The sequence below is a fragment of the Chiloscyllium punctatum genome, unplaced genomic scaffold (genome assembly GCF_047496795.1).
Source record: "Chiloscyllium punctatum isolate Juve2018m unplaced genomic scaffold, sChiPun1.3 scaffold_486, whole genome shotgun sequence".
NCBI lineage: Eukaryota > Metazoa > Chordata > Chondrichthyes > Orectolobiformes > Hemiscylliidae > Chiloscyllium > Chiloscyllium punctatum.
The window spans coordinates 16473-147644 of record NW_027310220.1 but is presented as its reverse complement, the minus strand read 5'-3'; the positions used below and the strand labels follow the sequence as shown (position 1 = coordinate 147644).

The 131172-nt window shown below is 43.7% G+C and overlaps 2 protein-coding genes across 2 annotated transcripts in view; one reads left to right on the top strand and one right to left on the bottom strand.

Annotated features, from left to right (window-relative positions):
- Positions 1 to 9587: 9587 nt before the first annotated feature.
- On the top strand, positions 9588 to 74907 carry LOC140472980 (transducin beta-like protein 3). Its single transcript, XM_072567548.1, has 23 exons — positions 9588 to 9700; positions 15131 to 15182; positions 15843 to 15938; positions 17541 to 17588; positions 25553 to 25694; positions 26102 to 26186; positions 26413 to 26583; positions 26909 to 26984; positions 28616 to 28712; positions 30471 to 30679; positions 35290 to 35431; positions 37635 to 37693; positions 37816 to 37922; positions 39204 to 39348; positions 40246 to 40476; positions 44719 to 44789; positions 48336 to 48492; positions 49579 to 49637; positions 52939 to 53042; positions 61286 to 61357; positions 67158 to 67316; positions 69870 to 69960; positions 74062 to 74907. Exons 1-23 carry the CDS (start codon positions 9669 to 9671, stop codon positions 74441 to 74443), a joined length of 2787 nt encoding a protein of 928 aa, XP_072423649.1. The 5' UTR covers positions 9588 to 9668; the 3' UTR covers positions 74444 to 74907.
- A 50072-nt stretch (positions 74908 to 124979) lies between these two features.
- The window catches only part of LOC140472981 (NADPH oxidase organizer 1-like), a 6945-nt gene continuing 752 nt past the window's right edge, over positions 124980 to 131172 (bottom strand). Inside the window, exons 4-8 of the mRNA XM_072567549.1 lie at positions 130273 to 130453; positions 129939 to 130141; positions 129190 to 129303; positions 127543 to 127660; positions 124980 to 126840 (exon numbers count right to left, since the gene is read on the bottom strand). Coding sequence (XP_072423650.1) covers positions 126168 to 126840; positions 127543 to 127660; positions 129190 to 129303; positions 129939 to 130141; positions 130273 to 130453 — 1289 coding nt within the window. The 3' untranslated portion in view covers positions 124980 to 126167. The remainder of the gene's footprint in view (positions 126841 to 127542; positions 127661 to 129189; positions 129304 to 129938; positions 130142 to 130272; positions 130454 to 131172) is intronic.

Genomic DNA, 131172 nt, shown 5'->3' with positions numbered 1-131172 from the left:
GGGGGAAGGGGAGGAGAGGGGGGGGGGAAGGGGAGGAGAGGGGGGGGGAGGGAGGAGAGGGGGGGAGAGGGGGGGGGGGAAGGGGAGGAGAGGGGGGGGGGGGAAGGGGGAGGAGGAGGGGGGGAGGGGGAAGGGGAGGAGAGGGGGGGGGAAGGGGAGGAGAGGGGGGGGGGAAGGGGAGGAGAGGGGGGGGGGAAGGGGAGGAGAGGGGGGGGAGGAGAGGGGGGGGGGAAGGGGAGGAGAGGGGGGGGGAAGGGGAGGAGAGGGGGGGGGGAAGGGGAGGAGAGGGGGGGGGGAAGGGGAGGAGAGGGGGGGGGGGAAGGGGAGGAGAGGGGGGGGGAAGGGAGGAGGAGAGGAGAGGGGGGAAGGGGAGGAGAGGAGAGGGGGGGGGGGGGAAGGGAGAGAGAGGGGGGGGGAAGGAGAGGAGAGGGGGGGGGGGAAGGGGAGGAGAGGAGAGGGAGGGGGGGGGAAGGGGGAGGAGAGGAGAGGGGGGGGGAAGGGGAGGAGAGGAGAGGGGGGGGAAGGGAGAGGAGAGGGGGGGGGAGGAGAGGAGAGGGGGGGGGAAGGGGAGGAGAGGAGAGGGGGGGGGGAGGAGAGGAGAGGGGGGGGGGGGGGAAGGGGAGGAGAGGAAGGGGGGGGGAAGGGGAGGAGAGGAGGGGGGGGGAAGGGGAGGAGAGGAGGGGGGGGGAAGGGGAGGAGAGGAGGGGGGGGGAAGGGGAGGAGAGGAGGGGGGGGGAAGGGGAGGAGAGGAGGGGGGGGGAAGGGGAGGAGAGGAGGGGGGGGGAAGGGGAGGAGAGGAGGGGGGGGGGAAGGGGAGGAGAGGAGGGGGGGGAAGGGGAGGAGAGGAGGGGGGGGGAAGGGGAGGAGAGGAGGGGGGGGGAAGGGGAGGAGAGGAGGGGGGGGGGAAGGGGAGGAGAGGAGGGGGGGGGAAGGGGAGGAGAGGAGGGGGGGGGAAGGGGAGGAGAGGAGGGGGGGGGAAGGGGAGGAGAGGAGGGGGGGGGGGAAGGGGAGGAGAGGAGGGGGGGGGGAAGGGGAGGAGAGGAGGGGGGGGGGAAGGGGAGGAGAGGAGGGGGGGGGGGAAGGGGAGGAGAGGAGGGGGGGGAAGGGGAGGAGAGGAGGGGGGGGAAGGGGAGGAGAGAGGGGGGGGGGGGAAGGGGAGGAGAGGAGGGGGGGGGGGAAGGGGAGGAGAGGAGGGGGGGGGAAGGGGAGGAGAGGAGAGGGGGGGGAAGGGGAGGAGAGGAGGGGGGGGAAGGAGGGGGGGGAAGGAGGGGGGAAGGGGGGGGGAAGGGGGGGGGAAGGGGGGGGGAAGGGGGGGGGAAGGGGGGGGGAAGGGGGGGGGAAGGGGGGGGGAAGGGGGGGGGAAGGGGGGGGGAAGGGGGGGGGGAAGGGGGGGGGGAAGGGGGGGGGGAAGGGGGGGGGGGAAGGGGGGGGAAGGGGAGGAGAGGGGGGGGGGGGAAGGGGAGGAGAGGGGGGGGGGGGAAGGGGAGGAGAGGGGGGGGGAAGGGAGGAGAGGGGGGGGAAGGGGAGGAGAGGAGGGGGGGGGAAGGGGAGGAGAGGAGGGGGGGGGAAGGGGAGGAGAGGAGGGGGGGGGAAGGGGAGGAGAGGAGAGGGGGGGGGAAGGGGAGGAGAGGAGAGGGGGGGGGAAGGGGAGGAGAGGAGAGGGGGGGGGGAAGGGGAGGAGAGGAGAGGGGGAAGGGGAGGAGAGGAGAGGGGGGGGGGGAAGGGGAGGAGAGGAGAGGGGGGGGGGGAAGGGGAGGAGAGGAGAGGGGGGGGGGAGGAGAGGAGAGGAGAGGGGGGGGGGAGGAGAGGAGAGGGGGGGGGGGAGGAGAGGAGAGGGGGGGGGAGGAGAGGAGAGGGGGGGGGGGGAAGGGGAGGAGAGGAGAGGGGAAGGGGAGGAGAGGAGAGGGGGGGAAGGGAAGGGGAGGAGAGGAGAGGGGGGGGAAGGGGAGGGGAGGAGAGGAGGGGGGGGGGAAGGGGAGGGGAGGAGAGGAGAGGGGGGGGAAGGGGAGGAGAGGAGAGGGGGAAGGGGAGAGGAGAGGGGGGGAAGGGAAGGGGAGGAGAGGAGAGGGGGGGGGGGAAGGGGAGGGAAGGGGGAGGGGGGGAGGGAAGGGGAGGGGGGGGGGGAAGGGGAGGAGAGGAGAGGGGGGGGGGGAAGGGGAGGAGAGGAGAGGGGGGGGGGAAGGGGAGGAGAGGAGAGGGGGGGGGGAAGGGGAGGAGAGGGGGGGGGGAAGGGGAGGAGAGGAGAGGGGGGGGGAAGGAGAGGAGAGGGGGGGGGAAGGAGAGGAGAGGGGGGGGGGAAGGAGAGGAGAGGGGGGGGGGGGGAAGGAGAGGAGAGGGGGGGGGGGGGGGAAGGGGAGGAGAGGAGAGGGGGGGGGGGAAGGGAGGGGGGGGGGGGAAGGGGAGGAGAGGAGAGGGGGGGGGGAAGGGGAGGAGAGGAGAGGGGGGGGGAAGGGGAGGAGAGGAGAGGGGGGGGGGAGGAGAGGAGAGGGGGGGGGGGAAGGGGAGGAGAGGAGGGGGGGGGGAAGGAGAGGAGAGGGGGGGGGAAGGAGAGGAGAGGGGGGGGGGGAAGGAGAGGAGAGGGGGGGGGGGGAAGGGGAGGAGAGGAGAGGGGGGGGGGAAGGGAGGGGGGGGGGGGAAGGGAGGAGAGGAGAGGGGGGGGGGGGGGGAAGGAGAGGAGGGGGGGGGGGGAAGGGGAGGAGAGGAGAGGGGGGGGGGGGGGGGAAGGAGAGGAGGGGGGGGGGGGGAAGGGGAGGAGAGGAGAGGGGGGGGGGGGGGAAGGGGAGGAGGGGGGGGGGGGGGGAGAAAACAGACGGAGACAGGAAAGTTCAGATGGGAAAAGACGAGCCGGTGTATAAACCCTGGAAGTTGTTCCCTGCAGAAAGCTCTGTCTCTTAAGCAGAATACGAGTGACTTTTGACAAGCACCGCCACCAGCTTAACTTTAAAAAAAAAGTTACTCAATGACGGACACAAGCCTGGTTTTCACAGAATGACTAACAGGCTAGGCACAGCAGTACTTTGGTACAATTTATTCTGGTTTTCTAGTTCAAATAACCAGCATTACCAAGTAAACCAAACAAGAACTCAACAAAATGCTGGAAGCTAGAAACAAAGGCAGAAATAGCTGGAAAAGCTCAGCGGGTCTGGCAGAACCTATGAAGAGAAAATAAAAGAAAATTAACTGCAGGAGGTGCAGTCACCCTCCTGCAAAAGCCATTGCCAAGTACCTGCCACGCTTCCTCATCCCAATCCATATCACTCCAACCCATCCAATGTGCAGCGACCTGCTGGGAATGTGTCCATTTTCTGCAGTCACATGATAACACCCTCCTCTCCAATCACATCTCCCCGTTGCCTGGTTGATAATTGCAACGAAACGTGCTTTTTTGTGAAAAACAAAAACTGCGTCCGCAGGGGGGAAACTTCTCTTTCTCTGGCCATTGATGCTGATCTGGAGGATGCGTTTAGTACTCTCAGTATAACAAAATAAACACAACACAGAAAACACATGGAAATGCAATAGAATGGGATTCTATTGAGTACAATAGGGCTGCAGTGAATGCTTTGAACTGTGGTAGATTGCACCAGAAGCCTGGTGAAAGTGTTACCTTCTTTTATTTTCTACTTATTCACTGAAGGTAATGCTTAACTTTCATAACTTTGTTTTTTTTTGTGCTGAGGTACCTTTGTACTTAAGTTGACACTGTGTGTGGCAACATTACATATGTCTCACTGTACCCCTGCACATTTGTACTTGAGGACATGTGATAGTAAAATATCTAAATCGAAATTGAAGGCTTTTTTGGCAGAAAAAGCTACCTTTCCAAACAAACAGTCCTTATCTTTGTTGGAACTTAAGGATAGCAGACTTGTCATCCTCTATAAGCTGTTATGCAATTCAATAAGATCTTGACTGATATGTATTTTATTTCAATTGACCTGCTTTGATTCTTTAATAACCTTACTGATAAAAATCTCTGGTTCTACATTGTTAATTCATCCAGACTCAACAGAGACAAAGAATCCTGGAAAGCAATTAGAGCGCATTTTGCTCTTCTCCACATTTTCAAACAAAAAAAATATGCTTTTGGACTGAATTGATTTTAAAAAAATCACAGCTGCTCCTTTATTGAGGTATTTTAGGTGTTGGAGGTGATTTCCTCAAATTCCAGAAGCAGCAATTACTGTTTCATATGCTGTTGCATTGTTTTGAAACTTTGGGAAAAAAAGTCAAAACAACAGCAGTTTTAAAAGGGAGAAGCACAGACAAAGGAAGCACATGGTGAGGACAGTGCAGGAGGGAGAGAGAAAGAAACTGACACTACAGTTTCGGAGTGCATCTGGGAAAATTAACAAACAGTGAAATTCGTAACTAATCTTGGAGGAACTGTTTGGGCAAAGTTCACAGCACAGAAGCAGATAAGTGTATTGTTTTTAAGTGGGACCTACAGAAAGTCTGCCGTAGTGAGCAGAGTGGGTTCTTTCTTGATTATATGCATTTTGAGATATGTTTCTTGATTAATCTTAAAATATAAACCATAACCATTAATTTAACCTGGGGCAGTGTTTTGTAGAGGAATAAGACGGTGTTATTTTCTGGGTATGTAGATTGTGATGGAGCAAAAATGGCCTTTAGTAGGGTGATATGCACTTCTTGTCAGATGTGGGAGTTTAAAGAGAGTTTAAGGGTTATATCTGCAACAAATGCTGTTGGTTGCCAATCTTATCAGATCGAATGGATCGGCTGGAGGGACAGTTAGAAGCGATGAGGAATTTGCAACAGCAACAACATGTGATTGATGGCAGTTATCGGAAGGGGGGAAAGTCTCAGATACAGTCACATAGATGGGTTAACTCCAGGAAGGGTGAGAGAGGTAGACAGCTAGTGCAGGAACCTTCTGTGGCTATACCCATTTCAAACAAGTTTGCTGTTTTGGAAAATGTAGAGGGTGATGGATTCTCAGGGGATTGTAGCACGAATAGCCAGGTTTCTGGTATGGAGACTGGCTCTAATGCAATGAGGGGTACGTCGGGTTCCAAGAGATCAATTGTGTTAGGGGACTCTCTAGTCTGAGGTACAGACGGATGTTTCTGTGACCAGCAGCGAAAAAGCAGAATGGTGTGTTGTTTCTCTGGTGCCAGAATCAAGGATGTCTCAGAGTGAGTGCAGAATGTTCTCACAGGGGAGAGGGGCCAGCAAGAGGTCATTATCCACATTGGAACCAACGACATAGGAGGGGAAAAGGTTGAGATTCTGAAAGGAGATTACAGAGAGTTAGGCAGGAATTTAAAAAGGATGTCCTCAAGGGTAGTAATATCTGGATTACTCCTAGTGCTACAAGCTAGTGAGGGCAGGAATAGGAGGAGAGAGCAGATGAATGTATGGCTGAGGAGCTGGTGTATGGGAGAAGGATTCACATTTTTGGACCAATAGAATCTCTTTTGGGGTAGAAGTGACCTGTACAAGAAGGACGATCTGCACCTAAATTGGAAGGGGACTAATATACTGGCAGGGAGATTTGCTAGAGCAGCTCAGGAGGATTTAAACTAGTAAGGTGGGGGGGGGAGGTGGGACCGAAAGAGATAGTGTGGGGAAAGACATCGATCTGAGACGGGTACAGTTGAGAACAGAAGTGAGTCAAACAGTCAGGGTAGGCAGGGACAAGGTAGGACTAATAAATTAAACTGCATTTATTTCAATGCAAGGGGCCTAACAGGGAAGGCAGATGAACTCAGGGCATGGGACTGGGATATCATAGCAATTACCAGAAACATGGCTCAGCGATGGGCAGGACTGGCAGCTTAATGTTCCAGGACACAAATGCTACAGGAAGGATAGAAAGAGAGGCAAGAGAGGAGGGGGAGTGGCATTTTTGATAAGGGATAGCATTATAGCTGTGCTGAGGGAGGATATTCCCAGAAATACATCCAGGGAAGTTATTTGGGTGGAACTGAGAAATAAGAAAGGGATGATCACCTTATTGGGATTGTATTATAGACCCCCTAATAGTCAGAGGGAAATTGAGAAACAAACTTGTAAGGAGATCTTAGCTATCTGTAAGAATAATAGGGTAGTTATGGTGGGGGTTTTAACTTTCCAAACATAGACTGGGACTGCCATAGTGTTAAGGGTTTAGATGGAGAGGAATTTATTAAGTGTGTACAAGACAATTTTCTGATTCAGTATGTGGATGTACCTACCAGAGAAGGTGCAGAACTTGACCTACTCTTGGGAAATAAGGCAGGGCAGGTAACTGAGGTGTCAGTGGGGGAGCACTTTGGGGCCAGCGACCATAATTCTATTAGATTTAAAATAGTGAAGGAAAAGGATAGACCAGATCTAAAAGCAGAAGTTCTAAATTGGAGAAAGGCCAATTTTGACGGTATTAGGCAAGAACTTTCAAAAGCTGATTGAGGGCAGATGTTCGCAGGTAAAGGGACGGCTGGAAAATGGGAAGCCTTCAGAAATGAGATAACAAGAATCCAGAGAAAGTATATTCCTGTCAGGGTGAAAGGGAAGGCTGGTAGGTATAGGGAATGCTGGATGACTAAAGAAATTGAGGGTTTGGTTAAGAAAAAGGAGTCATGTGTAAATTATAGACAGGATAGATCGAGTGAATCCTTAGAAGAGTATAAAGGCAGCAGGAGTATACTTAAGAGGGAGATCAGGAGGGCAAAAAGGGGACATGAGATAGCTTTGGCAAATAGAACTAAGGAGAATACAAAGGGTTTTTACAAATATATTAAGGACAAAAGGATAACTAGGGAGAGAATAGGGCCCCTCAAAGATCAGCAAGGCAGCCTTTGTGTGGAGTCACAGAAAATGGGGGAGATACTAAATGAGTAGTTTGCATCAGTGTTTACTGTGGAAAAGGATATGGAAGGTATCGACTGTAGGGAACTAGATGGTGACATCTTGCAAAATGTCCAGATTACAGAGGAGGAAGTGCTGGATGTCTTGAATCGCATAAAGGTGGATAAATCCCCAGGACCTGATCAGGTGTACCTAGAACTCTGTGGGAAGCTAGGCAAGTGATTGCTGGGCCTCTTGCTGAGATATTTGTATCATTTTAGTCACAGGTGAGGTTCTGGAAGACTGGAGGTTGGCAAACATGGTGCCACTGTTTAAGAAGGGTGGTAAAGACAAGCCAGGGAACTATAGACCGGTGAGCCTGACGTCGGTGGTGGGCAAGTTGTTGGAGGGAATCCTGAGGGACAGGATGTACGTGTATTTGGAAAGGCAAGGACTGATTCGGGATAGTCAACATGGCTTTGTGCGTGGGAAATCATGTCTCACAAACTTGATTGAGTTTTTTGAAGAAGTAACAAAAAAGATTGATGAGGGTAAGGCGTTCAACAAGGTTTCCCATGGGAGACTGGTTAGCAAGGTTAGACCTCATGGAATATAGGGAGAACTAGCCACTTGGATACAGAACTGGCTCAAAGGTAGAAGACAGAGGGTGGTGGTGGAGGGTTGTTTTTCAGACTGGAGGCCTGTGACCAATGGAGTGCCACAAGAATCGGTGCTGGGTCCTCTACCTTTCATCATTCACATAAATGATTTGGATGCGAGCATAAGAGGTACAGTTAGTAAGTTTGCAGATGACACCAAAATTGGAGGTGTAGTGGACAGTGAAGGGGTTACCTCACATTACAACAGGATCTGGACCAGATGGGCCAGTGGGCTGAGACGTGGCAGATGGAGTTTAATTCAGATAAATGCGAGGTGCTGCATTTTGGGAAAGCAAATCTTAGCAGGACTTATACACTTAATGGTAAGGTCCTAGGGAGTGTTGTTGAACAAAAAGACCTTGAAGTGCAGGTTCATAGCTTCTTGAAAGTGGAGTCACAGGTAGATAGGATAGTGAAGAAGACCTTTGGTATGCTTTCCTTGATTGGTCAGAATATTGAGTACAGTAGTTGGGAGGTCATGTTGTGGCTGTACAGGACATTGGTTAGGCCACTGTTGAAATATTGCGAGCAATTCTGGTCTCCTTCCTATCGGAAAGATGTTGTGAAACTTGAAAGGGTTCAGAAAAGATTTACAAGGATGTTGCCAGGGTTGGAGGATCTGAGCTACAGGGAGAGGTTGAACAGGCTGGGTCTGTTTTCCCTGGAGCTTCGGAGGCTGAGGGGTGACCTTATAGAGGTTTACAAAATTATGAAGGTCATAGATAGGATAAATAGACAAAGTCTTTTCCCTGGGGTCGGGGAGTCCAGAACTAGAGGGCATAGGTTTAGGGTGAGAGGGGAAAGATATAAAAGAGACCTAACGGGCAACTTTTTCCACGCAGAGGGTGGTACGTGTATGGAATGAGCTGCCAGAAGATGTGGTGGAGGCTGGTACAATTGCAACATTTAAGATGCATTTGGATGGGTATATGAATAGGAAGGGTTTGGAGGGATATAGGCCTGGTGCTGGCAAGTGGGACTAGATTGGGTTGGGATATCTGGTTGGCATGGATTGGACCGAAGGGTTTGATTCCATGCTGTACATCTCTATGACTCTATAACATTGTTCCCTTCCACAACTCAAAATGAGTTGGAGACAGGGATGTGACTATAGGACCATAAGACATAGGAGTGGAAGTAAGGCCATTCGGCCCATCGAGTCCACTCCGCCATTCAATCATGGCTGATGCGCATTTCAGCTCCACTTGCCAGCGTTCTCCCCGTAGCCCTTAATTCCTCTAGACAACAAGAACCTATCAATCTCGGCCTTGAAGACATTTAGCGTCCCGGCTTCCACTGCACTCCGTGGCAATGAATTCCACAGGCCCACCACTCTTTGGCTGAAGAAATGTCTCCGCATTTCCGTTCTGAAATGACCCCCTCTAATTCTAAGGCTGTGTCCACGGGTCCTAGTCTCCTCGCCTAATAGAAACAATTTTCTAGCATCCACCTTTTCAAAGCCATGTATTATTTTGTACGTCTCTATTAGATCTCCCCTTAATCTTCTAAACCCTCCCATTCGTTGCCTTGTAGTGTCCATATTCTGAGAGGTTTCTGAACTACTGAAGTGGCATTGATTTCCCATGTTTTGACATTAAAAATAAAGTCAATAAGGAAAAACTGTTTCCAGTGGCAATGTTCTTAGATGACATGGAAATAATATAATTGAGCAAAGAATGAAAGAGAGGGAAAATGAGGAGATGAATTTTATGGAGGTGTTACAACCTTAGAGTTTTATTGCCTTAAAGTGTAACAGATTCAGTAGTAATGCTCAGAGAATAATTTAGCACAGGAGTGGACCATTCGACCCAAGCAAAACAGCATTGGTTTGAGCTACTCCCCTACTTTCCTCATAGAAACAGAAATACTTCCCTTCAATTATGTATCCAATTCCAAAGGGACCAATTGGCTCGAGTATGGGGGAAGGGGAACTTCTGCCAAAGGGCTGGCAGAGGCTGGAAGGGCGGAACGGCCTGAGCCTGTGCAGTGATTCTCATCAGGTGGCTGAGAGGACAGCGTGAGCGCTTGCAGTAACCTGATTCTCCCACCAGAGTGCAGTGTGGCGCCGTCTCGCTCCCAGTCTGCCGTTGTCATGGGGATCAGTGCGCGTCATCGAGCCGGCGCCGCCTGTGACGCGAACAGAGCGCGCCGGAAGTGCCTGGTGTGGAGCTGGAAACGTGCTGTGGCCGGGAGACGGAGGGGAGTGATCCCGGGGCCATGGCGAGTCCCGCTGTACACTTCAAAACAAAGTGAGTGTGAGGCAGACGGAGGGGGAGGCGTCTCCCTCCAACAACATCCCCTCACCCATCCTTTCACACCCCATCCCCCCGGTGGTACACAGCGCCACAGACCCGGGTTCAATTCCCGCCTCAGGCGACTGTCTGGTGGGTCCCCTCCGGGGGCTCCAGTTTCCTCTCTCAGTCCAAAGATGTGCAGGTCAGGTGAATTGGCCATGATAAACTGCCCGTAGTGTGAGGTAAGGGGTAAATGTAGGGGTGGGTTGCGCTTTGGAGGGTCAGTGTGGACTTGTTGGGCCGAAGGGCCTGTTTCCACACTGTAATGTTATGTAATCTAATCTCCCTCATCCCCCCCATCCCTCCCTCATCCCCCCCATCCCTCCCCCATCTCCCTCTCGTCCCCCCCTCATCCCATCACCCCCACCCCATATCCCCACCTCCCCCCCATCCTCCCCCCCATCCTCCCCCCCCATCATCCCCACCCTGCCGTCCCCACATCCCCACCCTGCCATCCCCACCCCCACATCCCCCCATCCCCCCACCACCCCCCCCACTCCCACCCCCCCCCCCAGACCACCACCTCCTTTCTCCATCTTCACCCCCAACCCTCCATCACCCTCACCCTCACCACTGTCCAACCCACCACCATCCTTTCTCCCGGCCCACCTTCAGCCAAAGCCATGAGAGAGAAAGGGGACAGCAGCACCCCAGGTTCCTCAGTCAGATTCTGATAACATCGGGTTGTGCCAAGGTCACCAGAGATCCCTCCCCATTGTGGCGTGATTGCTGAAACTCTCCTCAAACTGAACCAATGTGTGTGTTAAAATTACATGTAATGAAGTCAACTTCCTCACAGATGAGTCCCTGAGAGTGTGGAGCAGCCAAGGTTTCTGTTACCTGCTGGAACAACAAAAGTAATGTGTGCGTCGGAATCTTGCAAGGTTTTGTAGAAAATATTGTAGTCACCCTTGGGATAACATCCCTGTTGTGGCTAGGAAACGTATTTTAGGTTTGAGTGAGTAGATCTCCTTGTCCCTTGTCTAAGTGAGACAGAGAATTGTTCAAATGCCTAGTATTGGCTTTGGCAGAGTCCTCACCTACTAAGTGCAGGAATGAAAACAATGTGTTTGAGAGACTCCACAGGTTTGGTAGCATCTGTAGAGAAAAAGAGTTAATGCTTCAATTCCAAAATGACTCCTCTTCCAAAATCGCTTTTATGTCAGATTTCCAGCAAACTGTAATAGATTGCTTTTATTTGTTAAATGCAAGTGTTTTATAAATGGGAGCCTTGGTAACATTTAAATTGCGGTTGGTTAGGTTTAAATATAAATATTAGAAAAAGGTAGCTTCAGTTACACTAGAGTGTGAAAGAGAAGCATTGAAATGACCCTTCCTGAGTAGTTACATGTCAAGTTGGGATCTTAATCTTCATTTTGACTGAGGTTAACATTGGTGCAAATCCCAAAACAGTCCACCCTGATGTTAAAACAGGACATTGGAATGCATTCCTTAATTATCTTTTCAATTGAGGAGGGAAAAAAATCATTCAAAAGTTTTCATCATGTGATTGTAATTTATTGCTAGATTAAATAATTTTATCTGGATTATAACAAGTGATACCTTTTGAACAATCAGACTATCTAGTAAACAGCAAGGTAAAAACAATGACTGCAGCTGCTGGAAACCAGATTCTGGATTAGTGGTGCTGGAAGAGCACAGCAGTTCAGGCAGCATCCAAGGAGCTTCGAAATCGACGTTTCAGGCAAAAGCCCTTCATCAGGAATGATGAATCATCTAGTAAACAGTGATGAGTAAATTTGAGGTACAACCATTTTTGCTGAAATAATCTAGAGGACTAGAAACAGTGTTTTTATTTTGGATCAAAACTATGAGCCAGAGTTCTTGCATCAAACAAGATTTGTTGAGTTATGTGGTGTGGTTACGCAACTGATGCCTTTTTAGTTACATAGTTCATGACAGTCGTTTCAGGTGCATCTGCAGCTGTTAATGTGGAAATATGTTGCCTTGCACTCTTGGGAGTTATGGTCTAAATGATTTGGCACTGTGGGGTGAAGTGGAGGGAGGCCTCTGAATAATGGCCACATGGTTTCTTCTGAGACTACACTGTTTACAAAGATAGAAAATGGGAAGGAAGGCACAGGAGATAATAGACCATCTCCTTACATCTGTAAATTATAACTATGATGTTTGTGAATGCAGTATGGATATTCTCAAGTAGCATACCAGGTGGCTTCCAATGGCCCAGTATGGTGGTATGGGCCTGGGCCCAGCGGACAGTCTGCCAGTGTGGCAGTCTTGTCCAGGAAAGGCAATCTTGGTATGGGGTGGTGTACTTGTCCTGGCATGGAGGTCTTCCAGCAGTCCTGTGTCAAGGTCTAGTCCCAGCATGGAGGTTTTGGCCTGGTTTTCCAGTGTACCCTCAACTCAGGAGTTACTATTTAAACTGTGATAATTTTTTTCTTTTTTTTTAATGACTTCTGTCATAAATTTAGATGCTGTGTTATGGTGACTTACAACTTGTCACTGTATTTCTTTTGTAAAAATGCATGTGACAATAAATTGCTGATCTATTCTGTTTCTGCATGGAATGTCCATATAGATTTCCTTGCAGAGTTTATACATATGTTATTCCATGGCCAGGCACAATGTAAAATATAGCATAGATGTCTAGGGTAATTCAATATTCAAGAGATTGTGGGTGAAACTTGGATACTCGCCCAACTTTTAAGAAATTGTGGATAAGGGGCTGGATTTTAATCAATCAGACTTTCTTACTGTCGAGGAGGGTATCAACAACTTAAAACATTACTGTTTAATACAAGTGGAAATCCATTTGGGGCACGGGGAGTAAATTGTAAATGCTTCTTCTCTGTGGATCTCACTAAGAACTCTGACTTTAAGCCTGAGAAATACTGTTGTCATGGGCTTTCTGGAACCTTGGCGTGGAGGACCGGTGTTGGACTGGGTTGGACAAACCTAAACATCGCACAACACCAGGTTATAGTCCAACAGGTTTACTTGGAAGTACTAGCTTTCAGAGCTCTGCTCCTTCAGGTAACTAGTGAGGCAGGATCATAAGACACAGAATTTATAGCAAAAGATCACAGCATTATGCAATTAAAACAATATATTGAACAAACCTAAATTGTCTTTCATCTTTTAGAACGGGTTGCAGGTTTTGGTTCATTAATATGTAAATTCCCAAGCTTCTTTTAAGTCACATTTTCGAGATAACTTAAGGTTTTATGGTCCTGCCCCACTCGATACCTGATGAAGGAGCAGTGCTCCGAAAGCTAGCGCTTCCAAATAAACCTGATCGACTATAACCTGGTGTTGTGTGATTGTTAACCTTCTGGAACCTGTCAGATTAAACAAGGAAGACTTATGTTGGCAGAACTTGTTCTGGCAAGACTTTGGTTTGCAATTTGTTTCAAAATGCATATCATTTATTTGCATTTTCTGAGATTTGACAGTCGAGGAAGGAGGTGAGGGAAGACAGGTCTGCAGTGACCTGACCATCCCTGACAATGTTCCCCCACTTGGCTGTCTCACAGGAAGGTCATTTTCCAGAAGGTTACATCCATAAAGTCAGGAAGTATCGGATATCATTCATAAAGTCAAGAAGTATAGGATACAGAGAGATTTGGCTATCTGGATTCAGAATTGGTTGGCCGACAGAAGGCAGAGAGTGGTTGTGGATGGAAAGTATTCTGCCTGGAGGTCAGTGTTGAGTGGGGTCCCACAGGGCTCTGTTCTTGGGGCACTGCTCTTTGTAGTTTTTATAAATGACTTGGATGAGGAGGTTGAGGGGTGGGTTAGTAAATTTGCAGATGACACAAAGGTTAGAGGTTAGATAGTATCGCGGGCTACTGCAGGCTGCAGCGCGACATAGACGGGATGCAGAGCTGGACTGAGAAGTGACAGATGGAGTTCAACCTGGATAAATGTGAAATTATGCATTTTGGAAGGTCAAACTCGAATGCTGAATATAGGATTAAAGACAGGATTCTTGGCAGTGTGGAGGAACAGAGGGATCTGGGTGTGCAAATACATAGATCCCTCAAAGTTGCCACCCAGATGGATAGGGTTGTTAAGAAAGCATATGATGTTTTGGCTTTCATTAACAGGGGGATTGAGTTTAAGGGCTGTGAGGTTTTGCTACAGCTCTGCAAGTCCCTGGTGAGACCGCACTAGGAATATTGTGTCCAGTTCTGGTCGCCCTACTATAGGAAAGATACAGAGGCTTTGGAGAGGGTGCAAAGAAGGTTTACCAGGATGCTGCCTGGACTGGAGGGCTTGCCTTATGAAGAAAGGTTGAATAAGCTCGGACTTTTCTCTCTGGAGAGAAGGAAGAAGAGAGGAGACCTGATCAAGGTGTACAACATAATGAGAGGAATAGATAGAGTCAATAGCCAGAGACTTTTCCCCAGGGCAGGATTGACTGGTACGAGGGGTCATTGTTTTAAGATATTAGGAGAAAGGTATAGAGGAGATGTCAGAGGGAGGTTCATGTAACAGAGTTGTGAATGTGTGGAATGTGTTGCCAGTTGTGGTGGTGGAAGCAGAGTCATTAGGAACATTTAAATGACTGCTGGACATGCACATGGATATCTGTGAATTGAGGGGAGCGTAGGTTAAGTTATTTTATTTTACGTTAGGATTAATCCTCGGCACAACATTGTGGGCCAAAGGGCCTGTTCTGTGCTGTACTTTTCTATGTGTCAGCAACTGTTTGCACTCCTGATGAGTTGACTGGGAAGCTAATCCTCTGCCTGCATATCCTAGCTTCTGGGCGTATCGCTGCCTGGGAGCTGACACGGTCTTGAGGAGCAGCAGCACGTGATGGATGAGGGTGAGCCTGCTACTACTGCTGCTGCTGGAGGCCTTGCTGGTCCCTTCGTTCCTCATCAGAGGACCTGGTTAGAACTGGAGAGACTGCTCCCAGATTGTGGTGAAAGTTGACAAAAGGGCAGTACTGATTAAAGGCAACAAAGAGACTCCAGGGCATCAGACCAAGCCACTTGAAATTATTTCCGAAACAAACTCTTCCCCGAACAAGTTGTGCAAGCAAACATCTTCCTGATGTAATCTGACAAATTCCCGAAAGCCCGTTTCTTGTGTTTGAAAGCAGCGTTCCTAGTTAGAATGGCAGCAGTGCTTTTACAATAGTCAGACTCACCTGTCCCATGGGAAATTCCCCTTGTGTTAAAGATTGAAGAAACATTGAAGAAGCAAAAGTCAGCTAGTTCCTATTCTTTCCTGTCACACCAGCCATTACTGGTGTTTAAATGGGTTGCCCACTCAGCATGGCCAGTCAGCCATGGAAATCCAATCGGCATTGTTTCTCTCAAGTGTAAGATCTTGGTAAATTGCTGCTTCCTCTCTCAGTTGTGTTTAACTTAATTTTTAAATCTCTTTCAGCTATGCTGTTTCCATCAAGATTGAACCATTTTACAAAGGAGGAAAAGTACAGGTATCTTTAATATATTGCAATTTTTAAATTAATACTTAAGCTTTTAATTATGGGTAGTATAATCGCTACCAAATATTGAAATGAGGGTTTCTGTCGTACAATTTTGATATTGCTGTTTCATAAATGTGACTTTACGAGATAACTGAAAATCAATGATTTGATAAAGATTGATTTTATGGTTTTACTTCTGCATTTTAAGACCCAGATCCATTGAATTTCTTGGCATGTTTGCCTGGGATTCAGTTGTGTCAAGAGACATTTATTAATAGTGGTTATTTGGTTCATTGGCATTTCCTGAACTAAAAGGTAGATGTAAGACTAACTGAAAGAGGAAGAAGGTCAACCAAGCAACTCTTGATCGTCCTGTTTATGAAGTGTATCATGTTGGTGGGGCAAATCCAGTGTTGCAGTAAAAAAGTTACTGAAATGTGATATTAGTTCTACTTTTCTTCCACTCTTTCCTCTGTCTTCAATTGCTGCCCCTTTTGAATTCTGCTTAGCTTACCTTTACATCTTGTATTCTATCTAAAACAGTAGTAAAACAGAAAATGTATTCCTGACCAGTTTGTGTCTAATTTTGGGCTCCCATTGTCCGTTTGGAGATGGAAACATCTTTGCTTTGTTTTGACGCGTTTACTTCAGCCTGTTCTATCATCACAGATAAATAAAGATGGAACGTGCATGTTCTGTACTTGTGGAACGAAGGTTAATATCGTTGATATCGGAACAGGAAAGGTGACAAGGAGTATTGAACAGGTACAGAGTTACTTCAGTATGAATGCTTGCAGCTCCTTGTGCTGCTGCTGAGGTCTTCTAGTATATAATGGGGTACAGTCCAAGGCCTCCCACTTATGTACCAGGAGAAACATTCCACACTATGCCATTGAGGGGCTAAGTTTCTCATTGTGAGTTCTCCCCGCCCCTCACCCCACCCCTCACCTTAAATGCATGCCCCTGGTATTAGACATTTCAACCCTGGGGAAAAAGATTCTGACTGTGTGTCCTATCTGTGCATCTCATAATTTTATAGAAGTCTAACAAATCTCTCCTCAGCCTCTGCCGCTGCAATGAAAACAATCCGAGTTTTTCACGAAACTCATCCTCTCCTCGTCACCTTAGCGATTAAGTGCTGAGCAAGAAGGTCTGTTGGGTACTTTCTAAGGTGGCATGGTGGCTCAGTGGTTAACACTTGCCTCACAGTGCCAGGGACCCGGGTTCGATTCCAGCCCCCGACAACTGTCTGTGTGGAGTTTGCACATTGTCTGCGTGGGTTTCCTCCCGCAGTCCAAAGATGTGCAGGTTAGTTGAATCAGCCATGCTAAGCTGCCCTTAGTGTTCAGGGATGTGTAGGTTGGGTGCATTCGTCAGGGGTAAATGTAGAGTAATAGGTTTGGGGAATGGGTTTGGGTGGGTTACTCTTCGGAGGATTGCTATGGACTTGTTGGGCCGAAGACCTGTTTCCACACTGTATGGATTCTCTGAATCTATGATCAGCTGCCAAGCTGTTGAGACTCTTAAGGAGTCAATTAAAGACAATTTAATGCATTGAACTTAGAACCTCTCCAATCCCCATCTTGCTGAGATAACTAGTATCCCAACTTGGAAAGCATGGGTGAGGGCCTCTGGTTGCCCCTTTTGTGATCAGTGAGGGTCAAGGGTTAGCCTCTGAAAAGCCATGCTCTTTACAATTGTACAAATTTATGAATTTCCTTTCACGATTTGTTGAGTTGAAAATTTTCTGTGATTTGATGTCATCCACAAATGTAGAAATTCCTCTGACAGAGGTCCCCAAATCTAGTGTTAAATTCTTAAAATTATAGAGTGTTTTTTTTAAGATATAAAAGAGACCTAAGGGGCAACGTTTCATTCAGCGGGTGGTACATGTATAGAATGAGTTGCCAGAGAAAGTGGTGGAGGCTGGTACAATTGTAATATTTAAAAGGCATCTGGATGGGTATAGGAATAGGAAGGGTTTGGAGGGATATGGGCCGGGTGCTGGCAGGTGGGACTAGATTGGGTTGGGATATCTGATCGGCATGGACGGGTTGGGCCGAAGTCTGTTTCCGTGCTCTACATCTCTATGACTATGAGTTAGAAACCAGGAGCATAACAGACAAATATTTCATATTAAGAATTTCAGTGAATGGAAAATAAGTGACCCATCCCAGACTGGACTGATCACTATCTGTGATAACTGATAGAATAAATTAGACAATGTGGGTGACTGGACAAAAACGTAGTTGGAGTCAATTTTTCAACTATTTTCCACATTATATACAGAGGTAAAAACTCAAGCTGGTTTCACAAATGAATTTTGTTTTGCATTGATTAAGATTTTCCTGCTTCTTTTTCTTGCAGGAGGATCAAGAAGACATTACCTGCTTCAGTCTCAGCCCTGATGATGAGGTAGTTATTGGGAACGGAAATGCTTTCACTCTTCTGAACTATCATTTATATACAAAGATGTGATTTTCCACTGTGGTCTGACATTGTTAAATTATACAATATGCTACATTAGCACAGACATGTTCGTGCAATCCTGCAATTCATTACACCAGCGGCAGATCAAAACTTTCCAAAAACTGAAAGATTGGAAGCAATTGATTGATTATAATTATGATCAATCGATAGACTGTTTAGAAGAGCTCTGATGTAGAGTCATCTCGACTGGAGCTTGCTCTCTCTCTCATGCACACCTGCTCTCTTGCTATCTGTCTCTCATTCTCACTTGTGCTCTCGCTCTCTCTATCTGTGAATGCTGCCTGACCTGCTGTGATTTCCAGCATTTTGTTTTCAGCACAGATTCCAGCATCTGCGGTGTTTTGTTCCAACCCATTAGAAGGTTTGCTTGAGAGGGATGACAGAGGACTCTTTTTCTCACTAAAAAACAGAGGAGATAAAATGATTGAAACTCTCAACATATCCTCCACCCAGTGACCACTGTCACTAACTGGTCATTTACTGAGACAAAAACTGCAAAGTGACTCAGTGCCATCGCAAAGTGGTTGCGAACGTTTGAAGCTGCACATTGCTTGGCCATGTTCAGCTCAGTTGGACGAGATCTATTCAACATGAACAGGAGCTCAATAGTGAGATGAAGCAGGTTTGGTAAAAGATGCAGAGAAAATACATTGCCAACTCTGTTGACTTCCATTGACCGAGTTTGAAGACTGAGATGTGACTTAATTGAGGTGTGCAAAATGATGAGATATTTGGATAGAGTGGACAGGGAAGTCCAGATTTCTCTGTTGGAGAAGTCAGTGACCAAGCACACAGATTGTTGAAGGATTAGAGGAACAACATACAAAACAAGGTAAATGAGCTTGTAGTGCAGATTGAAATTGGCAGATACAATTTTGTATACTTCAGAGACGTAGCTACAAAGGGATCAGAGCTAGGAACTAAACATGCAAGCACGGTGGCTCAGTGGTTAGCACTGCTGCCTCACAGTGTCAAGGACCCGGGTTCAAGGCCCGCCTCGGGTGACTGTTTGTGTGGAGTTTGCACATTCTCCTCATGTCTGTGTGGGTCTCCACCCAGAGGGTTGGTATGGACTTGAGGGCTGAATGGCCTCTTTCCGCACTGTAGGGATTCTACGACAGTTATCCAATCAAAAGGGCAGGCAGATGGTCAAAGGGGGCATTGTTGCCTCATTAATGAAAAAGGAAATTAGATCGATAGCAGGAAGTGATATAGAGTCGGAAGGCGTTGAATATGTATGGGTAGAGTTGAGGAACATGAAGGAGAAAATACCCTGATGGGAATAATGCACAAGCCTCCTAGCAATAATCAGGATGTGGGGAAGAAAATAAATCAGGAAATAGAAAGGCATTATTACAATAATCATGGGGAATCCAAAATGCTGATGGACTGGGGAAATCAGGGTTGGTGACAGATTTCAAGGAAAGAAATTTGTGGACTGGCTATGAGATGGATTTTTTTGGAACAGCTTGTGGTAAGGTCTCCTACCAATTCTAGTTTTGGTGATGTGTAATGAGGCAGACTTGATCAGGGAGCTGACCCCTCTAGGGGGCAGTGACCATAATGTGAGAGAATTCACCCTGCCGTTTCAGAGGAAGAAGCTGGAATCCGATGTAATGGCATTGAGTAAAGGTAACCACAAAGACTTATGGGAGGAGCTGGCCAGAGTTGATTGGAAGGGAAAACAGTGGAGCAGCAGTGACAGGAGGTTGGGGGGGGCGGGGGGAGTGGTGGTAATTTGGGAGGCACAGCAGAAATTCATCCCAAGGAAGATGAAACATACTAAGAGGAGGAGGAGGCAACCATGGCTGACAAGGGAAGTCAGAGCTGGCATAACCACAAAAGAAAAAACATCCAATCGGGCGAAGGTTAGTGCAAAGCCAGAGAATTGGGAAGCCTTTAAAAACCAGCAGAAGAAACTAAAAAAGCAGTAAGAGGAGAAGACGGAGCATGAGAGTAAGCTACCTAATAAGATAAAAGAAGATTGCGAGATTTTGTTTTAAGAATACCTCAAAGGTAAGAGAAAGAGAGACAAGAGTGGACATTGGACCACTGGAAAGTGAGACTGGAGAATTAGTGATGGGGAGCAAAGATTGGCAGAGGAACTGAGTAAGTACTTTGTCTCAGTTTTCACAATGGAAGACACCACAAGCATGCAAGAATTTCAGGAGAGGGAGTTTGACCTCACGCCACAGCTAACCAATAGAGTAAGCAACATACTACGGAACCTTACAAAAAAACGGACTAATAACCGGGATTGACATACAAAGGATGAAACTGGAAAGCGACTACACCAAGATTTTACAAGTGACCCAAAGTTTAGAAACCAGGCATACCACTTAGACCCATTGTAGCACTGCTGGGAAGGCCGTCACACAAACTGGCAAAAGAGCTCCAACAAAAACTAAAACATCTGATCAGCGGTTCCAAACAGTCCATACAATCATCACAGGAATTCCAAAACAACATCAAGAACATAAACACAGACAAGGATGAAGCAATGGTCCCATTTGATGTAATGGCACTGTTCACTTCAATTGACAAAACTCTCGCCAGAGAGACAATAGCCAACCTTCTGGACAGGCAGGACTGACAATACGACAGGGAGCGTATCAACAAGGACCGCACACTCAAACTGCTAAACCTGTGCTTGAAGACACATTCACCTTCAACAACTAAATATACGATCAGATCAATGGAACCACCTATGGGCTCACCCATCTTTGGGGTCATAGCAGAAGCAGTGATGCAATGATTGGAACAAACAGCCCTCCCACAAATCCAGTCTGAACTCTGGATCCAATATGTAAATGACACTTCTGTTATCATTAAGAGAACAGAAATCGAGAACACACACTGGATCGTAAACACCATACTGGCAGGGATCAGATTTACCAGAAGGGAAGAAACCAACAACCAACTCCCATTCCTGGATATGCTGGTAGAAAGGACACAGAACAGGGAATGCACCACAAACATGTACAGGAAAACCACGCACATCAACTAGGTCCTGAATTACAACAGCAGCCACCCAAACACACACAAGAGAAGCTACGTTCGCACCCTGTTCAAAAAGGCTACAACACACTGCAGCACTCCCGACCTATGAAGGGAAGAAAAAGAACACCTCTACAGAGTTCACCAAAAACGAATATCCCCGCAACTTCATCCGCAGATGCCTAACAGACAGATAACACAATGAGGACATGCTACGACCTAACTCACTAGCCGTGCTACCTTATGTAAAAAAGCATCTCGAAACTAACAGCCAGACTTCTCCGCCCACTGGGATCCATGACAGCCCATAAACTGGCAGCCACGCTCAGACAACAACTCACCAGGACAAAATACCCGATACCCATCATGTGCAAGACTAATATAATTTACAGGATTCCATGCAAAGACTGCATGAAATACTGTATAAGACAAACAGGCAGACAACTAGCAGTCCACAACTACGAACACCAACTAGCCACTAAACACCATGACCAGCTGTCCCATACACACAGATGACGGGGACCACAGATTCGACTGGGACAACACAACGATCATAGGACAGCCAGAGAATTCCTAGAAGCAGGGCACTCATCCATGGACTCTATCAAGAAGCACATTGACCTAGACCCAATATTCTGGCCACTACAATGAGCAACCGGAAGCAGCAGGAATAGAACCAAATAAGTACCAGAAGACCCAGTACAGCAGTGCTTCACAGGAGGCTCCACAGCACTGAAGCTGTCACCTAGACAGGGGATGAAACTCCTGCAAATCAATTTCCCAGCTCAGCAAACATACCCACAACCACGCCACCGGCACCCAAGCTACAAACCTTTACACAAATTTTAAATTTCACGAGAGTCGGGGCAGAGGTGAGTGTAATGGCCATCACTGAGGAGACGGTGCTGGGGAAGCTGAAAGATCGGAAAGTGGATAAGTCACCTGGACTAGGTGGACCATAGCCCAAGGTTCTGAGAGAGATAGCTGAGGAGATCGCGGAGGCATCGATGGTGATTCCTGAAAGATCACCAATGTCAGAGAGGGTTCCAGAGGACTGGAAAATGGCGAATGCAGCACTCCTGTTTACGAAGGGAGGGAGGTAGAAGACTGGAAACTATAGACCAGTTAGCCTGACCTCAGTCGTTGGTAAGATTTCAGAGTTTTGTTATCAAGTACAAGATTGAGGATTACTTGGAAACGCACGGTAAAACAGGACCGAGGCAGCACGGCTTCATCAAGGGGAGGTGATGTCTGACAAATCTGTCAGAATTCTTTGTGGAGGTAATGAGCAAGTTAGACATAGGAAAGCCAATGGGTTTCCAAAAGGCCTTTGACAGCTGCACAGGAGGCTACTCAATAAGATGAGCCCATGATGATAAGGGCGAGGTACTGGCGTGAAGACAGGATTGGCTGACTGGCAAAAGGCAGAGAGTGGGGATGAATGGGTGTCTTTCAGTGGGTGACTAGTATTGTTCCACAGGGGTCTGTGTTGGGACCACAGCTGGTCACATTATACATTAATGATCTGGACGAAGCAATCGGGGGCATTGTTGTTAAGTTTGCAGATGACACAGATATAGGTGGAGGGACAGCTAGTGTTGATCATGCGGGGAGGCTGCAGAAGGACTTGGATTGGCTGGGAGAGCAGGCGAAGTAGTGGCAGAGGGAATACAATGTGGGAAAGTGTGAGGTCATGCACTTTTCATAGGAAGAACAAATGTCTGGACTATTTTCTAAATGGGGAAAGGCTTCGGAAATCTGAAGCACAAACAAACTTAGTCCAAGTTTGGGATTTGCTTAGATTTAACATGCAAGTTCAGTTGGCAGTTAGAAAGATGAATGCAGTGTTAGTGTTCATTTCAAGAGAGATAGAATACAATAACATAGGTGTATTGCTGAGGCTGTACAAGGCTGTGGTCAGACCACATCTGGAATGTTGTGAGTAGCTTTTGGGACTAGTATTTAAGGAAGGGTGTGCTGGCGTTGGAGAGCAGCCAGAGGACCTTTACAAGAATGATCCTCAGGATGAAAGGCTTGTCATATGAGGAGTAGTTGAGAACTCTGGGTCTGTACTTGATGGAGCTTAGAAGGATAGGGAGAGGATTTGATTGAAACTTAGAGAATACTGAAAGGATATAGTGGGCATGAAGATGACTTTTCCACGAGGAGGAGAGACTAGGATCTGAGGCACGGCCTCTGAGTGAAGGGATGACCCTTCAGAACTGGGCTGAGCAATTTCTTCAGCCAGCAGATGGTTAATCTGTCGAACTCACAGCTGCACAGGGCTGTGGAGATTAGGTCGTTGACTGTATTTATGACAGAGAGTTTCTAATTGGTCAGAGGATCAAGGGTTATGGGGAGAAGGCAGGAAAATGAGATTGAGAAATTGTCAGCCATGGTCGAATGACAGAGCAGACTCAATGGGCAAAGTGGTCTACTTCTCTTATCTCTTATAATCTTATGGTCTTGTAGACATGAGGAAAACTTTTTTTCACCCTGAGGGTGGTGACTGTCTGGAATTCACTGCCCAGTTTGAGCTGTAAGCCCTCAAATTGTTTGAAAGGAGTTTGAATCTGAATCTGCAGCTGACCAATTGTAGTCAGCAAGGTCACAGACCAAGTGGTAGGAAGTGGGGTGAGAATGGGTAGCTTGTTTTCTTTCAACTGGCACAGATCCAGCAGGTTGTTTGGCCATTTTCTGTACTGTAACCTTTCTCTAGTTCTAATGTCAGTGCAGTTTTACCACTGGAGAGAAAATCTGAGGTCTTTGTGTTCTTTTATCTCCTAATTTCATAGTCATACAGCATGGAAACAGACCCTTCGGTCCAACCAGTCCATGCTGAACATAATCCCAAACTAAACTGGTCCCACCTGCCTGCTCCTGGCCCATATCCCTTTCCTATCCATGTACTTACCCAAATGTCTTTTAAACATGGTAACTGAACCCTCATCCACCACTTACTCTGGGAATTCATTCCAAACACAGACTACTCTCTGTGTAACAATAAAAATGACCCTCATATTTTTTAAAATCTTTTTCCTCCCACCTTAAAAATATGCCCAGTAGTCTTGAAATCCCCACCCTAGGGAAAAGACACCTACTATACACCTTAACTATACCATTCATAATTTCATAAAACTCTATAATGTCTCTCTCTACCTTGTATGTTCTAATGAAAAAAGGCCCCAGCCCTCTCCTTATAACACAAATCCTCTGCTCTTGACAATATCCAAGTAAGTCTTTTCTGAACCCTCTCCAGCTTAATAATGTCCTTTGTATAACAGGGAATATATTTATTCTTTCTATTTCAAGCAGACAAGACTAGCCAACTTTAATTTCACCTACAAAATGGTGGCACTGAATTCTATTTGGGACTCTTGAGCATATTTCTCCATGTTAGAGTCATAGTGATGTACAGTACGGAAACAGACCCTTTGGACCAACTCATCCATGCTGACCAGATATCCCACCTAATCTAGTCCCAGTTACCATTACCCAGCCAAACCCTTCCTAATCATAATACACATCCAAATGCCTTTTAAACATTACAATTGTACCAGCCTCCATCACTTCCTCTGGCAGCTCATTCCATACACGTCCCACCCTCTGCAGGAAAAAGCTGCCCCTTAGGTCTCTTTTATATCTTTCCCCTCTCACCCTAAACCAATGCCCTCCAGTTCTGGACTCCCCGACCCCAGGGAAAAGACTGTCTATTTCATGCCCCTCATGGTTTTATAAACCTCTATAAGGTCACCCCTCAGTCTCCGATGCTCCAGGGAAAACAGCCCCAGCCTGTTCAGCCTCTCCCTATAGCTGAAACCCTCCAACCCTGACAACATCCTTGTAAATCTTTTCTGAACTCTTTCAAGTTTCACAGCATCCTTCTGATAGGAAGGAGACTAAAATTGCACGCAATATCCCAGAAGTGGCCTATCCAACATTCTGTACAGCCGCAACATGACCTCCCAACTCCTATACTCCAATGAGGGAAAGCATACCAAACGCCGCCTTCACTATCCTATGTACCTGCGACTCCATTTTCAAGGAACTATGAACTTGCATTTCAAGGTCTCTTTGTTCAGCAACACTCCCTGAGACCTTACACTTAATTGTATCAGTCCTGCTAAAATTTGATTTCCCAAAATGCAGCACCTCGTATTTATCTAAATTAAACTCCATCTGCCACTCCTCAGCCCACTGGCCCATCTGATCAAGATCTTTATTGTACTCTGAGGTAACCTTCACTGTCCACTACGCCTCCAGTTTTGATGTCATCTGCAAACTTACTAACTATACCTCCTCTGCTCCAATACAAATCATTTATACAAATGATGAAAAGTAGTGTACCCAGCACCGATCCTTGTGGCACACCACTGGTCACAGCAATATCTTTTGTAGTTCTGTTGATTCATGGAAAGAGTTACTGTGAGTTACATTATGAACCACATGAATTACATCGCTGCATTGCAGTCTGAATGATATGAATTATATTGCTATGCCTCTGATGTTTAGATTTTCTGCATTTGGAGAGCACTTCTCTGATCCACAGCACCCTGATCTTGGCCTACTGGGGGTCAAGAATCAAAAGTTTGGAAGACCCTGCTTTAGTCCAATATCAAATCAGTGTCATGCATGGTAAGCAGAAAAGATCCCACTTCCACTTGCTCTGGGATGTTGTCTTTGGCACCTTTATCCCTCTGAATAAATTGTTAATCCCAATTCCCACTTTTTCACCTCATGCCATGTGTTTAAGTTTTTGCAACAGTCCCCTGTGTCAAAATTTTCCAGAAGTCCATACATTCCCATTCCCACTATTTATCATATTTGCCACCTCCTGAAAATCTTTGTCAAGTGTGATGCTTAATATTATATGTCTGTGTGTTGCTTGGCAGATATTGGTGACAAGTAGTCGTGCCTTACTCCTGAAACAGTGGGATTGGAAAGAGAATGCATGTACACGTACTTGGAAAGCTATTCACACTAGTCCAGTGGCGAGCATGGCTTTTGATTCTACCTCAACGTTATTGGCTACAGGTATGAGACTTACCTTGATGTATTGTCTCTAACTCCCTGAACTTAGTCTATTGTGACATGCAAAAGGATGCCATTGGTGAGTTTGTAGGTTGTAATGGGATCAACTTGATCAACTCTTAAAGGCTTGTGAATCTGTAGAATTCATTGACCCAGCATCTGACACATTCTGGGGTGTTGAGGAAGTTTAAGGATGAGAGAGACAGATTTTTAATGAGTAATGGGATGAAGGGTTATGGAGAGTGGAGTTGAGACCCAGATACAATCTGCCATTGTCGTATTAAACGGTAGAGCAGGCTCAAGGAGCTGAATTGTTTGTTCCTTCTCTGAGCTCTGATGTTACATTTGACTGGAAATGCTTCTCAGTAGCTGCCATGAAACCACCGTGGTTTGTTTGTTGACTTTTGCAGGAGGATGTGATAGCACAATCAAGATTTGGGATGTCATCAAGCAGTACTGCACGCACAATCTGAAGGGTTCCTCTGGAGTAGTTCAGTAAGGAAAATTTAACTGTGGGACTTCATATTAGAAGCTGGCCATTGTAATCAATGCTGAATGTAGCTAAACAGAAAATAAGAAACTGTGGTGTTGCATTGTAAATTTAAAACGGCAAAAATGTGCTTGTTCCGAAGGCTGGGTGTGAGATGGTCATAGAGAAGCTGTTAGCTTGTGTTGATCCTACTTCCCTTCTCTTTTGGTGACACTCACTCTCTCTTTGCAGCTTGGTTGAATTTCATCCTGACATATCACGTCTTCAGCTGTTTTCCTCTTCGATGGACTATAAGATACGGCTCTGGAACCTCAGCACCAGTAAATGTATGATGGTGCTGGATGCTCACTACAGCTCTGTGACCTCCCTGGCATTTACTCCAGATGGAAATACACTTGTCAGGTACTGCAGACATTTGGGACAGATTGGTTGTAATATGTCGTCTAATGTGACTAATCTTGTGTTTTAGATGAATGTTTAGGATCCTCGATGATAGTTTAGATCTCCTTTATTTGCCTTCCCTTTCCACTGTGGGCAATGTAGTTGTGATTCTCGATTGCAAAGAATCTGAAGTTCATTTTACCAACTAAATCATCAATATGAAAGGGAGGCTAGTACTGTGTTAGATGAATTTGTAGGTCAACAAACCTTCTTAACAGAGATTCAGCCAATTACTCCAGATTGAACTTACAGTTTTGAGCATAATACAATGCTTTACTTTATACAGCTCCGGCCGAGATAAAATCTATATTGTATGGGACTTGAAAACATACAAATCAGAGAGAACAGTTCCTGTGTATGAGGTGAGTTGAAATTATAGTTTCTGATATTGACACTATTTTCAAAACTGGAAAGGTTTTAAAAAAACCCTTCATTTATGAGTCATATATGCTTAGCTGTGCCTGGCTTCTCCTGCCAGTAATTGGTTAATAATGTTGATTGTGTCAGGTACCTAAAGATGCAGTATTAGTGAAACATTGCGCATTTCATGCAAAGTTTTTCCTCCAAAATGTCAATGCGGGTCATGTCGTGCAGTAGGTAGTGTCCCCACTGCTGGCTCAGGAGGTTGAGGTTCAACCTCCACCTGCTCCAGGGGGTGTGTTACAACATCTTTGAGCGGGTTGATTAGAATATATATGGTTCTAATTGTTGATTCCATCATTTGAACTTGAAGGTGCTGAATCTCTCTCCTGCACATTTTGACACTGAAGTGCAGATTGGGCTCTATTTTTATGGTATGGTGTATGATGACTCCTTGCATGCACCTTCCACTGAAGATATGAAGTACCATATCTGACATTTCGTAACAGGCTACAGAGCGGGAGAGAGCGAGAGTGTTTCTGCAGTGGCAGTGGCCTACTGGAGATGGTCTAGAGAAGGAAGGATGTCCTGTACTTGCATTGGAGAAGGACACCACCTCCCACTCCTGTCCTTCTCTCCTGCAGCTCTTGGTGCTGTTATGTCTGGCTCTGTGTCCTCCTCCCATTCCTCATTCAGACCAAGACACACATAAGAGGTTCCATGACCAAACACATCCTATCTCTTGTAGCTGTCCAATAGATAAAGTTTCATTATACCCCTTTCAGGTAAACCCCTCAAAATCTCTGTAGCAAGTGTGCTAGAACATTGGTGAAACATGAACAAAGCATCCATAAAAATTCCCAGAGTTCTCTTCAGAGCTTCAGTGGCTCGTAAACCTGAAATGGTGGCTAACCTTTCCGAGTGACTAGTAAATGTGAAATGGTGGCTAACCTTACAAGTAGTGTGTGAAATCCATATTAATACCTTGTCTACTCCAAAGCATCTGGTTAGGAGAGGGTGTTAAGGGCAAACTCTGGCCACCAAGTTACTCTGCAGTCTCTTCGTTGGGCCCCAACAAGTATTTGAAATGGCAGTCAACACTTACTGCACGTCTATTACAGCATTCTCCCTGTGTGCTTCAATTCCTTGCCCCAAATGGTGTCATGTGATGAACACCAGCTAAATTGACCTTCCAGCTCAAGATGGTCATCTCAGGGAAGGTCTGTTAATTGCTGAATGTGCTGTAAACCCAAAAGAAATCACCACGTCACTCCCAGTAAGTGGATGGATACTGTCCAGCTGTCCTGTATATATCCACCGCTATTGCTCAGTTTTCCCACTAGGTGGCTTACTTGTGACGTTTGAAAGACATCTGTTTCATCCTGAGCACAGATTTTTCTTTATCTACTACTAATAACCCTGTGGAGAAAAAATATATAATCCATTCCCGATTGTTCGGAAACCATTTAAAGTTTCCTTAGGCTGTAACATAGTTCTGCAAGAGCTTTTCCTCCAATACATTAGATTTCTAAGAAAAAGATTTTCTGAACTGCTCTGTAACTTCTTGAGCAACTGTTTCTAATCCCTCACTCGTCTTCTAATGTCCTTGTAAATTTTCTCTGATTCATGACAGACTGTGGAAGCAGTAGTGTTACTGCCGGAGAACGAAGATTTCACTGCCTTGGGAGTGACGGGCAAAGAACCTCATCTTATCACAGCAGGCAGTAAAGGTAGGTACCAAGCATGTTCCTGAACAGTGACCAAACCAAACAGTTAGCTTGTTTCGGAAAAGCTATTCTATGATTTAAAAAAACACACTTGCCATCAGAACTAACTGCAGTCTACTCAAGGTGCTTGTTTCGTTCAAACTGTAGTGGATTTATCAAGAAGCCCACTGTGCTCCAAAAGCTATCAATATTTTGTGTTTTGAAAAAATTGCCATGATTCTCAAAAGTGACAGAAGTTGTGGTACCCAAATGAAATTATATCAGATTAAACAATTAATGATCTAGAGTAGTTCCAGAAGTTGTCTGCTTATTGTATTTTATACACGATATTTGATTATAAGTATTCTAGAGTTGTACAGAGTATATTTGTTTATAATGTGAATCGTCGTATTCTGCTGAGTTGACAGATTCAGATTTTCAAGCTTTAAGCAGTTTGTTTTTGCCTGAAATGTAATTTTGAAACTTTAATGATCTGCATTTCTAATATTATAAATTTTACATCTTGGTTAGCTCACTTTGGTGTTTCTCCTTTCCTTTAGAAATCCCTGTGATTGTCTCTCCCCTCCCCCAGGTGGGGACGTAGAGCTTTGGTTTTGTGATTTCCCATGTCCTTTGCTTATATTACAGGCAAGGTCCCCCCGTTTTAAAGCAACCTTGTTTCCCCAGCTTCCCGGACATTTTGCAAGCTTTGATGTTTAATTATGCCACGATATCCAAGTCCTGAATGAATCTACGGATAGAATCGCTCCAATGCACAAAGCGGCCCTGTGGAGAGCATCCCGCCCGGACCCACTGTCCTGCCCTATCCCTGTAACCCTGCATTTCCCATGGCTAACCCACCTAGCCGGAATGTGCAAACTCCACACAGATAGTCGCCTGAGGGTGGAATTGAACCAGGTCTGCTAACCACAGAAATGTAAGAATCAGGACTGAATTATATTTGCATGACACGGTCCAATTATTTCCTCCTCCCCCACTTTTAATTCCATTTCCCCTAAAATAGCACTTGCTTAGCCCTCTCGAGGGTGCAACATGACAGCAGGTCATGGGTGTAATATTACCAAAGCAGAGGAGTGGTCCCATTTAGCTGAGAGGGGGAGCTTTTCTGTGACTAAAGGAACCTTGAACATTAAATACCTTTTGAACTGGACTAATCACGCAGGGCCTGGAGAATGGGGTGTAAGGACCATCATTCTCTGCCACTGGCTCTGGCTCTGATGATATTACATTTACATCACTTGAGCCTGATCTAGGTGTTACAGTCTGGAATTCATGGACCATCTCCCAAGCACCCACCATCCCTCTGCATCTCTTTCTTCCTTTTATGTGTTTTGAATATTAACCACCACCACCCTTGTAGCCAATCAGAAGTTTACATTATGGGCAATGCAAGCCACCAAACATGAGGGAAAGCAAGAATGGATTAAATATCTCACTTTCTTCTAAGAGCCACTTTGTTCTATGTTTTGTTTACTACTTTGAATTTCTGCTTTTTTGGTTCTGTGCCTAAGTTTTTAATTTCACCTACAAAGCACCTTTGGATATGTTTCCAAATGAGATGTTTGCTGAGTTTTGGGTGTTAACAGTAGAGGTGATGGTTGACATTGCTTTGTTTTTCACTTGCATTGTGTGCTGGCAACCAAGGTGATAAACCCGATGGCGATTCCTCTGTCAGCGCTGTCAGTGATTTTTAACTTTATTGACTTCTTGATTATATCGATTGTATTTTAAATCTCGTAATTTCCTCTAAAACACCCGAAGGGATCCTCCGAGTTTGGGAAGCTTACTCTGGAAGATGCGTGTACTCACAGTGTGTGCCTGGTAAACTTCAGAAAGTTACTGAAGGGGATGCGGATGAGCAATCTCTGACCCACTGTGCCATTGTTCCAGCAACGCAGAAACTAACCACAGTAACTGCTGAACACAATATTCTTACCTATGACCTATGCACTTTGAACCTTACGCGCCAGGTGAGTAGAAAATGTAAATCAAATCCTCTCCCCCAAATCCTGCTTAGCTCAGTAAATGCCACTTAGCAACAACAAAACCTTGCACTTCAGAGGCTGATTGTGGTTAGACATTCCAAGGCTCAAGAGCTGTTATCTCCTTGGCGTGCATGAGTTTTGATTTCTCTGGTATTCCAGCTATACATACTTGGCTGCTTTCCATGTGAGCTGCTGGTTCCTGCAGTTGTACAAGTGATGATTCAATCTTGACAGTGTAGATACAGGCATTCGGCCCTACAAGTCCACACTGACCCTCTGAAGAGTAACCTACCCAGACCCATTCCCCCTATCCTATTACTCTACATTTACCCCTGACTACTGCACCTAACCTACACATTCCTGAACTCTATGGGCAATTTAGCCTGGCTGATTCAGCCTAACCTGCACATCTTTGGACTGTGGGAGGAAACCCACGCAGATGCTGGGAGAATATGCACACTCCACCCGAGGCTGGAATTGAACCCGGGCCCCTGGCGCTGTGAGGCAGCAGTGCTAACCACTGAGCCACTGTGTCGCCCGTAACTGAAGAATAAATTTAGCTCTTCTGGTATGGATTAATTTCATGTGATCTGTATTGGAAGAATAACCTCCTTAAAGCATAAAACAGTTCAGGGAAAGGAGTCTGATATTTGCTGATTTTGGTTTGTGTTTTGCTGGTTATTTCTCCCATCTCTTTCACCGTTTTTTCACCAATGATAATTGTCAATGTTGGTATCATTCAAGTCCCATTTGCCAGCACTTGGTCCCTTACCCTTTTATGCTATGGCTTTTCAAGTGCTCAGCTAAATACAACTAAAATGTCCTAAAGGTTCCCGCCTCTACCAGCCTCCAGGCCTTGACTTCCAGATACCCACAACTCATTTGGGTGAGGGAAAATAAGTCAAATCCCCTCTGACCCTCCTGCTCCTTACCTTAAATAACCTGGGAACATAAAAGTTTATCTGTCAGCTAATGGACAAAGCTTCTCCCCATCTACCCTGTCTATGCCCCTCGTAACTTAGTACACTTCAATCATGTCTTCCTCAGCCTTCTCTGCTCTAAGGAAATCTACCCTCGTGTGCCTTCATTGCTGTAACTCAGGAAACATCCTGGTGAACCTCTTCTGCACCATCTCCTGTGTATTCACATCCTTCCTATTGTGTGATGACCAGAACTACATACAGCAGTCCAGCAGTGGCCTAACTAATGTTATATACAACTACTTCATAATCTCCTTGTTAATGTGTTCAGCCCCTTGACTAATAAAGGCAGAATCCCATATGCCTCCTTAGCCACGTGCTTCAAGTACTTGCACACCAAGGCCCTTTGATCCTCTGTGTTTCCTGCAGTCCTGCCTTTCAATCTGTCCTCCCTTGCCTTAAAACACATCACCTCATGCTTTTCAGAATTAATTGCCACTGCTCAGCCCATCTATATTGTCCTGTTGTCTAAGGCTTTCTTCCTCACTGCTTACAACACCATCAGTTTTGGTGTCATCAGCAAACTTACTGATCACACCTCCTCCAATCATGACTAGACCATTATCGTATGCAGCAAAACAGCAAAGGACCCACTACCAACTGTTGAGAATAGTGTCAATTCACCTCGCTATACAGTCACCTACTGCTACATTCCTTGTTGTTCCCTCAACTTGAGTGGCCTCCTGTGCTGTGATGCCGTCGTTAGTTTGCACATCCAGCCCTCAGACCCCGATCTCATCAAGGAGACCGAGAGAACCTCAGACCACCTGGGTAGTTGCTGAGGCTGAATCTCCTGCTTTCTGGGTCCTTTACCTGCCTCATGCTCTGTCACACCCTCCTGTCCCTGTTCACTGATCAAAGCAGACGGTTTTCTAAGTAGTAGGACTGACTTTTGGCACAAAGAATGCAGGTAACATTCCCTTCCTGATGTCTGTAATTCAGCGTCAAGCTCACAAACTCTGAAGCACATCTACTTGAACACTTACTGCAGACATGTTTGTCCCAGATCACAATACTGTCCAGTCACTCCCACATACTGCAGCCGTGGCACATCAGCTGAGCTGCCATTTTTAATGAGCTTTAATTATTTAAGTATTATTCACTTACTTTTTATACATTTTAACTTTACCACCAATTTATGTACGATCTTACAATTTAAGAACAGAAAAGATATTGACTGCCAACCAGATTCAACGAACAGCTGGCTTCTTCACGGAGCCAGTTCCAATCAGTTCCAATAAATCTAACTTTGTCTTTGACTGCATACCATGGGGGAATCTCCTTTTGCTTGCTGCTCTGGGTGATGCTGACTGCCTGTCTAAGAGGTTTTCTCTTATCCACCTCTCCAGGTAATGCTGGCTACCTTATTAGGTTTCCTCCTGTTAACTGCTCTTTTTAAGAGACTTCTACCAGAGAGTTTCCACAATTTTCAAAACCCCAATCCTCTTTAAATATTTAACTGTATCTTTTTTCTCTGCACCATTGCTGGAAGTCTTCCTTTTGCTTGCTTTTGGTATTCAATAAAGTCAGTTATCAATTTGATAAAGCTGGGAGTTCCTGTTTATTTCAATATGTCATACGTTGCTCCATTGCCATGCGTGCATTTATCCCAACTTCGTTGGGAAAGATCAGATGGGGTTTGGATATTGGGGTAAGTCAGGGATCGGAGTGGGAAGGGCAATGGATTGGTCACCACAGTGTGGGGAGTTGAATGCTCAAAGGTTGTAGGAAGTCGTGTGGAGGTTATGATGGATTAGTGTGGTTCCGAGGGATGCTTTTCAAGACCTGGTGAAAACACTTGCTTGTGGGTCAGGAGGAACAGTGCTCTAAGTGCGTTTGTTAAAATGTAAAAAGAAAAAAACTCATTCTCTGGATGTCCACGTCGCCAGCATGTCAGAAAATGTGAATTCGCCACTCTCTGACAACATTTTATAGAGTCATAGAGATGTACAGCATGGAAACAGACCCTTCGGTCCAACCCGTCCATGCCGACCAGATATCCCAACCCAGTCTAGTCCCACCTGCAGCACCCGGCCCATATCCCACCAAACCCTTCTTGTTCATATACCCATCCAGATGCCTCTTAAATGTTGCAATTGTACCAACCTCCACCACTTCCTCTGGCAGCTCATTCCATACACGTACCACACTCTGTGTGAAAAAGTTGCCCCGTAGGTCTCTTTTATATCTTTCACCTCTCACCCTAAACCTATGCCCTCTAATTCTGGACTCCCTGACCCCAGGGAAAAGACTTTGCCTATTTACACTATCCATGCCCCTCATAAATTTATAAGCCTCTATAAGGTCACCCCTCAGCCTCTGACGCGGCAGGGAAACCAGCCCCAGCCTGTTCAGCCTCTCCCTATAGCTCAAATCCTCCAACCCTGGCAACATCCTTGTAAATCTTTTCTGAACCCTTTCAAGTTTCACAACATCTTTCTGATAGGAAGGATCTGGTCCAGATCCTGTTGTAATCTGAGGTAACCCTCTTCGCTGTCCACTACACCTCCGATTTTGGTGTCATCCGCAAACTTACTAACTGTACCTCTTATGCTCGCATCCAAATCATTTATGTAAATGACAAAAAGTAGAGGGCCCAGCACTGATCCTTGTGGCACTCCACTGGTCACAGGCCTCCAGTCTGAAAAACAACCCTCCACCACCACCCTCTGTCTTCTACCTTTGAGCCAGTTCTGTATCCAAATGGCTAGTTCTCCCTGTATTCCGTGAGTTTGAACCTTGCTAAGCAGTCTCCCATGGGGAACCTTGTCGAACGCCTTACTGAAGTCCATATAGATCACATCTACTGCTCTGCCCTCATCAATCTCTTTGTTACCTCCTCAAAAAACTCAATCAAGTTTGTGAGACATGATTTCCCACGTACAAAGCCATGCTGACTATCCCTAATCAGTCCTTGCCTTTCCAAATACATGTACATCCTGCAGAAATTTCCTGCAGTCTGGGAAATCTGTGGTTTTAACAGAAAAGGAAACTTCCAAAGATTTCATTGAGTGACTTAATTCCTGGGAGTGGTTAGGTTGCCCTCTCCATTGAGTGGGTGATTTTGAGATGGATTGCAGTTCACTTCCAGCTTTTTAATGTTTTAATTTCACAGCTGATTCAAACCCATTTTTGTTCTTGAAAGTTAAAAATACTGATTTCCAACCTGCACATAGTTGCTGCTATGTTCATTAATAAGGCTCTTTGCGCAGAGGAGATCTGGGTAGCAGAAATTCCTGAGGCTTCGGGTTAAGTCCTGAAAGGCGGGCAGATGACTGTGTTACTTGTGGTCAAGGCAATTACATCCTTTCATGGAACTGAGAGGAATTGGAAAGCAGACTTTGAAGAGAGCACAGAACTAGCTCTGGATTGGTGCTGTAATAGGAAAGGGCAGATTACACTCTTGCTACTTATAAAGCATCAGTGTCAAAACTTGATGAATACCATGGCGCATTCTGAACAAGAATGGCGATGCATCAGATTGTACAGAAGACGGGACACCAATATTTAAATATATGTTGACATTAACACACTATTGGCTTAAGGTTTACAACACGACATGAATTTATATTCCAGGAGTTAGGATTGTCGAGTTCTAATGCCTTCTGTTTTTAGTTTGTAGGTTATAATGATGAAGTGCTGGATGTAAAGTTTTTGGGCCCATCTGACACACACATTGTTGTGGCCACCAACAGCCCACAGCTGAAAGTATTTGAGCTTGCAACGTTAAATTGTCAAATTCTATATGGACACACAGGTGAGTGGAAACTTCCTACTTGTGTTGGGTTGGTCATAACTCTCCTTCAAGTTTCCACTCTGGTAGTGGTGAGAGGTAGGGGTTATGGGACAAATACTTGGATAGTGCAATAGTCTTGTATTCATTCCCTTGTACAAATGTACATGCCAAACACAGTACATTGTCATCTTTGTTTTTTGATTCACAATCTGCTGACCTTCTTGTTAACCTGTCACAATGTTGCAATATCTGTTTGCCCTAAACCAGTTTGAACAAAAGATTAGTTTGAAGTAAATTGCCAAGTGTTGCAGTTGCTATACCTGGGTTACGCCGCACTTTTTTTTGGATCTATTATTTTAACAGCCCAGGTATAGTTTTGCCTTTGTACGATTGATAAGTCATTTAATACATCCCCATCTTTTATAGAACCCCTACAGTGTGAAAGCTGGCCATTAAGACCCTGTGAAGAGCATCCAACCCAGACCCTTCTCCCCACTACCCTATCCATGTAATCCTGTACTTCCCATGGACTGCGCACCCCTGGGCACTGTGGGCAATTTAGCCTGGCCAATCCATCTAACCTGCACATCTTTGGACTGTGGAAGGAAACTGGAGGACACAGATCAAACCCACACAGACACAGGGAGAATGTGTAAACTTCACATAAACCATCACCTAAGGGTGGAATCGAATCCAGGTCCCTGGCGCTGTGAGGCAGCAGTGCTAGCCACCATGCCACCCAATGTATCGAATGAATACAATTATGTAATGTTCTCTGTGTTTTCTCAAATAGATCTTGCCATGCAATTGTAATTGTGCATTATTCCATTTTCTAACCCCATTTAGTTACCAAAGAAATATTGTTAACTTCTTCCGTTTCTAAATTGAATCCCTTATGCATGTTGAAATCGTATTTTTAAGCTAAATTTCTTGAGCTCAATGTAGGAAAAAGACATTAATGTATAGTTGCATTCCACAACAATAGGAGTGCTTGACTGCCATTGATACATTTCTCATATATTGGTCATTATAATGCAAGAAATGTGACAACAGAGCAAGGTCCCACAAATGTAATGCAGTAATGACAATACCAAATACTTCAAACACACTTTTTTCCCCATGTCAACATTTACTTGTGTGGCTTGCTACAGACCACATACTCAAATCAAGCAGCTAGAAGAGTTGCATTTGAGTGTAACAGTGCCAGGTAAGTTTGTGCTGCAGGAATTTTAAAAAAGGCTGTTCACAGATACGTAATTTCTGTTTAATAACAGCTTGCTATCAGTGTTTCATTGGTTCCTTGCAAAGCTGTTAAAAACAGACATTGCTGGAGAAACGCAGCAGGTCTGGTAGTATCTCTGGAGCGAGAAACAGAGTTCATGCCTTGAATCCAGTCACCCTTCTACAGAATCCATGGCCATTAGGAAAATGTGGTACAGTTGGTTCTGCTATAACACAACAGTTCTGTTCTCGTGCAACCCCATGGTATAAGAAAATCGAATAATAGTTACACCATTTAAACTAATGGGGCCAGAATTGCGTTATAACTAATACACGATCTAAAAGTTTGCGCTTTAGAAGCAGTGTCCCAAATTCATCAATCATGTTATAGCGAATTCGCATTAACAAAATGCGCATTATAGCAGAACAACCAGTATCTATGCTGATGATAGATGTGTTGGAGTGAGTGTGGATAGGTAAGGAAGGAGCCTACATAGCGATTTAAAAGTTAGGCAGACAACAGAATGGAGATAGTAAATCAGGGAAGATAATAAACTAGATATGTGTAATTATTAACCTTAATATTGAGCCTTGAAACACCTGATGTTGAGGAACATTTCCTTCCACCTCCAAAACCCAGCTTCTATCATGATGACGGGTTGCTTTCAATGCAACCAACCAGCCATAACCCACATTGTCAGATACCTAGTTTCTTTTCTTGCCTGGCTGACTGTGTAAATTTAACATGATTTCTGTTTGTTTATTTCAGATATTTTGATGTAAAAATTAATTTTAGTCAGCTATTTACTAATTTCTGGCCTGCCTGTTGGTTGCGTAGTGTTATGCTGCATATTTTCCGACTATCAGATTATATTGCGCTGTTAGTACAGTCTTGGAATAATACAAGCAATTAATTTGCATTGAAGTCATGACTGAAGATAAAGAACTTATTTTTCTACTTAGTGTTATGCTATACCCAGAGAAAATTAATTTTCTTTTTTAGATACCGTATTAGCCCTGGATGTGTTTAAGAAAGGCACCAAATTTGCCAGTTGTTCAAAGGTATGTTCTATTTTTCAACAAATTGATCTATTTTTTATAGATTTAGTTGGGAAATTAATTCTTTTTGCGATATAAACTAACTTGGTGTTTTTAGGTTTAATTATTTTCCTCCCACACTTCAGGACAAAACCGTTCGAATCTGGAAAATGAGTAAAACGACTGGAGAAGTGAACTGTGTGGCACAAGGCCTAGGACATGCCCACAGCATCGGTATTATTTCTTGCTCAAGGTAAGTATGTTTTGAAAGTTATCATAGACTCTCTACAGTGTGGAAACAGGCCCTTTGGAAACAAGTCCACACCGACCCTCTGAAGAGTATTCCACCCAAGCCCATTCCCCATTACTGTACATTTACCCCTGACTAATGCACATAACCTACACATCCCTGAACATTATGAGCAATTTAGCGTGGCCAATCTACCTAACCTGCACATCTTTGGATTGTGGAAGGAAACCAGAGCACCCGGAGAAAACCCATGCAGGCACGTGTTCAGGTGTTTTTTTTCTTAAATGAGAGCCTCAAAACTCCTCTTGCTGCAAGATCCCCCTTCATGTCTGCTGTTCAAGCAATGAAAATGTGACTAAATCGGCTTGACTTTCCAATTCTCAGCTTTGTGTTCAAATCTTTTATTATTTCAATCTCTTACAGAATCTGAACTGCTTCCATTTTGGTCCCTTTGTACATTTCCAATTTGAATTGCTTAACTTTTCACTGTGTACCTTCAGCAGCCTGACCCTAAGCTCTGGCATGCGCTCCTTCATTCATGCTGCCTCTCTCACCCTCTCTCTCTCTCTGTTAAGGTGCTTTTAAACATCTTGACCAAGCATTGTCACCTTTCTGTCATGACTGGTTTTAAAGTTTTGTTTGATAATCTTACTGTGAAACTTCTTGAATTTTTTTTTCCGGAAAGCCGCAATGCAAATGCAAGTTTTGCTGGCGATAAACTTGTTATAGCATGCACTTGGGTGCTTTTTTTAAACAGATATGCTTTTATAACAGTTGAGGTGTTGGTTAACTCAGTTGTCTAGCTGACTGGCTTGCAATTCAGCGTAACGCCAACAGCGTTGTTTCAATTCCCACACAGGTTACCATATTGGGTTGTCCTCTTCCATCTCTCCTGAGGCGTGGTGACCCACAGGCTAAACCACCATCAGTTATATCTCTGTAATAAGAGAGCAGCTCACTAGGATTGTGGCAACTTTACCGCAACCTTATAACACAGTTCTTCTTAAGGATGCATTTAAATAGTGACACATTGCCCCAGCGTGAAGTTAAGCCTGAAGATGGTGTTACTTTCTAATGTAGATAACCCCTTGTATTGCTCTTCAGCTTCAGAGATTTATTGTCTTCAGGTGAAGGTGAGAATAAGATTGACAATGCTTCTGACTGATTATCTGATCATGGTTGAGCAGCAGATTTGTGTAGCTCCAATCTGATTGTAGGCTTCTACGTTGTATGCAGATTTTTTGGTTCTAATGTTCTTTTTATTCGATGATTTTCTAATTCCAGATTGAAAGAAGGCTTCATTATCAGTGGGAGCCAGGACTGCACCCTAAAGCTGTGGAATCTTACAAAGTCCATTGAGGTTAACAGTAAGAAAGCCGCAGAACCTGAAATCTTTCATGCTGAGTTGACTGAGCAAGTTCACGACAAGGTAAAAGGTTATGGGTTATATCGATGCCTAAGTAATGATGAACACTTGTGTGATCTGCTTTTTAGAAGAAGGAGTCCAGTGAGGGCAAAGCAGATAATGTAGAAGTTAACAGCACAGTGGGACTGACTTGGTTAGTTCCATTCTTGTACTATACCATTGGATAGATGTCTCTAGTCAAATATATCCTCGCCTCCATCTCACTCTCTTCATGCTGCACCCCTTGGCAGTGTCATTTACAGACAAGTTTAGAATAGACCAGCCAACTGCCTTTCCAAATCCCCCATATGCTGCTGAAACTCTTGCTTCTATTCCTTTGTGATCTTTAAAGTTAACTTCTCCAATGTTCTACTGGCTAACCTGCCATTATTGCATAGACTTCAACTTATCCAAATCTCTACTACTCTCGTGCTATTCTGCATAAGTCTTATAAATCTTCCCTGTCTTTGTTAATCAACAGTGACTTTTGGATCTGCTACACAACTGGTATAAGATTTCTGTTAAATCCCTTCATGGCCTTGTCTCTTTGTATTCTTGTAATCTCCCAAACCTTATCTTTCCCTGACAACCTCTCCTGTCAGTGACTCCTTAAGGCACCGATCCTCCCGTTACTTTTCTCACTGTGTCTTCAGATTCCTAAGCTCTGGAAGCTAACCCTCTCCTCCTGGATAAAGCTTTGGTTAATTCATCATCATGTTCCATGATGAGCGATGTTGGGATGTTTCGCTGTACGGTGGAAAACTATTCCACGGATACGGGGGTCGCTCTGTATTAGAGGTTGCATGTCAATGTTACAGTTGTGAACAAGATTGCACCGATAATTAAACTGTTTGCTAATCATCAGGAAATGAGGGTGTGGTTTGTTCTTAAGTGTGTCCTATTGTGATTATTACATTGTAGGATATAAACAGTGTGGTAGTCTCTCCAAATGACAAGCTGGTGGCTACCGGCTCACAGGACAGAACAGCAAAGCTCTGGTCCACATCTGATTTCTCACTCATCGGAGTGTTTCGAGGTCACACCCGTGGAATTTGGTCGGTCCAGTTTTCTCCGATGGACCAGATCCTAGCTACCTCTTCAGCAGATGGCACTGTCAAACTCTGGGGACTTCAGGACTTCAACTGCTTAAAGGTAGAAAATATGATTTGGTTGTGGCAGAGGGAAGACTTCAGTGTGACCAAAAACAACTTGGTGACTTGCGTGACCTGATTAGGAAAGGTGATTGGACGGTGTGGCAGAATTAAACGTCTAAAATTCTAACAGGGCTAGGCTAGGGTCAGGAAGGGTATTTCCTGTGGGTAGGGAGTCTCGAACCAGGTGCAGTCTCACCCATGATATGAAGGAGGCCATTTAAGACTGACATGAAGAAATGTCGTCTTATTCCACAGAAGGCAATGGAGGTAGGGTCACTGAGTGTATTAACGGAAAATTTTAAGACATTAAAGGTAATATGTGGTATGGAGAGAAAATAAAGAGGTGGCATTGAGGTAGAGGGTCGATCGTGATCATGTTGAATGGCACAGTAGGCTCAGAGGGCCGAATGGCCTACTTCTGCGCGGAGTTTGTTTGGAATCCTTAACTGAGCCAAAAACCAAAGGGTGAGAATTACAGACAAGAGGGGGCGAAGTGGAGTGTGACACAAACGGCATGAAGTCTTTTAGCCTCTGGTCCTTGGCATGCTTTTCTCTCATGGACCTCCCCTCCACTCCCAACCTCAAACCACACCCATCCCCACCAAAATTGGCATGTGTGACATGGAGGCTGACAGGTGGGAATAGTGTGACTGTCGACTAGAGCCAGGAGAGCATGTGTAAGGGTGCCCAGAAGAATAAGGAAGGTGGAAGTAAGCAAGGTTGTTCGGGGAGGCAGTAACCTGGGGTGGGAGAGGTCTGAGCTCTCATCACACAGACAGGAAGAGCTCTCTCACTCCCCCTGGCCTACAGGGAGGTTTCAAAATAAAAAGAGTTACTTGAGCCTCTTGTGGCGACAATCTGACCTGAAGTGATCCCAGGAATGTGCAGGCTTTTGTTGATTTCAAGTTAAAATCATTTTCCGGTCACAGTGGCCTCATCAAACCTTAATTGTGTCTCTTTCTGGAGCAGACAGCTGTGCTAAAGAGATAGAGTCTCCAGCTAAAATGACCTGCATGTGAACCTCCAGGCAAAATTTTACCCAACCACCCCCAATCGCCACTACCTCGTTCCTGATGGATACACTGGGTTAACATCTGCAGTCTTATTGTATTGGTGGTATATGATATCGTTAAACATTTAATTATTTCAATGGACTTTCCCTTAACGGGTTTTGAGAAGATTTGTAGGTTAGGTGGAGGTTCTGGATGTAGGTTTGCTAACTTAGCTGGAAGGTTCGTTTTCGGATGTTTCATCACCATACTAGGTTACATCATCAGTGAGCCTGGGGATGAAGCACTGGTGGCATGGCCTGCTTTATATTTGTGTTTAGGTTTCTTTGGGTTGGTGATGTCATTTCCTGTGGTGATGATATTTCCTGTTCTTTGTCTTAGGGGGTGGTAAATGGGATCCAAGTCAATGTGTTTGTTGATGGAGTTCCAATTGGAATGCCATGCTTCTAGGAATTCTCATGCGTGTCTCTGTTTGGCTTGTCCTAGGATGGATGTGTTGTCCCAGTCAAAGTGGTGTCCTTCCTCATCTGTATGTAAGGATACTAGTGAGAGTGGGTCATGTCTTTTTGTGGCTAGTTGATGTTCATGTATCCTGGTGGCTAGTTTTCTGCCTGTTTATTCAATGTAGTGTTTGTTACAGTTCTTGCATGGTATTTTGTAAGTGACATTAGTTTTGCTTGTTGTCTGTATCGGGTCTTTCAAGTTCATTAGCTGCTGTTTTAGCGTGTTGGTGGGTTTGTGGGCTCAAATGATGCCAAGGGGTTTGATTTCTCTGACGATCACCAAGATTAATGGATTTTTGGATACAGCGAGAATGAAGGGATATTGAGGTAGAAAGGCAAAATATTACAATTGTAGGAAAATTGAAATAAAAAAACAGAAAATGCTGGATGCTCAAGGTTTCATTGCTTCTGTGGTGATAAGAAAGTTAACATCATTATTGGAATAATGCATAAGGGTAGAATTGAGATAAAAGATCTGAGTCATGATCCTACTGATGGTGGGTCAGGCAGAAAAGGCTGAATGGTTTAGTGTGTTATTTTTAATGTTCAGCGAAGGTATGAGGGGTGTTAGTACACAGTAACCAACTGAGCAAAAATAGAAGGAAGCATTTAAAGTTCATAACAACAACTTGCAGTTCCTGTCAAATGAACTGCATTCTTTCTCTCGATTCTTGCTACCCTTTCTATCGTGCGTATTTGTAGCAATGAAACTCATTTGTTCATTTTTGCCAAGTCAGATCAGTTATGATGTTATTTACCTAATCTCCTATTTGTGCCTGGAGTGTGGTCTTTACCACAGTATTGAATGCAGCGATACTAAAGTAAGTTCCGCAGCCTAATGCTGATGGCCCCTCCTTACTATCTCCTGCCTCTCTTCATATCCCTCCTTGCCCAGAGCTAAACAGTCAAGCAGTTGATCTCTGACATGACCTCGAATTCCTATCAGTCACAGCTTAGCCCTTTTGAATTCAGAATGCCTCGACCCTGGTTGGCTACTAGACCTACCAGCCCTGACCCTAATCCCCTTGCTCATTTCAGAAACTATGTTTGTGCCCGATTTGCATCTTTAAAATACTGTTTAGCCCTTTTTTAAAAAGTATTTATCCAGGGCAAAATACTTTACAAAATGTTTAGGTCCCATTCCTGGTAGGGAGATCTTTGGTGCCCTTGCTTAATGCCTCCATGTTTCCAAGTTCCCCCATGTTTTTGGATGTCGCATATAGCACATTGTATCTGAATTCTCAGAAGGCTTTTGATAAAGGAGGCTGGTAAATCAATTTAGATAGCTTGGAATTTACTAGTGTGGATTGAGAATTAGTGCACCATTGTTTTATTTGTTCATGGGATGTGGGCATCGCTGGGGAGGCTGGCATTTATTACCCAGAGGGTAGTTAAGAGTCGACCACATTGCTGTATCTGCAGTTACCTGTAAGGATGGCAGATTTCCCTTCTCTAAAGGGCATTAGTGAACCTGATGGGTTTTATGACAATTGACAAAGGTTGCATGGCCATCACTGGGCTAGCTTTGTATTCTATATTCTGATGGGATTCAAGCTCATGTTCCCAGAAAGTTAACCTAAGAGTCTGAGTTACTCATCCACTATTAATGCTCCACAATCTCCCCTCAAGACTGAGTAGGAATAAATGGACCATCTCAGGGTGGGAGGTTGGACTGCAAAGGGGGAATGCTACATCCACAAATACTCACAATCACAAGAAAAGGTTTGCATGTGGCCATCAGTCATAATATTTCCAGCTGGCATCAAGCTGGTTGGTAAAAAGAATAATTTGAGAGGTGGATGCACAGAGGCATCAAGAGGATTCCGATGGGCCTCATGAATAGGTTAGAACATAGTGGATAAAATTTATTGTGAATATATATGAGGTTATTCACTTTAGTAGAAAAGACAAATTACTTCTTAAATGAAGAGAGGTTTGAAAGTGCAGGTTGTCTGAGGAATCTGGATGTACTAGTCCCTCAAAGCTAAGATGCAGGCACTGGAAGTCATTAGGAAGGCAAATGATGTGTTGGCATTGATTTCAAGGGGATTTGAGTACAGCAGTGAAGATATCTTACCACAGTTGTGTAGCGCCTTTGTGAGATCTCACCTGGAGTATTGTGTACAACCTGCCATAGGGAAAGTTCAGTTGAGATTCACCAGATTAATCCCTGGGCTGGTGGGGTTATCTTGTGTGGAAACATTTGGGAAACGTGTCTGTGTCCCTTCGTTATGAAGAATGATGATCTGATTACTAGATAATCAATTAACTCAATCCTGAAGATGTCACTGCCAGTACTCCAGCAGTGCTTAGTAATAAGCAGGCAGTTTATTCCAATATTATAAATTTGCGATGCTATTAATGCTGCACTGTATGTAACAGCTCACTGGAGGAATGGCACTAGAAGACTCGTTTGAAGCACATTTCAAAGGATCAGAGTGTGATGGCAGAGTGTGCTCACGAAATTACTAGGATGCCTGTGGTGACTTGTGTTGATTGTTCATTTACCTGCTTAACTTGGTAGGAATTCATTGACAGTATTTTATGTTCCACTATGCTGCCAGTCTGTTTATTGGTTCATGAGCCCTTGAGCGAATTCTCGTCACCTGCTGACTGAGTTCAAGATAATTATTAATGAGGTGTTTTCATTTCAGCTACCCTTTTATAAGTAATGGTACTGTTGACTAAATAGTGAACTTCTCATTTCGTAACCCTTTGTATTCTCAGACGTTTGAAGGCCATGATGCTTCTGTACTGAAAACAATTTTTGTGAGTCGTGGAACTCAGCTGTTGACAAGGTAAAATGAAGTTTTATTAACTGTTGACAGATTAAAAATAGATGTTGCACAACATTCCATTCCAAAACACCCCACAACCTTCAGCCTGCCCCAAAGTTTGGTAAGACCATTGTTGATCTGTTACTAATCATTCAGCTACCTTTATTCCATATGCATTGACAGCCTTTCCTAACAAGGATGTATCCTTTTCAGTTCTCAATGTTTCAGTTTACCCAACATACACCACTTTCAATCATAGTGCCAGATTTTCAAAAGTCTTCTGGGTGGCATGGTGGCTCGGTGGTTAGCACTGCTACCTCATGGCGCCAGGGGCTCAGGATCGATTCCAGCCCCTGTGACTGTCTGTAGAGTTTGCACATTCTCCCCATGTCTGCATGGGATTTCCCCCCCCCACAGTCCTAAAGATGTGCAGGTTAGGTGAATTGGCCATACTAAATTGCCCCACAGTGTCCAGGGATGCGTAAACTAGGTAGATTAACCATGGGAATGCAGGTTTATGGGAATAGGATGGGTTGGATCTTCGGAGGGTTGGTGTGGACCCATGAGCCAAATGACCTGCTTCTGCGCTGTAAGGATTCTATGAATCTTCGGAGAGAAAGGACTTCCTGTTTTAGATTTTGAACAACCTAATGCTAACCAGAGGAGTTTGTTTCCCTGCATCTTCCCTAATGAATTCCTTAATCTATTTAACATGAATTAGATCCCCACTCAGTCTTTGCAACTCAAGGTACATGAGCCATTTTTACAGAATCTGACTTCATAGTTTAAACCCTTAAATCTGGTATCACTTTGAGCTAAATGCAGAAGCTGCTGGAAAAGCTCAGCAGGTCTGGCAACATTTGTGCTCTGAAATCGTTGAGCTCCATGATGGGTCCTGAAGGCAGCAAAATGTGTATTTGGAAGATGGGAAGTGTTCCTTGAGCTTCATTGGAACTGAGGACAGAGAAGCCAGCATCGGAGAAAGATAAGGGATTGAAATCTCCAGTGCCTACTTGGTCAGAGCCATGCATTATGACTGATCAGGGATGTTTTGCAACCAACTATCTCATCTCATCCCCAAAATAGAGCAGACCGCTGTGTGAGTTGCAAGTATGCAAACCTAAATTTACAGAAATATACATACGTTGGTGTTTCATTGAGAAAGAGTGCTTGGGGATCTTGGATTGTCAGGAAGTAAAAGGGCAGGTATTACTCTCCTGCACTTGCATGCATCCCTTTCCTCCTCTGTCTCTCTTCCAACTGTCCTGCTGACTTGACCCTTCACACTGGCTTCCGAGACAGCTCTCTTTCTCCATAACCGAAGATGCCCCTCCCATCGTGGTTGACAGGGTAGTTGACAGTAACTGTTTCATTTCCTGTATTTTATTACTAGGTCTTATGGCGAATTGAAGTGTAAAAGTGTCCAAATTATCTGTGGATATTTGCCTTGCTTAATGTTTTATGTTAGAGATCAGTATGTTCAGAATGAAGTCAGCTTATCAACAGAGACAGGAAACCTTTTTAAATATTGTTGTTGGAGGGAATCCTGAGGGGCAGGATGTACACGTATTTGGAAAGGTAAGGACTGATTAGGGATAGTCAACATGGCTTGGTGCATTGGAAATCATGTCTCACAAACTTGATTGTGTTTTTTGAAGAAGTAACGAAGAGGATTGATGAGGGTAGAGCGGTAGATGTGATCTATATGGACTTCAGTAAGGCATTCAACAAGGTTCCTCTTGGTCAACTGATTAGCAAGGTTAGATCTCACGGAATACAGGGAGAACTAGCCATTTGGATACAGAACTGGCTCAAAGCTAGAAGATAGAAGGTGGTGGTGAAGGGTTGTTTTTCAGACTGGAGGCCTGTGACCAGTGTGTGCCACAAGGATCGGTGCATGTGTCCACTACCTTTCGTCATACATATATATGATTTGGATGTGAACATCTGAGGGCGGCATGGTGGCTCAGTGGTTAGAATGGCTACCTCACAGCACCAGTGAGCTGGGTTCAGTTCCAGCTTCGGGCGACTGTCTGTGTGGAATTTGCACATTCTCCCTGTGCCTGCGTGGGTTTCCTCCGGGTGCTCCGGTTTCCCCCCACAGTCCAAAGATGTGCAGGTTAGGTAAATTGGCTGTGCTAAATTACCCATAGTGTTTAGGGATGTGTAGGTTTGGTGCATTAGTCATTGGTAAATATAGAGTAATAGGGTAGGGGAATGCGTTTGGGTGGGTTACTCTTTGGAGGGTCAGTGTGGACTTGTTGGGCTAAAGGGGCCTGTTTACACGCAGTAGGGATTCTGTGACATGTCATGACATGACATACGAGGTATAGTTAGTAAGTTTGCAGACAACTCCAAAATTGGAGGTGTAGTGGACAGCGAAGAAGGTTACCTCAGAGTGCAATGGGATCTTGATCAGATGGGCCAATGGGTTGTGGAGTGGCAGACAGAGTTTAGATAAATGTGAGGTGCTACATTTTGGAAAAACAAATTGGAGCAGGACTTATACACTTAATGGTAAGGCCCTAGGGAGTGTTGCTAAATAAAGAGACCTTGGAGTGCAGGTTCATAGTTCCTTGAAAGTGGAGTCGCAGGTAGATAGGATAGTGAAAAAGGCGTTTGGTTTGCTTTCCTTTATTGGTCAGAGTATTGAGTACAGGAGTTGGGAGGTCATGTTGCAACTGTACAGGACATTGGTTAGGCTTCTTTTGGAATTTTGCATGCAGTTCTGGTCTCCTTCCTATCTGCAGGATGTTGTGAAACTTGAAAGGGTTCAGAAAAGATTTACAAAGATGTTACCAGGGTTGGAGGATTTGAACAATAGGGAGAGGCTGAATATGCTGGGGCTGTTTTCCCTGGTGCACTGGAGGCTGAGGGGTGACCTTATAGAGGTTTATAGGATCATGAGGGACATGGATAGGATAGGCTAAATAGGCAAGGCCTTTTCCCTGGAATGGAGAAGTCCAGAACTAGAAGGCACAGGTTTAAGATGAGAGGGAAAGATTCAAACAGGACATAAGGGGCATCTTCTTCTCACAGAGGGTGGTGCGTGTATGGAATGAGCTACCAGAGGAAGTGTTGAAGACTGGTACAATTACAGCATTTAGAAGGTGTCTGGATGGGTATATGAATAGGAAGGGTTTAGAGGGATGTGGGACTAGATGAGGTTCGGATATCTGGTCGGCGTGGACGAGTTGGACGGAGGGGTCTGATTCTGTCCTGTACGTCTCTATGACTCCATGTTAGATGGAGGAGCAGATCTGATGGGTTGAATGGTCTTCTCCTGTTCCTGTGTTCTCAACTCCACTCACTCTCCTCTCTCCACCTTTTTGTAAGCGTTTCCTGCCTTGTTCTGTGTCACCCTGAACTCTGGCAGGTAGTTTGCACTGACTGCACTTTACTTCAGTCAGAGAAGGAGAGACAGCCTTTTGGCAGAACATCCCTTGGAAACATCTGAACCCACTTGTTGCAATAAATCTTATGGTTGATATCGCGTCAAAGTTGAGAAAAAAATAACTTTGATGTAAATAAACTTACAGCATTTTCTTGTGTTTCTATTATTTGCAGCGCATCTGATGGCTTGCTGAAACTGTGGACCATCAAAACTAATGAATGTGTTAAAACATTAGACGCCCACGAGAATAAGGTGTGGGGTCTCCACTGTAATAAGAAAGATGATATGGTCGTCTCTGGAGCAGCAGACTCGTGTATAATTATCTGGAAGGTACGATGCATGAAATCGCTGATGTCTCATAAACAGCAAGTGCGTCTTGTCAGAAGCTGTGTTTTCAACAACCCTACAGGTTTTCTATTTTTCTAATATCACTTGATCTTTGCGATTATACACTTGGCCAAGGAGCAAAGGAATCCCAGTTGCCAGTGCTACTCACCTCAGTGAAACCCTTGAGGAGAAAACTCTTGTGCTTCTGATTGATAATCAGGTGCAATTTCTTAATTGCACATTATGTCTGCCTTTTACCTCATGGATCTTCCTTGACTCTGACCATGGTTACGTGGGCAAACACCTGATGATATACTTATTGGACTGTGTAAATCTAGCTTGGAACTGCAGCTGAATTGAGCCAAATTTAACATGAATTGGCAGTGAATCAGCAGTCCCACTGAGAGACTCGTGACCAATGCTAAAATGGGGCGGCATGGGAGCTGAGTGGTTAGTACAGCTGCCTCGCAGCATCAGGGATCCAAGTTCAATTCCACCCTCGAGCCACTGTCTGTGTGGAGTTTACACATTCTCCCCATGTCTGTGGGTTTCCTCTGGGTGCTCTGGTTTCCTCCCACAGTCAAAAATGTGCAGGTTAGGTGGATTGGCTGAGCTAAATTGCTCAGTGTCCAGGGATGTGTAGGCTACATGGATTAGCCAAGGGAAATGCAGGATTACAGGGATGGGGTGGATCTGGGTGGGATGCTCTTTGGAGGGTTGGTATGGACTCAATAGGCTGAATGGCCTTGCCTCACTCTAGGGATTCTATGAAAAGGGAATGAGCTTTAATATGCACAAAGCTAATCTGCACTGGAATGGAATGGAAAGCATTGCAACTCACTGCAACATTATAGTTCACAAAAAAACGTACTGACAAGTTCTCCCCTTTGAGCATCTTGGAACATCGCACAGATTTTTGAAATGATAGATGCTGTCCCTACCTCTATCAAAACTTTTCATCTCAGTCAAGTTACGTTTTAATTGTAGAATGGTAAAAGGGGCAGCAAAGATGAAGTGCATCTGGTTCATTGCTTTCAAATTATTGGAAAAGAATTGTCCATCCTAATAAAATGTTCTTCTGTGTTTTAGGATGTGACCGAGATAGAGCTTGCCGAAGAGCAGGCCAAACAGGAAGACCAGATTTTGAAGTGAGTTTTTTTTTTAAAATGTAGTCTGACTTGATGAGTAACAGTTTTTACTGTGCACCATGTGTCAAACTGTACAGGTCTGAGCCCTCGGGTGCTGCCTGACCTGCTGCGCTTTCCCAGCGCCACATTTTATCAACTCTCCAGCGTCTGCAGACTTCACTCTCTCCTTATTTAGGAACCAGCTTGGCTTGAGGACAAAACTGAGTGAAACATCCGAGTAGTACTTAGTTCTCACTCGAGAAGATAAGGTGTCTTTAATTTACTTTAAAATGCAGTTCTTCAAAGCACATTTTCTTGCATTCTTTTCCAAGAAGATTAAAATTACCAACAAATTATATTAAGGCTACCAGGTGTCACATTCTAAAATAACCCTTTTCCTTTTTATAAAGCAACTTTTAAATTGAATATCCACAGTCTCCTGAGTGAATCCATGAACTGCCTTGATAAATCCCTCAATCTTTGTAGCTCAACGTAGCTGGGCTGGTATCTAGTGTATAGGAATCAGCCATTTAAACAGGTAATTGTATTTTCTTGTAGTTGTGTTCAGGGCAACCATTAATAAATTGAGTGATTGTTGTTTATCATTAATGACAGTCTAGTTTACGCCGAATTAAAACTGAAAGAACAACTGTAGTGGCCTCTACATTGGAGAGAGTGAGTGCCAGCTCTCAGATACCTCCTCCTATCGCCCCCTTGACTATGACCCCACTATGGACCATCAGGACATTGTGTCCACTATGGTCACTAACCTCATGTCATCTGGTGCTTCCCGTCCTCCTCCTGCCTCCAAGCTGATAGTCACCCGGAACAACTTCTTTTAACTCCTCCCACTTTCTTCAGGTCACAGGGGTGGCCACGGGGACCTGCATGCGCCCCAGTTATGCCTGTCTCTTTGTGGGTTATGTGAGCGTTCCTTGTTCTGGTCCTATTCCACCCCTGACCTGCAGCTCTTTCTCCGGTATATCAGTGATATCATTGGTGCTGCCTCCACCTCTCATTCCAGAATTGGAAAAGTTTATCAATTTTGCTTCCAATTTCCATCCCACTCTCACCTTCATCTGGTCCATCTCCGACTCCTCCCTTTGCTTCCTCAACATCTCCGTTTCCATTTTTGTGGTTAAGCTGGCCACCAAAATCCACAATAACCCAACCGACTCCCACGGTTATCTTGACTATACGTCCTCATGCCCTCCTTCCTGTAAAGACTCTATTCCATTTTCCCAGTTCCTCCATCTCCGTCGCATCTGTTCCGATCACTGTAGTTGACAGGACCCTCGCGTGGGTCTGACCCATCTCCCACACTTCAGCACTCATCCTCTCTCTTCCCTCCCGCAACAGTGATAGGACCACCCCCTTTATCCTCCTATAGCATCCACATCCATGTGATCATTAAACCCCATTTCTGCCAACTCCAGCGAGATGCTACCACCAGACTCACATTCCCCTTCTTTCTCTTGTCAGCTTTCCGCAAGAGCTGTTCCCTCTGGGACACCTTAGTCCACTCCCCACAGCCTCACGGCAGCTTCCATGTAGAAGGTGTATTCCCAGCCTGTTTACTTCCTCCCTCCTCAGATCCAAAGGCCCAAGCACACCCTCCAGGAGAAGCAGCCTTTGCCTGCTCTTCATTCAATCTAATCTACTGCATTCACTGCTCACAAAAGTGGTCTCCTAAACATTGGGGAAGTAAAGTATAGCCTGGGTGGACTGCTTCACGGAACATCTATGTTCTGTGCACAAAAAAAAACCTGAGCTTCCAGTTGCCTGCCACTTCAACACACCCCGTTTCCTGACTGATATCTCTGTCTCAGGCTTGCTGCAGTGCTCCGGCAAAGCTCAGTATAAGCTGGAAGGACAGCACCTCATTTTCCACCTGGGAACTCTACAGACTTCTGGGCTCAATACTGAGTTCAACAGTTTTAAGGCCTGAGGCACCTTCTCCCATTTCCTTACCCCACACACCAGGCCGTGTTATCACATGGTCTGCTAATATACACAACCCACTATTAGCCACTAATAGTCTCCATTAGTGGCCATTCCCATTCTCCTCGACTGATCGTTATCCTTTGTCTGTCCAATTGTTCTTCTCTCTCTTTGGGCTCCATCCCTACCTATTGCTTACTCTTTACCCCTCCCCGCACCACATCTTCTACAGAAAAACGAACTTTCTCCTGGCTACCATCAGTTCTGAAGAAGGGTCAGTGGACCCAAAATGTTAACTCTGCTTTCTCTGCACAGATGCTGCCAAAACTGCTGAGCCTATCCAGCCATTTCTGCTTTTGTTTCTAGTTTTTCTTCTGTCGTGCCCTTTCTTCTGTGAGAGATTCTGATTGTTAGTGTATGAGCTCAATATATCATTTCAAATGGCAGCCACTTATAGGTTTGAAGTGTTAGCCTAGGCAGAGACTGTTGGCAGGTTACTCACCATGAGTCTGTCCCAGTAATTCCTAACAGCTTCATCAGTACATCTTATGACAAAGACATCACAGAATAATAATGAGGGACAGGAATGAAAATTTTGCCTTCCCTAAGTTAGGAATATTAGCGCTAATTGTAGTGCTTTCTACAGAAGCGCTGACAGTGATTTATACATGAGATTGCATATTGATCCACATTACATTGGTGGTTCAGGCATTGTAAAGATTGCACGATGATTTGAACTCATTGCTTAACATTGCATAGATTGTGTCATCCGTTGTATTGTTTTAGTTTAGAATACACTTCTCCTGAAGTCTTGTTTTGATATTGTTTGACAAGGGAGGCACCACAGTTTTTATTTATCCTGTTTTTCTGGGTGGAATTAAGTCATGCAGAAGAAATACTTTGGTCATAGTTAAGCCAATCATTGACTTATTTGACATTCATCATGACATTATGAAAATGATATTATCAGTTGCCTGCCATTGTATTTTGATCAGAATGCAAAACAGGATTAAACCTGTGAGGTCTTAATTTAACGCTTTTCAAAAATTTGCTTGCTCATTCATTCATTAGTGATGAAGAATTGTAGGTTTTCCTCAAATTATTGAAGAAATAGAGACCTTTTGATTTCATTGATAGGGCAGCAAGGGGTAGGAACTAGAGGAAGACTTTGGGACCTGGGTGTTAAGTTGTTGATGGTTTTGTACTTTTGTAACTGTTTAAAATTGATGACATTTGTTTGAGCCATCACAAAGGACAACCTTTTCAACATGAAAATGCCATATACATTTCTGGTTTTAAATGTTTTAGTCAACATTGACTAGGCTAAAACAATTACACTTGCAATTATATCAGTAAAGTTGATCTTTTTTTCTATTTTAAGGCACCAAGAATTATCTAATTTAATGCACGAGAAGAAATATGTGAAGGCTTTGGGATTGGCAATTTCTTTGGACCAACCTCAGACTGTGCTTACGGTCATTAAAGGTAAACACAGCATTGAAGTCTTATTATCATTGCTTTTGTTTGTTCTGTGAAACTCACTGCTGTGAATGAGCCCGGCCACTGGTCTAGGCAAGCCAGCATGTACCCGATGCAGTGCCCAGCCCAGACAAACAAAGAGGGTTAGTGGCAGGAAGATAATCTGGCTTGCAAAAACCCACCTCCAAATCCAAAAATGACATTTGATACAAAGGTGATCAGTCAGCATTTTGGCAACCACATGTAACTTGGAAAGACCCAAAATCTGAACTATATTACAGAGCCTGGAGATGAAAGCCCCACGCAGCTTCAGAGTTTCTCAAAGTTGCTTTGTAGCCATTGAATTCATGCTGAATTAATATCACTGATCAATGTTTGTTCACAGATGAATAGTCAGTGTTGGTGATATTGGGAGAAATGAGAGTTAGCCACAATGCTAAGCAAACTCTGCTTTTTCTTCAAGTCCCCCAGGATCTTTTACATATTTATACCTCCTTTAAAAAACCATCAGGTCCTTTTATATTCTCACTTCTCTGGGGATTGACAATAGAAAGATAGAGACCTCCTTTGTCCAGATCCTGCTCCAAACCCTCAAATATATATGAACAGGCAAATCTGAGGAGGCTTCAAAACCTTTGGTTCCAACCAAAATCCTGCTTTTCTTCAGCCATGATTTCTCACTTTCCAAAGATGTATCTAACCACAGTTCAGAGGGTTGTGTGATGGTAAAGAAAGTTGTTCTGTTCTGGTTCTGTAAAAGGTAAGTTATAAGTTTGGGAGAAGATTTGTAGCTCGGGTGCTCGTTGTTGTGGTTCTGTTCGCCGAGCTGGGAATTTGTCTTGCAAACGTTTCATCCCCTGTCTAGGTGACATCCTCAGTGCTTGGGAGCCTGCTGTGAAGCGCTTCTGTGCTCTTTCTTCCGGCATTTATAGTGGCCTGTCTCTGCCGCTTCCGGTTGTCAGTTTGAGCTGTCCGCTGTAGTGGCCGGTATATTGGGTCCAGGTCGATGTGTTTGTTGATAGAGTCTGTGGATGAGTGCCATGCCTCTAGGAATTCCCTGGCTGTTCTCTGTTTGGCTTGCACTATAATGGTAGTGTTGTCCCAGTCGAATTCATGTTGCTTGTCGTCTGCGTGTGTGGCTACTAAGGATAGCTGGTCGTGTCGTTTCGTGGCTAGTTGGTGGTCGTGTATACGGATCGTTAACTGTCTTCCTGTTTGTCCGATGTAGTGTTTTGTGCAGTCTTTGCATGGGATTTTATACACGACATTAGTTTTGCTCATGTTAGGTATCGGGTCCTTCGTTCTGGTGAGTTGTTGTCTGAGCGTGGATGTTGGTTTGTGTGCTGTTATGAGTCCTAGTGGTCACAGTAGTCTGGCTGTCAGTTCAGAAATGCTCCTGATGTAAGGTAGTGTGGCTAGTCCTTTGGGTTGCGGCATGTCCTCGTTCCGTTGTCTCTCCCTTAGGCATCTGTTGATGAAATTGCGAGGGTATCCGTTTTTGGCGAATACTTTGTATAGGTGTTCCTCTTCCTCTTTTTGTAGTTCTGGTGAGAACTACAAAAAGAGGAAGAGGAACACCTATACAAAGTATTCGCCAAAAACGGATACCCTCGCAATTTCATCAACAGATGCCTAAGGGAGAGACAACGGAACGAGGACATGCCGCAACCCAAAGGGCTAGCCACACTACCATACATCAGGAGCATTTCTGAACTGACAGCCAGACTACTGCGACCACTAGGACTCATAACAGCACACAAACCAACATCCACGCTCAGACAACAACTCACCAGAACGAAGGACCCGATACCCAACGTGAGCAAAACTAATGTAGTGTACAAAATCCCATGCAAGGACTGCACAAAACACTACATCGGACAAACAGGAAGACAGTTAACGATCCGTATACACGAACACCAACTAGCCACGAAACGACACGACCAGCTATCCTTAGTAGCCACACACGCAGACGACAAGCAACATGAATTCGACTGGGACAACACTACCATTATAGTGCAAGCCAAACAGAGAACAGCCAGGGAATTCCTAGAGGCATGGCACTCATCCACAGACTCTATCAACAAACACATCGACCTGGACCCAATATACTGGCCACTACAGCGGACAGCTCAAACTGACAACCGGAAGCGGCAGAGACAGGCCACTATAAATGCCGGAAGAAAGAGCACAGAAGCGCTTCACAGGAGGCTCCCAAGCACTGAGGATGTCACCTAGACAGGGGACGAAACGTTTGCAAGACAAATTCCCAGCTCGGCGAACAGAACCACAACAACAGGTAAGTTATAAACCTGGTGCTGAGGTGTCTGCTCCATGGGAAGCAGAGGTTTTAAAACAAAATTAGACAAAAGTTTGAATGAGTGGAGTTAGGTTTTTAGATCTTGCTTTCAGTTGATGAAGTTGGGGTTCTTGAAATTGCTGGATACAGTACTCTCTCTACTGCTGCTGCAGAAAGCTTGAGATCTCTCTCTGCTGTGGGATTCAATCTGTCAGTGTTCCTTCTTCTGGATTGGAGGAGATAGCAAGTGTGGGAAATCCATTTTGCTGAATTTGCCTTTGTGTTTATGGGATGCTGCCACATTGGAATAGTTGATGAATAGTAGTTAATTATGTTATTTTGTTAACTTGAAGTCTGATTGAAATATGTACGCCAACTTTTTTTTTTGTTTGTATTTTAGCTGTGATGTCATTAAAGTGTATTTTGCTTAAAGCTAGGAGTTTGACCAATCGAATCACGTGTGGGACATAACACCTTACACTTGCCTTTAAATAAGATAAAATTTAGGATCTAGGTACTCTCTGATACGTTTTTGAGGAGGTTTGTTCTGGTCCATAGCAGCAGTAAGCAGTCAGTCCTCCCAAGCCGTTTTGGGATGTTGTTCAATAGATTACCAATTCGCTAAGGAGGATAACATTGCTTAATCCATGTTTTCAATTTGAGCAGTTGACCCCTCATTCTAACTGCATGTATCTTAGTACAAGTCTAAATGCTTGAATGTTAATGATGCTCAACTTGGTTTTGATGACCTGAAGCACATTTCCCCACAGCCTCTCCCACTCTCAGCCAGTTCTGTCTCACAGCACAACACTATCTGAAGAATATAAGAGCTCGAGCAGGATTTGCACCTATAGCCCGTTTAGTCTTCTGGAGCACTCATTACAGTCAGGTCTGATTTTCTCCCTCAGCTCTGCTTTTCCCAATCTATTCGAACAAAGTCTGAAAACGTACTGATCTCAGCCCTGTGCACACTCGACACGCTGAGCCTCGTTAGGCTATGTTTCAAAGAGCACAATCTTCTGAAGGAAGAATTTCTCCTCATCTCAAACCTAAATGGCTGAACTCTTAACCTGACAGTATGGTAGACAATAGACAATAGATGCAGGAGTAGGCCATTCTGCCCTTCGAGCCTGCACTGCCATTCAATATGATCATGGCTGATCATTCCTAATCAGTATCCTGTTCCAGCCTTATCTCCATACCCCTTGACTCCACTATCTTTAAGAGCTCTATCCAATTCTTTCTTAAAAGAATCCAGAGACTGGGCCTCCACTGCCCTCTGGGGCAGAGCATTCCACACAGCCACCACTCTCTGGGTGAAGTAGTTTCTCCTCATCTCTGTCCTAAATGGTCTACCCCGTATTTTTAAGTTGTGTCCTCTGGTTTGGCACTCCCCCATCAACGGAAATATGTTCCCTCCTGCCAGAGTGTCCAGTCCTTTCATAATCCTATACGTTTCAATCAGATCCCCTCTCAGTCTTCTAAACTCAAGGGTATACAAGCCCAGTCGCTTCAGTCTTTCCGTGTAAGGCAATCCTGCCATTCCAGGAATTGACCTCGTGAACCTACGCTGCACTCCCTCAATAGCCAGAATGTCTTTCCTCAAATTTGGAGACCAGAACTGTACACAGTATCCAGGTGTGGTCTCACCAGGGCCCTGTACAGCTGCAGAAGCACCTCTTTGCTTCTATACTCAATCCCTCTTGTTATGAAGGCCAGCATGCTATTAGCCTTCTTCACGACCTGCTGTACCTGCATGCTTGCCTTCATTGACTGGTGGACAAGAACACCCAGATCTCTCTGAACAGCCCCTTTACCTAATTTGATACCATTGAGGTAGTAATCTGCTTCCTGTTCTTGCCACCAAAGTGGATAACCAGACATTTATCCACATTAAACTGCATCTGCCATGCATCTGCCCACTCACCTAACTTGTCCAGGTCACCCTGTAATCCCCTAACATCCTCATCACATTTCACCCTACCACCTAGCTTTGTGTCATCAGCAAATTTGCTAATGTTATTGCTGATACCATCTTCTATGTCATTTACATATATTGTAAAAAGCTGCGGTCCCAGCACGGATCCCTGCGGTACCCCACTGCCATTTCGAAATGGAGCCGTTAATCACTACCCTTTGTTTCCTATTAGCCAACCAATTCTCTATCCAATCTGCCCCCAATCCCGTGCGCCCTAATTTTACTCACTAACCTCTTGTGTGGGACTTTATCAAAAGCTTTCTGAAAGTCCAGGTACAGTACATCCACTGGATCCCCCTCGTCCATCTTCCGAGTTACATCCTCAAAAAATTCAAGAAGATTAGTCAAGCATGATTTCCCCTTCATAAATCCATGCTGACTCTGTCCTATCCTGTTACTATTATCCAGATGTGCCGTAATTTCATCCTTTATAATAGACTCCAGCATCTTTCCCACCACTGAGGTCAGACTAACTGGTCTATAATTTCCTGCTTTCTCCCGCCCACCCTTCTTAAAAAGTGGCACAACATTAGCCGCCCTCCAATCCTCAGGAACCAACCCCGATTCTATTGAACTCTGGAAAATAATCACCAGCGCATCCACGATTTCCCGAGCCACCTCCTTCAGTACCCTGGGATGCAGGCCATCAGGTCCCGGAGACTTATCAACCTTCAGACCTAACAGTCTCTCCAACACCAAATCCTGGCAAATAGAAATTCCCTTAAGTTCAGGTCCTTCAGCCACTGTTACTGCTTTTACACTCTATATCCAGAAGAGACAGCCCATCAACATCTGGTTTCTGTCCTTGCACAGTGTTCTATGGTTCCTCACTGTGCTGAACCTTGGCAACTCCAGATCCATTCTACTCAATCTCATCACTGAACGGTACGTTCATCTTAAGAACCAATCTTTGTCTTGCCTAGGCTAAGTATGTCCTTCCTTAAGTCAGGAGTCCAAACTGTGGAGTACCCCAGGTCTGGCCTCACTTAGGTAGAGTAAAATTGTAGCAAGACCTCTTTAATTTTATACTCCAAGCCCTTTACACTAAAATCTAATATACCATGTGCCTTCCTAATTGTTCATTGTACCTACATGTTGGCTTGGATTTCTATGCAAGGACCTGAGAGTTCCTCTTGGAAGCGGTCCCGTTAAAACTGCAGTTTGTCAAGCCAACTCTCAATATTGCCTTTGGCACAGTGAAGACTTAATTAGTGCACAGTCCTTCACGTGCCACTGTGTCAAAAGCATTTGGAGAACTCCACCTTTATGACAGCACCTGTGACCTCTATCATCTATAGAAAGACAAGGGCAGCAGATTTATGGTAACACCACGGCCTGCAATTTTGCCTCCAAGCTGCAAATCACCCTGATCTGGAATTGTGTCACCATTCCTTTACTGTCGCTGGGTCAAAACTATGGAACTCACTTCCTCACACCACTGTGGGTGCCCTCACAGGACTGCATTGGTGTGAGAAGGCAGCTCAGCACAGTCACCTCAAGGACAATTAGGAATTGGCAACCAATATTAACCATATCTACAATGCTCACATTCCAGGAGTGAACGCATTTTTTTAAAAGTACAAGGTATTTGTTCATTCTTCCTTATCTACTGTTCTGATGGCACCAAAAGTCTGGGTCAGGTTGTCAAACGTAACCATGTTTAATGTTTTCTATCAAGCCCAAGGCTCTGCTGTGTTTATTGAAAGTACTCTGAATGATGCTTATCATTATTCAGTGGAGCTCAGCCCAAGAGGAAAATGAGTCTTGAAACAAAGGGAGTCTAGAGGAGACAATGCAAGAGTATTGGAAAGGGTGGCGATGGTCAGACTGCAGCTTCCGAACTTGTGCAGAATCAACCACGACAGATACTTAAATTGAAATGAAAAACACTCATTCCCTGGTGACTTAGCCAAAAATGATTAGCTTAATCTCTTACCACTCTATGAGTTCCAAGTCACATACATTTGTGTTTTTTTTAACCATTTGATTCACTGGTTTGGCACTGCACGCTTTATGATTGGTATCATCACCATTTTGCCACAGTTATTGGCTTTGTTATGACATTAAATGCCAGTTGCTGTGGAACATCTACTGGGAAGATCATTGGTCTGGACAGATTGAAGTTCATTTTGAGGGAAGGTTGTCATTTCTGCTACTGGCTTTGAGATTTATCTCGGCTTTATTACCTCCTATGACATGACTGTGGGTTGTAGTGAAAGAATCACCTAGCTATGAAGTTCTAGGAGTTAGGAATGATTGAACTTGAGCAAGGGGAGGGAAAAGCAGCTTAGTTTTGATGGGATGTTGAATCGATGGAGCGTGATATAAATATGGACAGCAGGGCTAATTATATCAACAGTCGAGATAATGGGGACATCGTGCTTTTAGTTCAGAGGTATTAGGAGACATAAAGATGCTTTTCACCTTTTGGCTGCCCATTTCTTATCTGAAAACAAAATTCAGAAAATAGACCTTGGCTTTCTCATCAATGTTTAAAGTCTGCTTGCTGCATTTTCAAGCAGTTCTTGTCTCCAGCGAGTGACAGGCTAACAAACTCTGTTAAACAGGGACATCGAGCAGCTTTGGGACCTTTTTTTTTTGCAACTTTCAGATACAAGTGAGGGACATGAGAATCACCCTCACTGGCTTTTTTGGCACTGGGTCTTGAGCAATTCCGGCGAAGGCCCCATTGTTTATTCTTGTCTGACCAGAAGGGAGAAGTGTTCCTCCAGAGTGACATGGATTGATGTTGTGAAAGGGAAGAAGGATTGGGAGTTGGGTCTGGATGGGACCTTGCCAATTTTTCACCATCTCCAAATTGTGAGTAACACTAGGATGGCCTACAACTTTGCAGTCAACAATCAGAGGTCCAAACCCAGAACTGGCCTCAGTGTCCAGCCTAATGTTGACCAGGTGGTATTTTTTCCTTTCTGACTTGCAAAGATAATTTCTGGCATGTACATTCCTTTATGTTCAAAACTGGACATCATTTTAAGAAAAGCTTTAAGTTACAGGGTCATTTGAATCAGATATGTAGAGAGGCTGAAGAAGTTTGAGAGTATGGGTACTCTGATAACACTTTCCAATTTTATCAGTCTCTTATAGAGATATATCTCCCACTTTCTCCATTGACCTGAAGTGGAAAACTGTGACACAGCTGACTGAAAGATGAAAGTTTAATCTGATTAAGCAAATTCTCTTAACCAGGTGACACAATTTTCCAGTGTTTGCAATAGATAGTCTCTGTGGGTAACATTCCTGTAGACAATCCTACTCTTCCCAACTTAGAACCCAGTGTAATGTTCCCATCCCATGAATGAATTAAATTAAAACTCCAGAGTGAATTGTTTATTGAACAATGTATAGTTTAGCGATTGTGTGGTCCCAAGGATTGTAAATACAGCTTTAGATAAATTCAGTGGTATCTCCTTCCTGCTTTTTTAGAAAGCTCACAGAAATGCACCTGATGGAGACATGGTACAATTGCCAACCAACAAGTCTTGTATATTCCTGACCAAACTATAGGTTACACATTGCGTCTTTCAATCAGGTTAAAAACAGCTTGCCGACATCTCGCCAGTGACCACTGTCAGTGGCACGGCAGGTTTGACCCTACCTCTGGGCCAGAAGGTCCAGGTTGAAGTCTCTGACTGGCACATTGATTAAAGAACATAATCTTTCAAGCCTAGTTTCACATCTGTTGGTTTATTACAACTAGTGAAATTTATATTATAGAAATATTGTAAGTCTAAAATTATAATTCAGACCTAAACATTAAACAGTGGATTTCTAAAGTTATTGTTTTGTTAACTTTATAAATTTAGATGTAAATAAAATTGAAATCATACAAGTTATAGGTGACATGTTAAGCAATGATTTCTTACTGCAGGAAGAAAATAAATCCTATTTCAAAATATTGTGCATATGAAATATAATTATATTAATGTAAAGTAATTATTTGTTCTTTTTCCATAGCTATATTTGGTGAAGCTAAAGGACGTGAAAGGCTGGAATCAACAATCCTCAAGTTGCGACAAGATCAGAAAGGTATGAGTATTCTCATTGACAAAGTTGGACTGGTACCAGATGTAAAATTTAAACAGAATATGCCAATTACAAGAAGGTTGCAAAGGCCTCTAAGTGATTGGGTCACAGTTCAACATGGGTTGTTCGTGGTTATCCACTTTGTATCCAAGAGAGAGAAATTGTTTCATTTGGCAAGAGATTCAGCCACCTAAATCGTTTGGCTGTGCCAAAGCTCTGTCGACACATTGCTGTCACTTCAATGATAAAACTCTTCCATGGGATGTGGGCACCATTCGCTGGACCAGTATTTATTGCCCATCTCTACATGCCCATGTGAAGGTGGTGGTGAACTGTTTTCTCAAACTAGTACAAAGCTACAAAAAGTAATCATTAAAGTCTAATAAAGTATTGGCCTTTGTTTCAAGGGGCTTTCTGTTCAAAAGTGGGGCTTTAGCTATATAGAGCCTTGTTCTGACGTCAGCTGGAATATTGATCAGTTTTGGGAATGAGGATATTTACATACCTTTAAACTCCATTGAGTTCAGGAGGAAGAGTGGTGATCTAATCAAGGTATATAAATGGTTATGGAATTCAATAGAAACTCTTTCTTCTGGTTAAAGTAGTCAAGCAACAAACTTGTCTCACACTGTAAACAACCTCAGGACATACCAAGTTCTGTCTGTGACCAGTAATGAGAGAGTTAATCTGGGGTGGCTCAGTGGTTAGCAAAGCTGTCTCCCAGCAGCAGGCACATGGGTGCGATTCCAGCCTTGGACAACTGTCTGTGGAGTTTGCACGTTCTCCTGCGAGTGCTCTGGTTTCCTCCCACAATCCAAAGATATGTAGCTTCAGTGGATAGGCCATGCTAAATTGCCCTTAGTGTCCAGGGATGTGCAGGCTGGGTAGGTTGGCCATGGAAAATGCAGGGTAATGGAGATAGGGGAGGGAGAAGGGTCTGGGTAGCTGCTCTTTGGAGAGTTGGTCTGGACTTGATGGGCTGAATGGCCTGCATCGGCACTGTAGGGATGTTTTGAGCAATATCCAGTAATCTGTTGTAGTGTTATTGGTTGAGAGATGAATGTTGTCTCAGATTCTCCTTGAACTAGTATCAGGAGATCTTTATACCCACCTGAGACCCTCTGTTTAACATCTCATCAAAAAACTGTCTTGTGTGGTAGTGCAGCACTCCCACTCCTCGGTGCTGCACTGAAGTATCAGTCTAGACCTTTATATTCAAGGTTCAGTAATTAAGATCCACTGCTTTTTGTCAGTTATATAAATGATTTGGATGTGAATGCGGGAGGGATAGAGTCATAGAGATGTACAGCATGGAAACAGACCCTTTGGTCCAACCCGTCCATGCCTACCAGATATCCCAACCCAATCTAGTCCCACCTGTCAGCACCAGGCCCATATCCCTCCAAACCCTTCCTATTCGTATACCCATTCAGTGCCTCTTAAATGTTGCAATTGTACCAGCCTCCACCACTTCCTCTGGCAGCTCATTCCGTACACGTACCACCCTCTGTGTGAAAAAGATTCCCAGTAAGTCTCTTTTATATCTTTCCCCACCCAGTCTGCACATCCCTGGACACTAAGGGCAATTTAGCATGGCCTATCCACCGAAGCACTCCACTGGTCACAGGCCTCCAGTCTGAAAAGCAACCCTCCACCACCACCCTCTGTCATCTACCTTTGAGCCAGTTCTGTATCCAAATGGCTAGTTCTCCCTGTATTCCATGAGATCTAACCTTGCTAAACAGTCTCCCGTGGGGAACCTTGTTGAACACCTTACTGAAGTCCATATAGATCATATCTATCGCTCTGCCCTCATCAATCCTCTTTGTTACTTCCTCAAAAAACTCAATCATGTTTGTGAGACATGATTTCCCATTCACTATGCCTTGCTGACTATCCCTAATCAGTCCTTGCCTTTCGAAATACATGTACATCCTGTCCCTCAGGATTCCCTCCAACAACTTGCCCACCACCGACGTCAGGCTCACAGGTCTATAGTTCCCTGGTTTGTCTTTTACCACTCTTTTTAAAGAGTGGCACCACGTTAGCCAACCTCCAGTCTTCCGGCACCTCACCTGTGACTATTAATGATACAAATATCTTAGCAAAAGGCCCAGCAATCATTTCTCTAGCTTCCCACAGAGTTCTAGGGTACACCTGATCAGGTCCTGGGGATTTATCCATCTTTACCCATTTCAAGACATCCAGCACTTCCTCCTCTGTAATCTGGACATTTTGCAAGATGTCACCATCTATTTCCCTACAGTCGATATCTTCCATATCCTTTTCCACAGTTAATACTGATGCAAAACACTCATTTAGTATCTCCCCCATTTTCTGTGGCTTCACACAAAGGCCACCTTGCTGATCTTTGAGGGGCCCTATTCTTTCCCTAGTTACCCTTTTGTCCTCAATGTATTTGTAAAAACTCTTTGGGTTCTCCTTAATTCTATTTGCCAACACTATCTCATGTCCCCGTTTTGCCCTCCTGATTTCCTTCTTAAGTATACTCCTACTTCCTTTATATTCTTCTAAGGATTCACTGGATCTATCCTGTCTATACCTTACACATGCCTCCTTCTTTTTCTTAACCAAACCCTCAATTTCTTTAGTCATCCAGCATTCCCTATACCTACCAGCCTTTCCTTTCACCCTGACGGGAATATACTTTCTCTGGATTCTTGTTATCTCATTTCTGAAGCCTTCCCATTTTCCAGCCGTCCCTTTACCTGCGAACATCTGCCCCCAATCAGCTTTTGAAAGTTCTTGCCTAATACCGTCAAAATTGGCCTTTCTCCAATTTAGAACTTCAACTTTTAGATCTGGTCTACCCTTTTCCATCATTATTTTAAATCTAATAGAATTTTGGTCGCTGGACCCAAAGTGCTCCCCCACTGACACCTAAGTCACCTGCCCTGCCTCATTTCCCAAGAGAAGGTCAAGTTTTGCACCTTCTCTAGTAGGTACATCCACATACTGAATCAGAAAATTGTCTTGTACGCACTTAACAAATTCCTCTCCATCTAAATCCTTAACACTATGGCAGTCCCAGTCTATGTTTGGAAAGTTAAAATGCCCTACCATAACCACCCTATTATTCTTACAGATAACTGAGAGCTCCTTACAAGTTTGTTTCTCCATTTCCCTCTGACTATTAGGGAGTCTATAATACAATCCCAATAAAGTTATCATCCCTTTTTTATTTCTCAGTTCCACCCAAATAACTTCCCTGGATGTATTTCTGGGAATATCCTCCCTCAGCACAGCTGTAATGCAATCAAAAATGCCACTCCCCCTCCTCTCTTGCCTCCCTTTCTATCCTCCCTTCTATCCTTCCATTTGTAACCTGGAACATTAAGTTGCTGGTTCTGCCCATCCCTGAGCCCTGTTTCTGTAATTACTATGATATCTCAGTCCCAAGTTCCTAACCATGCCCTGAGTATGGTTAGTACATTTGTAGATGACACCAAAAAAGGTGGCTTAATGGACAGTGAAGGTGGTTACCTCAAAGTACAATGGGACCTTGATCAGATGGGCCAATGGACTGAGGAGTGGCAGATGAAGTTTAATTTAGATAAATGTGAGGTGCTGCATTTTAGTAAGACAAGCCAGGGCAGGATTTATACACCTTAATGGTAGGGTCCTGAGTGTTGCTGAACAAAGAGACCTTGGATGCAGGTTCATAGTTCATTGAAGATGGAGTCACATGTAGACATGGTGGTGGGGAAGGAGCTTGGTACACTGGCTAATGCATTGAGTAGGGGGGAGTTGGGAGGTCATGTTACGGCTGTACAGGACATTGGTTAGCATGCTTTTGGAATACTGTATTCAATTCTGCTCTCCCTGCTACTGGAAAGATGTTATGAAACTTGAAAGGGTTCAGAACAGATTTACAATGATGTTGCTGTGGAATGAGCTGTCAAAGGAAGTAGTGGAGGCTGGCACAATTACATTCTGTTAAAAGACATGGGTTTAGGAATAGGAAGGGTTTGGAGGGATAAGGCCAAATGCTGCGAGATTAATTTAGGATATCTGGTCAGCGTGGATGAGTTCGGCTGAAGGGTCTGTTTCTGTTCTGGAAAACTCTGGCTTCTAGTCAAGCTTATTATTGATTTGTCAAGGCAGATCATGCTTAGGATGTACATTTTGAATCCAGTGTGTCACCCAAGCTATCTGTCCCTGAATGGCTGAGTAAGTAAGCAAGCAAGGTTCAATGAGTTTAACGGAAATATATCATGGAATTGTCCAGGTGCAGACGCTAAAATACCTACCACACACAATGCAGTTACCACTGACACTCCTGTTGCATATAGTTTTTTTTTGTAAGCCCTCTTTCTCTTTAGGTCATGCATTGGTGATCAGCTTACATTGAAATCAAAGTGTAAAAATGAAAGGGAAGCCTCTATATTTAACACTTCTGTCAAAACCAGAAAACTAAAAGAATGTTGATGGTGACAACGTGGTCAGTTGTCGCTGTTTGTAAAAATAAATAATTGCACTCTTCTATCATTTGAGAGGCCAGGTACTAAATCGGGATGGCAGCTTTGTCTACTGACTTCCCAGCTGGTGATTTAATGCCAAAATGCTTGGTCTGGCTTGCCTTAAGTGACCCAGCATTTTGGCAGAGTTCCTGCTTTGGGTGCAGTTATTAACAGCTGTGCTTCAAGTTCAACTAGTTTCAAGAAGACTGTTTCCTTTCTTTGCAAACAGACTTGCTTATAACCAAAGGTACTGGTATACCCAGGTAGCATTTCTGAGGAATTTTAACTCTGTACTATTCTATTAATGAAGCTGAAATTAGATTTATCGCACAATGTTTTAAATTTAATGTGTACCTGGCTCTCTGTGCACCTTCTCTGCAGCTGTGGCATTGTATTCCTCAGTTCTATTACCAAATGCACTTTGTATTGCACCATCTGCCTGTACTGCACCCAAAACAAAGCTTTTTATCTGGTAATAATTCAAATTAAATAAAAATGGGCAGTTTTGTCTCAGCCATCGCCATAATTTTGATTTTGAAAAAGACTGTCTAAGAAGCCATATGGAATGATTTATTAATTAGAATAGTGTACAGTAGTCAGTTTTATTTTGTAAATTTAAGATAACTTTTAAGGCTTTTAAAAGATGTTCATCGGTGTTCTTGTGCAGAAAGAAGCTTAATTTTAACCTATTTTCTAATCAACCAGCTTATTACAGACCTCCGGAACAGGTGGGACCTGAACCAGGCCTCCTGACTTGCAGATAGGGATGCTACCACTGCACCCCAGTTTTAATAACCTTTTAGATTATTTGCAAACTGGTGCAAATAGTGGAAATTTGTAGAGATGGTTGATTTGATCTACAGATGCAGTCAGTATAATGAACAGGGTCCACTTGCTGAAGTATGTTTTGAAACAAAAGCCCTATTTAAGATGAATGTAATTGTGTGTGAAATGCCTTGATCCTTTACAATGGGCTGGCAGTTCAGTTCTAGTATGTCCGTGTCAATGATTACAAAGTCATTCTTCTCTAAGTCTGTATTCCCTGCAAAGTGACTGCATTTCATCTTAAAATAATAACAAAACACAAGTTGCTGGAAAAGCTCAGTAGGTCTGGCACACCTATGGAGAGAAATCGGAGTTAACGTTTCAGGTGCGGTGACCCTTCATTGGACCCGAACCATTAACTCTGACTTCTCTCCGCAGTTGCTGCTACCTCTGCTGAGCTTTTTCAGCAACTGCTGTGTTTGTTTCTGATTTCCATCCTCCACATATCTTCCGGTTTGCATTAAATGACTTTGATTCCTTTGTTTTATCTTCCTCAGAGTCTGTGTTAAAGTTCTGCATTGTATGGAACACAAATTCTAAACACTGCCATGAAGCTCAGTGTGTTGTCCAGATCCTCCTACAAAATGAAACTCCTGAGCAACTTCTTCAATACAATGGGATTAAAGGTGCTTTGGAAGGATTAATCCCTTATACTGGTAATTAAACTATTATCCTTGTTGTTTTCTTTCTTAGAAGTAATTGGGCGTTTTATCTTTTAACTTACTATTTTGTTGAAGGACTGCATGATTTATAAAGAAGTACTCATGTTCGCCAGTTTATTTCCGCTTTCTCACCTTCAGTGCCACCTTCCTCAGGTGTGGGACTCCCCAGTGAATACCAGTAAGACACTGAATCATCAAAGGAGGGTGCAGGCAGTCAGCTGAAAGCCAGACTTTGTCTGTGCCCCATTCTGGTTTGTGAAACTTTGTAGCAAGAGTCAGATTGAGAAAACACTAGGCATTTCATTGTACCTGCTTGTTTTTGTTTTGTTTTTCTTCCTCTTGACTTAATTCTATAACAAGAAGCGTTTTGTTTTACACTATTGTATTACACAATTAGTTTGACCTCAAGAGAGCTATGTTCAAAGATTCCTGTTGATAAATCAGGTCACAAATACTATGAAAGCTCTTCGTATCGGGTTCAAATCAGACTTCCTGTTTCGCTGTCAGCTAGAACCCAGAAAACATAATCACAGAGTCAAACAGCACAGTAACAGATCCTTTGGTCCGACTTGTCCATGTTGAACATAATCCCAAATTATAATAGTCCCACCTTCCTGCATTTGGCCCATATCCCTCCAAATCTACCTTTCATGACTTATCCGAATGTCTTTTAAACGTTGTAACTGTACCCGCATCCAGCACCGCATGAACTACTGTGTGTGGAAGAAAAGATGCCTCACATGTCCTTTAAAAAACTTTCTCCTCTCACCTTTAAAATATGCCCCTAGTTTTGAACTCCCCAACCTTAGGGAAAAAACCTCATCTCTTCACCGTATCTATGCCCCTCATGTTATAAACCTCTATAAGGTCACTCCTCAATCTCCTGCACTGCAGTGAAAAAAAGTCCCAGCCTGTCCTTGTAACTCTCACCCTCCAGACCCGGTAACATCCTGAAAACTTTTTCTTCTGAACCCTCTGCAGTTTAATGATATCCTTACAGGGTGACCAGAACTGCACACAGTACTCAAGAAGAGGCCTCAGCAGTGTTCTGTGCAACTTTAACCAGACATTGCGACTCCTCTACTCAAAGGCCTAAACCATAAAGGCAAGCGTGCTAAATGCCTTCTTAACCACCCTGCCTATCTGTGACACAGATTTCAAAGAATTATGTACCTGGACCCCGAGATCTCTCTATCCTACAACATTACCCAGGGCCCTACCATTAACTGTATATGTCCTGCCCTTCTTTGTTTTCCCAAAATGTATTAGCTCGCATTTACATCCAATTGGCAAGCTCACCGTGAATCCCATGTGATCTAACATGTCTGACATGTTGAACCTTGTCGAAGGCGTCACTAAAGTACATGTAAACAACACCTGCCCTCATCAACCTCAAGGTTGAGGCTTCTTCCTCAAAAAAACTCAGATCAACTTTGTGATTTGAGTTCATGATTTCCCGCGCACAAATCATACCTTGACTCTCCAAATGCATGTAAATCCCAACTTTCAGAATCACCTCAAACAACTTACTCACCGTTGATGTCGGGCTCACAGATCCATAGTCCCGGGCTTCTCCTTCCATCCCTTCTTAAATAAGGGCAGAACATTCGCCCACCAACCAATTCTCTAGTACCTCAAATAAGTGAGACAAATATCTCTGCTAGGCATTCCGCAATTTCTTCCCTAACTTCCCACAGCGTTCTGAGATATATTAGATCAGGTCCTGGAGATTTATCCAACTATTATGTTTTCTAAGCTCTCCAGTACATCCTCTTCTGTAATGTGACCTGTTTTTAAAACATCAACAATATTTATCTCCCTTAGTTCTCTAGCCTCCATTTCTTCCTCCACATTAAAACTAATGCAAAATACTCATCTCTCCCATCTCCTGAGGCTCAACACATAGACAACTTTGTTGATCTTTAAGCAACCCTACTCTCAGTCTGGTTCCTCTGGGATTTAAATCCGATGCTTGCCTTTTACATTCCTCTTGTCTAAATGCACCTCCTACATCTTTGCTGAGAAACCTTGATTCTAAAGGGTCACCAGATAGTTACACCTGGCTCATTTTTTTCATGTTTGTTAATTGTTATGTTCAAATTTGTTAATTTGTTCAGTTCCAATCCCATCACAGCTGATGGTGGAATTTGAATTCAATACAAATGTGGAATTAAGAGTCTAATGATGACCACAAACTATGTCAGTCATTGGAAACAAACATCTGGTTCTGTAATGTCCTTTCGGGAAGGAAACTGCCATCCTTACCTGGCTAGGCCTCCATGTGACTCCAGACCCACAGCAATGTAGTTGGCTCTTAACTGCCCTCTGGGCAATTAGGAATGGGTATTAAATGCTGGCCAAGCCAGCAACACCCACATCCTGTAAATGAACTTTTAAAAAATTAAAGCATTTATTTCATATTTAAACAATGTGTGCCTGAGATGTTAGTTCTTTGTCAGTTATGGGCAAAGCCAGGAAGCATCTGGGATGAAGTTTCCTTTGTTTTAATTAGTGTGAAGTTCATGGCCTTTTATTGAATGCTTCCAGAGCGACATTTCCAGAGGGTGAATAGACTGTTGCAGGCTTCAATGTTTCTGGACTATATGTGGCAGAGTATGAGACTGACTGGAAGCTCCTGGTAAGTACAGGCTATAAATAACAGTAATATCACAACGTTCACCCTTTGTTTGGTGATGTAGTGGCATGCAACATTTGAGGTACTCTGTTAATTCCAAAATGTTGTAACTTGGTATAATTGCACCTTCAGTTGAATACATGAGGCCATTTATAGGTTCTAGCATTGTTTTTTAACCAATTACAATCTGCAGTCTTCCATCCCTGACCTCACCTTTGGCATACTGTCTCATCAAAATTTGCTGTTTTCCACAACCTGTCTTCACCAACCCCCCCTCCTCCAACCCTGGCTCACAACTGACAGCATCCATCACTCAATGTGGCTGGAGCCCATCAAATGCAGTCAGACCTGGTTCATCACCGGCAAAGCTGCTCCACAGTTATTCTTTAATCATAACTTTTTCTGGATTATACTCAGCTGTTCCACTCATAGAGTCATGGAGCACAGCAACAGACCCTTTGGTACAACTTATACACGCTGACCAGATATCCAAATCTGATCTAGTCTCATGTGCTAGCATTTGGCCCATGTCCCTCTAAACCCTTCCTGTTCATCCATCCAGATGCCGTTTAAATGTTGAAATTGTACCAGCCTCCACCACTTCCTCTGGCAGCTCATTCATACATGCACCACCTTCTATGTGAAAAAGTTGACCCTTAGATCCCTTTTAAATCTTTCCACTCTCTCCTTAAACCTATGCCCTCTAGTTTTGGGGTCCCCCATCCCAGGGAAAAGACCTTGTCTATTTAACCTATCCATATCCCTCATGGTTTTATAAACCTCTGTTAGGTCACCCCTCATCCTCCAAAACTCCAGGGAAAATAGCTGCAACCTGTTCAGCGTCTCCTTGTAGCTCAGACCTCCAACCCCTGGCAGCATCCTTGTAAATCACTTGTGCACCCTCTGAGGTATAACATCTCTGGAGAGCTACATTGCAAACCTCCTTCCTGTTGCTTCCACCTTTGTCTCTGGCAAGTGTAAGGAGTACGTGGCATTCGGTATCACCAAGATTGGGACACTCCGATCAGCTATCCCTATCAGTTCACCCACATTCCTACAAAGTTGCAACTCTGGCTGCACAGCCTGTCCTCCCATCAGGTTTCACTCAGACCCTGGCTTGGCGCATCTGCCTTTCTTCCCCAACATTAGATGTGTTCCCATTAACCTTGCCACGTTACTAAAGGAATTTAAAGTAAAAGATGCCTCCAAGCCCTCTGACCTTGCAAACTGGTGTCCCATCTCAATGCTCCCCTTCTACTTGTGTTCTGAATGCTCTCCCAAATCCATGCCAGATTTTTGCCTCATAGCGATGTACAGCACGGAAGCAGATCCTTCGGTCCAACTCGTCCATGCCAACCAGATATCCTAACCTAATCTGGTCCCATTTGCCAGCACTAGGCCCATTTCCTTCTAAACCCTTCTTATTCATATACCCATCCAGATGCCTTTTAAATGTTGGAATTGTACCAGCCTCCACCACTTCCTTTGGTGGCTCATTCCATACACATACCACCCTCTGCGTGAAAATGTTGTTCCTTAGGTCCCTCTTAAATCTTTCCCCTCTTACCCTAAACCTATGCCCTCTAGTTCTGGACTCCCCCACCTCAGGGAAAAGACTTTGTCTATTTACCCTATCCATGTCCCTCATGATTTTATAAACTTCTATGAGGTCACCCCTCAGCCTCTGACGTTCCAGGGAAAACAGCCCCAGCCTATTCAGCCTCTCCCTATAACTCAGACCCTCCAACCCCGGCAACATCCTTGTAAATCTTTTTTGAACTCTCTCAAGTTTCACAACAGCAATTTTTGAGCCATAGAGGTCAACTGCACATAATAATGCCCTTCAGCCCATCAATTATGTGCTGGTCATGACTGACCCCCTAACACGAATTCCATTTTCCAACAGTTGGCCCTCGGCCTTATGTGCCTTGTCATCACAAATGCATATCTAAATACTTTTTAAATGTTATGAGGGTTTCTGCATCTACCACTCTTATAGGCAGTGAGTTCTGGATTCCCATTACCCTCTGGGTGAAAAATTCTTCCTCACGTCTCCTCACATGTATTTGGAAAGGCAAGTACTGATGAGGAATATTTAACATGGCTTTCTGCATGGGAAATCGTGTCCCACAAACTTGAATGAATATTTTGAAGAAGTAACAAAGAGGATTGATGAGGCAGAGTAGTGGATGTGATCTATGTGGACTTCAGTCAGGCGTTCGACAAGGAGACTGGTTAGCAAGGTTAGATCTCATGGAATACTGGGACAACTAGCCATTTGGATACAGAAGTGGTTCAAAGGTAGATGACAGAGGGTGGTTTTTCAGATTTGAGGCCTATGACCTGTGGAGTTCCACAAGGATTTGGCCTGGGTCCACTACTTTTGATCAATTATATAAATGATTTGGATGTGAGCTTAAGAGGTACAGTTAGTAAGTTTGCAGATCACACCAAAATTAGAGGTGTAATGGACAGCGAAGAGGGTTACCTCTGATTACAACGGGATCTTGATCAGACAGGCCAATGAGCTGAGGAGTGTCAGATGGAGTTTAATTTAAATAAATGAGAGATGCTGCATTTTGGGAAGGCAAATCTTAGCAGGACCTAATGGTAAGGTCTGAGGGAGTGTTGCTGAACAAAGACCTTGGAGTGCAGGTTCATAGCTCCTTGAAAGTGGAGTCACAGGTAGATAGGATAGTGAAGAAGGCGTTTGGTATGCTTTCCTTCATTGGTCAGAATATTGAGTACAATTGGTCGTGTTTCGGCTGTACAGGACATTGGTTAGGCCGTGTTTGGAGTATTGTGTGCAATTCTGGTCTCCTTCCTATCAGAAAGATGTTGTGAAACTTGAAAGGGTTCAGAAAATATTTGCAAGGATGGTGCCAGGTTTGGAGGATTTGAGCAGTAGGGAGAGGTTGAATAGGCTGGGGCATTTTTCACTGGAGTGTTGGAACCTTATAGAGATTTATAAGATCATGAGAGGCATGGATAGGATAAATAGGCAAGGTCTTTTCCCTGAGGTGGGAAGTCCAGAACTAGAATAGATTTAGGGTAAGAGGGGTAAGATATAAAAGAGACCTAAGGGGCAACTTTTTCACGCAAAAGGGTGGTACATGTGTGAGATGGGCTGCCAGAGAAAGTGGTGAAGGCTGGTACAATTGCAGGATTTTAAAGGCATCTGCATAGGAAAGGTTTGGAGAGATATGGGCTGGGTACTGGCAGGTGGAACTAAATTGGGTTGGGGTATGTGGTCAGCATGGACAGGTTGGACCGAAGGATCTGTTTCCATGCTGTACATCTCTATGACTCTAAACTGTAAATTTATTCTCCCCTACTCCCCCAGACAATAATCCCTCCACCAAGTGGAAAATCTCCTCCTGTCTACTCTATTTATGTCTTTCATATTTTCATTCAAATCAATTTTAGCATTGATTCCGTTTCCTATGCAGTAAGGAAAACAGCCCCAGGCTGTCCAATTTCTCTTCATAGCTAAAGCGCTCCAGCTCAGGCAACACCCTGGGTAAATCTCCTCTGCACCGTCTCCGATGCTATCACATCTTCCTATAATGTGGATCCCACAATTGCAAATTCTGTAGCTGTGATCTAACCAATGATTTATACAGTTCCAGCACAACCTCCGTGCTCTTAAACTCTGTTCCTCAGCTAATCGAGTCAGGTCTTCTATAAGATAACTGAATAATGGGTGAGAGTTGTAGAATTCAGGTCTGTAAGCACGGAAGACTTCAACAAAAATTACATTGGGCTGAAACCAGAGCTTGGGACCAAGTTCAGGATAAAATTGGTAAGATACTGAAAATAGTTTGGTGGTAACTAATGAATCAAAGTCCCTGGTGTGATGTTTTACTCTGTGCAGCATTAAATATTGTATTTAAAAAGTTGCATCCTCAACATTGCAAAGGTGTGACTGAGCATATATATTTAAAAGTGTAGTCCTTTCCTGATGGTAGCTTAAGAGGGTCACAGATTGTTAAAAGTACTAAAACATTACAGATAGAAGTAACAGGTTCATTAAATAATAATGACCTTTTCATCAAGTTATTGGTACTGCCTAGTTGTCACCAGAGTTTAACTGCTGTTTCCCAGTGACTCAGACATACACATTGGGGGCATGGAGATTGACCCGTTCTTTTCAATGGACAAAGCAGCCATCGGGGCCGGAAAAGCAGCAATTACTCCAGGATCCGATTGCCCCCAGGGGAGCAAGAAGCAGGAGGTTGGGAAAAATGTGGATATTGACAGTGACAGTAGTGCATCAAACCGTGGAAATGGCCACAAGCAAAAACACCTGCTGTCAGCTTGTGAGCACCTCAAAGAGAATTCGAAGCCCGCAGCAGAAAGTCAGAGTGATTCAGAGGAAGACACAAAATCCAGTGAACAAAGAGCAAAGACATCTGTAAGAAAAATAAAGCAAACACCGCCCAGTGTGAGAAAGAAGACAATCTCTCCCAATGAATTAATGCTGTGACAGTGTGCCTGACATGCTGTCATCTTTTGGATGTTCTGTAAAATCCCTTTGTTAATTGATGTATGTTTGATGAAATTGATCTGACTTTGAAGCCATATGATATAACAAGTAGAGATTTAAGGCATGTATATTCTGAGTTACAAATTCTTTTTGTTACTGTGAGAGCAGCAGTATTGCCTTTTTATAAAACAAAAGATTGGTTTTATATTTGAGAACTGAAATTTTATAATAAAGTCTCCATAATGCTAAACACTTATTTAATTCCCACGTAATCATCACTGGATAAAAGTGCTGATAATGTTGTAAAAACTATTTAAGTGCAGTGTTAGTATAGCCCATATAAGCTTGCTTTCGTAATACTGAATAAATCTTTTACAGTTTCTCTTCATAATTATCAATACGTAAAGACTGTTTTGTATTTGGCACAGTAATTATCAATATTTCAAAACCAGAAATGTGTGTTTGAATTTGGAATTTTATTGGTTGATGTATATTAATATACAATGAAATTATGTTTTCAGTCTGGGCCTCCCATTTCTTGAGGGTCTTTTAGTCCAATTCATCCCCTTGAGGGAACTATGCTCAAATAATACTAACCCTTCCCAGTTGGAGTTCTTAAAATTGCAGCCAAAACCCTTGTGTGTGGTTGAAATGTAGATTGTCGAACCCCATGTTAGTCAAGTTATCAGTACTGTAATTCTATTATCTCTCTCACGTGGCACATAAGTAGCACTTCAGAGCTTTCGGTAGAATGCTGCAATGTTTCTCTTTCTGATTGACATTTTGTTTGTCATATGGATTTTATGTGCTTACACCATTTTCAGTTTATTTATTTGCTTCCTTTTTTTATTGGTTCAGAAAGCCTAAATTAATGCAACCTTTGTTTAATTGATTGCAATCCCCCATTTTAAATTATTTTGGAAATCACACTGTGCAGCCAACCCTTTTCTGAAGTACATTTTCAGGGCTGTGACAAAGTTAACTGGATCAGCCCACAAGAGCACCTTTGCAGCCAGCAGTTCTGCAGGCAGGAACTCATCCCCTGTGTGTCCAATGCCTACCCATCATCTAGAGGGCATAAGTTAGGAGTGAGGAGGAATACTCTCCACTCATTTGAATGACACTCCAGCTCAACACCATCCAGGATAAAGTAGCCCCTTGATCCACACTGGCAGAGGGAGTGAATGGTTATTGTGATCCAAAACCTGCACCCTTCAAACCTATGACCTGATTTGATTTGATTTATTATTGTCATGTGCAAAGTTCTGTTTTATGTGCAGTACATGCAGATCATACCATATGAAGTGCATTTGGGTGAGCGAGGAATACAACGTTACAGCTACAGAGATGGTGCACAAAGAGCGAAATCAACATTAAACTTTGTGAGGTCCACTTAGTGGATCATTGGTAACAGTGGGAGAAGAAGCTGTTATTGAATCTATTCGTGAATGTACACGAACTTTTATATCTTCTGCCTACCCTTTGGCAGAGGGTAGATGAGAATGTAACTGGGGTGGAAGGGGCCTTTGATAATGTTGGTTGCTGTTCTTCAGGTATCAGGTAGCTGACACAGAGGAGCATCGCAGCTCATGTTCCCTACAGCCACACACTGCTGTGCCTTACACTCTCATTGGGTCGAAATCCTGAGAGTCCCCAAGAGGACTGTAGGAGTACCTGCATCATATGGACTGCTGTGCTTCAAGATGGCAACTTGCCATCTTCTGTCAGGCAATTAGAGATGGGCAACGTTTTTTTAAAAATTCACTCGAGATATGTGTGTGTCGCTAGCAGTGCCAGCATTGAAAGCCCATCCAGAGTCACCCTTACCAAGGTGGTGGTGAGGTGTTATGTTTGTTTCTGTATTCTGCAAAGTGATTGATCCAAAGAGATGCGCCTTTCACCACAGATCAGACCTGTCGTACCCTATTACATTTTGTACGGTAAGTTACTGTGTGCCAGTCGCAATGGGAAGCAATTGAAGGCTCCACGCTGAGTAACAGGGCAAGAGAAAGACCATTGCTCATCCAATGCTTATTCTCAGGCAGCTGTCACAGCAGCTTCTAGACATATTCAAATAGACTAATTCTCAAGCTGGCTGCAGGTAGGATAAATCAACAGCTTACCAACGTATAAAAATTGAATTAAATTACTCCTTTAGTTTCTCACTCCATAGCACGATTTCCTTGGAAATTCTTTGTGATGGAGGGACAGAATTGTTAAGGCATAATTGGAGACTATTTAACCCAACCTGCCTCCTCCATGTTTCCAGGTAGTGCATTCCATGCCCTAATGACTCGCTGTGTGCGACCAGTTATTTTTTTCCCCTCACCACCCTTGCTTTGTGTTAGAGAAGCGAATAGAGTCATAGAGATTACAGCACGGAATTAGATCCTTCAGTCCAACTTGTCCATGCTAACCAGATATCCGATCCCGATCTAGTCCCACCTGCCAGTACCCGGCCCATATCCCTCCAAACCCTTCCTATTCATATACCCATCCAGATGTCTTTTAAATGTTGCAATTAATTGTGCTATCTTCCACCACTTCCTCTGGCAGCTCATTCACACATACATCACCCTCTGTGTGAAAAAGGTCCCTTTTTTTTCTTTCCCCTCTCACCCTAAACCCAGAGAAAAGATCTTCTCCATTTACCCTATCCATGCCACTCATAAACCTCTATAAGGTCACCCCTCAGTCTCTGACCTTCCAGGGAAAACAGCCCCAGCCTATGTAGCCTCTCCGTTTAGCTCAAATCCTCCAACCCTGGCAACATCCTTGCAAATCTTTTCTGAACCCTTTCAAGTTTCACAATATCCTTCAGATAGAAAGGAGACCAGAATCTCTCTCAATATTCCAACAGTGGCCTAACCAACACCCTCTACTCAATACTCTGACCAATAAAGGAAAGCATACCAAATGCCTCCTTCACTATCCTATCAACCTGCGACTACTTTCAAAGAGCTATGAATCTGCACTCCAAGGTCTCTTTGTTCAGCAATGCTCCCTAGGACCTTGCCATCAAGTGTATAAGTCCTGCTGAGATTTGCTTTCTCAAAATGCAGCACTTTGCATTTATCTAAATTAAAATTCATCTGGGCCCGTCTCCTGTTGTAATCTGAGGTACCCTTCTTCGCTGTCCACTATACCTCCAAATTTGGTGTCGTCTGCAAACCTATTAACTATATCTCATGCTCACATCCAAATCATTTATATAAATGATGAGAAGTAGAGGACCCAGCACCGATCCTTGTAGCATTCCACTGGTCACAGGCCTCTAGTCTGAAAAATAACCCTCAATCACCACCCTCTGTCTTCTACCTTTGAGACAGTTCTATATCCAAATGGCTAGTCCTCCCTGTACTCCATGAGATCTAACCTTGCGAACCAGTCTCCTATGGGGAACCTTGTCGAATGCCTTACTGAAATCCATATAGATCACATCCAGCATTCTGCCCTCATCAATCCTCTTTGTTACTTCTTCAAAAAACTCAATCAAGTTTGTGAGAATTCCTGAAACTGGTTGCAGGCATCGTGATGCATGATTACTGCTACACCGGATGTGTGCTACCTCGTTAGCTGTTCTTAAGGCAAAGAAAGATTGTTGAACAGTCAAAGAATTAAAGTGTGCAGGTGCCAGTGTTGGACTGGGGTGGACAAAGGTAAAAATCACACAGGTTAGAGTGCAACAGGTTTATTTCAAGGCACAATCTTTTGGAGCTCTTCATCAGATAGCTAGTGGCGCAGGATCATAAGACACAGAATTTACAGTAGAAGATCGAAGTGTCATACAACTGATGTGATGTATTGAACAAACCGAGATTGCTGTTAACTCTTTAATCACTTGGAATGGGGATGCAGGTTTCGATTCATTATTAAGTAAATCCCAGAACTTCTTTCAAGTCACAGCCCCGAGACAGTTTAAGGTTTTTTTCAGTAAAAAAATAGTGACATCTCAGCTCAGACAATGCATTAAAGGTGTGAGGTTAGAGTCTGTCTGCATTCCTACCTTGAGTTAGACTAGTTCTATTTATAAATTCCTACTTTGGAAAATGCCACATGGATTGACTGCCTAAAGATTGTGTGCTTTCTGAACAATATAGAAATTATTTTCAAATGCAAAGGTGCAAATGTAAATCCACCCCAAAGATGTTAATGTGCGTACTTGATAAGAGTGTGTGTGTGTAAATGTGAGTATGACAAAGTATATGCCTGTGAGAGGGTGAGTGTGAGTGTTATAGCGAACAGGCGCGTGAGTGGAGCTGAGTCCATGAAAAGGTCATCTTTTTGAATGGTGGAGCAGGCTTGAGGGGCTAGATGGCCTACTGCTGCTGGTTCTCATGGAGAGAGACAAAAATACCTGCAGATGCTGGAATCTTACATTTCTTACATTCGTGCTGTTCACTGTTAAAAACAAAGTGAAACAAAAATTAGGTCAGCCCTTTTTGGCTGCTTCATGGCACAACTGCATGGCTATCATATCCTAAGGTGGAACTTGAGCTTATACCTTTAAGCTCAGTGGTATGGACTCTGCCACTGTGCCATTGGGCCACTTCCTGCTAAGTTAAATGATTGCAATCAGTGCCAATCGTTCAATTATCAGAGAGCCAATCTTGAGCTAGATTAAGAAGTGCCACTTCAAATGATTTGCAATGTGGCAGGATTGTGAATTGCTTGCAAGCTGAATGTGACATTGAAAGCAGCCTAATGATGAGATTTGATTTGATTTATTATTGTCGCGTGTACCTAGATACAGTGAAAACTTTTGTTTTGCGTGCATCACAGAGAGGTGTGAAGACAGCCCAATCCATCATGGAAGCCAACCTCCCATCCATTGACCTCCAGCTGCCCTCCTAGCTGCCTTAGGAAGGCCGACAACATCATCAAAGACCCCTCCCACCCCAGTTATAACCTCTTCCAACCTCTTCCCTCGGGCAGAAGGTGCAGAAGTTCAAACACATGTATCAACAGGTTCAAGAACAGCTTCTTCCCCGCTGTTATTAGATTGCTGAATGGTCCTCGAATTTCAAATCTAATGTTGAAATTGCTTTCTGTGCACCTTCTCTGCAGCCATAACATTGTATTCCCCACTCTATTCTATTACTGTTTGATTTTTGCATGTGTTGTCAGCGGACTTGTAGATGGAGTTCAGAAGAAATTTGGCTTACATGGTTATCAGCTACTGCTCTGAAAACCTCCAGCAGATGAAAAGGAACTGAGATATCTTGTACCTGCAGGATACAATAGGTTTATTTGAAAGTACAAACGTTCGGAGTACTGATCCTTTGTCAGATAGCTAGTGGAACAGATTCATAGGACACAGAATTTATAGTTAAAGATCAAAGTGTCATACAACTGATGCGATGTATTGAACAAACCTAGATTGCTGCTAAGTCTTTAATTTACCAGAGGAAACTTGTGGAGTGTAATACTACGAGTCAAGCCTCAAGGACCTGAATAAGTATAATTGTTTAATACCTCACACAATTGCAACACCAACCTCAAGTCACCACACCCAAAATCAGCACGGAATATGTTGATGAGTCAAGACTCATTCCTGACATTCTGTACTAAGACTTGGTACAACTGCAAGTCTCACACCCATTTATTTCTCCGCCTACACCCTGTACATCAGACAAGCATAGTGCACAACAGTGACAACCTTGCAGGACAGGCTTGTGCACCCTGCACAATGAATGAAGAAGGGCTCGTGCCCGAAACGTCGATTCTCCTGCTCCTTGGATGCTGCCTGACCTGCTGAGCTTTTCCAGCAACACATTTTCAGCTCTGATCTCCAGCCTCTGCAGTCCTCACTTTCTCCTGGATGGCTGGTTTGCAATGCAGAATGATGCCAACAGATGCCAACAATTCCTGCAACAGCTGAAGGACCTGCCCTCTTAACTCCTCCACTCACCTGAGCCATGGTGGCCCTCAGGCGAAACCAACACCAGTTGTCTTTCCTTTTCTTTCTGGTGCTAAGACTGGCTCTAATGTTACAAGGTCTACATCAGGTTCCAAGTGATCGATTGTGATAGGAGACTCTCTAGCTCGGGGCACAGACAGATATTTCTGCGGCCAACAGCTAGACATCAGAATGGTGTGTTGCCTTCTGGTGCCGGGATCAAGGATATCTCGGAGAGAGTGCAGAAAGGGGAGTTTCCTGATGAAAGGCTTTTGCCTGAAACATCAATTTTCCCATTCCTCGGATGCTGCCTGACCTGCTGGGGAAAGGGAAGAGGGACTAGCAGGAGGCCGTTGTATACATTGGAACTAACATAGGAAGAGAAAAGGTTGAGATTCTGAGAAGAGAATATAGAACGTTAGGCAAGAATTTAAAAGCGAGGTCATAGAGTCATAGAGATGTACAGCATGGAAACAGACTCTTCGGTCCAACCCATCCATGCCGACCAGATATCCCAACCCAATCTAGTCCCAACTGCCAGCACCCGGCCCATATCCCTCCAAACCCTTCCTATTCATATACCCATCCAAATGCCTTTTAAATGTTGCAATTGTACCAGCCTCCACCACATCCTCTGGCAGCTCATTCCATATACGTACCACCCTCTGAAAAAGTTGCCCCATAGGTCTCTTTTATATCTTTCCCCTCTCACCCTAAACTTACGCCCTCTAGTCTGGACTCCCCAACCACAGGGAAGAGACTTTGCCTATTTACCCAATCCATGCCCCTCATAAATTTGTAAACCTCTGTAAGGTCATCCTACAGTCTCTGACGTTCCAGGGAAAACAGCCCCAGCCTGTTCAGCCTCTCCCTATAGCTCAAATCCTCCACCCTGGCAACATCCTTGTAAATCTTTTCTGAACCCTTTCAAGTTTCACAACATCTTTCTGATAGGAAGGAGACCAGTCTTGCACGCAATATTCCAAAAGTGGCCTAACTAATGTCCTGTACAGCCGCAACTCCTGTACTCAATACTCTGACCAATCAAGGAAAGCATACCAAATGCCTTCTTCACTATCCTATCTACCTGCGATTCCACTTTGAAGGAGCTATGAACCTGCACTCCAAGGTCTGTTTGTTCAGCAACACTCCCTAGGACCTTACCATTAAGTATGTAAGTCCTGCTAAGATTTGCTTTCCCAAAATACAGCACCTCGCATTTATCTGAATTAAACTCCATCTGCCACTTCTCAGCCCATTGGCCCATCTGGTCAAGATCCTGTTGTAATCTGAGGTAACCCTCTTCACTGTCCACTACACCTCCAATTTTGGTATCATCTGCAAACTTACTAACTGTAACACTTATGCTCACATCCAAATCATTTATGTATCTGACAAAAAGTAGAGGACCCAGCACTGATCCTTGTGGCACTCCACTGGTCAAAGGCCTCCAGTCTGAAAAACAACCCTCCACCACCACCCTCTGTCTTCTACCTTTGAGCCAGTTCTGTATCCAAGTGGCTAGTTCTCCCTGTATTCCATGAGGTCTAACCTTGCTAATCAGTCTCCCATAGGGAACCTTGTTGAATGCCTTACTGAAGTTCATATGGATCACATCTACTGCTCTACCCTCATCAATCTTTTTTGTTACTTCTTCGAAAAACTCAATCAAGTTTGTGAGACATGATTTCCCATGCACAAAGCCATGTCGACTATCCCTAATTAGTCCTTACCTTTCCAAATACATGTACATCCTGTCCCTCAGGATTCCTTCCAACAACTTGTCCACTGCTGATGTCAGGCTCACTGGTCTATAGTTCCCTGGCTTGTCCTTACCATTCTTCTTAAACAGTGGCACCACGTTTGCCAACCTCCAGTCTTCCGGCACCTCACCTGTGACTATCAATGATATAAATATCTCAGCAAGAGGCCCAGCAATCACTTCTCTAGATTCCCACAGAGGTCTAGGGTACACCTGATCAGGTCCTGGGGATTTATCCACCTTTACCCGTTTCAAGACATTCAGCACTTCCTCCTCTGTAATCTGGACATTTTGCAAGGTCCTTGAGGGTAGTAATATCTGGATTACTCCCAGTGCCTAGAGCTAGTGAGGGGAGGAATAGGAGGATCGAGCAGATGAATCCGTGGCTGAGGAGCTGTGCAGAGGAGAAGGGTTCACATTTTTGGATCATTGGAATCTCTTCTGGGGAGAAATGACATGAATAAGAAGGGCAGATTATACCTGAATTGGAAGGGGAATAATATACTGGCAGGGAGATTTGCTAGAACTGCTCAGGAGAATTTAGACTAGTAAAGGGTGTGGGGGTAGTGGGCTGGGGGTTAGCTGTTGGGACCCAGGGAGATAGTGAGTAAAGAGATCAACCTGAGACTGGTGCAGTTGGGAAAAGGAGCGAGTCAAAAAATCAGGGCAGGCAGGGACAAAGCAGAGAACAAGGTAGGACTGATAAATTAATCTGCCTTTTATTTCAATTCAAGGGGCCTAACAGGGAAGGTAGATGAACTCAGGGCATGGTTAGGAACATGGGACTGGGATCTCATAGCAATTACATAGACATGGCTCAGGGCTTGGCAGGACTGGCAGCTTAATGTTCCAGGGTACAGATGTTATAGGAAAGGTAAAAAGGGGCAAGAGAGATGGGGGAGTGTCATTTTTGATAAGGGATAACATTCCAGCTGTACTTACAGAGGATATTCCTGGGAATAGTCCAGGGAAGTTATTTGGGTAGAACTGAGAAATAAAGAAGGGATGATTACCTTATTGAGATTGTCAGCGGGAAATTGAAAAACAAATTTGTAAGGATATCTCAATTGCCTATAAGAATAATAGGGTGGTTATGGTAGGGGATTTTAACTTTCCAAACATAGACTGGGACTGCCATAGTGTTACGCATTTAGATGGATAGGAATTTGCTAAGTGCATACAAGAAAATGTTCTGTTTCAGGATGTGGATGTACCTACTAGAGAAGGTGCAAAACCTACTCTTGGAAAATAAGGCTGGGCAGGTTACTGAGGTGTCCAACGAGCCACCACACACTGCAGCACAGACGAACTTTGGAAAACAGAGGAGAACCACCTATATGACGTATTCAAGAAGAACAGATACTCAAAAAATACAGTGCGCAGATTCCTCAAGAACAAACCACGACAAGCAGACCAAACACAGCCAAAAACCCTAACCGCCTTACCATACATCAAAGAAGTTTCAGAAATGACAGCCAGACTACTAAGACCCCTCGGAATCCTAGTAGCACACAAACCCACCAACAGTCTCAAACAAAAACTAACAAACTTAAAAGACCCAGTACAACCCATGGACAAAACCAACGTCATCTACAGAATTCCATGTAAGGACTGCCACAAACACTACGTAGGACAAATAGAAAGAAAGTTAGCCACCAGGATACACGAACACCAGCTAGCCACAAAAAGACACGACCCTCTCTCCCTCGTAGCCCTACACACGGATGAAAAAAAACACCATTTCGACTGGGACAACACATCTATCCTGGGACAGGCTAAGCAAAGACATGCCAGAGAATTCCTAGAGGCCTGGCACTCCAACCACAACGCCATAAACAAACATATAGATCTAGATGCCATCTATCAACCCCTCAGAAAACGAACAGGAAATGACATCACCACAAACCTCAGGAACCCCATCCAGGAGAAAGATATCAATAGAAAGCAGGAGACAACAGCTTCGCTTCACTTGGAGGTCGCCACTGATGATGTTACCTAGCCAGGTAATGAAACGTCTGGATATCAAACCTACGGCTCAGTGAGCAAACCTACACCCTAGTAAAAGTTCTAATTGGAGGAAGGCCAATTTTGACAGTTATTAGGCATGAACTTTCAAAAGTTGATTGGGTGAGATGTTCGCAGGTAAAGGGGTGGCTGGAAAATGGGAAGCTTTCAGGAATGGGATAATAAGAGTCCAGAGAAAGTATGTACCTGCTCGGGTGAAAGGCAAGGCTGGTAGGTGTAGGGAATGCTGAATGCCAGAGAAATTGAGATTTGGTCACAAATAAGAAAGAAGCATATGTCAGGTGTAGATAGCAGAGACTGAGTGAACACGTCAAAGAGAATAAAAGCAGTAGGAGTGTATTTAAGAGGGAAATCAGGAGGGCAAAAAGGGAACATGAGATAGCTTTGGCAAATAGAGTTAAAGAAAATCCAAAGGGATTTTATAAATACATTAAGGACAAAAGAGTAACGAGAGAGAGAATTGGACGCCTCAGAGATCAGCAAGACCGTGTGGAATTGCAGGAGATGGGGAAGATACTAAATGAGTACTTTGCAGAAGTGTTTACTGTCGAGAAGGATATGGTAGATAGAGAACGGGGGAAATAAATAGCAACATCTTGAAAAATGTCCATATTACAGAGGTGGTGGTGCTGGATGTCTTAAAATTCTTAAAGGTGGATAAATCCCCAGAACCTGATCAGGTGTACCCAAGAACTCCGTGGGAAGCACGGAAGTGATTGCTGTGCCCCTTGCTGAGATGTTTGTGTCATTGATAGTCACAGATGAGGTGCCAAAAGACTGGAGGTTGGCTAACACGGTGCCGCTATTTAAGAAAGGAGGTAAGGACAAGCCAAGAAAACTATAAACCAGTGGGCCTGACATCAGTGGTGGGGCAAGTTGTTGGAGGGGATCCTGAGGGACAGGATTTGCACATGTTTGGAAAGGCAAGGACTGATTAGAGATAGTTAACATGGCTTTGTGTGTGGGAAATCGTGTTGCATTAACTTGATTGAGTGTTTTGAAGAAGTAATGAAGAGGATTGATGAGGGATGCGGAGTGGATGTGATCTATATGGATTTCAGTAAGGCATTTGACAAGGTTCCTCTTGGTCAACTGGTTAGCAAGATTATATTACATGGAATACAGGGAGAACTAGCCATTTGGGTACAGAAGTTGCGTCTCACGGCCAGGATCTCCACTTCCATCACAAGGCAAACAGCTTCCAGCTTACAGTCCAGAGTGCAGCAGTGGAAACTCAGTCTGAAGCTACACAAGGTCAGCTTGCAGGCTCAGAGTGGGAAAGCAAGTTGTGAGCAGGACTCAAAGATACTGCGAAGGGATTCAGACATGTTAAATGAGTGGGAAAAGATGGAATGCTATGTGAGCTTGTCCACTTTGGCAAGAGGAATAGTAAAGCAGCATATTACTTAAACAGAGAGTTACAGCAGAGTAATGGGGTACAGGGGCATCTACGTGATCTTGTGCATGAATTACAAGAAGTTAATAAGCAAATGCAACAAGGCTTTTGGCAAAAAAAAAGAAAAGTTGGCCTTTATTGCAACGATGATTAAAAGGAAGTCATGCTACAACTATACAGGTGAGATTGCAGCTGAAGTACCGTCTATGGATTTGCTTTCCTTATTTAAATTGGAACAAGTGAAGAGATGGTTTACTTGGCTGATTTCTAGGGTACCTTCTGAGGAAAGGCTGAGTACATTAACTATTTCTTGTTGAAGTTTAGAAGGATGAATCTTATTGAAACATAAAATTCTGCAGAAGCAGTTAGAGAGATGGTGTTTCCTTCACTGAGGAATCTTAAACTGGGTTAGAGTTTTAAAATAAGGGGCAGAGGTGAGGAGGAATTTCTTTTCAGAGAGTCAGCGATCTTGGGAACTTTTCAGCCCGGATAGCAGTGGAGGCTAGGTCATTGAATATACTCAAGGCTGAGTTACACAGACCTTTGATCTACAATGGACACAGGGTCTTGGGTGGGAGACAGAAGTGTAGCGGTAAGACCACAATCGTATTCAATACTGGGGCCCAGAAGGCAGGAACCTCAGCCATTTCAATTACTGAGCCAGCTTAAGCGACTACCAGTGTGTCTGGATGAGAGTGAAGTCAAGTTGCCACAGTCTTATCAGCCCATTAGAGAGAGATGACTGGTAACCCAAGGGGATGCCTGAAGCAAGGGGAGAGATTGAGAAGGAGGATCCTTCATGGCAACCTCAGACAGTGTGGGGATTGAACCAACACTGTTAGGTATCACACTACTTTGCTAACCCAGCATTTAACCCACTGAGCTAAGTCAATCCCTGCTACAAGAGTGAAGGTTACAAGGGCTAACATTGGCAACTTGGTACAGGAAACCACACAAGAGCAGAGAGTAAAGAAGGATGTTTTGGCAGTAGGGGGCAGTGTCGTGAGGGGTATTAACACCATTCTCTGCAGCAGAAGGTGTAAGTCCAGATGGTTCTGTTGCCTGTACACTGCCAGGGTTCAGGACATCTGCTCAGGGCTGGAGAGAAACATGCAATGGGAGGAGGGAGGATCGAGGCTTTGTCCGTGTAGATTCCCATAACATAGTTAAAAATCACACAACACCAGGTTATAGTCCAACAGGTTTAATTGGAAACACACTAGCTTTCGGAGCAACGATCCTTCATCAGGTGATAGGAGCAACACTCCGAAAGCTAGTGCTTCCAATTAAACCTGTTGGACTATAACCTGGTGTTGTGTGATTTTTAACTTTGTACACCCCAGTCCAACACCGGCATCTCCAAATCATGTCCAATAACATAGGCAGAGTGAAGGCAAAAGTTCCATATAATCACTATGAAAAACTAGGTAACAAATTAAAAAGCAAAACCTCAAAGGCATAATCTGGGAAGGTATGATCACTGGACTGTTAATCCAGAGACCCAAGCAATGTTCAGGGGACCTGGGTTCTAGTCCTGCCAGGGTAGATGGTGGAATTTGAATTGAATAAATATCTGCGACTAAGAGTCTAATGACATCGATTGTCAGGAAAAACCACCTGGTTCACTAATGACCTTTAGGGAAGGAAACGGCATCCTGTCTGGCCGACATGTGCCTCCAGATCCAAGGCTATGTGATTGACTCTTAACTACCCTCTGGACAATAAATGCAGGCCTATACCCACAACCACACACCCACATCCTGTGCATGAATAAAAGCTAAGTCACTGCATTATAACCTGAGCCAAGTGTAAATTGCCACAAGCAAATCAGATTAGAGGGGTGAATATGGGGCTGAGAGACTGGCATTGGAGAAATGGGTTCCAGTTCTTGGGGCACTGCCACCAGTAACTGGGCAAAGTGATCTCTATCAATGAGACAGTATCCACCCAAACCGTGGTGGATTGCTGTTCTTGCCAACTGCATAACTGGAGAAGTTGGGGAAGGGGGGGGTCTTTGTCCTAAATAGTGGGAGAAAGGGTTTCAATTTGGGAGATTATGGCGAATTAAAGGGAGCGGCACGGTGGCTCAGTGGTTAGCACTGCTACCTCACAGCACCAGCAACCCGGCTTTGATTCCAGCCTCGGTCTGTGTGGAGTTTGCATGTTGTCCCCGTGTCTGCGTGGGTTTCTTCCGGGTGCTCCGGTTTCCTCCCACAATCCAAAGATATGCAGGTTAGGTGGATTGGACATGCTAAATTGGCCAAAGTGTTAACTGGATTAGTCAGGGGAAATGTAGAGAAATAAGTCATTGGATCTGGGTGGGTTACTCTTCAGAGGGTCGGTGTGGACTTGTTGGGCTGAAGGGCCTGTTGCCACGCTGTAGGGATTCTAAGTTAAAGAGTAGAGTTAAGGCTGAAGAGAAAGTCATGAATGCAGGAAATGATAAGCAGACTATGGCAGGAAGGCACAGAGAGTCTGAATCTAAGAATTCAACCGACAGAATTTACAAAGTGAGTAAAGAAGAACTAAAGACTATAGTGCTCAAAACAAAATGAGAACAGAGAGAGCAAGTAGGAAAAGGTGGAAATGACTTAGTACCATTTGGTAGCAATTACAGAGACTTGGCTGCAGAATAACATGGATTGGCATCTAAATCTTAATAGGGATAGCTCATTTCGGAATGAAAGGAGACTGGGGAAAATTGGAGGCGTGGATCTGTTAGTTAATGATGGTAATAGCAGGATACAGAGAGATTGGCTTAAGTTCAGGAAACCAAGGTGTGGAAACAACTTAGGTAGAGGTTAGAAATGATAAATGCAAGAAGTGCTTCGTATGAGTGGTGGATAAGTCCCTAACAGGTTAGGTGGAGTCGAAAGGAAGTGGTTCAGCGGTGAACCCTTCTGCTAATTAAGCCAAACACCCAGAAAAGCTCACCTCGCCTTGTAATCTGTTAAAGTATGAGTGACATAGAACTAACCAAATTCCACTATTTAACAAGAAGTATCCATTTTATTCTTTAACCCTAAAGTGACCAATAAACAACAACTATTTACAACTCTAAGCCTCCTTTCCCTTAAAGGTTTGTTATCTGCCTCCTACTCTATAACAATATACTGAGCCAATAAAGCCCCTACAGCAACTCAATTTTCAAAACCAGATAGCAGCTGTGATCACCGGTGTTGACCTTCCTCTGTTTGAAGGTCTCCCTTGGCCACCTTCAGTCTTCTGTTGCACAGATTTTTCAGATGACAAAGGTACTTTTGATCGAGAGTGTTTTCGGGCAGTCTGTCTGACAATGACAGGTTGATAAATCTCCTGGCCCCGATGGGATACACCCTAGAGTTCTGAGAGAGGTTGCTGAGGAAATAGCAGAGGCATTGGTTGAGATCTTTCAAGAGTCACTGGAGTCAGGAAAGGTCCCGGATGATTGGAAGATGGCTGTAGTAACCCCCTTGTTCAAGAAAGGATCAAGGCAAAAGATGGAAAATTATAGGCCAATCAGCTTAACCTCGGTTGTTGGTAAAATTCTAGAATCCATCATTAAGGATAAGGTTTCTAAATTCTTGGAAGAGCAGAGTCTGATTAGAACAAGTCAACATGGATTTAGTAAAGGGAGGTCATGCCTGACAAACCTGTTGGAATTTTTTGAAGAGGTAACAAGTAGGTTAGACCAGGGAAACCCAGTGGATGTGGTCTATCTGGACTTTCAAAAGGCCTTTGATAAGGTGCCACATGGGAGGCTGCTGAGCAAGGTGAGGGCCCATGGTGTTCGAGGTGAGCTGCTGGGATGGATTGAGGATTGGCTATCTAACAGAAGGCAGAGAGTTGGGATAAAAGGTTCTTTTTCAGAATGGCAGCCGGTGACGAGCGGTGTCCCGCAGGGTTCGGTGCTGGGGCCACAGCTGTTCGCATTATATATTAATGATTTGGATGAGGGAACCGGGGGCATTCTAGCGAAGTTTGCCGATGATACGAAGTTAGGTGGACAGGCAGGTAGTACTGAGGAAGTGGGGAGGCTACAGAAGGATCTAGACAGGTTGGGAGAGTGGTCCAGGAAATGGCTGATGGAATTTAACGTGAGCAAGTGCGAGGTCTTGCACTTTGGCAAAAAGAATAAAAGCATGGACTACTTTCTAAATGGTGAGAAACTTAATAAAGCCAAAGCACAAAGGGATCTGGGAGTGCTAGTCGAGGATTCTCTAAAGGTAAACATGCAGGTTGAGTCTGTGATTAAGAAAGCGAATGCAATGTTGTCTCTTATCTCAAGAGGGTTGGAATATAAAAGCAGAGATGTACTACTAAGACTTTATAAAGCTCTGGTTAGGCCCCATTTGGAGTACTGTGTCCAGTTTTGGTCCCCACACCTCAGGAAGGACATACTGGCACTGGAACGTGTCCAGCGGAGATTCACACGGATGATCCCTGGAATGACAGGTCTAGCATATGAGGAACGGCTGAGGATACTGGGATTGTATTCATTGGAGTTTAGAAGATTAAGGGGAGATCTAATAGAGATATACAAAATAATACATGGCTTTGAAAAGGTGGATGCTAGAAAATTGTTTCTGTTAGGCGAGGAGACTAGGACCCGTGGACACAGCCTTAGAATTAGAGGGGGTCATTTCAGAACGGAAATGCGGAGACATTTCTTCAGCCAGAGAGTGGTGGGCCTGTGGAATTCATTGCCACGGAGTGCAGTGGAAGCCGGGACGCTAAATGTCTTCAAGGCCGAGATTGATAGGTTCTTGTTGTCTAGAGGAATTAAGGGCTACGGGGAGAACGCTGGCAAGTGGAGCTGAAATGCGCATCAGCCATGATTGAATGGCGGAGTGGACTCGATGGGCCGAATGGCCTTACTTCCACTCCTATGTCTTATGGTCTTATGGTCTTAAGGTGGTGTCATTCTGGCTAGCTGCCTGCCTTTTACATCGAATCGTCTTATTGGTTCAATGTTGTCATAGAGTCATAGAGATGTATAACATGGAAACAGACCCTTCAGTCCAATCTGTCCATGCTGACCAGGTATCCCAACCCAATCTAGTCCCTCCTGCCAGCACCCAGCCCATATCCCTCCAAACCCTTCCTATTCATATACCCATCCAAATACCTCTTAAATGTTGCAATTGTACCAGCCTCCACCACATCTTCTGGCAGCTCATTCCATACATGTACCACCCTCTGCGTGAAAAAGTTGCCCGTTAGGTGTCTTTTATGTCTTTCCCCTCTCACCCTAAATCTATGCCCTCTAGTTCTGGACACCCCTGACCCCAGGGAAAAGACTTTGTCTATTTATCCTATCTATGCCCCTCATAATTTTATAAACCTCTATAAGGTCACCCCTCAGCCTCCCACGCTCCAAGGAAAACAGCCCCAGCCTATTCAGCCTCTCCCTACAGCTCAAGTCCTCCAACACTGGCAACATTCTTGTAAATCTTTTCTGACCCCTTTCAACTTTTACAACATCTTTCTGATAGGAAGGAGACCAGAACTGCATGCAATATTCCAACAGTGACCTAACCAATATCCTGTACATCCGCAAAATGACCTCCCAACTCCTATACTCAGTACTCTGACCAATAAAGGAAAGCATACCAAACGCCCTCTTCACTATCCTACCTACCTGTCATTCTACTTTCAAGGAACTATGAACCTGCACTCCAAGGTCTCTTTGTTCAGCAACACTCCCTAGGACCTTACCATTAAGTGTATAAGTCCTGCTAAGATTTGCTTTCCCAAAATGCAGCACCTCACATTTATCGGAATTAAACTCCACCTGCCACTTCTCAGCCCAATGGCCGATCTGGTGCAGATCCTGTTGTAATCTGAGGTAACCTTCGCTGTCCACCACACATCCAATATTGGTATCATCTGCAAACTTACCAACTGTATCTCTTATGCTTGCATCCAAATCATTTATGTAAATGACAAAAAGTAAAGGACCCAGCACTGATCCTTGTGGCACTCCACTGGTCACAGGCCTCCTGTCTGAAAAAACAACCTTCCACCACCACCCTCTGTCTTCTACCTGTTCTGTATCCAAATGGCTAGTTCTCCCTGTTTTCCATGAGATCTAACCTTGCTAACCAAAATAGTAAAATCCAAATTTTATTGGGTTTTAGTATCCTGGGGCATAATTTAATCTGATTGGTTCAATTCGAACTGCTGTGAAAACAACTGGTAACTAGGTTACAGTCAAAATGGTACATCTTTCAGTTTCCCAGCACACTCTGTGGCATGACAGGTGCTGGCCAACTTTCCCTCTCTCTTAAAGGTACAGCACACACCTTGCTGGCCAGCTTTCCCTCTCTCTTACAGGTACAGCACACACTTTCAACTTCTGAGAACTAGTTAGAAAGGCATGTTCATAATCAGGGGAGAATTTGAACTACATGACACCTGGAAAATTCAGATGATAAAAGCTGGTTTTGATAAGGAATATGTGGAATATTTCTTAGATAGTTTCCTAATTAGCACGTTCTAGGGTCAACCAGAGAGCAAGCTGTCCAAATGCAATGATATAGGATTAAGTCATGACCTCATGTTTTAAGATGACCTTAGGTAACAGTGACCATAATACGATTAAACTTTACGTCCAGTTGGAAAGAGAGAGCAATGGGTCAAAGACTTATCTTTAAAGAAAAATGTAATTATATTATGATGGATCAAAATCAGGGGTTATCTAAAGTGAATTAGCAAATTAGATTAAAGGATAGGCTGGTGGAGATGCAAGTCACTTGAAGGCATGTTTCAGAAAGCACAAGAAAAAGACGCACTCCAATGAGTAAGAACATTTCTAAGGGAAACCCCCATCCATTTGTGGTAAATCGGAAAAGTGAAAGATATTATCAAACTGAAAGGAAAAGTACAGAATTACATAAAGACAAACACCTGGTCAGAAAATTGGGCAAAATGTAAAATAAAGCAAAGAACGATTAATAAAAGGAACAAGTGAGTAAGAGAGAAAGCCAACCAGAAATATAAAACATGGTAAGTTTCCAAAAAAAACTTAAAGAAAGAAGAGAAGTCCTAAAGAAAGGAAGTATGGAGAATTAGTAATGGAAAAGAAGGTAATGGCAGATGATGGGACAGGTATTTTGTATCTGTCTTCATTTTAGAGGATAGAAGTAACATCCCAGAAGCAGAAATATCTGAATAAATGGAAGGGAGAGGGAAACGCAGAAGAATCATCTGAAAAGTGGCGTTGAGTAAATTGTTGGAGCTGTGAGTTGATTAGTACTCAGGTCTTGCTGGACTTCATCCGAGGGTCTTAAAGGAAGTGGCTAGCGAGAATAGCTGATGCATTGTTTTCAATGTTCCAAAACTCATTAATTTGGGGAATGCCATTAAACTGGAGGACAGTGAATGCAACTCCTTTATTCAGAAAGGGAGGGAAGCAGCAAGCTAGAAGCTACATGCCAGTTAATTCATCAACTTTCACAGTGAAAATGTTGGAAGCTATTATTAAAGAAGTCCTGGCAGGACATTTCGATATGTTCAAAATAGTCAGATAAAGCCAACATAGTTAAATAAACAGGAAATCATGTGGGTCACATAGTGCTCGTGTTTGTCTCTTCCAATCTTTAACCAATCTGGCCACTCTGTGTTACTTATGTCCAGTGAGGAGCAACATTATGAAATCATCGCAATACAGCTCCAGGGTCCTAAAGTGCTTAGGTACCATCTCTGGTATCAGACCTGGTCAATTCTACAAGAGTAGCCCAGGTAGAAGGGAACTTTGAACAAACAATACAAGAACTGCTTGGTCATTTGTGACCTTGGCCTCATCTCAGTGATGATGCCAGGATAATGCTAAATCAGAGCCTTCAGGAATAAACCCCATTAGTGCCCTCACGTGGATCACAGGACAATGTCGGCGGAGCCAGAACCACTGATGGAAACAATGCCACATTGAAAGGGTACCATGTGAGGTGATTTTTCATCCTCTATGTCTGAAACTAATCAGCAAATGGCTGAGTGGAAGGAACTAGCTCCCACGAAACATGCAGCAAAAGTCATGAATTAAATGCCAGCCCAAAGCAGTCAGAAGCAGAGGTCAAGGAAGCCAACTTACACAAACTGTGTCTGAAAGATGATGAGCCAGGTTCATCTTGACACCAGCAAAGCCACAACTGTTATGATGTCCATTGGAGCGCAGCCTGGTTGTACCCAGTAAAGGTGAAGTCTTCCCATTTTGGCCCTTCACAGGGAGGAGCTGATACTGGCTGTAAGATCCAAACCACTTCCCTGTTGATCCTGCCTGAGGAAATAGGCTGAGTGAACTGTGTTGAAAGGGCAGTGACCATGTGTTGCAAAATGGGTAAAGCCATCCGATGATTGGTGATCACATCGACTGAGGTGCCCACCTGAATAAATAGCAAGACCTTGCCTAAAATCTGCTTGCTTACTTCTTACCTCACCTGAGTGACACGTCTTATATGAATATATCACAGTAAGAGTGAAAGGGGAAAAATAGACAGTTTAGATTTTATGATAATAACAACATTGGATAAAGTAATCTCATGTAATAATTTGAATGTGATTGGATAATATAACCATGTGTATGTAGAACATGTGAACACAGTCGGAAAGAGATATGGATGAATTAATGATTGGAAATTATTGTTCATTAAAATAGTTGAATGGAAGCTTGTTATCTGTAAAAAAGCAAAATAAAACCTTTGTTTCTCATAACAAAGATTTGAGCTGTACATCATTCTTGTTGCATACATCTCCCATGTGTGTACAAGAAATATTTAAAACAATTAAACTTGAACCTTGTCTGATCTAAAGTGGAGTTCAAGTGTTAGACCCACCCTTTTAACCCTGATCATTGCCTGTATCTATTTCTAATCCAGTGGTTGCAGCTCTCTTGCAAGATGTGAAATACTTTTGTAGTTATGTGTTTTTGCATTTAACTGTACAGCAAGTCACTATTGTGAAATATTACCAGTTTCTTTGGAACTGACCTTGCCTTATCTGAGTATAAATTACTTATTATTTTCTAATAACGAAGCAGATAATTTTGGGATGATAATTAACTGGATCTTTTACAAAGGGGACATTACGTTCCTGTCTGTTGCATTTAATTTCCTGACATTTTTTAAAACCATTAAATAAGGACGTGCTACCAACTCGGTATATTAAAAGTGTATTTTGGGTTCAGACAGTGGGTTTGAATTCTGGATAATGTATGCTGTTTGATTCATTCATTTGTTCCTGGAAAATCTTTCAGTAAAGATTAAGCAGACCCTCAATGATGAGGTGTAGGTTGTTGCGTGAATCGATATGTGAAACATACACATTATTGTTCAGATGAATGCTATGTGGTAATTCACATTTTCCATCCCCTAACTTTATTTCTTCTGCTCCAAGTGTGGGCAGCTAGATCTCTTGTTATTTGCTTACATGGCATCAGCTTCGTTGACAAGGGCATCTTTGAGAAGGTAGCAATGAGCCAGCTTTTGAACCACTGTAGTCCGTGTGATGACGATAGGTATTCAGTATTGTACAAGTAGGGGCACTGAGGTATGGACATTACCACCATGATGGAGTGCCAATATGTTTCCAGCGTTTTCATTCATATCTACAAATCCCTTCATGGCTTGACCATGACCTATCTCTTTAATATTCACTGACCCATATTCGCATTCACCTCATTCTGGCATCTTGTGCATCCTTGACTCTCTCCCTACATAGGCTTAGTGATATTATCACCAGACTATTAATCCAGAGAGCCAGGTAATGACCTGGGTTCAAATTCTACCATGACAGATAGTGGAATTTGAATTCAATAATAATCTGGATTTGAGTCTCATGATGGACCATTAAAATAATGCTGATTGTCAGGGGGGAAGACCCATTTGGTTCACTACAGTCTTTCAGGGAAGGAAACTGCCATCATTCTTCCGCCTGGACAGCCTACAGCCCTGAGGACTCAACATTGACTTCTCCAATTTCAAATGACCTTCCTTCCCATCACCCAACCCCCTTCCTAGCAGCTCCCCCATCCTTCCACTCCTCTCATCGTCCCTTCCTTCCAGCCACCAACCGGATTCATTCCTCCCATCGACCAACCAGGTGTGTTCACTTATCCCCACATCACCATCCTGTCCCCATCCGTAGCTCCCCCTATACCCACCTCTAGTCCTGAACAGGGGTTACACTTGAAATGTTGACTTCTCCATCTCCTGATGCTGCCTGGCTGCTGTGTCCTTCCAACCTCCTGCCTGTCTACTTTGGAATCCAGCGTCTGCAGTTTTTTTTTGTTTCTAATCCTTACCTGGTTTGGCCTACATGTGACTCCAGACCAGCAGAAATGTGGTTGACTCTTAACCCCTCTATGGGCAATAAATGCTGAACTGGCCAGTAATGCTCTCAGCCCATGAAGCATTTCCACCACTCTTTTTATCTTTAAGATGTTCCTTAAAACCTAAGTCTTTGATCAAACATTTGACCAACTGTTCTAATATCTCCTTAAATGGATCAGTGTCAAAGTTTGCTTTATAATTCGCCTGTGATGATCTTGGGAAGTCTTATTATGTCAAAGGTGTTATATGAATTTAAGTTGTTGTTATTGAAGTCAGGATGGTGCGTGGCCTGGAGGAGAACTTGCAGCTCATGCTGTTCCCTTTCACCTACTGTCTTTATTGTTCCAGGTCATAGGGTCATAGTGTCATACAGCATGGAAGCAGACCCTTTGGTCCAACTAGTCCATGTCGACCAGAATCCCAAACGAAACGAGTCCCACCTGCCTGCTCCTGGCCCATATTCCCCCAAACCTTTCCTATTCATGTACTTACCCAAATGTCTTTTAAATATTGTAACTGTACTCACATCCACCACAGACCACGCTCTGTGTAAAAGAATTATGCATCATGTCTTTTTTATACCTTTCTCCTCTCACCTTAAAAATGTGCCCCAGCCTTGAAATCTTGCACCCTAGAAAAGGACACAGCCATTCACCTTATCTACATGCCTTATGATTTTATAAACCTCTGTAAGGTCACCTCTCAACCTTCAACTCTCCAGTGAAAAAATTCCCAACCAACCCAGCCTCTCTCCGTAACCCAAATCCTCCATAACCAGCAACATCTTGGTAAGTCTCTTCTAAGCCCACTCCAGCTTGATAATATCCTTCCTATAACTGGGCTCCCAGAACTGGACACAGTACTCAGTACACACCACTCCAGGTGTAGTGGTTGTGGGTTTGGAAGGCATTGTTGAAGGAGTCTTGCTGAGGTACTGCGGTCCAACTTGTAGATGGCACACCCTGTGCTTTAGTGGTAGTGGGAGTGAATATTTACAAGGTGGAGAAGATGCCAAATAAAAACAGGAAATCCGAAAAGTTCTGAGAGAGAAACCGACTCATTTTATTCATTCACAGGATGTGTGTATCACTGGCTCAATCAGCAGTTATTGGCAAAAAGGCAGTTTGAAGTTGACCACGTTACTGTGGTTCTGGTGTCTTCGAAAGGCCAGACAAGGTAAGATTTCCTTCCAGGATGTGAATGAATCAGAAGGGCTTTTTACAGTGGTCACTATTACGTTATCTTCTTATTCCAGATTTTTATTGTACTCAAATGTCACCACCTTTCCTAGTGGGATTTCATAGAAGGTCATAGAATCCCTACAGTGTGTGGAAACAGGCCATTCGGCCCAACAAATCCCCACTGACACTCCGAAGAGTAACCCACCCAGACCCATTCCCCTACCGCATTCTCTATAGACAATCGACATTAGATGCAGGAGTAAGCCATTCTGCCCTTCAAGCCTACACCACCATTCATTATGATCATGGCTGATCATCCTCAATCAGTATCCTGTTCCTGCCTTATTTCCATAAGCCTATCCAACTCTTTCTTAAATGAATCCAGAGACTGGGCCTCCACTGCCTTCTGGGGCAGAGCATTCCACACAGCCACCACTCTCTGGGTGAAGAAGTTTCTCCTCATCTCTGTCCTAAATGGCCTACCCCTTATTTTTAAGCTGTGTCCTCTGGTTCGGCACTCACCCATCAGTGGAAACATGTTTCCTGCCTCCAGAATGTCCAATCCTTTAATAATCTTATACATCTCAATCAGATCCCCTCTCAGTCTTCTAAACTCAAGGGTATACAAGCCCAGTCACTCCAATCTTTCAACATAAGATAGTCCCGCCATTCCAGGAATTGACCTCATGAACCTACGCTGCACTCCCTCAATAGCCAGAATGTTTTTCCTCAAATTTGGAGACCAGAACTGCACACAATATTCCAGGTGCGGTCTCACCAGTGCCCTGTACAGCTGCAAAAGAACCTCTTTGCTTCTATACTCAATCCCTCTTGTTATGAAGGCCAGCATGCTATTAGCTTTCTTAACTACCTGCTGTACCTGCATGCTTGCCTTCATTGACTGGTGTACAAGAACACGCAGATCTCTTTGTACTGCCCCTTTACCTAACTTGACTCCATTTAGGTAGTAATCTGCCTTCCTGTTCTTGCCACAAAAGTGGATAACCATAAATTTATCTACATTAAACTGCATCTGCCATGCATCTGTCCACTCACCTAACCTATCCAGGTCACCCTGTAATCTCCTAACATCCTCCTCCCATTTCACCCTGCCACCCAGCTTTGTATCATCAGCAAATTTGCAATTGTTACTATTAATACCATCTTCTATATCATTAATGTATGTTGTAAAAAGCTGCGGTCCCAGCACTGATCCCTGTGGTACCCCACTGGTCACCGCCTGCCATTCCGAAAGGGAGCCATTTATCACTACTCTTTGTTTCCTGTCAGCCAACCAATATTCAATACAAGTCAGTACTTTGTCCCCAGTACCATGCGCCCTAATTTTGCTCACTAACCTCCTATGTGGGACTTTGTCAAAGGCTTTCTGAAAGTCCAGGTACATTACATCCACTGGATCTCCCTTGTACATCTTCAGAGTTACATCCTCAAAAAATTCCAGAAGATTAGTCAAGCATGATTTCCCCTTCATAAATCCATGCTGACTCTGTTACTGCTATCCAGATGTGCCGTAATTTCATCCTTTATACTTGACTCTAGCATCTTTCCCACCACTGAGGTCAGACTAACTGGTCTATAATTTCCTGCTTTCTCTCTCACTCCTTTCTTAAAAAGTGGTACAACATTAGCCACCCTCCAATCTGCAGGAGCTGATCCTGAATCTATCGAACTTTGGAAAATAATCACCAATGCATTCACGATTTCTCGAGCCACCTCCTTTAGTACCCTGGGATGTAGACTACCAGGCCCCGGGGACCTATCAGCCTTGAGACCTAACAGTCTCTCCAACACCAACTCCTGGCAAATATAAATTCCCGTAAGTTCGGGTCCTTCAGCCACTGTTACCTCAGGGAGATTGCTTGTGTCTTCCCCAGTGAACACAGATCTGAAGTACCAATTCAATTCTTCAGCCATTTCTTTGTTACCTGTAATATATTCTCCTGTTTCTGTCCCATTTTAGTCTTAACCATTTTTTTCCCTTTCACATACCTAAAAAAGCTTTTCCTATCCTCCTTTATATTTTTGGCCAGTTTACCTTCATACCTATTTTTTTTGGCGTATTTCCTTATTAATTATCCACTGTTGTTCTTTAAAAGCTTCCCAGTCCTCCGTTTTCCCACTTATCTTTGCTATGTTATACTTTTTCTCTTTTGACTTTATATGTTTCTTAACTTCCCTCATCAGCCATGGCACCCCTGCCTCCTCATAGGAACTTTCTTCCTTTTAGGAATGAACTGATCCTGCATCTTCTGCATTATACCCAGAAATATCTGCCATTGTTGCTCCACTGTCATCCCTGCTAAGATATTGCACCATTGAACTTTGGCCAGCTCCTCCCTCATAGCTCCATAGTTCCCTTTATTCAACAGAAATATTGTCACTACCGATTGTACCGTGTCCCTCTCAAATTGCAGATTGAAGCTTATTGTATTGTGGTCACTACCTCCTAATGGCTCCTTCACTTCGAGGTTCCTGGTCAATTCTGGTTTGTTGCACAATATCAGATCCAGAATTGCCTTCTCCCTGGTAGGCTCCAGCACCAGCTGTTCTAAGAATCCATCTCGGAGGCGCTCCACAAAGTCTCTTTCTTGAGGTCCAATACCATCCTGATTCTCCCAGTCTACCTGCATGTTGAAATCCCCCATAACAACTGTAGTAACATCTTTGCGACAGGCCAATTTCAGCTCCTTATTCAACTTACACCCTATATCCATACTACTGTTTGGGGTCCTGTAGGTAACTCCCAAGAGGGTCTTTTTACCCTTAGAATTTCTCAGCTCTATCCATACTGACTCTACATCCCCTGATTCTAGCTCCCCCCCGTGCAAAGGACTGAATATCATCCCTTACCAAAATGGCCACCCCACCCCCTCTGCCCGTCAGTCTGTCCTTACTATAGCACGTATAGCATTGAATATTCATTTCCCAGGCCCTGTCCACTTGAAGCCACATCTCAGTTATCCCCACAATATCGTAGCTGCCAATTTCCAAAACAGCCTCAAGCTCATCCATCTTATTTCTAATGCTTCGTGCATTCATGTATAGTATTTTTAATCTGTTATTGCCCTCACCCTTCCCATCAACTCCTATTTCACTCAACCTTACAGATGATCCCTTTTTGAGTTTTCTGCTTCATTGATACCGTTGTCTTTTTTGACTTCCCTTGTTCTAACTTTCCCTTCAATTTCCTTCTTAAACTTCCAGTTTGTCCCCTCCCCTCCAATATTTAGTTTAGACGTAGCTGTGTTGCAGTAGCAAACCTGCCTGCCAGAATGCTGGTCCCCAACCTGTTAAGGTGCAAACTGTCTCTTTTGTATAATTTATGTTTACCACAAAACATACCCCAGTGATCCAAGAATTTAAATCCTTGCTTCCTGCACCAGTTCCCCAACCACACGTTCAAGTCCATTATCTCCGTTTCTGGCCACACCAGCCCAAGGAACTGGAGATAACCACCCTGGACGTCCTGCTTTTCAGCCTTCTTCCTAGTTCTCCGAAGTCCCACTGTAGTATGTTCCTCCTCTTCTTCCCGACATCATTTGTGTCGACATGTACCACCACCTCTGGCTCTTCACCTTCGCCCTTGAGGATTTCCTGCACTCTGTCTGCGATGTCCTTAATCCTGGCACCAGGAAGGCAACACACCATCCTTAAATCCCACCTATTGCCACAGAAACCCTATTCAGTTCCTCTCACTATGGAGTCCCCTATCACCACAGCTCTGTGCAATGTCTGACTCCTCAGGTCTGCCTCCACGCCAACTTTTGATTGACAGACCTGGCCGCCTCGCGGACTGGCAGTGTCATCTGTCTCTACTGTTTCCAAAAGATTCAACTTGTTCCTGACAGGTACTTCCCCCGGGGTCTCTTGCACCTGTCTCCTCTCTGCCTTCCTCATCGTCTTCTCTCTTCTGGTATGGTCGGTGTAATAACCTCGCTGAAGGCCCTGTCCAGAAAGATCTCGTTCTCTCGGATGAACCTAAGGTCCTCGAGTTCTTTCTTCAGTGCTGCGATATGCTCTGTCAGTAGCTGAACATGAACACACTTTCCACAGATATACATTTTTTAGATTAGATTAGATTAGATTAGATTACTTACAGTGTGGAAACAGGCCCTTCGGCCCAACAAGTCCACACCGCCCCGCCGAAGCGTACCCACCCATACCCCTACATTTACCCCTTACCTAACACTACAGGCAATTTAGCATGGCCAATTTACCTGACCTGCACATCTTTTGGACTGTGGGAGGAAACCGGAGCACCCGGAGGAAACCCACGCAGACACGGGGAGAACGTGCAAACTCCACACAGTCAGTCGCCTGAGGCGGGAATTGAACCCGGGTCTCCGGCGCTGTGAGGCAGCAGTGCTAATCACTGTGCCACCATGCCGCCCATGACTACTGCAACTAACCTACACATCCCTGAACACTATGAGCAATTTTAGCATAGCCAATTCACCTAACCTGCAGGGAGGAAACTGGAGCACCCAGAAAAAAACTCACACAGACACAGGAGAATGTGCAAACTCCACACAGACAGTCGCCCAAGGCTGAACTCAAACCCAGGTCCCTGGTGCTGTGAGTCAGCAGTGCTGACCACTGAGCCACTGAACCACCGTGCCACCATGCCACCTCTATAATGAACCTATAATTCTCATTAACTTGGCCTGAATTACTAGTCCAGTGACATTCGCACTATATTACCGCCTCCTCGTTTATGTTGCATCTTGATGATCTTGAGTCAGAGCAAGATAAAATCAATGCTATAACATGTTTTGCAAAAGCATTTAGGTCGAAAACAAGTGGAGTACTTGGCAAGAATAAACAAAGCAATGTCTGTGATTCAGTGTAAATTCACAGGAGGATTAATCATAACAAGCAAGCATTTCCATCCTTGACGTGGTAGGTATTTCCAATGAAGTTTCGTGCAATCTGGAGGAACATTTTATTTGAAACCACCTTCCCTTTTGGCCACCTGACCAACTGAGCGTTTCTGACATGCCCCCTCCTCTTCTCTTTCTGAATCCGAGGTGCTGCATTTGTCGATCTTCACCGACTAGGAGAAAGTGAGGACTGCAGATGCTGGAGATCAGAGTCAAAACGTGTGGCGCTGGAAAAGCACAGCAGGTCAGGCAGCGTCCGAGGAGCAGGAGAGTCGACGTTTCGGGAATAAGCTCGATCTTCACCAAAGCCAAGCATGTGGAGGTGTCTCAGAACGTTACAGTCAGTGGGTTATATGTATCCTCCCTTGCCCTCTGTGAAGCAATGACCAATCTCTGTTCTGTGCTTTTCACTGCACGATACAGCAGAACGTGAATATAAGATGGAGAGGTGGATGTGTGCCGAGTTGTGATAAAGTACACATGGGTTGCATCACTATATTCCCTGCTCTTCCTCTGACCTTTCAACCAGAAAAAAATGAGATGTTTCATAAAAGCAGGAGTGCTCGTTGGCATGTAGAACAAAGAATAGTACAGCACAGGAACAGGCTACTCAGCTGACCAAGTCTGTACCGACACAGTCTACCATGTATTTCATCACAATGCTAACCACTGAATCACCGTTCCATCCATATGTGTTGAAAGGATTTGCAGATTGATAAGAGACCTGTTTTGCCATAGTATGAATGTATCTTCAACGATGTAATTAGATTCTCTACAATGTAGAACCAGGCCCTCCGACCCAACCAGTCCACACCGACCCTCTGCAGAGTAACCCACCCACACCCATTTCCCTCTGCCTAATGCACCTAACACTACGGGCAATCTAGCACGGCCAATCTACCTGACCTGCACATCTTTGGATTGTGGGAGGAACCCGGAGCAGAGACGGGGAGAATGTGCAAACTCTACACAGACAGTTGCTCAAGGCTGGGATCGAACCCAGGTCCCTGGCGCTGTGCTAACCACTGAGCCTAACCATGCCTCCCTACAAAATGTGAAATGTACGCATTTTTAAACTAAAAACCCCTTGCCTCTACGTGGTCCATTTCCACCATTTCCTGCCGATTCATGTATCCGCCAAGATTCCTCTTAAACATTGCTAATGTATTTCCTTCTACCCACCTCCACTGCCAGCACATTCCAGGCATTTACCATCCTCTGTATAAAACAAAACCAACTTCTCACGCCTCCTTTCGCTTTCTCCACAGGTGACTTTGGAAACAACGTGCGGATTTTTAATATGCTTCCCCTGGTAAACAAGGCTTCGTCCATCTTCCTACTTGAGTTTCACTTTGGTTGAAATTGATGGAAATTAAAGCTGGAGAGTGCCTGTGGTTTGCCTGTACAATGACGAGGGGTTATGGTTCACGTGTGGAGTCTGTGCTGTGCCAGTCTGCCCTTTCATATTCTTATGGTAAATGCTTGGAGTGTCCAGGAGTTTATCTGGCTCTTACTTGTTGCCATTGGTATTCATAGAACCATTACAGTATGGAAACAGGCCATTTGGCCCATCAAGTCCACAGAGGCAACCCACCTCTCGGCCCATAGCCCTGCATTTCCCTTGGCTAATCTAGCCGGACTGCACACAATAGGCAATTTAACGTGTCCACTCCACCTTTCCTACGCAGCTTTGAACAGTGGGAGGAAACCCATGCAGACACAGGGAGAACGTGCAAACTCCACACAGACAGTCACCCAAGGCTGGAATTGAACTTGAGTCTCTGGCACTATGAGGCAGCAGTGCTAACCACTGAGCCACCATTCCATCCACAGGTGCTGGAAAGATTTGCAGATTCATAAGTGACCCGTTACTACCAAAGTACAAATATATTCCATGGTGTGAAATATACATATTAGGTTTGGAATGATATTTCCTTTGAAATTAACAACAGTAGTCTTCTGTTATTTCCCCACCCACCCCAGACACAGTAAGTAACACAATAAGTAGATTATGTTTTGAACTGATAGTTAACTTGAGTCATATGTCCTTGTCATTACGTCAGGCGGATATCAATTACTGTAGCGTATTAGGCTGTTTGTGATGAAATGTATGACTAATTAGGAGAGATATAAAAAATTATTTGCCGATTTGATCTCTCAACGAACACAGTCTTCTTGTGCCAATCATCTTCCGTCAAAGGCAGAATGTGGTAATATAAGAGTAAGGTCACTCAGTTTTTAATTCTGAATGCCAGGCCCTAATGTGATGGAGATTCAAAGCCCACCATGGCGGATGGTGAAATTTGAATTCAATTAAAAAATGGAACTTAAAGCTAATCTAAGGGCAGCCAAGTAACCATTGTCATGGCCATAATGCCTGTCTGGGTCCATTAATCTGTCATTCGTGCCTGGTCTGGCCTACATGTGACTCTAGACCCATAGCAATGTGGTTGGCTCTTAACTAGTCTCCAAAATGGCCCCAAGAGCCAATCCATTCATGGGCACCAAGAAATGGTCCACAAATGCCCCTGACACTCACATCCCATGAAATAAATTGTCCTTGCAGTGAAGTGGTAATGTCCCTACCTCTGGGCCAAGCCCAAGTGCCACCTGATATGTTTTTCAACCCCATTCTCCTGCCCTCTCCCCATAATCCTTGCTCCCCCTGCTAATCAAGAACGTATGTATCTCTGTCTTAGGTACACTCAATGACTTGGCTTCCACAGTCTTTTGCAGCAATGCATTCCACAGACTCACCACCCTCTAGCTGAAGACATTCCCCCTCATCTCAGTTCTAAAGGGTTGTCTCTTCAATCTGAGCAATGTCAAAATGTTCAGAGTATTTGTAAGATTGAAGGAATCCGTGATGAGGAAGTGACATTTGACCCAATAATCTATATACCATCACAATTTTGCGGTCCCTTCAAGAGAAGGGAGCAAAACAACATTTGACAGAACTGCTTAAGATCAAAATCTGGTCTTGTCCTTCTCAATTCACTGACTACAGATCATTCCAAACATACTTGATGAAATTGGCCTTCACAAAATTTCTGCAGTGTGGAAACAGGCCATTTGGCCCATTGAGTCTCCACTAATCCTCCAAAGAGCACCCCACCCAGACCGATGCCATTGCTATAACCCAGCATTCCCTATGGCGAATCCATCTGGCCTGCACACTGTGGGCAATTTAGCACAGCCAATCCACCTAACCTGCGCATCCTTGGATTGTGGGAGGAAGTCCATGTAGACACAGGGAGAATGTGCATACTCCACAGAGCCAGACTCCCAACGCTGGAACAGAACCTGGGTCCCTGACATTGTAAGGCAGCCGTGCTAGCCAGTGTGCTACTGAGTCTTATAAATGTTGGCCATAAGTTTCCATTTCATATATTTTGCATAGTTTAAGGTCATTTTCCTTAAATATTCCTACTTCTAATCACTTTCTAAGCATATGACATGTCTAGTACAACCCTGAAGGAGCTGTGTGGATCTTGCAGCTGCTCCTGAGATTGCAGGCTTACTTAAAGATTTATTATAGATTTATTTACAGTTAATATAGCTTTCCACTATGAGATTTTTTTTCCAATTTGTTATATTATCCCTGGGGTGGGGGAGTCCGGAACTAGAGGGCATCAGTTTAAAGTAAGAGGGGAGAGATATAAAAGAGACCTAAGGGGCAACTTTTTCATGCAGAGGGTGGTACATGTATGGAATGAGCTGCCAGAGGAAGTGTTGGAGGCTGGTACAATTGCAACATTTAAGAGGCATTTGGACGGGTATATGAATAGGAAGGGTTAGGAGGGATACGGGCCGGGTCTAGCAGGTGGGACTAGATTGGGTTGGGATATCTGGTCGGGCATGGACGGATTGAACTGAAGGGTTTGTTTCCGTGCTATACTCTATGACTCTATAACTATCTCATGCACCTTACAGCTGGAATCACTTTTCCAATTGTCTCTGTCCATCACCCTTTCTTAGACATACATTTAATGCAGGAAGACCTCCAAACTGGGGCTGTTCAATGGGTTCATACTGAATCTTCAGTGCTGCCATTGAATGAATAGATTGACTGTGTGAGATGAACTGTCTCAGATTCTTTAAGACAGAGGAGAGATATGCGCAGAGTGGTGCTCAGGCTTTGTGAGATGCTGGGTAGATTCTGAAAGCCTCTGAGCAGAAAGCTGTGCAGATTATAATCTAAACTTTGTGGAGTTAGTTGAAATGAAATGAGAAAGTGAAAACTGTGTAGCCTGAGGGTGATCTGATGATTAGAAATATCACTATTCTTAATACGTTTCTTTATTTTTCTGAAGGAATGTGAACATTTGTTTGCGTGTGTGTCGATGTGTGTGCACACGCATATATGTATGTGTGCGTGCGTGTGTGTGTTTGTCTGTGTTTGTCTGTGTATGTGTTCGTGTGTGTTGATGTGTGTGTATGTCTGTGTTTGAGTTTGTGTGTTTCTGTGTGTGTGTGTGCGCGCGCGTGTGTATGTGTTTGTGTGTGTCGATGTGTGTGTATGTCTGTGTTTGAGTTCGTGTTTGTCTGTGTATGTGTTTGTGTGTGTCGATGTGTGTGTATGTCTGTGTTTGAGTTCGTGTTTGTCTATGTATGTGTTTGTGTGTGTGTGTGTGTGTGTGTATGTGTGTGTGTTTCTCTGTGTGTGTGTGTGTGTGTGTGTGTGTGTCTGTGTTTGAGTTTGTGTGTTTCTGTGTGTGTGTGTGCGTGCGTGTGTGAATGTATCCATTAAGTATTGCAACTCAGCCATGATAAACTGAGCTGCATCTGTGACTCAGACAGTCTGGACTCCTGTTTAAAAATAGACACAGTGGCTCAGGTGTGATATGTGAATGATTTATCAGCTAAACATGTGATTGCTTTAGAATAAAGATATGGTTGATTAGGTGACGTAATGATGGCAACAGCAAGAGATTATGAAGACCCTGACCACACGATGCCTGGAGGAAGAGCGCCTCACCTTCCACCTAGGAACCCTCCAACCACACGGGATGAATGTAGATTTCTCCAGCTTCCTCATTTCCCCTCCCCCCACCTTATCTCAGTCCCAACCCCCAGATTCAGCACCGCCCTCTTGACCTGCAATCTTCTTCCTGACCTCTCCGCCCCCACGCCCTCTCCAGCCTATCACCCTCACCCTCACCTCCTTCCACCTATGGTATTCCCAGCACCCCTCCCCCAAATTCCCTCCCCCCTACCCCTTATCTCAGCCCGCTTTGCACACTAGCCTCATTCCTGAAGAAGGGCTTATGCCCGAAACGTCGATTCTCCTGCTCCTTGGACGCTGGCTGGCCTGCTGTGTTTTTCCAGCACCACATTTTTCAACCCATATCCCTCTAAACCTTTCTTATTCATGAACTCATCCGAATGCCTTTTAAACGTTGTCACTATAGCCACATTCACCACTTTCTCAGTCGGTTCATTCCCTGCACGAACCACTTCCTGTGTAAAAAAAGTTGCCCTTCATGTCCTTTTTAAAATGTTTCTCCTCTCATCTTAAAAATATACGCCCTAGGTTTGAACTCCCCCACTCTGGGGAAAAGGCCCTTGTCATTCACCTCATCTATGCCCCTCATGATTTCACAGACCTCTGTAAGGTCACCTGTCAACCTTCTACTCTCCAGTGAAAAAGTCCCAGCCTACACAGCCTCTCCTTCTAACTCAAACCTTCTATCCCAGGCAAGAATCCTGATAAATTTGTTTAATGTTCACTTTTAATGTTAAAAAAAATTTTTTTTCTTTAAATAGTGGAAGTTGGGAGTTCTCTGTCACTCATATTTTAACCAATTACAAGGCAATTGGCTTCCCTGTGTCTGGTTTAATTAACAGAAGGGTTCAGCGTTGTGTCATAACAGTATGGGGACTTGGGTCCACGATTTGGACAGGGTTAGACATCCAGTCTGAGATTTGGACAGATTTGCACAGATTTGGGATTTGAAAGATCCCAGCAGATTTAAACACTTGCTGATGAGTGTCCTAGATCTTTAAATGAAACGTAAGTGAGACAATTTGTTTCATTTCGGTTACTTTTGGTTGGTCAAATTAAAAGTGAGAGAAATGGCTCTTAAAATTGCTAAAGAGGTTCTGGAGTTTGAAGATAATTCCCAGATTTGCCAAGAAAGTTAAGAAAGACAGAAGAAGGCCATACCTTCAGAATTAGCAAAGAGGTTAGAATAGGGTCTAACCAGGGACAAAAGGAAAGCTGGAATTGTAAGGGAGTTAGTCAAGCACTTAAGTGTGTCAGAGGAAGAGAGAAGTGCAGTGCATTAGAAAAGCCTAAAATGCATTTGAGGAAAATGGAGTTCGAAGATAAAGAAAGGGAAAGAAGAGAGAAGAGAGATGAAAAGATGAGAGAGAGGGAGAGTAGAAAAGGAGAGAGAGAGAAAGAGAGAGAAGAAAGAGAGAGAGGATAAAGAGTGCGAGAAGGTTCTTAGCTGAGCAAAGTGGGAGAGAGAGAGAAGAAAGATAAAGAGAAAGGGAGAGTGAATTTGAACTTCAAAAGTTGTGAATTAGTCAGGTAAGTCCAGTTAACAGGATGGAAATGAAGAGAGAAGGTAGTAATATATACAAATATGTTAAAACACTGCCACATTTTGATGAGAAAGATGTCAAAACCTTCTTTATTTCATTTGAAAAGTTGGCTAGGCAGATGGAGTGGTCAGAGAACTTGAGGATAATGCTAGTTCAGACTAAGCTGGGAAGCAGAGTGAGTGAGTTATATGAAGCACTGTCAGATGAGGGGTTAAGAGATTATGAAGATCCGAAACAGGCTATTTTTAGTGCTATGAATTGGTATCAGAAGCGTATGGACAGTGGTTCAGAAAAATAAAGAAGGAATCAGGTCAGACCTATGTTCAGTTCGAAAGAATTACTTGTTGGGCCGAATGGCCTGTTTCCAATCTGTAGGGAATCTAATCTAATCATTTATTGTTAAACAGTATTTTTGATTGATGGGTGTGGGCCTTAAAAATAGATAACACCTCTGAAGCTCTAAAAGAGATTATTCTGCTGGAATAATCCAACGAGATGATTAGATTATTAAAAACTCACTTCCAGAGATGATAAGAATTCATGTGGATGAAGAAAAAGATCAAGAAGTAAGAAGAGCAGCAGAGATGGCAGATGAATATGCATTGGTGCATAGAGCAAAGCTTAGCTTCCAGCAAGAATTTCATCCTGTGAGGGATAGATATTGGGAGAAGGGGAGATAATACACTATAAAACAAAGATTAGAGTACGCTGGTAATAGTTTACCACAGGTGAAAAAAAAAGCCCAAGAGGGTGAAAAGGAGGTGAAAGGCCGCAGACATTTCCACTGTGGTAAGGTGGGACATGTAAAGCCACAGTGATGGTCATTAAAGAAAGGCACTGTGGGAAATGATGTGGTAAAAGAGGCTAAGTGGAAGTAGTAAAGAAGTCGAGGAGCTGCAGAAGAGTGCAGGGCCTATGCAGGGGCTGGGTATGGAATTAGTGCCTGATCTTTATAAAGAACATGCCTCTGTAGGTAAAGTTTACTCAGAATGAACAAGGGGAGAAGGGCAAGGAGTTACAATTTTGAGAGATACAGGATACAATCAGGCTCTAATAGTAAGAGGTGAATGTATTTGCACTCTTTCTGACCTGTTACCTGACAGAGTGGTAATTTGTGGGATAGATGGACAGAAATTTAGCATTCCCCAATGTAAGATCAGGTTGGAGTGCCAAATCAAGTAACAGTGGGAGTCATTGACAGAGTGTCAGTTCCAGGAATACAGTTTGTTCTTGAGAATGATTTAGCAGGATCCAACGTGAGAGTGATGCCCTTTGTTGTGGAGAAGCCCAAGGACGATTAGGGAACTGAGGAGTTAAAAGAAAAATACCTTGGAATGTTTCCAGAATGTGTGGTAACAAGATCCCACTATCTTAAGTCACAGAATGAAGCAAAAACTAAAGAGAAAGATGAAGGAGTTGAGGTTCAGTTAGTGGACACTCTGTTTGACGTAATGGTGCAGGAAAAACCTGAACAGGCAGAGGGTCAGACAGCAATGTTTAGTCCTGAAAGGTTAAGGGACGTGAAACAGAAAGACAAGACAATAAACGATACATATAGATGCATTCTCAGAAAAGGAGTCAGAATATATTCCTGAGGGTTATTGTCTTAAAGATAGAATCCTAAGACAAAAATGGAGACCACAGCAGGTAAGTGCAGAGGAGAAATGGGCAGAAGTGCATCAGATTGTGTTGCTGGTAACATACAGACAGGAAGCGTTATGGGTATCACATGAATTACCAGTAGGTGGTCACCTAGGTGTGAGGAAGACTCAGGCTAAGGTACAAAAGCATTTCTATTGGCCTGGAATGCACGAGGATGTGGTTAACCTGTGCTGTACCTGTCATACATACCAAATGGTAGGTAAGCCACAGGTGGTAATAAAACCAGCCCCTTTGTTGCCAATTCCTGCATTCAAAGCGCCTTTCACGTGGGTTATGATTGATTGTGTAGGTCCCCTCCTGAAACGAAATGTAGGAACCAGTACTTGGTAACCATAATAGATGCATCTACCAGATTTCTGGGGGTTGCATTTGGAGTATTAAGGCAAAAAGGGTGATGGAGGAGTTAGCAGCTTTCTTCATGCAGTATGGGCTACCCAGAGAGATTCAATCAGGGCCAAGGGTCTAATTTTACTGCTAGGCTGTTTGAGGAAGTCATGGATAGCTTGGGTATACAACATTTTAAATCAAGTGCATGTCATCCTGAATCCAAGGGAGCTTTGGAAAGGTGACATCAGACCCTGAAGACCATGTTGAGAGCACACTGTCAGGATTTCCCGAATGATTGGGATAAAGGTATCCCATTCATATTGTTTGCCATTCGAAATGTCCCAAATGAATCAACTCAGTTTACTCTCTTTGAGTTAATATTTGGACATGATGTGAGAGGCCCTTTTGAAATTAGTTAAAGAGAAATTGACAGGACCAAAGTCGGAGATCTCACTGAGGTGAGGGAGCGATAAAATCAGGTCAGTGAATTAGCTAAACAGCACCTGAAGAGGTCACAGCATAGAATGAAGCAGATGGCAGACAAAAACTCTGAAATTCAGATGGTTTCCCGTGGGGATGATGCATTAGTATTGTAACCAGTGGTAGGAGATCCCTTCATAGCCAGATTTATCAAACTGAGAAAAAGTTGAGTCAGATAAACTATCTGGTAAAGATGCCGAATAGGAAAAAACTATATCAGGTATGTCATGTGAATATGTTGAAACCTTATTATAATAGAGACAAGGAACTGGAGAAACAGATGTTAGCTACTTTCCTGCAGAGTGAGGAATCAAATCCAGATGTTGTGGCATTTGATGTGTCTCAAAATACATTAAACAATGAGGAAGTCCTTGGGAAGTGGGCTAGATTAGTGAACTATCTGTCTCAGGAGCAAAGCACTCAGTTGAAAGGTGTGTTGCAGCAGTATGAGGACATGTGCAGGAATAAGATGGGAGGACTAATGTTATTGTGCATGAGCTGGAGGTAGGGAATTCTTTTCTGATAAAACCCCTACAGGCCACACAGATGCAGAAGGAAGTGGATACGATACTCAACGAAGATATCATCAAACTGAGTCAGAGTGAGTGGAGTTCGCTGATCGTGTTCGTTCCTAAGTCTGATGCCACTCAACGATTTTGTGGGGACTATCAGAAGGTCAACTCCGTAAACAAAATCGGACTCATACCCAATACCAAGATTGGAGGACTGTATAGGGAAAGTTGGATAAGCCAGTTACATCACAAAGTTGGACTTACTGCATGGTTATTGGCAGGTACTTTTATCAGAGAAAGTGAAAGAGGTTTCTGTGTTTGTAACCCCAAATGGGCTATATCAATTCGAAGCGATGCTGGTTGGAATGAAGAACACACCAGCCACATTCCAAAGACTCATGAACAGAGTTGTGGCTGGATTAACAAACTGTGCAGTCTATCTGGATGATGTAGACATCTTTAGTCAGTCATGGAAAGATCACATGGTACAGTTGGGAGAGTTCTTTGAAAGATTAAGAGAAGCAAAACACCCACCAGAGAAAGTACTCTACCATTAAAAAGAAATTATTGAGTTTGGTACTGGCCTTACAACAGTTTAATGTTTATGTGATGAACAATGTGTCAGAGACAGTTATGTACATGGATCACAATCCTCTTACATTCTTGACAAGAATATGAGACTATTTCATTGGAGTCTTATGTTACAGACTTTTAATTTAAAAAATGTACATGTTGCGGGCCATAAAACTGTGGTAGCAGATGCGTTATCGCGGATTTAAAGGATAAAGATTGTTTATTCATATATATATATATATATATATATACATCAAAATTAAATGAGCTTAGATTAATGTCCTATGTATTTCATTAAAATGGGAATAAGAATTAGGGAAGAAAATGAAGCCATCTTTTCATTATGACGGTTTATCTTTTCTTAAGAGGGAGGTGTTATGAAGTTAAAGGTGTGTACTATACCTTTAAGACAGAGTGACTGTTGTTTTACACTGAGGGCTTACAAACACCAGACGTTTGACTAGCTAGCAGTCTCAGACGGTACTGGAAAATTGAAAATATGTACCATTTGGCTGTGAAATAGATACCTGAGTTGTTTTGACAACAATTTGAATCTAACCAATCAGTTTAAATTTTGCCCCAGGATACTCAAACCCAATTGATTTTGAATTTATTGTTTTTGTCAACCTCAAAGCAATGAGACGATCTAATGTCAGGGGTACAAAGAAGCAGGCATTTTGAAAATTAGACAGAGTAACTGCCATTAACAGAGTAACTGCCAGCTAAATCCTCTCTGTCAAAGATACCTTTTTCATATGAAACATCTTTGCAGTAAAACACAGCAGGCGACCCAGAGAGATCTAAAGCCAAAAGAAGGAGGACACCGGAGACAACAGCTGCTGTGTGGTTTTGAAATTAAGTTGATATAATTTAAATGCAGGTTTTTATGAGAACAGTATATTGTTATAGAGTTGGAGGCAGATAACCCGTAGTTAAGAGAAAGAGAGGCCTAAAGTTGTAAATAGTTGTTGTTTAATATTCACGTTTAGAGTTAAAGAATAAATTAATATGTTTATCTTTAAACAGTGAAAGTTGAGAGTTCTCTGTCCCTCATATTTTAACAGATTATGAGGTAAGGTGAGCTTTTCTGAGTGTTTGGTTCAATTAACAGAGTGCTTCACTGCCGAGTTGTAACAATTGGTAATAGTTAAATAATATATTATTTGAAGTAATTTGATAGCTAAAGTTAGGCCAGTTCTTCTTTTTCTGCTTGTATTTTAATTGTGGTGTAACAACCATGGATATTTGGTTATAGCCTCAACGTTTGACCATTCAAATCATATATAGAGTGCAGCACCTCGCACTTGCTTTTAAACAAGATAAAGTTAGGGTCTGGGCTACCTCCTTGATATACTTTGAGGAGGGTTTAGTCTGGTCCATAACAGAAGTGATGTAGCTAATGTTAAATGGGTCAATAAACAGTTGCTGTCGATCCTAATCAAGGGCATATCTTGAAATAAGGCTGCAGTGATAATAACTGAGTGGCCTGCTGCAGCCTGCAGAACCAGACCAAGAGGATAGTGCAGCCCTTGTCACCAGGTCTTCAACAAGAAGCCCAGGAAGAGGAAGGACAATAAACACAGGCAGGTCAGGGGGAGGGGGAGGAAGGCAAGTGAGGAGATATCATTAGACCACAAGTCTATCATGTGACACCAGCTCCTGTCAAAAATCCCTCGGAGAGCCTTCGTCGACGTTCCCCTGCTCTCCACCCTTCAGTTCTAGGCTACCTTCAGTCCAATACCCTGAAGAAAAACTCATCTATTTATCCAAAGGACAGCTGATGCTTGGTACAATATTCATCTGGTGATTGCTGAGCTTCACCTGAGAGCACGGTGTTGCCTCTCAGAGAGCCCCTCACACAGGACTAACCCCATTGGCTGCTGGGATTCTGTGGGGTGCCTTACTGCCCTTGTGTAAGCCTACCCTTGAAGGTGTAGCTGGTGACTGTACCATCTCAGCACTGGCAGGAACGGTCTCCGGGCTGGCTGACTGAGCAGTCATGGTTTGGGCATGCAGGTATTGGACTGGGGTGTACAAAGTTAAAAAAATCACACAACACCAGGTTTTAGTCCAACAGGTTTATTTGGTAGCACTAGCTTTTGGAGAGCTGCTCCTTCACCAGATGGTTGTGGAGTACAAGATCGTAAGACACAAGATTTATAGCAAAAGTTTACAGTGTGCTGTAACTGCAATTATATATTGAAAAAGACCTGGATTGTTTGTTAAGTCTCTCATCTTTTAGAAAGACCATGTTGGTTTCAGTTCTTTCATACATAAATCGCAGAACTTTTTTTAAAAGTTACATTCTCAAGTGAACTTCAACAATTTACATAAATGATTTGGATGTGAGCATAAGAGATACAGTTAGTAAGTTTGCAGATAACACCAAAATTGGAGGGGCAGTGGGCAGAGAAGAGGGTTACCTCAGATTACAACAGGATCTGGACCAGATGGGCCAATGGGCTGAGAAGTGGCAGATGGCGTTTAATTCAGATAAATGCGAGGTGCTGCATTTTGGGAAAGCAAATCTTAGCAGGACTTATACACTTAATGGTAAGGTCCTAAGGAGTGATGCTGAACAAAGAGACCTTGGACTGCAGATTCATAGCTCCTTGAAAGTGGAGTCGCTGGTAGATAGGATAGTGAAGAAGGCGTTTGGTATGCTTTCCTTAATTGGTCAGAGTATTGAGTACAGGGGTTGGGAGGTCATGTTGCTGCTGTACAGGACATTGTTAAGGCCATTCTTGGAATATTGCATGCAATTCTGGTCTCCTTCCTATCAGAAAGATGTTGTGAAACTTGAAAGGGTTCAGAAAAGATTTACAAGGATGTTGCCAGGATTGGTGGATTTGAGCTATAGGGAGAGGTTGAACAGGCTTGGGGCTGTTTTCCCTGCAGCGTCGGAGGCTGAGAGGTGACCTTATAGAGGTTTACAAAATTATGAGGGGTATGGATAGGATGGATAAATAGGCCAAGTCTTTTCCCTGGGGTCGGGGAGTCCAGAACTAGCAGGCATAGATTTAGGGTGAGAGGGGAAAGATACAAAAGAGACCTTTTCATGCAGAGGGTGGTACGTGTATGGGATGAGCTGCCAGAGGAAGTGGTGGAGGTTGGTACAATTGCTACATTTATGAGGCATTTGGTTGGGTATATGCATAGGAAGGGTTTGGAGGGATATGGGCTGGCTGCTGGCAGGTGGGACTCGATTGGGTTGGGATATCTGGTCGGCATGGACAAGTTGGACCAAAGGGTCTGTTTCCATGCTGTACATCTCTATGACTCTATGACTCTATAATTGGTGTCATGTCAGCCCAGATAATGCATTGAAGGTGTGAGCTTCCCTGTGTGAGGCTGTCTGTGCCACAATGGTCAGACTGATTCTAACATAAAAAATTGACTTACAGAATCTTACATGGATTCATGCAGTTTTTGAGCAAAATAAAATGTAACTCCACAAATACAAATTCACCCCACAAACTTGTGTGTGTGTGTGTGTGTGTGTGTGCATGTGGGTGGGTGGGAGGTGGGGGGGAGTTGGGGGCAGGGTTATGAGTGTCTGTGAGAGAGTGTGTGCAGTGGCTGCTTTGGCACTGGTGTACCCTCAATGTTTGGAGAATGAAAGCCATCATCCCAATAATAGGTGGCAATTGGAACACCCTAAAGAATGTGCCACTCTGCTATTGCCCCTCAGCAATGTGAGGGTGCAGTAGGCTATAAGAGCCACAATGTCCTTTTGACCAATGAATCACAGCATTAGTGATAGAGTCTGGAAAGCAATAGAATATCATCCCATGACCTCAGTCTGAGTGTCCTCAGCAACAATGCCTCTTCTTCCTCAGGCAGCTCAAGAAATTCGGCATGTCCACAAGGACCCTCACCAATTTTTACAGATGCACCACAGAAAGCATTCTATCCGGATTCATCAAAGCTTAGCACGGCAACTGCTCTGCCCAGGACCATAAGAAGCCAGAGAGAGTTGTGAACAGAGCCCACTCTATCACACCAACCAACCTTCCATCCATTGACCCCATCTATACTTCTCACTGCCTCAGGAAAGATAGCCAACAATTTCAAAGACCCCTCCCACCCCAGTCATAAGGTCTTCCAAACTCTTCTGTTGGGCGGACGTTACAAAAGCTTAAACACATGAATCAATAGCTTCTTCCCTGCTGTTATTGCACTGCTGAATGTTTAATTTAGAAACAAAAATCCAGAATCCAGAAACACTTTAAACAGAAATAAAGTTTGGGGGATCTAAGATGGAGGCGATCTGAGAAGATCACACTGCAGAGCTTCGCATTGCGGCAGGAGCAGGATGGTCCTTTAACCCACCCAACCCAGATCATCAGGATTTCTTGGGGCATTGGAAAGATTGTGGAGCCCCAAGAAACATTTAAAAATTGACTGACCTGTAATTTCAGCTGTCCAGAAATGCCTAAAAAGGGAGGAGGAGCATCTGAGGCCGGGCCTGCAGCTCAGCCTGCAGCAGCCTCGGAGCCGATTACTCTCCAGGACCTGGTGAACCAGCTCTCGAAATCTCGCGAGATGTTGGGGAAACAAATTGAAGAGAAGCTGGCTCCAGTCTCTCTCATGCTGCAGAAGCCGGGAGACCTGGAGAAGAGGACGGATGAGGTGGAGCACAGGGTAACAATGGTGGAAGCTGATGCCAGTTCATTCAAGGATGAGATCCAAGCCCTGAAGACGCAGGTTCGTAATTTGTGTGACCAAGTGGATGATCTTGAAAACAGAGGCAGGAGGAAAAAAACATTCAGATCATCGGTCTGCCTGAGGGTAAGGAAGGTGAGCGGCCTGCGGAGTTTGTTGAAGATTGGCTTCCAAAATTCCTTGACTTGGAGACTGGCATGAGAGGATTGAAGATAGAGGGGGCTCACTGGATCGCAGCACGGAGGTCGGTTCTGGGTCAATGCCCTCGTTCTTTCCTGGTGCAGTTCCATCATTACTGGGATAAGGAGAGAGTCATGGAGGCTCCCAGACTCCAGGGTTAAGGATCCAAAGGCCCTAATTTACGAAGGGTCTAAGATCATGTTTTTTTAGGACTTTTCAATGGCGGTGATCCAGAAACGAAAATCGAATGATGGTGTCAAGAGAAGACTGAGGGAGCTTGGGATTCAGTACTCCCTGAGATATCCGGCAGTGCTTCGGATCACCTTAGATGGACCCATGCATCTCTTTAACACATCAGAGAAGGCAAGAGACTTTGTGGACAAACTAACCTAATTTAAACAATTGTAGTATGTATAAATATTGTTGCTTGGTTATGCGTTTATCATTCTGTAAAAGAAATGGAGGAAATCCGGTTAGAGCTTTGTTCTTCCCCCTTTTTTTTCCTCTATTGATAATAATTTGGTTCAAACTATGTCTGGCGGTGGTTAAGATGTACATTTTAAATTTCTAAGTTCCCTTTTTTGTTATAAAAGAATGTTTTTTTATTGATATTGATATTTTATGGGGTGTTTAATATTTTTAGCTTGTGCTTGCGATGCGGCTCTAGCTGAGAGAAGTGAAGGTGGTTGAGATGATTAGGTGCCAATTTATGGGCAGTTCGGGATGGGTAGCTGACCCTTCCGGGCAGGGGTGAGTTCCCCTACTCAGCGCTATTGGCGCTTTATATGTCGGTTTGTCATCTGGTTTTTGTTGTTTTTTTGTTTTTAATAATTTTGTATGTTTGTTAAATGTAGTGGTTTTAGTTTATGTAGTTTTTATATTTGGTGGATCATGCGACACTAAGGCTCAGCAATTTGTGGTTCGGGTTCCTTCTTTGTGGAATTTAAATGTAATTGCAGAAGATTATGGCTAATCTTGATTAAATGGTGTACCTGGAATATCAAAGGAAGTCACTCACCCATTAAGAGGAAGAAGGTACTCTTGAGTCTTAGAAAGGAGAAGGCGAATATTGCTTTGTTACAGGAGACACATTTGGATGACAAGGAGCATCTGAAATTACAGCAGAATGACTTTGACTGAGTTTATTTTTCATAATTTAATACCTGAAGTAGGGGAGTGGCTATATTGGTTGGGAAAAATCTCTCATTTAAATTGTTGGAATGTGTTAAAGACACACACGGGAGGTTTGTAATTCTTAAAGCCTTGGTAAATGGGGAAGATTATGGCATTTTAAATGTTTATTGTCCCCCAGCTCATCCTCTTAAATTCTTGGTAGATGCTTTTTCTAAACTGATGAGTCTCAAGTCTCGGCACATCATTATAGGGGGAGATTTTAACTGCCTCATGTAGACAGGTTGCCTAAAGGTCCCTTGATACCCTCTGCACAAACTAAACAGTTATTGGGTTTGTGTGTGGAATTAGGGTTGGTGGACGCCTGGAGGTGTCTCCACCCTGAAGTAGGGATTTCACGTTTTTCTCCAATCCGCATAGATGTCATATGAGGATTGATATTTTTCTGACCCCTGTGGTAACCTGGTGGCATTCTGTACAATTGGTAATATTGCCACCTCTGATCATGCTCCAGTGTACCTTATGGTTAAGGTTCAGGATGTTTCAGTGGATTCAAGGTACTGGCGAATAGACCCCTTTATTCTCATGGACAATAAGTTTGTGGAGTATTTCTCTAGGGAATTTCGGGCATTCCTCGACATCAACATAGGTTCGGTTGATAGCGCATCTGTTCTCTGGGAAACTGCCAAAGCTTATGCCAGGGGTTAGTTATTTCATATTCAACCAGTAAGAAGTGGCAGAAGAGTGAGCAACAACGTCTCCTTGAAGCACGGTTGAAGGCAGCTGAGAAGGCCTATTTTGACAGACCCTCATTGGTCAAACTACAGAGGATTATGGCACTGCGGTCTGCACTAAATTCCGTGCTCACGCAGATGGCAAAGAAGGAGCTGGCCTTTGTAAAGCAAAGGTTATATGAGCATGGTGACAAGCCAGGCAAATACTTAGCATACCTTGCCAGAAAGAGAAGTGCCCCACAAACCATTATAGTGATTAGGGAAGGGTCTGGGAACCTAACATGTGATTCTAAAAAGATTAATGTGGCGTTCCAGAGATTCTACTCTAAGTTATATCAGTCTGAGAATTGTGAGGAGGGGCAAGCCAAAATGGAATCCTTTTTTAGAGATCTGAAGCTCCCAGGTGTGACTCCCGAACAACAGTCCTTTCTCAATGCCCCATTATCAGAGCAAGAAGTGCAGGAAGCTGTGAGGCAGCTTCAGAGTGGAAAGGCGCAGTGAATTCTATAAGGATTTTATAAGTATACTGTCAGGCCCGATGCTGAATATGTTTAATGATTCATACAGTCATGATTGTCTCCCACTATCTCTGAGAGAAGCCAATATTTCACTTATCCTTATAAAAGGGAAAGATCCAGAAGACTGTGCTTCATACAGGCCCATCTCGCTCTTAAATGTGGATTTTAAGATCTCTCTAAGGCTCTTGCGTTAAGGCTGGAGACTGTGTTACCCTCTACTATTAAAGAGGATCAGACGGGCTTCATAAAGGGTCGCAGATCCTCCAATAATGTTAGGAGGCTGCTTAACGTAATTCAAGCGTGCCAACAGCAGTCAATACAGGGATTGGTGATTTCTTTAGATGCAGAGAAGGCATTTGACTGAATTGAGTGGCCGTACCTTTTCTATACTCTAGACCGGTTTGGTCTGGGTGAAGTTTTCATAAGATGGGTAAAGGTTCTGTATGGTGTGCCTCTCGCGGTGGTCATTACCAATGGGGTACGATCAAACAATTTTAATATTTCTAGGGGCAGCCGGCAGGGCTGTCCCCTTTCACCATTACTTTTTACGTTGGTGATTGAACCGTTGGCAGAGGCCATTCATGGGGATCTCAATATATCAGCTCCAGAAGTGGGGTCAAAATTACATAAGATCTCGCTGTATGCAGACGATGTTCTAATTTTCTTGACAAATCCAGCAGTCTCAGTGCCTTGCCTGATACAATGCATTCACGTGTTTGGTGCTTTTTCAGGGTATAAGATTAATTTTGCTAAATCAGAGGCTATGTCTATGGGTGGTCTTACGAAAGAGTTGGCCCTTGAGAGTGACTATAGATTCCCGTTTAGGTGGTCACAGCGGGGTTTTGTGTATTTGGGCATATTCATTACTCCAGTTCTGGATTGGCTGTTCAAAGCTAATTTTACTCAATCATTTGAAAAAATTAAACAAGATCTCCAAGGATGGGAGGCACTTCCAGTCTCATGGTTGGGTCGGATAGCATTTATTAAGATGAATATTCTCATTTGCTATACCCTATACAGGTGCTCCCCCTGATTTTCAATAAACAAACACTCAGGAGACTGAACGGTTGGTTCAGCTCCTTTATCTGGCACCGTAAACAGCCCCTCATTAAATTAGCCAAACTGCAGTTGCCTCACAGATTGTGGGGAGTAGACCTTCCGGACATTAAAAATGACCAATTAAGCTCACTTTTGACCTACATAAGTGATTGGGTTTGTGGGGACCCTTTTTAAATATGGCTAGATATCGAAGCCCCCCAGGCAAAGTGCCCCCTTACCAGTTTGCTGTTTTTGGGCAAGGTGAGGACAGTTAGGGAATATTGCCATAACCCAATAGTCATCAATACTGTTACAGCATGGAGGGCAATTTGGCAGAGGGAAGGTAATATTGGCAAAACATCTTTGTTTACACCTTTAGTGGGAATGCTGGGTTTTCAACTGGGTATGATAGATTCAGGATTTAAATGTTGGGCAGCTAAGGGTATATCTTGCATGGGTGATTTATTTGAGGGAGACATAATGATGTCCTTCGATCAGTTAGTACGGAAGTACGAGTTACCTAATAGAGACCTCTTTCGTTTTTTTCAAGTTAGGGATTTTATTCAAAAAAAGACCACACTTTTGACAGATCTCTACAAATCTGACATAGAAAGAGGGGTTCTAAGGGCTAAGAGTACACTCTCTGTCAGTACTTTATATCACCAATTGGGGGGTGCCACCTCAGATGAGTCTGATCGACTCTGCAAGATGTGGGAAAGAGAGCTGGGTGTTGAAATTTGTTCAGAGGCATGGGAGGACAGTTTGGAGAATGCAAGGAAGATAACAATTTGCAATAGGACCCATGCTTTACAGTTGAAGATTTTCCACAGGGTCCACTTAGCCCCAGACCGTTTGTCAAAATTTAAGCCAGGGGTATCTTCAGCATGTCCCAAGTGCAAGGTCTGTATGGGTACTCTTACCCATTGTCTTTGGTCTTGTGACAGGCTCAAACATATTGGAGTGCTGTGGCGTGTGCAATGGAGAGGATTTTAGGTGTAGGAGTGGAGAAGGACCCTATTTCTCTCCTTTTGGGCCTACCCATTGCATTTCCTGCAGAAGCGCATAAGAAAACACTTTTCAATATTCTTAGGCTCTGTGCAAGGAAGAATATCTTGCTAGGTTGGATATCCGAAAGCCCCCAGGCCTATCAGGTTGGCAGAAGATTGTTATGGAGCATATTCCCCTGGATTTTCTCACAAATATGGTACACCACAAAACTGAGAATTTGTACAAGACATGGCAACCCTTTTTGAAATACCTGGACACCGATTTAGCTGCCACACTAACAAGGGCTTTTATATAGCCGTAACGATTGTGTTTCATGAGTTCAATATCCAGGGAGGAGGAACTGTGAATGTATGAATGTTTTGTTTGGCTGGGCTGAGTTATTACTATTTATTTGTTTGTTGTTAGGTATTTATTTATTTAGTTAAATAGCTAGTTTAGGTTTTTTTAAAATTTTATACTTCTCTATATATGTTTATGCATTTGTGTAGGAGGGTGGGTTGGGGAATATTTTTTAAATTATTATTTGGGTTTAATTTTGTACTATTTTTGTACTGTTTTGAATTGCATTATTTTGTATTTGTTGTAATATTTAAAAATCTATTTTTTCTTAATAAAAATATATTATAATAAAAAGTTTTAAAATGTAGTCACAACTATAATGCAAAAGCAATGAACAATTTCCACATCACAGGCTCCCACAAATAACAATGTAATGATGATCATATCATCATCAGATTAGCTGGTACTGATTGAGGAATAAGAACTTGCCATTGGTAATACCCACATCCTTCTTTAACATAATACCATCCATTATGTACACCTAAGAAGGTAGACACATTGACATTTTAACAGGAAGGTAACATCTGCAATAGTCCAGCAGTTCCGCCTTACCATAGCATCATGTCAGATCGCTGTGTTCAGATCCTGGGGTGCCACCTGATCCCATGACTCTCCTAAAGCAATGGAGAGGGTGCTATCCATTGAGCCACACCACACAACATACACTGTGGTTTTAGCTTGTGGTGGCCTTGCTTAAACTTGCGCCTCCTGCTGAGCAGTCTGTCAATCAGTAGCATGTTTGGTGTGGTGCTGTCATGAGAAAGATCAGCAGGATGACTATTGATAGAGTCATACAGCACGGAAACAGACCCCTCAGCCCAACCTGACAATGCCGAGCATAATCCCAAACTGAACTGCCTCTTCCTGGCCCATATCCCTCCAAATATCTACCCTATTCACACATCTATCCAAATGTCTTTTAAACATTGTAACTGTGCCCACATGCATCACTTCCTCAGGAAGTTCATTCCACACACGAACCATACTCTGCGTAAAAGTATTGTCCCCAATGTCTTATTTTAAATCTCTCTCTCTCTCTCTCCTCTCACCTTAAAAATGTGCCTTGAAATCCCCCATCCTATCTATAGTTGCGTTCCCATGTAATCCACGTTATAAGAAAATCACACAATAGCAGCAGCATTTAAATCAATTGAGCCAGAATTGCGTTATAGCCAATACAGATAAGGAAAGGTTGCAGTCCACAAATAATGGTCTAGATTCTTTCATCACAATTTAGCCAATTCGCATTGAAGAAACGCGCACTATAGCAGAATTGACTGTATTTTATAAAGTTCTATACAGTCACCTCTCAACTTCCAATGCTCTAGTGAAATAAGCCTGTTCAGCCTTTCTTTACAACCTTCCATACCAGGAGAAAGTGAGGACTGCAGATGCTGGAGACCAGAGCTGAAAAGTGTGGTGCTGGAAAAATACAGCAGGCCAGGCAGCATCCGTGGACAACATCCTGGTAAACCTGTTCCGAACCCTCTCCAGCTTCATAGTATCCTTCCTGTAACTGGGAGACAAGAGCTGGACATTGGTCAACTATTAAATTCATACATTGATTGCATGCTGCAGTGAAAATTGTGTGTGAATGTCCACTTTTTAAAAATCTCAGTTAACTTATTGGGCAGCTTTTTAATCATGGGCTGTTATAAATGCGGGGTTCTACATTTTGGAAAAGCAAATCAGAGCAGGACTTAATGGTAAGATCCTAGGGAGTGTTGCTGAACAAAGAGACCTTGGAGTGCAGGTTCATAGCTCCTTGAAAGTAGAGACATAGGTAGATAAGATAGTCAAGAAGGCGTTTGGCATGCTTTCCTTTATTGGTCAGAACATTGAGAATAGGAGTTGGGAGGTCATGTTGTGGTTGTATAGGACATTGGTTTGGCCACTTTTGGCATATTGTGTGCAATTCTAATCTTCTTCCTCTTGTGAAACCTGAAAGGGTTCAGAAAAGATTTATAAGGATGTTGCCAGGGTTGGAAGGTTTGAGCTACAGGGAGAGGCTGAATAGGCTTGGGGCTGTTCTCCCCGAAGTGTCAGAGGCTGAGGGGTGACCTTGTAGAAGTTTATAAAATCATGAGGGACATGGATAGGATAAATAGACAAGGTCTTTTCCCCTGGGGTGGGGGAGTCCAGAACTAGACGGCATAGGTTTAGGGGGAGAGGGGAAAAGATATAAAAAGAACCTAAGGGGTAAAATTTTCACACAGAGGGTGGTGCATGTATGGAATTAGCTGCCAGATGAAGTGGTGGAGACTGGCACAATTACAGCACTTAAAAGGCATCTAGATGGGTATAGGAATAGGAAGGGTTTAGAGGGATATGGGCCAAGTGCTGGCAAATGGGAACTAGATTGATTTAGGATATCTGGTCGTCATGGGCGAGTTGGTCCAAAGTGTCTGTTTCCATGCTGTATATCTCTATGACTCAAATCATTTATAGAATACAGGTATCATTGAGTAGGCCAACATTTATTGTCCATCCCTGTGTACAGCTTGGAGTCAACCACATCGCTGAGGGTCTGGAGTCACATGCAGGTACGGCCAGCAGATTCCTTCTGTAAGGCAGGGCATTTATTGAACCAGATGGACTTTTGACAACGGTTTGTCACATAGTCATCATTAGACTCTTAATTGCAGATATTTCTCAAATTTAAGTTCTACCATCTGCTGTGGCAGGATTCGAGCTTTGGTCCCTTGAATATTGGCTAGGCTCCTGGTTCAAGAATCTAGTGAAGCTTTTACCTCCCTTTGGGTATTTGCAGATTGAAGTTGGCAGGTACAATTTTGAGGCTATCACAGAGCTACAAGCTAAACATCCACGCACGGTGGCTCAGTGGTTAGGACTGCAGCCTCAGAGTACCAGGGATCTGGGTTTGATTCCAGCCTTGGGTGACTGCCTGGATTCCCTTTGGCTGCTCCAGTTTCCTCCTGCAGTCCAAAGATATGCAGGTTGCTTGGATTGACCATACTCAAAATGTCTTGGGATGTGCAGGCTAGGTGGATTAGGCCATGGGAAATGCAGGATTATAGGGTAAGGGGTTTGGGTCTGGATGGGAAGCTCTTAAGTGGGTTAGCATACACTTAATAGGCTGAATGGCCTGCTTCCACACTGCAGGGATTCTACACCTGTTCTGCCATTTCAAAAGATCACGATTGATCTGAATGTGACTTAATTTAACACAATACCATGGCCTGGATTGGAACATGATATTCTTATCAGTCAAGTGAGTATACTCAGTCGATTAAGGAAATTGTGTGGCAGAGGCAGTTCTTTTTCCAATAGAAACCACAAATATGAATATGCTTTGTCTCTGCAAATGAAAATATCCATATACACCATCTATTTTAAAATACATAAATGTTTATTATAATTTTGCATAACCCAAAAGTACAGAATCATTTGCAAAGGAAATAAACAGCAAATATAGCTGAACCAGAAAACCAGCTGTTTACCTGAAAGCAAGGGACATGATTCCTGATACATTTCTACTGCAGTTATTGTACCATTCCACATCTCAAAAACACCTGGTTACATTTCTTAATATAAGCTATTGCTGTGCAAAGACAAAACAGCTTTTTTATTCCATTATGGAAAATACAACTTGCTCAAATTTGAATAGAAGAACCACTTGCTAAATTAGAGCATGATGTTTTGATTTTCTTGGACACCTGGGCAGTATGGTGGTTGACCAGATAAACTTGAGTCTCTTTCCTTGAAGAGTGTATAATGACACAAGGTTCAGCAATAACTGAAGAAGCCCTTCTTTTCAACCTGTGATCCTTTAGCAAGGCTTTTCTTTTTTGTTAAATTGGTATGTTAGCTTTGCTGGCTGTCCAGAATTGCTCTGAAAAGTTGATAGTTGACAGTAAACCGCACTGCAGTGATTTTGTTATAACAGAGATGGCGATCAAAAAACAATCACATTAGTCTGGGACTGGATTACAGACTTATGACAATGTAATTTGATTTGGATGCCTCAAAGGCAGCCAGAGTTATTAATAAAATTAACAACCAGCAAGCTCTTAAACCAATGACTATCTTCATTATCGCATCGCGTTAAAAACATTTCAAGCCGAACGGGTTTCACTTCAGTATATCCCAAAATTAGTATTTTAATATATTTTAAAATTATTAAATATTGATTTATTAATGAAACATAATTAATTGTTATTTACATGATTGTCATTTAGGATGTGCTGAAAATTAGCACTCCCCTAGTCAATCCTGGTGTCACTCTCTCATTATTAAAAAAATAGGCTAGTTCAACAGAGTCCAATTGAAGGAATTTTCCACAAAGTCAAAGAGTAATTAGTATGTTTTGTGACCCTTATTATGGATTAACATATCTATTCTGCTGAGTGGCAGTTGAATACATTCAGCAACATGAACCGAAAAACTAACGCTCACTACCTATATTTCCCTCAAATAAATTGTACAAAATCTGCAGCTTCTGCATACTATTTCAAATATTGTTTAGGTAAAAACGAAACAAAACATTTCTTCCTCAGCAATACTTTGGTTGAGCAACCTAAGGTTCTGTTATGTAACTTTGGAAGGTGGGAAGATTTTGAGACCGCAGAACCATGTTCTTGGTGAAGGTGGTGCACCTTGACAGTATTTCTTGGCGATGTGGCCTTGGAGGTATTCTGGGAGTCATGTCTGTAGCAGGGACTTCCACATTCGCTGAAGCATCAGGGCTGTCACTCAAATCCATGTTTTCCACTCCCGAATCGTTCTTGGACATGGTCTCAGCAGACACAGTTAGGTTCTCAAATAGTCTTGCTACATTATCGGAGCCTTTAAGGACGTGGTAACTATCTGGCAAACTGTCATTCTCAGTCGACTCTGACTTGTCTGAACTATCATCACACAAGCTTTCTGACCTGCTATCTGACTCGTCTGAGTTGGGGAGGCTCAATTCACCTTCCGATAGGTTTTCATCTGGCAAGTAGGTGGAAGACTTTGATTTTTGCCTTTGCAGTTTAAGAGTGACACCGGTGGTTTTTGTGGGGGAACTGTCTTGGCTTCTCCGCAACTTCTGCTTTTCAACACTTGAGAGCACAGATGAATTGTCAACAGTGATAGTGAGATCTGGAGTGGAAGCACATCTGACCGGCTTGGTTAGAATCTGTAATTTCGAATGAGGGTTTTTGTATGGCTGCAGATAGACCGATGGGACATACCCAGACTGACCATCATACCTATTAAACAACAAAATGACAAATTAGTCTCCACATTGCTTTGCTGGTTCCAGAATGCACACAACAATTCATATCGTTCCTTGCAATTCTACTTATGCTGAATGCAATATATTTAGATTTAATTCTCTGGTAATTAACAAATGTTTTAAAGCCCTTTCTCTCATCCCTTGTTTTGCTAATTTTTGATAAAAGAAAGTTGCTCTTGAAACAGAAAGTAAATGGCATTTAACACTTGGCGGCACGGTGGCTCAGTGGTTAGCACTGCTGCCTCACAGCACCAGGGTCCCAGGTTTGGTTCCAGCCTCGGGCAACTGCCTGCGTGGAGTTTACACATTCTCCCTGTGTCTGCGGGTGCTCCGGTTTCCTCCCACAATCCAAAGATGTGCAGGTTAGGTGAACTGGCTGTGTTAAATTGCCCATTGTGTTAGGTGCATTAGTCAGAGGGAATTGGGTCTGCGTGGATTACTCTTCGGAGGGTCGGTGTGGACTTGTTGGGCCAGAGGGCTTGTTTCCGCACTGTAGGGAATCGAATCTTAACCATTGAGATGTTCAAATCGTGTTTCAGATTTAAGACAGAGTTTTTGTGATATTGAGAATCTGACTGATTTTGATGTAAGATCCTAAATTGTAGCTGCCATACGCCATTAGCTATTTGGACCTACTGATTAAGGAACAATTGTTCAACAATACAGAAGGACATACCTAATAAACCACCATCCATCACTGGACTTTTTCAAGACATCAACTATAACACCCACGTGCATGGATAGTTCATCTTCGTTTTTCTTTTCATAGCTTTTAACAGCATAATATTGGCTCTCTAAATTTATAAAAGGAAAAACAAAACGAAAATAAATATTTCACATTAATATTGCTAAATATTGATTAAAACGCCACTACACAAAAAAAGGACTCCAACCATTCTGGAAAATGGGGAGCTTGGTTCAATTTTTCTTATTCTGTTTTACCAAATTATATGTTACATTATACATTTACAAAACATTGGTTCAACCTCAACTGAAGTATTGTGTCTAGTTCCAGGTACCTACCTTAGAAAGTATTTGAAGGCTGTTGAGGAAGCATGGAAAACAATTTGCACAAAAACGTTTCCAGGGATGGGGATAGATTGTAAATCAAGTCCTTTTAATTTGACTTATTATTGTCACACCCACCTAAGTAGTTTAGTTTTGCGTGCAGTACAGTCAGGTCACAACTTACAAAGATTGTAGGCTGATTGAACAGAGTAAGGAATACTCTGGTTAAGGCTGCAAGGAAGGTCCCTGCAAGTAAGGAAGGCTGTCCTCCTCAGGGATGAGAAGGCTGGAGGGAGATTTATGCTAAATCTAAAGAGGTCTGAACATAATAACTGTTCTGAAAGGTTAAGAAGTGAATGGTAAAACATCAAACACTACACAAAGAAAACATTTATTTTTTATAACCACATGCAACTTGGATCTGGAATGCATTCCCTAACAATGCGATTGAGCTTTATTCAAATATAACTTCTAAAAGGAAATTGGATTTGAAATATTTGCAAGACTGAGCTGCCAGAGGAAGTGGTAGAGGCTGGTACAATTGCAACATTTAAAAAGCATTTGGATGGGTATATGAATAGGAAAGGTTTGGAGGGATATGGGCTGGGTGCTGGCAGGTGGGACTAAATTGGGTTGGGATGTTTGGTTGGTATGGGCGATTGGACCGAAGGGTCTGTTTCCATACTGTACTTCTCTATGACTCTATGACTAGCTGAACTGTTATTTGCAGACAGCCAGTATGGGTATAATGGGCTGAAGGACCTCTTTCTGACTGTAAACAATCTTGCAGGGTTGGAAGCGCTGGAATTTTTATTTGAGTATGATAAGCGTGGCCATATTTTCCTGAGAAAATTAATGTGGTTGGATTTAACCTTTTTAATAAAGTAAACAGAAACTGAATTGGTTTCTGGAAAAAAGTCACCCAATTTTGGTGTTATATGTTAATTGGCCCCCGGACAATTTCACGATTTAAAAACGTAGAGCTGTTTAAGGTCGAGCATATTATGGGTTAACAAAGTGTCGAATGGCAAGCCAACAAAGACATTTATATGCAACAAATTTGTTTTTGTAGAAGCTACTTAAGAAGTCATCATGCGCAAAAGAATGCAGAGCATAAATTATCAATGGATTGAGAAATTGAAAATAATTGGAGCTTGTGCAATCGTTTGCTAATGATATTTAATTGTGCCGCATCAGAACAATGGAGCAATTCTTTTTCGCTCTTAGAATGTTTAAGATGCAATATTAATGGCTCACTGCAGCTTTAACATTAAATCCTAAGAATGGTGCCAATGGTGTCTAATAATTAACTTACTGCCTGATGTTTCAATGAATGAGTCCCCAGATCTGACAGAAGAAAGGCATTTTTTGAGATAGGGAGCTGGAAACCAGGCTAACTGCTTTTCTTCATTCTCCACAAGCCACCAACCTGGAAGAGACAGACAGCAAAACCATTAGGGTAAGGATGTCCCCACATTAAACAATTTTGCCCACCATAAGCCTATTATTGGCTATTCAATTTTGCAATATCCTGTTGGTGTACATTCAGGAATTATGAATGGTCTACGAAACCATCTCAACAATACTGCTTCATGAAGCTGAACTGTTACGTAGAAACAGCAAGGTAAAAACAATGACTGCAGATGCTGGAAACCAGATTCTGGATTAGTGGTGCTGGAAGAGCACAGCAGTTCAGGATGCTGCCTGAACTGCTGTGCTCTTCTAGCACCACTCATCCAGAACGTAGAAACAACAAGACCACCCTCAATCCCCCAAACTTAGGGCGAATGCTGCAAATGGAGCTCTATCTTTGATTAAACATATGACATGCTTTGTCTTAATTAGCTCTCTCTGTCTGCAAATAAAACATACAGAATCACTTTGCTGTATCGGTATCTTTCAATAGATTTTTGATGAAGTTGTGCAAAAAAAGAGACAAAAATAAAGCCCTCATTTTTCAGTTCAACCTTCTCTCTGGCACCCTCATCCCAAACATCGCACCTCAGAATTCAAAAATGAAATAAACAGATTCACTATCAAATCACAATCATCCCAAAATGTTACCTGATGTGTTCTTGGCTATAACATCGACGGTTTCGTCCTCCAGCACCTTAAACGGCCTGTTCTTGGTATCTTTGGTTTCATAAGGTGCGATGCACCTGTAATTCTCTGAAGCCATAGGCTGGGTGATAGACTGGGCGCCGGTTTTGGCAGAACGCCGTAAAGTCTCTCTCCTCTTCTCTACCGCCGAAGGCATGACAATAACACTAGAGCAAGAGAGACCGTTGCAGCGTTAGTTTGGCAAGACCGATCCGTCCGTAGGAAGTTTGAGAGCTGATGCGAGTGTGGGTGGTCTAACCGTGTTAACATTTCACTTGCAGCACCATCGTGTGCTCACCTGTCTGACGGAAAGGACGGTGCCAGGTCACTGTTAGTGGCCAGGAAGAATTGGACAATATCTCGGTCCTCAGTGATCTTAGTGGAAGATGTCAATAAACGATCACAATATTCCTGCAGCATTCCGATCCTGAGCACTGATCTACTGACTCGAGCTTGCCTTTTCTCCCTTCTGGAGATATCTGCAAGGGAATCAGCATAAAAAAGTTCTGAATTTTAAAGCTTTTGGTTTAATAGTCAAACAGTGACTATTTTTTAAAAGATACTTCAGACCAGTCTGAAATGTTTCAAGATAATGTTTTAAATTCCTTTACTAATCGTCATCAATTACAACAATTTAAAAGGCATCTAGATGGGTATATGAATAAGAAGGATTTAGAGGGATATGAGGAAAAGCTGGAACTTGGTCAGCTTGAACAAGTTGGTATAAAGGATCTGTTTCTGTGTCATACAACTCTATGACTTTATATAGAGTAAGAGGTGCCTGAGTTTATCTTGCTGTGTGGAAGGGGTCCTCTGATGGTTGCTGTGTAACGTACTAACTTTTTAGGTTTTACAAATAAAATGGGCTCAATGGTTAGCATTGCTGCCACACAGATTAGGGATAGGGGCTCAATAAGAAGGATTTAGAGGGATATGAGGAAAAGCTGGAACTTGGTCAGCTTGAACAAGTTGGTATAAAGGATCTGTTTCTGTGTCATACAACTCTATGACTTTATATAGAGTAAGAGGTGCCTGAGTTTATCTTGCTGTGTTTTTAACTTTTTAGGTTTTACAAATAAAATGGGCTCAATGGTTAGCATTGCTGCCACACAGATTAGGGATAGGGGCTCAATTCCAACCTTGGGGCAATTGTCTGTGTGGCGTTTGCACATTCTCCCTGTGCCTGCGCAGGTTTCCT

Bases quoted from the DNA above. Each gene is read 5' to 3' on its own strand.
- LOC140472980 (XM_072567548.1), top strand. From the start codon at position 9,669: ATGGCGAGTCCCGCTGTACACTTCAAAACAAA. The intron at 15,183-15,842 runs GTATCTTTAATA...CTATCATCACAG, and splicing joins ACAAAGGAGGAAAAGTACAG to ATAAATAAAGATGGAACGTG. The intron at 37,694-37,815 runs GTATGTTCTATT...CCCACACTTCAG, and splicing joins AATTTGCCAGTTGTTCAAAG to GACAAAACCGTTCGAATCTG.